Source organism: Fringilla coelebs (genome assembly GCF_963513975.1).
Source record: "Fringilla coelebs genome assembly, chromosome: 11".
Taxonomy (NCBI): Eukaryota; Metazoa; Chordata; class Aves; order Passeriformes; family Fringillidae; genus Fringilla; species Fringilla coelebs.
The window spans coordinates 12,217,478-12,361,230 of NC_140037.1; the positions used below are offsets into that span (position 1 = coordinate 12,217,478).

The 143,753-nt window shown below is 44.2% G+C and overlaps 1 protein-coding gene across 3 annotated transcripts; it reads right to left on the reverse strand.

Moving 5' to 3' along the window:
- Positions 1–466: 466 nt before the first annotated feature.
- Positions 467–72,669, reverse strand: PAK3 (p21 (RAC1) activated kinase 3). Of its 3 annotated transcripts, none has more exons than XM_084212736.1 (15): positions 72,615–72,669; positions 38,182–38,378; positions 32,875–32,975; positions 28,120–28,273; positions 27,135–27,172; positions 25,772–25,903; positions 25,003–25,165; positions 20,566–20,629; positions 16,879–16,927; positions 15,113–15,225; positions 14,133–14,250; positions 13,675–13,774; positions 13,048–13,244; positions 10,632–10,769; positions 467–9,067 (listed from the first exon to the last, which is right to left on the reverse strand). In XM_084212736.1, exons 2-15 carry the CDS (start codon positions 38,354–38,356, stop codon positions 8,978–8,980), a joined length of 1,632 nt encoding a protein of 543 aa, XP_084068862.1. In that variant the 5' UTR covers positions 38,357–38,378; positions 72,615–72,669; the 3' UTR covers positions 467–8,977. The 3 variants fall into 3 exon arrangements, with proteins under 3 accessions (XP_084068862.1, XP_084068861.1, XP_084068863.1); XM_084212735.1 differs by having other exon boundaries at positions 72,536–72,641; XM_084212737.1 differs by having other exon boundaries at positions 72,576–72,640.
- Between the last annotated feature and the right edge of the window lie 71,084 nt (positions 72,670–143,753).

Genomic DNA, 143,753 nt, shown 5'->3' on the forward strand with positions numbered 1-143,753 from the left:
CAGCTCTGCGTGAGAAGGTGTCCAAGAGCTGAAGGAGCAGCATTCAGAAGCAGTTTCAGGATTTCTAGGCAGGAAGTGGAGCTGACAACCATCCACGTAACTCGCCGTAGTCACTGGGATGAGCTGCTGGTTCTTTAGGAATATGGCACGATGGAGACATGAAACTTGGAAAAATCCCAGCTCTCTGTGGATTTGAGCCAAGGGGGAGCAGCAGAAACACTCTGTGTCTGCTTTGGGGCACAAGGTCCAAGGAGCTGGGGTGGCGGAGGGTGACCTGGGCTGGCAGCAGCTCAAGGCCTGTGTCATGACAACACAGAATGGCACAGGACAAAACTAAAAACATGCACAACCACGCTGATGAAGACTTTCTGATGCTGCACATCCGATAGGAAAAGCTGCTGTCACACAATCCATTGGAATTTATAACTTTTATTTGCAATACTTTAGGTCCAAGTTTCAAACTGCAATATTTTTACACTCAAGACACAGTCATGCACAATCCATATTTCAATTTCCTATTGCTTCAACCACAATTTAAAATAACTTAATATTGGAAACAAAACCCAAAATCTTTAAAAAAAGGATGCTGAGGTCAATAAGATGGATCCATGCCATCAGCACATTTACAAAGTAAATAACTTAGTTCTCCTTTTAAAAAGATCAGTTACCTCTTAATCCAAAGTTACAGAAGATTTTTCACTACACATTTGTTTTTTGTTTTTCTCTTTCATATTTTTTCTGTTTTTTCTTTTTTTTTAAACAGATAACACGTCCTAAAAAAGGAATGTACAGCAAAATGAGATACATTTCTGATAAACAATGAAAATGTAGGCTCCTCCTCTGTTTACTTTTGTCTGGATACCCTGAAGAAAAAATCTAGCACACACCAGCATAGGTGTAAACTGGTTGCTTTGGACTAAATGAGTTTAGCACTGGTGACATCCTGATCCAGTCAAGAGTTGCAGAATTCCTTTGCAGATCTCAAACCATGTGTTTGCAGGCACAGCACCTGCAGTGCTGACGCACCAGTGCCCGAGAATAACTCTGCTAACGTTCCCCCCCAGAATTTGGGCTCTGCCCAAGAAGGAGGTGCTGCAGTCCTTAGCTCCTGGCTCTCGTGTGGAGCAGCTCCCTTCCTGCTGGCTGAGCTGCTCAGGCAGCTCCTGGCCCTGCAGGGCTGAGGCCTTTCCCCCTGGCTGTGCTACAGACGGATTTAGCAGCATTGATTAACGCGGGGATGGATACACAGAGGGACCAAAAGCAGTTGTCTTTGTACAGCTTAAGCTCAAAGATCAAAAACCTCAAGAGACAAGGTGGAAGAGACTCACAGGTTGCCTGTTTGCTGTGCTGATCCACTTGTGACCAGCACAGTTTTGTGTGAGGCAGTGAGAAAAACGGGCAGCTCCCACTCACCCAGGCAGCCAAGGGACCCATCCAGCCCAGGGCTTGGGGCACTGTCAGCACCTGCTGCTTCAGCAACCAGTGCAGCTGTCATTGAAAGCAACAACCAAACTCTCACTGGCTCCAGAAAAAGCAGCAGCAGTGCTTGAATTTGATTCCTAAGCCTGGGGCAGGGCTGGACACACACAGCATGCAGCAGCAAATGGACCTTTCAAAACAACCTCCTGCCACTATTCCCTCCCATCTGCAGTGGTGTCACACCAGCCAGAGGCACCTGGGAGCCTTCAAGTCACTGACTTCAGATGGCAGGCCCTGGGCTCCTGGAGGTTTGCAAACAACAGAGGTGGGAGCTCCCTCCCCATATTGACTTTCCAGCTGGAAAAGGCTGCTGAGACCAGGCAGCTCAAAGGACAGAGAAACGAGGGTCTCAACCACTTTATCTGTGCCAGTTACAGAGCCTTGGGTAGGAGCCACTGAGCACAGGGGGAGCAAAGGGCACAGAAAGAGGGACAAAACTAGTCAAGTGCAGACACTGGAAAGAGTGAGACCTGGGAGAACTAACATGCTGCTTCGTTCCACCCTTTTGGAAAGCTCTTTCTTGCTTCAAACCCCTGAGAGGCATGAAGGGCAGAGAGGAAGGTTACACATAAATGATACTCATGTTTTCACACACTCACCCTCTCTAGAAGAAATTGGATGAAATGTATTCTTCTCCCCGAGTCATCTCATTTAGCATGAGCAGCTCAGCACTAGGAGCTAAAGGAGCTGAAGCCTTAGGCCACAAGAGCTGACCAAGAAGAAACATTTTGATCAAAATGAAGTTGCTAATATGGACCTAGCTGAATCCAGCAGATAGGATCACAGAACTGTAGAATACTTTATGTTGGAAAAGACCTCTGAATACCAGGGTCAGAACCTGTTCTAGTGGCTGGCATCCATAAACCTGTAACACCAGGGAGCTGTGATTCAAAGGTGTGTGCACATGTGTCTGACAGCTCTTCTGACCTGCATTCATGGCTGCCAACCCAGGTCATGGTGCCCAACCCTGCTCCTGCTGGCTCTGTACCAAGCTGGGTGAGGCAGGTGCTGCTCACAAGCCTCCAGGAGCTGCGAAGATGGTGCCACCAAACAGAGCAGAAGGTACCTTACACACAGGTGCTGAAGCTGATGTGTGGGCTGCTTGGAAACTGTGGCAGGCCAAAGTCACTGTGATCACAAGCTATTAAATCAATTAGCAGTTTTCAATATTATCAACTTTAGCTAATGATATTGCCCCCAGTTTCCTCAGATTCTCAGAGAACTCAAGTGCTTGCCTGGGGGAATTGCTAAGCAGCAAGAACAAGGTTTGCAGGCTTGTGCCCACGTGGCAGCCCAAAGGGCACTCATACAGAGCATATGGGCATCCCTCCTCCTCTTTCCTGTAAGACCATTTTTTCTTTTGAGATAACTCTTCCTACCAAAGGTACATGCAACTGTTGGTAGGCTCAGGCCAGTGAGGGTTTGCAGGCATGATGCACACCTAGGATTATGGCAATCAGCTCTAAACTGCATCCAAAGAGAGATGGATAAGTAAGATTCTTCAAGTTTCAGTGAGAAAAATAAAATTACCCTGTCAGATCAAGGACAGACACAAGCAAAGAGAGGTTCTGAAGATTCCTGAAGTGCAAATCACACTCAAAAAAAGCTTGGATGGTTTCTCTTAAAAAACAAAGGTTATCCTTTTTCTGCTTCCTGAAAACTTGGGATAAAATTGGAAATATTTACCTGGTATGGGGAGTGGAGAGGAAAAAAAAGGGGGATGAACACTTATAGGTTTTCATCAACCCATCATTAAGTTGCTGCACATCTGGGCATGAATGAATGGTCTAAGAGGAAGCAGAACACCAGGAAGGTGTATGGACCACTGACCTGGCAGCACCTAGCAAGGCAAAGCTGGCACTTGAGTGCATGTCCTGGGTGTCAAGCAAAGAAACACTGGCTCCTTCCTTTAATGGTAGATGTCACAGGGCTCTCTGTAGCTCTTTGCTCACTGGATTTGCTCAGGACTGGACTAAGAAATACAAATATTTACATGCTCAGTGTGAGGAATAGTCAGTAGCCACACCAAGGATTACATACTGGAAATAACTGCTGTATGGCCAATAGAGTACAGTGACGTTTCCTACAACTAGAGGACAGGAGACAGGTACTTCCCTTCTTGTGGTGACTGGAGTGTGCTTCATTTTTGGTGGCAGGACATGGGGAAGAACTGACTCAAAGACCTGCCAAAGTGCAGCCACAGGCTTCAAAGAAACTAAGCACAAACCCTTGAGTTCTTTTGTGTGTAGTGGAGTGGCCAATCATTAGCCAAAGATGAAGAATAAATATATTTACAAAAGCACTGGACACAGAAGTGAGAATGTAACCGTGGACCAAGTTTGGGATCCAACCCTGAGAGCACTGTAAGATCCACCCATGCCCAGGTTCCCAGGAGTGCATGTAGGAGTTGTGTGGATTTTTACATAGGTATGGTTATATTTGTTTTCATTTTTCTTAAATAAATAAACTTTTCTGTGCTTCTCAAACTTCCCTGACTTTACTGCTACCATGCTTTTGTTTCAAAACACATTTAAACCACAGTGAGCTACTGGCTCATTTTCACATGTCTTCATTGCAGGGATGGGAATCATAGGCAAGTTCTTGGTTAGGGTATTTCACTGTTTAATTTAAAAATTAAGACAATTAACCAATCTTTTAAAACCTTGGAATAGAAGTGTCTGAAACCCATTTTGCAACAGAAACAGACTATTTATAATACTTCAAAAATATATATAACTAATTGCTTGATCTGAGGATAGCAGTCAGAAAACCCAAAGTAGCTCCAGAGATATTACAGTATTTGTCTCTTTCCTTTCTGCAAGGCCAATGCTCTTGTCAATCCTAATATACTCTGTGAGCCTGTAAATAATGTACAAGACTTGAACCCCTCAGAACTGGATTTTGTGGGTTTGTGTTGTTGGGTTTTTTAAAAATATTTGTGTCTTTTCTACATTTAATATCCAGGCTGGGAGGATACAAACAGAGCTGCCATCTTTCAGTATCAGTGAGTGTGAATCAGCACCAGAGACTGCCCCAAGCACAGAGCCACAGGGATACTGCAGGTACATTTCCTGCCTGTCCTACAGTTTCAGCTGGGCACGTACAGTCCATGCTGAAAACAGCCATAGCAGAGATTATTTCTGCTGAATCTTGTCTGCCTCCCAGGAATTGGTTTTAAAAGAAAAATCTCTAGATTTGCTGATGCAAATAAAAAGGAATATAGCATTTAATAAAATTAAAAGTAAGGCCTCTTACGACAGCAGCTGTCTTTAAAAAGTCAGTGCCAACAATATTCTGTATGCTGAGGCATACACTGATTAGGAAAAAAAAAGCTACCATTTGATTTCCTTATTTTTCATACCTGCTGTCTTCTGGAAAGTCGTGGTGGTGGGGTTTTTTTTGAAGTAGAGGTGCTGAAATACTTATATGTAAAGGAAAAAAATAGGAAATTCCCCCCTTCCCCAATCAAATAGAGTAGTTTGTCAACAGGAGTATTTAGACTGTATGTCCAGCAAACATGTGCCATTACAAAGTGCTTTCCTTTTAAAGGATGGTTGTCTGTTTTTTTGTGGATAGGAAAAAATAAGATACATACTGGAAACAGAAACTGTCACTCATTTCTTCACTTCTTGCAGGAATACAAACATATTTCATCCTGCTGAACGCTTTACACATTGAGAGCAGCCCATCTCCAGCCCAAATTACTCTTTTGCAAGGAAGCTTCTCCTACAGACAGATCTTGAGCTGACAGACAAAAATGGGACGTCACAAGAGAAACAAAGTCTTCTAAACAGAACAGAATCATTCATGTTGGAAAAGACTTCTGAGCTCATGGAGTCCAACCATCAACCCAGCACTGCCAAACCCACCACTCAACCTGTCCTTAGGTGCCCTATCTACAAATCTTTTAAAATCCCTCCAGAGATGGTGACTCAACCTCTGCCCTGCACAGCCTGCTCCAATGCTTGACCATCCTTTGGGTGAAGAGATTTTTCCTATATCCAAATTAAACCTTCCCTGGCGCAACTTGCAGCCATTTCCTCTTGTCCCATTGCTTGTTATTTGGGAAAAGAGACTGATACCCCCATTGCTCCAACCTCTTCTCAGGTAGCTGTATACTGCTGGCTCATGTTCAGCTGCAGTCAATGAGCACTCACAGGTCTTTTCCCACCAGGCACTTTCCAGCCACTTTCCCAAGCCTGGAGCTGCAGGGGGTTGTTGTGACCCAGGTGCAGGATCTGACACTCTGCCTTGTTGAACCTCATCCAACTGGCCTTGGACCAACAATCCAGCCTGTCCAGATCCCTCTGTAGAGCCTTCCTGTCCTCCAGCAGATCAACACTGCAATCCAGCCTGGTGTTACCTGAGGGTGCCCTTGATCCCCTCATGCAGATCACTGACACAGATACTGAACACAACTGGCTCCAGCACTCAGCCCTGGTGCCCCCCCCTACTGACAGCCCCGGCTGATGTCACTCCATTCCCCACGACTCTCTGGGCCAGCCATCCATCCAGGTTTTTTTCCCAGAGAACAGTATACCCATCCAAGCCATGAGCAGCAGTTTCTCCAGGAGAAAGCTGTGGAAAACACTGACATAGGGTTTACTAAATTCCAGGGAGACACATCCATAGCCATTCCCCTCATGCCCTAAGCAAGTCATGCTGTTGTAAAAGGAGATCAGGCAGGGCAGCACCTGCCTATCACAAACCCACATTAGATGGGCCTGATCCCACGGTTGTTCTTTATGTGGCACGTGATGGCACTCCAGATGATCTGCTCCATGACTTTTCCCAGCACTGAGGTCAGAGTGACAGACCTGTAATTCCCAAAATCCTCCTTCCAGGTCTTCTTGTAGATCAATTCATGTAAATCATGAAAATCAGTTTGCCATAGTCCAGTCGTGTGGGATCTCGTCCTTAGCCAGGACTGCTGGTAAATGATGGAAAGGGGCTCAGCGAGCTTGGATACTCCTGCCCCCATTTACCTCCTGCTGTAGCTCTGGCCCAAAGTGGAGGAGTTCCTCTTGCTGGGCACATGTCCCACAGCTGTACTCATGCTGCTGCCACCAGGACTGGCCTAAGAGCAGGGCACAGCCTGCAGCTGACACCTGGCTGGCAGCCCAATCCCACCAGAGCTCTGTCTGGGTCGCTGCATGGATTGTGGTGGGTGCAGGACTTAGAGAAGCCATGGCTTTCTGTTGGGTGGACACCATTGCTCCCTGGTCAAGCTGGCAGGGCTTCAGCACCTTCCTGCACACCCTTCTACACCATCTGCTGTGCTATGGCCTGTTAGCCTGTCCTGGCCACTCTCACTCCCAGGAGCTTCTTTTACGGGGGGAAAGCTTGGCTGCCGTTGATCCAGCTCCTGTCAACCACTGTTGCTCCAGCTGTGGGCTCCTGGTGGCTTCCTCAACTCCTCCCGATGTTCCTCCAGTCCATGAAAGCAGAGCTGCTTGCCTCGGTGTGTTATTTGGCCATCTGAAAAACTGGACCAGTTGTGCTCCCCGGGAAACGAAGAAAAGTTAATTTCTACTTAGCTGTGGTCACTCAGGGAGGGCTGCCTCTGCCAAGGACACTGGGGTGGCCAGCGGGAGCAGGGGGAGCAGCAGTAAGGACACCTGCGACACTTGCGAGCGACACAAAGACTGCAACTAAACAGGATGCCAAAGCTAGACATGCTCCTGGCCTGACTCAAGAGCAGCCCAAGCATCCTTCATTCCTGCTGGCCAGACATGAAGGCGGTGAGCTCTTTAAAGGCTACTTAACCCTTGGCAGGACCAGGCCAACGTGAAGATCTATAGCAGAAAGCTGTTTTACTGTGGGGGTTTTTTTGCTCACTGGGTGCATGTTGCTTCAGTTGCTGTTTTGAAGGTCTTGCATGAGTTGTACTCCTAAAATACAGCAACAAATATGCCATGCAAATGCTTTTACTGAGTGAAGCCACACTATGTCTTTCAGAAACAAATAAATAAAACACAAATTGCATACTGAAAGTATTTTGCTCCCTTCCAAATCTGCTGACTAGTCAAGTACAATCCTCAGGCACATCCCCAATTCCATCTCTTGCAGGAACTCAAGAGCTTCATTGCGGAGTGCTTGCCATACGTAGGACAGCAGAACGCAGGCTGGCCTGGTGCCTTTAAGTAATTCTGCAATTAATTCCACTTTGCATTTCACACCTTTCTTCTTGCTCAGTGCACAGCTCCAGGTTTTAAGGCGCTTTCTTCCTGAGCTGGCTGCTGCACTGGCTCCTGCAGATCTGAACTGTGCAGGTTGTTCCCTGTGTCAGCCTCAGTTCCCAGGGCAGAACTCCTGTGCCTAAGGGATGCTCACCTGTGCAGGAGCCTGCAGAGCAGCCTGGTCCCCTCCCTCTCTGCTGAGAATTCTGGAGACACTAGGAACCCTTCCCAGGAGCTACAAGACAGCTGGAGAAGAACAGGCACCCTCAGAAGCGACACCACCGCTCTGCTCTGTTTGCTTTCCTCTACTCCTGCAGAGACTCAGGATGGCCAATCCCACCAGGCTGTGCATTTCCCAGCATGGCCATGATTTCCATGGAGAACAGCCCCCACCCAGTTTGGCTCTGAGATGGGAGGATTAGTCCTGTCCCAGGAAGAGGCACCCATGGCCAGGCTGCTGCCACTTGTTACCAGTGCCTCCTTCCAGCCTGGCTCTGCTGATGCTCAGGTTGCTCTGGGCTCTGCCAGGGCTCTGCTGGGGCTCAGCCCCAGGCACAGCTGTGCCCACTCTCCCCTCACATTGCTCTGACAGCTTTGCATCAGACAAATCTGTTTCAAGCACACCAACTGATCTTTCTGCTGTTTCAGCTGAGTAAGACTCTCACCCGGGCAAAGAGATTGCAGTCAGGGGTACAAATGCAATTGGCAAGAACTGAACCACTACACAGTCCCAGCTGAACACCTTATCTCCACAGGATGTTTTGTATGTCCCATCTTCATTCCTTTTTGGTTGGAAATGCAATTGCACTTTCTTCCTCATGTAGAAGTACCACAACTGGGCAAAAACTGGCAAGCGGGCCGTATTCAAAAGGCAGTCTGGAGTTGATGAATGATGAATTGCCCTTCTCCAATTCCAAACCATACCAAAAAACCCCATAAACACGACTTTACATCGTTAAGAAAGAACTGACAATTTAAAAGTGAATGTACAGCTTATTCACAGGGTGAGAAGGAAGGGAATCTTCCAACTGAATTTGCTTTACCTTGGAAATGATTGAGGCAGCAAAGCATTTTCTGTCATTACCTCTCTGTCCTTAGCCCCGATTCATCTTAAAAATAAATTAAGGAGCCAGAAAGCAGGAAGAAGACAAATGATAATTTTTTACTCCTTGAGGAACTGGGGTGGTCCTACCACCATGACTGTGACCGTTGGTTTGTTCATCCATCCATCTGTCCCGCAGCATGAGAGTTGAGGTTTTACAGAGTTTGTGTTCTCAGTCCTGCTCTGAGCTGGCAGGGCAGAAAGCCGACCTGCAGTGCTAGCGGCTGCTGTTCTTAATTGCTTCCTTCGCTGCAATGATCAGAGGAGTCAGGCTCGAGAGCGGCTTGGCTAATTTTAAAAATGGATGCTGCCCAAAGGGAAAGAAACAAGAAAGGTACCATTACTTTCCAAACTCAGTTCCTCACAGGCTCAACCAGGGCTCCACTCGTTACCAGAAATACTCAGAAACAGGACTGAGGGGACCATCTGCACTCCCACCTTCACAGGACATGTCCAGGACATTGCTATCACAGCCAAACAGGGCCCACACACCTATCAATCCATTTTTCCAGGTGTCTTCAGCTTGCTGGGATTTTCGCCCTGCCAGTGTTCTGGGAATGCTGCTTGCTGCCCCAGAGCTTTGTTCCTTTCAGGAAACTCAAAAGACTCACTTAGGTTCCCCCTTTCTAAAGACACAGACTGTGTTAATTGTCAATTAACAATTGTGTAAGTCATCACTTAGGAAATTCCAATACCTCTAAGAAATGCGTAACCCAGTAGGATTTAGGCTAGTGTGTTTTCTCAAGAACTGTACTGAGGTACAGGTTTTCAGCAGCAAGTCAAGACCATGAAGACAAGTAGCAGAGTGCTGACGGACTCAGCTCTGGCTTGCAGGGAGAGCAGTGTCTACATTTCCATCCCCTGGCCCTCCTGTGCTGGCTGGCAGCTTCCTTCCCAGCAGGGACAGTCAAGTGGCATACTCTGCAGCTCTCTCTGCCACAAAACCTGGCAGGAAACCTCAAGTAGCTTGACTGTGCCAGGAAGCAAACAGGGCTGGGACAAGTTCTGATCAGCTTTACCTGTTTTGGGTGGCAGAAACCTCTAAAAATGCAGCTTAGTGGCAGAAACCTCTAAGACAGGAGCAGGAAGGACAAGCTGGGGGCCTCCCTCTGAGCTCACAGTGATCCACCCACACCTCCCCCAAGCCTTCTCCTTCCCACAGCCAAATCTCTGACAGCTTGGCCGGGACTGCTTTTACTGGGTTCCTCCCACACCAACACCATTTCAGGCCTCTATACCTGGTATCATTCTACTTCAGTTCTTTTGTCAAGAATTAAAACTGAATTTACTCCCAAAAGTACAAAAAAGGGCCACAGAAATGACCAGGAGACAGAAAATATCTCCTCTGAGGAAAGGCTGAGAGAGCTGGGCTTGTTCAGCCTGACAAAGGGCAGGTCCTGAGGAGACCTCACTTTGCAACTCTCCAATACTTCAAGGGGGCTTGTAAGAAAGTTGAGGACACATTTTTTAGCAGTGCCTGTTGCCACAGATCAAGAGGGACTGGTTTTTGATCCAAAGACGATCAAGTTAGATTTAATCTAATTAAGAAATTGTTTACAAGGAGAGTGGTGAAACACTGGTACAAGTTGCCCAGGGATGTTGTAGGTGAAAGTCCATCTCTGGAAACATTCAAGGTCAGGTCAGATAGGGCTCTAAGAGACATGACCTCGTTTAAGAGATCCCAGCTCAGTCAGACTAGATGACCTTTAAAGATCTCTTCCAACCCAAACCATTACAGGACTCTACTTAGTTTTCATTTGAAAGCACCAAGTCTGGAGATTAATATGTGGGGGAGCCACCTGATGCCTTTCTTTGACGAGAAAACAGATCCCTTGGACGTCTGTTTCAGCTGCAGCTGCTTCCCATCCTACCTGCAGGAGTTCCTTGGCAGAGCCTCGCCTGTCCACGTCCATCTCCAGGCAGCAGTTCAGGAAGTCTCGGAACACGGCCGAGAGTCGCTCTGGGTTCTGCAGCTCCGGTGTCCCGTTTGTAGCTATCAGATACAGTGCCTGGAGACAAAGCAAACAGAAGATTGTTTCATTCACACCCAGAAATACTCACACACACCCTGTTTTTAAGTTCCAATCTCCACTGGCAGTTTCTTTCCTGGCAGAGGGCTGGAGATGACTTTCATATGTCAAGAACAACAACAAAAAACCCCCAAAAAACCCTGATGCAGTCACAGCTATTCCAGCATCAAAATGATCTTGCCCTGACAGCTGATTTCATTGCCTGTCTTGGTTAGTAGCAACTACATCCGCACATTTTACTTCTCCAAGTGTTGACACAGCTTTACAGGCCATTTTAAAGAGTCAGTGTGTCTAAGTATATTATTTCAAAGGATCATTGCACGAAATACATCTGTGCAGTGCTCACTGGTCACTAAAATATGGCTTCCATAAAACAAAATTAATAAAGTTTTTTGCTCTGTTCTTGATAAGAAATGGTTACTGGATAAAAATGAAGAAGAAATCCATCAGCTTATACCTTGGATAAAAAACTAGAAACATTTGCAGTCTCAAGTTCAACAGACATGTCAAGTTGCATGGACAAATATATTATGATGAAAAGGCATAACTGGGCAGATAGAACATACCTTCAACTATCTTTCAGCAGCCTCTAAATTCCAAATCAGCTTCACTTATGTGGCAAAACTTTTAATAGTCTCATAAAAAAAAAAAGAGTAATTCCATCCCTATGGTAATCCTCCACTAATTTTAATACTCAAGTAAATGCATTAATGACATCCCCATCCCAGAAACTGCCAGGCAGGAAATAGGAGGTTTTGGAAGCTGGACTACTGAAGGCTTAGTGACATGGAGAAAGTGGCTTGGGCTAGGAAATAAAAATGTTCACTATATATCACAAGAAATCCAGCAACTAGTGTGCGCTACCAGCTAAAAAAATTTTGCTGTAAAAAGCAGTCTTGCTTTATAAGCTCTTCTGTTTGGAGGCAGCTGAGACCTCTTACACAGATCTCAAGTATCTCTGACTGTGAATTTGGTCAGAAATAGGAAATCCAGTTATCTTTCTAACAGCTGACCTGAGGCTTCTTGAGGAGTCCTAATCAAAATTTCAGATTAAAGAAGCAGGGAATTTTCAGCATCCAGATCAACAATGCTAATTACTTTCACCTGCATTTACTGCCTTATACAAGGCAACTGCATTTTTTGCAAGTGAAATATGGGTTCACAGGAAACAGAAGCAAAACTGTGATGTGCAAAGGTCTCTGCTGGTACAGTGTGCAACACTCCACATGTGTGCCTGGAACCAAAAACCACAGGCCACCTATCAAACCAAAGGAAGTCTTCCAAGAAAACTCAGGAACCTTTTTCAAAAAGTGTGAAAGACTTGTATAATTGAAAGAGTGAAATGTGTACAACTGGTATTTTCTTTTCTTAAGCAGCTGGGAGGTACGTCCCTAACCCTTCTCTAGTTTCTTCTGTCAGTCTGCAATACACAGTCTGGACGCAACAAATCACAGAGAGAAAGCACAACTTTACAGCATGGAAAAGCTAAAGATCATGCTCTATTTTAATTCTAGCTTTAACAAAACATATGTATGTATGTATGTATGTATGTATGTATGTATGTATGTATGTATACATATAGGTAAAAATTAATTTTCTCATAAATTACCACAGGAATTAACTGTGCAGCATTTTGTCTCAGCTGTCAGTCATGAGGTTTTATCCTGGTATACATTCCTCCACTACTACATACTCATTTGGTGTAAGAACTGGCCATTTCATTTTAAGACACTAGGATAAAACTGAAAACCTCAAAATACACTAGTTTTCTACAAGTATATATGCTAAAAGATACTTTTAGAAATGTGTTTGATAATAAATAATTGCATTATTAGAACAAGTGATCTTTCCTGGAAGGTTCAGGTAATCCATCAGCACTAGTCTGACACTGAAGAGAGTTTTGTGTCTGCAAGTACAGCCCCAATGTTTATCATAAAAATTCCCCAACTGGAGAAGCATGGCACTTAAAATTTTTTATCATTTGGAGATACAGCTCAAAGAGAGTTCAAAAAGGGCATGAGAAATTTCAAGCATCACTGAAGGCCGAAGTGGCAAGTTTCTGCACAGGTACATGTCACTTTGAGCTTCTCACACTGATGCAATCAAAGCTACAGCAGATGCTGATGTGCTGTAGGAATATTTTTAAAAGCAGGCCTTTGTAGAACTAGTTCAAGCTGATGTGAATGGCATTTTATCTCAAGGAAGACAAAATATGGCACAAATTAGAAAGACAACAGTATCTGATATTTCACCCTACCCTGAGAGGATTTTCGTTAAGGTAAGGAGGTTCTCCTTCCACCATTTCTATTGCCATGATCCCAAGTGACCAGATGTCCACCTTGGGGCCATATGCTTTTCTTGTTACAACTTCTGGTGCCATCCAGTAAGGAGTCCCCACCATTGTGCTCCGTTTACTCTGCTCAGGGGTAATCTGAGCGCAGAAGCCAAAGTCAGCTGAGGAGAAAAACAAATACTGTTAAAGCCAGCTTGAATCACAAAACCAAGCAAAAGAGCCCCCACTTTAATTCTGAGAATGCACTGTGGAATCTAGCTGGAAAAGCAGTCATGTTGTGTTTCCTCAGGGCTGTAACCAAGGGAATATGGAATTGGCCACTTAAAGGAACCCTCATGTTTCATCCACTGGTTTTTACTTAATCACTTGAAGCCTTAGACTGCAACTCCCTCTACTCTGGAAGGGCCATACACAAAGCAAAGCCACTCTTGACACCCTGTTTCTCTCTGGACCTCTCTGCACACTGCAACTGTGCCCTCACAGCAGGGTCCAGGTGCTCCCACCAGCACCACTTTTGGAGAACTGGCTGTCACTCAAAAGGAATCTCCCACCCAACATCCAGGAATGCTGCATGTGAGCAAGAATACCTACTCAATTTGACAGATCCGTCCATCCCAAGAAGAATATTGTCGCTTTTGATGTCTCTGTGGATCACTTGGTTGGAATGAAGGAAATCCAGGGCTTGCAGGCACTGATAAGAGAAAAAAGAAATGTAACGGTAAAAATTAATGACTTGATTTCATCACACGAGACAGGAAATGGTTTTATGAGATTTCCTTTCTAGGGGAATGATGAGGAATGGCAGAACACAATGCAGCCACGGGAAGAGCTTGCTGCTCCAACACTGTTACAGTCATGTCTTTCTAGGGGAAGGCACATACTAGCTTTTGAAAGGGAAACATCAATTGCTGCTGCAGGCTATCCCCTGCAAACACAGACAGAATGACTGCTGCTGCAGTGGATCTGCTCTTTCTTCTACAATGACAATACCACAGAAGCAGAAGCATCACCTTGTCCATGCAAACAGAAGCACAAGTGGGATCCCTCACCTCTCGACAGACAGCAGCAATCTGTCCTTCATCCATACATGTCTCGGTGACAACATCGGTTAAAGAGCCTCCAGCCAAGTACTCCATCACCACCCACAGCTCATCACCAACAAGGTAGCTGAAAGGAGATAACAATGCTGTGGAGATGCATGTGCATAGGCAAACTAATGAATAATCAAAACCTACAACTGATTCTTGTCTCCAGGTCACTTGCAAACAAAGACAGAATAAAGTGAAAAGGACATTCCTTCTAGGCTACAGAGCTCTTGGAATCTGCACAGTGGTAAAAGGAGATATCTTAGGTGACAAGCAAGGGAAGAATGCACTTTAGTAAGATAAGCAAGCAAAGATAAATCTGGAACCAGGACACATGCCACCAGCTAGCTCATCATCTTAATGAATCCCACCACTAACCCCAGGAATGAGGGAACATAACTTTCAAAGTTATCCATGGGAGGAGGGTGTGCACCACTGAGGACAGAAGTTGGTCAAAAGTTTGGAAAATCTTGCAAAACATACATTCAGAAAGAAGCAAAGGCCATTAAAAACTGTCAAATTAGATGCTTCTGGAAACAAGAACTTAGTCTTCCTGGCATCCTCAGCAATGGAAAATAGTGGAACCACCCAAAGGAAAGAATTTCTAGGATGGTGTGTCAGCACTTTGCACAAGACACAGAAAATCTGATCAACTTTGAAAAAAACAAACACCAGAACAACAAACCAACATGGAAATACTTGGAACATGGAGCTGACAGACTGCTGTTTTAGTAAGATATGGCCGGCCAGGTTTTTGAAAACAGACTTCAAACTATGTGTGCTAGAAAAGACTAATGCAGAGTCAATGCAATCTCCTCCCATCCACTGGAGATGAGTAGAGAAATAATAAAGAGCTTCACGTTCTGCAGTGATCAAAGGGTTTCTTTAACCTTTGGCCTGCAGTGATTAAATGAACATTCACATGATAATACAGCACAACTTACCTGTCTAAATAGTTAACAATATTGGGATTCTTATTTTCCCTCATGACCAGGATTTCATTGATAATTAGTTCCTTTTTGGGCTGCTGTTGGAGATTCATTTGCTTTATGGCCACCTAAAATGACATTAAAAACCATTAACTTGAGTAGTCTGTTGCACAAGATCAGACTGAACATGCAGTGGACAGTTCCATGATTTTTGATTTATTCACCTGCTATTCTTGATTACAAAACAAAGCAAATACATTATGGATGTTGTTCCACAAGAAAAATAACAGTCCTAGCATTTCCCAACTTCTGAAATTTTCATTTGCTCCTCTAAAGAACACTCTTTAACAGAGTTTGAAATTACTGTCAGGGTCTAAAATGAAATAATCCATGCACTGGTATTTTATGGATATGCCCAGGGTTATAAGGAAGGCTTAGGACATTTAGACCCCTTGGAGACCCCAGTTTAAGTGTGGTTACCAAATGCAGCATGGCACGGTGTAAGGAACTACCAGTAAGATTCAGATCTGAATCTCTTCTCAGAGCCAGAGATGAGAATTCAGGAATCTGAAGCTGGATCTCCAAAGAGCAGCAGGATTCTTGGAGACATGTCTGTTTCTTACTAATATGATCACTGTAATGGGCTGTCACTGAGACCAGACCAAAACACAAATGACTTCTTACCAGCTGCAGTAGGACTGAAAAACAAAACTGAGTCCAATACATGGTTTCTCCTTAATTATGTCTTGCATTATACTTTATGACCAAACACATGATGGAACAAATGGCAAATCCTGCAACTGTCTGAACCTGGGATTGAGATAAATTGGGCCTCAATGATGGCAGTTGCCTTCTGCTCGTGGATGCCTTAACAGATTCAGTAATTATGAGTGAGATCCTGTCCTTCTCAGACAGATACCACTGCCCTCCTTTTTTCTGGCAGTTCTATGGACAAATTCTCTCAGAAATCAAGCAATGTAACAAAGCTATTTATTCCTCACAGCAACAGGAGAATGTGACCACCTCCAGCGTTCTTCCAAGGCCTCTAATCACAACAGATCTTTGATTTTACAAGTTGCATTGCTAACCAGTCTGTGGGCACATGCACAGGCAGATTTAATGGTATAAAGGTACAGAGTTAAACTGTATGTCTAGACCAACATTCTCTGAAAAGCACAACTTTATGCCCAAAGGGGGACAGAGACAGAACAATTTCTTAACCAATACATTTATACTGGCAATAAAAATTATCTACTTTTTATTGGCACAAAAGCTTGTTGGGATTTCTTAGCAGATTTCTCTCCATTTAAAAAAACATTCAGGGATAATGTTGCATGGCCCCAGGGTGGGATCAACAGTACTGTGGAGAGCACCAACCTGTTCTAAAGACAGAGCAAGTAAAAAAATTCATCTCTTAAAATTGGACTTAAAAGCTATGGGTGAAGCATCCAGCCAAGCACAGAGAGTACCAAGGCTCTTATTGATTCTAGGAATCCACAGGCACCTTTTCAGGCATTTTTGAAAACCTCAGATCCAGTGTTGCTGGAAAGCATATGGCCACAGTAAGTGTTCAGTTACTGAGGCACAGAACCACAGTACCCTTAAAGACCTTTCACTGAAAAGCTGAAGACAGCAATGATGGATTTTGCCAGTTGACATTTGTCCATGCTTCAGAGAAACAGCCTTTGCAGGAAAGCTCTACTGGCCACCCAAAGCTCCAGCCACAGCAGAGGGGAAAGCCCTCAACAGCTGCAGAATCTGCTGGGATTTTTGACACTTACCTCTTGTCCTGTGGCGATGTCAATCGCTGTATAAACGGTTCCTGAAGCCCTAGAAACAAAACAGCAGGAGAAACTGAGAAACACTTTAGTCCCTGGAAGTGAAACCAGCCCAGACAGGAGAGCTCTGTTGCCTGGAGTGTTTATAAGGGTTTATCCCCTCCTCAGCCAACAGCATGGCAGCCCACCAGCCCTCTGCCATGCAGAGAAAACTGAGGTCCAGCATGAAGAAGAAGGGCTGGTGCAAATGTCCAGTGTACATGTCACATTATTCTAACTCAAAACCTAAGGGGGGGTGTCCACAAAAACTGGAAAATAGTATGTTCAATTCTTATCCATTTTGCTGTGGTGAATTTAGTTCTTTCCCCCCTTTTTCTTTGTGTCTGTGAGTGTGTTTTTTCCATGAAATGTAACACACAATCCAGTTGGGCCTTCTCACACCTTTAAATTGAATCCATCTGCCAAACTCAGGCAATGTCACACAGTCACTCTGAGAACCCTGAACATATGACAGCCTTTGAGGAAAAGATATAAATACAGCTTTCTCCAGCATGCAAGTAAACAATTTTCCAGCCATCCTGCAAGGTCACAGCTAGAGCAGGTTAAGGCATCTATTATTTCACACACAAATTGAGGACTCAGAGCAGAAGATACTTAGAGAGCTTCTTTGTGTGTCAAGAACCATAGGCAGCTGCTTCTGTTGAGTGCACCTAACATGTGAAGGACTCTTCATGGTGTCCATGTGTTGCTTCTGTGGCACACATAGGTTGTGCTGTAGAGCCACCAGAAATAAACAGTGTGCTCACCTGCAGACTAGACAGGGTAGGGTTTGGTTTGCCATCTGCCTCTCCTTCAAAGATGTTCTTCTCCACAACGACATGAAGGGCTGAAAATGCCCCAGTCAGAGGCAATTCCTTTGGATTTCAAAGCATCTAGGGGCTTGAAAAGCCTTCCTTCTGAGCTAAACCACAGCTTTACACTGCCATCACTGAAGAAGCCCATGTCTGCAGGAGCAGTGAGGCAGTGGAGAGCCAGGGAGGGAATTCTCACAAGCAGGAATATGCATCCTGCGAGTGTCCCAGTGACTGAAAGTCGCAAAATGAGTTTGCTCCTTCTCACATGATCCCCTGCTTGTTTGTTTACCTGCAGGCTGAAATATTTCAGAAGCAGTTTAGTTCAACAGAGACCTTATGTCTGCATTGAGAGCAATATTCTCACTGGGCATGCTATGCATTCTTTTAATATAAAGGTAAATGCATTTTCCTATGACTAATTGACAAGATTAATCCAATTTGTTTTCATAAGAAGTCAACAACACTTATTCAGAATTGCTAACACTGTGATGATTATCCTGAGCAAAGTCGTATCAGGCTTTATTTCAAAACAGCTCCTGAAATTAGAATGCTTTTGGAATGCTCCAGGCCACCTACTTGTGAGGAGTTTAGATAAAGGTAATTTAAGTAAAGCTGTGAATTACTTGCAAAGGCTTTGTGAGTCTGCATTACAAAGTTTTACTTCTAAGCAACTCATTTCTGATCAGTAACTTTTAATCTGTTCTGCAGCACCTGGTTTTTACTGCAGTTAGGCAAGTGCCAGGACTCACCATTAGGTCTGTGTCACTGTGATGCAGTGCAGTACTCACCAGGCTGCTCATGGCTCCATACTAATTTGTCTTGCTACAAGAGCTAACACTGCTTGAGCAAACACAACCTCTTTATCAAGTGCTAGTTAAAACTAAGTTTCCTCTGGTGTCAGCAACATTTACAGTCCTCAGCTGGAGACAGAGGACAAAACAGGGACTCAGCACTGACCTGTTCTGCAGCACAGGCCTGCTGACTACTGTTCACTGCAAAGTGGCTGTAAAACCATCACAGTCTTTATTAGCTTCCCAGCTGTATGAAGCCATGAAGTGCAATGTGCTGGCCAGTTGCTTTTCCTCACATAAGCACCTGCTCTCTACCTGCAGTTCCCTGAGTAGCCACACCTCTCCCTGCCTTGCTCTCATTGGCAGCTACTAAAAACCTGCTCCCTTCCAACACCAGAACACTTGCCTTTGGCACAGCTGTACCCAACTCACTGCAGGGGTGGCAGCTCAGGAACTTGCACCTGCATTAACACAGCAAATCACCTGTCGAGGCAATGGCACAGCCCAGCACTGCTGCAGACACCCAAACCCCAGCCCTGCAGCGCTCTGGGTGCTCCTGATCATTCAGTTTGATTACCTTTCTGATGATCTTTCTCTTTAGGATCTTTTCCTATCACAGTAAGTTGGCCTGCAGTTTAGAGGCATGAGTTAGTTATGGCAGCACACTCCTCCCCAAGGAGGCTATACCATCTTCAGGCAGCACAAAAAGCTGGAGGAAACCCATTTAGATACCCTTTGAGGCCACATACCAGCCACTTGCCTTTCCACCAGCTGTCAAGGCACCTTTATACAAGCTCACTCCTAGGAATATCGAAATAAGAGACTGTGAGGGTGATGGCCACATTCTCACAGTGACAGCAATAATCTGCTTCACACGCATGTTTATTCTGCTCGCACTTGTTCAGCTGACACCCCTCTTCTAAGAGACAGGCACAGCTTGAAGTTTCCACTGACATTTTACAAATGACAGCAAGAACTAAAGCTTCGGATAGGAAGAAAGTTGTAATTTGAGAAAGGATTTTTATACAATGAATGGAGCAAAAAAACCTTCCCACAAGGGCCCTACCAAATCACAGAGATCTAAGATAAAACCTGCCAGAGAAAGGGCATGGGTGTGTCAGCCTTATTGCAGTACATTAACTATTCCAGGTTAGCAACAGGCTACTCTGAGCTTAGACCTCACAAACAGTTAAGGCAGAAAATTATCTCCTGATGCCAGTAAACAGCTTCTGTCCTACACTGCCAGCAGTGTCCTGGCGTTACACAGATGGTGCCAGCCCTCCTGGAACAACACTGCCAAGGAAACACCTTGGTACAGGCAGTCCATATCTAAAATGCAAGTCAGATACCTAATTTTGAGGTAAGTTCTTTTGTTCTTGCTTCCTCACATAGGAAATATTTCAAATTGATGCAATTTACAGTTAGCAAAGCTGGGTTTCAAAAGAGAATGGCTTGGGTGATTATTTTCAATAAATGTCTAGAACCTGCAGGATCCACAAGGGATCTGCCATGAGGCAGATGATGCATTTTCCTCTGAAGTGCATTAGCACTGTGTCTATTACTGAATTTTTGGGTTTTACAACCCCTGTTAAAACAAAAAGCTTATTATTTTATCTCTGGTTTCAATTTCTAAACTATGTGGTTATAAGCCTGACCAGCGAATATTGTTTGAAATAAACATTACTGAGAGCCATCAGCTGACAGCTATCAGGTGGGAAGTTACTCTTTTAGGTAATAATGTTTTTTCTCCTTTTTCAGCATGGTCCTATTATTTTGAGACATACAAAAATGATTTCTCCTAAGAAAATAAGCAAACAAGAGCCACACATTTGAGGGACAAGAGATCTTTCAGGCCTTTCTCCTTGCTGCAGATGAGATTCTGTCAGCACCAAGCCGTCTTTCAATTACTTTTGACCACAGTTATAAACTCTGATCAGAACTGAGAGACAGGAGCATCTAAACATGATCATATCTGAACATGTTTGGAGCTTGCCTATCTTCATGCTGGCCCATGGTTTTGCACAAGTAACTGGGATATGACTTACCCTTGGCCAATTTTTTCAAATCGAGTGTATTTCTTCTTGGGATCTCCCACGCTCACAATGCTCCCTGAAAGAAACAAAATGCAAGGTTCTCACTTCAAACCAGAGATTCCACCTCCCAGCAGACCTGAAATGCAGCCCCACTGTCTGGGGCTTTGAGCCATTTGTGGTCAGTTGGGGAACAAACAGATGGCCTCCATAAACACTGATTTGCTACAGTCCTTTAGGGTTACCCAGACAAGAAACTAAACACAAGGGGAAATATTCAGAACAGACAGAGATCAGAATACAAGAGGCACCAGTGCAAGCGTTTGTTCTCTACAAACATTAAGGAGAGCTGGAACAACAGTGCCTATATTTTCTTATGAATAAACACACTGTGATTCAACAAAAGGTTTACTACTTCTGAAGATTAAATGTACCTTGTGTTCACTTTTTTATGAACAGGTACCATTTTTGGAACAGGAAGAGTATTGCAAGTGCTTCCAGGAGAGGAGGAGATCATCTCAACCTTTCAGCAGTTTGCCAAAAGAATGCCTTAATGTTTGCAGTGAACAGAATCACCCTTTACCATCAAGAATGATGGGGTTTCAGAACCAGGGCCCCCATCACTGGTTTCCAGACTAACTTCTGAGGGCATCCCTGCCCTGCACCATTTCAAGAACCACTCTGCTGGTTTCCAATGTGACACAGCCCCGTCACTCACACTGGGCTCGCCCTCTCACCACCACACACACTCTGTTCATGCTCTCCTGAAACCAGCAGGGTGGGTAACAAGGACAGCAGCACTCCTGGGGCACTGGTGTGACACAGACAGCTGTCCAAAGGGATGGTGATCCTGAGCCCAGCTGATATGATGCAGAACACAGATCAAACAAGGGGCTGCTGCCTCCCGGAAGCTCCATGCTGCAGCTGTGGAATGGTCAAGCTCCACATTGTGAGCAGGTTTACACTTTTTCATCTTTAATCCCTCCTTCTAGTCAGCTAGAAGGGAGCCCCAGAGTCCTCTAGTCATGTTCTTTACTGAAGAGTTATTTTGTAGTGAAGACCTGCTCTAGAGAAGCAGAATGAGCTTTTCTTTACGCCATGTGTTTCAGTGAGAAGCAACTATGAAAAGTTAACCAGGTTCTGAAGGTTCCTCAGCTTGGGCTCCTGACACACCAATCCACCTGACTCCTGCAGGTTGGCACAGCAGGGCAGGACCACTTCAGGGCACTTCAGACTGTGTGGGCATCCCAGGCAGTAGGCAGGCTCACGCTGCCATCAGCCCTGGCCGGCGTTCCCAGAGCACTGGGCAAGTGGAGCGAGCATGTGGGGCAAAGGAAACCTCTGCTCCTGCAGCTCCCATTAATGCTCTTGCCAAGGGCTGCAAAACTGCTTTAGCAGGGAATGTACCAGATGGTGCTGATGCCCTGTCTTCTTGCTGTGCTGGCAGGCAGGATTCCTGGCTAGGCATCCAGTCAGATGCCCATTTGGATGCTGAAGACCTCTCTGCTCCATAAAAAAGGCCTGGACAGGGGGAAGAGGAGTTTGTGACTACTGAGAGGGAATGGTGCATCATCTAGTTTTGTTTTGGATGCACAGGTAAACAAATATGTGTTTGTATTTGTAATACAGGGATACAGCCAGATGAGTCAAAGGAAATAAGCTGCAGATCACTGAAGTCTTTCCTTCTGAACTCATCTTCTTAAACTATTTCTGTAATGTATGTTCCAAGGTAAGTCCTTAGAAGACATTTGCATTGAGCCATCACCTTTAGGCTTCACTGTTTGCATTCTATCAAGGAAACTACCAGACCAGAAAAACCAGTACTGCTTATTTAAAAGCCTTTCGATTTGTTTGAGTCTATCAGATTTTGGCTCCTTCATAAGACACAAACAAAATATCCTAATTACTGCTTTTTTTTTCCTTCCCATCAGATTCCTAAATGTGCAAGAAGGTGTCAAGCAGGGCAAGGTTTAACTTCAGCTGTCAGTGGCATGAAGTCTACAATGGGTGATGGGGCCAGACTTTCCCACATGGGACTGTCTCATACCCTGTGGCTCACAACCCCATGAGCTCTGCAGCAGTAAATCAAACACTGCTCTAATTCTGTGCTGGGCTGGACAAAAGGAAAAACACTGTGCTGCCAGTGCCTGCCTGGGTGCTATTTTCAGCAAGTTAATGGAACGGTGTATCTACTAGAACAGATATCAGAAGTTCATGGAAGTTCATTTACTTCAGAAAAGAATACAGAGAAGGATTGAAGAAGAAAGATTTTTAAAAATTATTTTCCAAATTTGCCACTAATTTTGAAGTTCAGATGTCCAGAGTTTTTCCTCAAGACTTGAGAAGCTGCTTTTCCAAGGCAGTTGTTTGTGTCTGGTTCCCTGTACTTAAGCCAATGTACATCAAACATTACAGCATTAATATCAACAAAGTGACAGGTACACAGCTCCTAGTCAGACAAGCACTCTCTGCTCTGGACAAAAGATAAACCTATCAGCTATTTTGATGTCTTAAGCACTTTCCTTTATCAAGTCCTAAATTAAGTGGATAAAAAAACTATAAAACAGAACTGGCCCAATTCAGCTATCAGTGGAACATAGTCATGATTTCATTACAGACAGAATTTTATTTGATCTTATCTCAATATTACAGTCTTTACTCACTAATAAAACTCTAAAAGCTCTAAAAGAACTCAAGCCATTTCAAGCAGAAAAGAATTATGAAAGCAATTTTAAATAAAAGAGGGCAGAGGACATCTTCCTAAAAGTAGCATAGAAAGAGTTGTGAGGGAAGTAGACAAGGTGGAGCAGTCATGTGAGTTAAAATAGAACAAGCACCACACTGCTTAAATATAATTAGTTCAAGACTCTAATAAAAAAGCATCATGCCTGTTTTCAGATAGCTTCATGAAAGCACAAAAATATTTTCATTGCCCACATCACAATTTGCCCAAGGCAGACATTCAGACCTTGCTCACTTGGTAGCAAATTGTTAAGAAAGAAAAAGCAAGAAAGCATGTAACATTTTAAAGATATAACTCCCCAAAACTCCAGGGCTCAATCCCAACCTGGCATACACAGCAACTTGAATAAATGATAGACATGAGCTGATGGATGCAGGGTACCTGTAGATCTCAGGGGGGGAAGCCTGCCTCAAACATTTAGCATCAGCTGAAGAAGCAGAATTCCTCTCTCTATAAGCTGACATATCTGCAGGTAACCACCTGCTCTGGAACTTATTTCACTGTGCCCTCAGCTAAAGCTATTGAATTTATCCCTTGGATACTCCCTAATGTCACTGAGATTCATGTCAACCTGATAAGGATGCAGGAAACTCTGTAAGCAGCTGAAATCTCACAGCTAAGGAAGGCTTCAGCCCGTGCATTCACAGCAGCCATCAGTGGCAGGGCAAGTATGACAAGAAGGTTGAGCAATGGCAACCACTGAGAAAAAGCCACAGCCACACAGCTCTCTGTTACAAGCAGTTGCCTCCATTAAAAACACATTATTGGCTTTGTGATCTGACAGAAGGAGGTGTAGATCAATCTGCTTTTTTTACTAACAATTAATGGTAGACACAGAATAACCTGGCTCTGCTCTGAACCCAACCATTTAATCTGAGAACACTGCATTGGCAGCTATCACATGCAAGAAGCAAATTAAATTGGTGGCACTGCAGAATCAGGAGGGGCTTGATGTGCTTCAGTGGAGTACGATGTGCACAGGGGTTGGGGCCAACAGTCAGGATTCTAATAGTATTAACTGGCTGGGAATTAGCCATGAGAAAGTGCCATGTTGTCTGAGGAATATATATCAGATGCTTCTTCTAAAGGAGAGCTCACTGACAAAACTGTAAAATTCTTACAAAAATGAACTGCAGAAGTAGGAGGAGCAATAACAGTTACAAAAAGGACAGCAAGAGAATACCTGGAAAATGTGAAACTGTCTCAAGGAAAGCTCAGAGGTTGAAGGGACCAGCTTAGTGCTGCAGTTGTCTACTGGTAAAAAATCCCACACCAATAAAAAACCTCCCACAAACAAAAACCCAAAAACCCAACAGATTTTTGCAAAGTATTTTGACTCCAATGAACCATGAAAAGTTAGGAGTCTAGAGAGAATTTAGGAACCCAAACATTCTGTTTCATTTGGCCATTAGTACACGGAGTCCCCTATGTCATTCACTAGGTCACAGCCTTTTCCTCAATCAGAAACAATCTCTGCTTTTGCCTTAAGCACAGAAGGAAGCTCAGGCAAACCTAAACCAGTCCCAGCTGCCCCTCAGAGGCAGCAGGAACACCCCAAGTGTTCTCTTGCTGCCTCAATGCACAACAGTTTCTGTAGGGAGTTGTAAGTGACTCTGTGACACTAAACTGCAAGAAACATTTGGTACAGCTAATGCTGACACATGCAGCAAATACACTGCTCTGGCAGACTCAAAATACCCAATACATACTCAGTTTCTCTAGGATCTCCTCATCTGTCATCTTGGATTTTTTTCGCTGCCGGTCTGTGTTTCTGTACAGGGTGTTTGTGTTTGAGTTTTCAGGCTGGGGAGTGGTGGCTTCTTTAGCTGGTGCTGGTGCAGCGGCAGGTTCAATAACAGAGCGTGTGTAGATCTGTGAAAAGAAATTATTTTGTGTCAGAAAAGTGGCTGGCAAAAATCACCCTGAGATCATACTTCAAGTTCAAAACCTTAGGAAGATCGTGTCAGCCACATCCAGGACTCTAAAACTGGTTTTGCTGTCCACTTCTCAAACTGAACAAGCAGAAATGAAAGGTTACAAGTTCATGGCCAGTTTCATGTTCAATTTTCATGGATTTGCTGAGATAGTCCATGGAGAGGGGCAGGTACCTCCAGAGGACAGTGTGTCCTATGTATCTTGCCAGGATATGAACTGCATCTTTGGACTGCTATTGCTGCTGACAGGGAGCCTGCACAGCTGGACAAAGTGACTCATTTTCACACCTGTAGCATTAAAGGACATGATGGTACCTCTTACCTGATAAAAGAAGAAAGCCATGGCCCTCACCAGAATCCCAGGAAACTGACACGAGAATGTGAAAGTTCAAACCCGATTTTCCCAGTGTCAGTGGCTGGAGTGAAGCTCTGCGTCATGACAGGACTTCAACCCAAACACCTTCAGCCCCTTCAGTGCTGTCTGATCACAAACTTGCAGCTCTGCACTGCACCAAACACAGACCTAACCAAAGCTGGCACTTACTGATTTTGTGTGTTCAGGCCGTGGGGCGATAACAGGTGGAGGTTCATTGTCATCTTCCTCCTCTTCGTCATCTTCATCCTCTTCTTCAGACACAGAGGGAGCCAGAGGAGGTTCTGATGCTGTTTTTGTGCTCTGTGGACAGACAGTGCTGTGAGTGACAGTCTCTATCCTGGCATTTTGAAGCTCTGACAGCTACCTCCACCCTCAGTCTTCCTAGACATCAGAGGCCAATCTAGACATGTACATGCTCCTATGGGCCCAAGTTCTAAGTTAAACTCAGCACAACACCTAAAGGTATAGGTGCACTGAACTCCAGAAGTCCCACCTGCTGCTCAGAGGCAGGGGGTTATATCATGTCATCCCAAATCTGCTGGTGAAACAAAAAAGTGAAAATGCACCTTCTGAAGTTTTTACCAACTGCTTTAAAGCCGGCTACAACAGGCCACTAGGAGAACTGATGCAAATCAAAGGCACCATTCAACATATTCACATCTGACTGTCACTCTCTTTAAAATGCCACCCCCTTGCTCCAGAAGAAATACCAGAAAGGGAAGCCCAGAGCAAAGGGACAGCGCTGAGTCGGTAATTTTGGAAAGCTGTCATGCTGACTGTCTCACTACTGCCTCTGCCTGCCAGACAAAAATACTACAGCATCTGTCAAGGTGTCCATATCCACTGGAAAAGCTACTGGGAAGGCTTCCTCTGCTCTGGTGAACACCACACTTCCTCGGAGAATTATGTTTTATTAACGATAAGGGAAGTGGCATTGATTGAAAATCTGAAGTGTGAATATTCAAAGGTGATTTTCATTTCATTATACACAGTTGGCTGTGTAATCACAAACCTCGCATGAAGCTGCTTAACACTTTAAAGTAAAAGCCAAATCCCCATTCAGTCACTGGCTATTTAATTCACTAACAATAAGCCTAATAAATGTGGTCAGTATTAATGTGTATGTCACTCCTACATCTCTGGGATTGCTATTGCAATCCAGCATTAATTAGAGTGGATGGTTGTTTGAAACTTTCCTTCAATGGTTCCAGTGAGTTACATATCAATTATAACCTTATTTATATTCAGTTATATATCCAGCTGTACTAAGGAGAAATCATGAAACTCAATACAAATGGCATTCTAAATTTTTAAAACTAAATTAAAATGGGCTCATTGGGTGGTGCTGCATATTGTTGTGAATGATATACACCATGGCCAAACCAGCCAGCAATCTTCTGTCTGCTAAATCAGACTTTCACCTTTTTAAAAAGAACTCAAATGGAAAATCATTAATCAGCCAGGGGAAAGCTCATGGCTTGCTCCACAATTCTTAAAAATTAAGAACATCAAAGGTTACTTTCCCACTCACCGAGGGATGGGCTTCTATGTATCCATGGGCGCTTTTATCTGCAAGGAGCAAAGGAGAATGAACCAGATGCTGCTAGGAAAAAAACCCTGCCTGTTTTGGGTATCCCACAGAAAAAGTGAACCCAAGTAGAGATAGTTTTTCTTTCACACCATCCCTTCAGGAGCAACAGCAAGGAAGAGGAGAAAACAAAATTCCAGACTGTGTCTATTTTTTGGCCTGTTTGCCACTAAATAAAGTAAATACAAATTTAGTCAAGAAAATGCAAATTGTTCTTTAACTGTCAATGCTTCTGTTCCATCCAAGAGCTAAAGCAGCTTTCTCTCCTTTTACCCCCCTTAGCCATGGCAGCTCTATTCTGGCAAAGCATGAGAACAGCTCCTGGGTTCAGGAGCACACATGAACTGTTATGAAGTCTGCATTTCATCACAAAGGGAATTGCTATTTTAGCACACAGTAAGCATCAAATTAGTGAAATCCTTTGATTATGAAATTTGGGGGAAAAAATGCTTTCTCTCAATCCTGGAGATAAGTGCACAGTTTTTAGAAAGATTTCTGAGAAGATTCTACATTTTGGAAGTTGTCTCAGTTGAACCTTCAAACTGAGGAAATGACAGACTCCACTGCCACAGACCATCCTGTGGAGGAAAGGGAACCCCAGCAGGTGACACTCCAAATGCTGTCTGCACCCTGTTGGCTACTGACACCCTCTTTTTTAGCTGAAGCTGTCGACAGGCACTCTACCAAACTAATGCCATCTAAATGGCATTTTTTTTACAAAATCGTGGTTAGTTCTGAAAACCTGCAACAAAGCAAGGTCACCATTTTAATGACCTCTGGGGGGGAAAAAAGGAGAAATGGAATTAATTTCCAGAGTATCCCACAATGAAGAATTGGTTCAGGTTGCCTCCTGACAATTTGAATGTTGAACTTTGCTCTGACGCATTGTGGACCCTGACTCCTCCTCTGTTGGGAGACACCAACTTACCTCCTGACGTAAAGCTCATGTATTTCTGGTTGTTAACTGTTTCTTTTGAATCATAAAATTTGAGAACATCTAGAACAGCCTGTGGGTTCTTCTTCTGCTCCAATTTTGTTATGTTGGAGGTCTGTAGTAGCCTGGCCCACTGCTCTGGAATGCCCTGTAGACGTCAAGTGGAAACAAAGTGGGTTTAGAGTATTTAAAATCTGCAGCCTCACAGATCTTTACCAAGATCCCATGCTTGCTGTAAGATTACTTGCAGAAATTTTGATTGACACCTTACAATTAAAATTAGATGCAATCATTTCTTCTCTATCAAAAATCTAGCTAAAACCAGGACCCAATTTATAAAAATAAAGTAATGACTGTGAAAGGAAAAAAAGGGGATGAAACTTCCCTGGAAATCAACTCTGCTCTTCCATGGAATAATGATTTAAGGCTTAAGCTTGTTTGCCTGGTGATTCAGGGCAGACATAACAAGACTATTGGTGCACAACACAGTGTTTTTTAGGAGCTTTACACTGGACTTTTCATGCTTAGGAATGCAAACACATTTTGCTGAAATGATCACTGCTGTCTGATTCAAAGGTAAACCCCACCCTGATACAACTAATTTTCAGTATACCAGGGAACACTGCAGGGTAAAGAATCTGCCTTTCAGCTCTCAAAATCATGACACTGAGGTGTACCACAGCTGCAAAGGATGTCTCTAGATTCTCTACTGCAAACGTACAGAAACCAGGGATTCATAAAACAGGCTGAGAGTTCATCCAAAGCTTTGGATGAATTCTTGGACATCTTATGGGCGAGGCGGAATTTGAAAATCGATCCAATCACTAAAAGCCCCAGCTCTACACTAAAATTCCTTTGATGAGAACTTGCTTCAGTTATTCAGGATAATTCCAGCATGTCATTTCCCCCTTTACTGCACAGCTGACATCAACCAGCGAATTGTAGGGCTCACTGGAGGAAAAACGTGCCACCCCAAGCTATATAGCTTCTCAGAAATTGTCCACAAAACAATGTGTGACATGGGCCTCCAAAGTTTAGGATTGATGAAAAAAAAAGTGGGAAAAGCCAAGCAACAAATCTACTGCACACACATCAACCTGCTGCTGCAGTGCTATGACATCTCAAAGAAGCATTTGGGGCCTGTGACGCACCTCTGGGAGCTTCCCTGGGCACATCTGTGAGCCATAGAGATCTGGCTGTAATGGACGTAAATAAAGAAAGAAAAGAAAGTTAAAACAGAATGTGGGAAAACTTAGAAGGTGGTAGGAGGAAACCAATGGGCCAGAATGGGCAAGTCCCATCTCAAATCAAATGGGAGTTACGAAGTGGACACCAAATAGATCAAGTGGTAGACAGGATACAGGAAGGCAGATTTAGGAAAACAGAAAAATCACAACTGTTCCAAAGTTTGGAAGCATCATTCCCCCTCCTCTCGCTTTTAAACAGTTTTTCTCTCCTCATAAAAATACATTCCTGAGAATTAATGGCAATTGACTAGAAAAATTATATGTGCATTCTCCTGTCAATTTAAAACTAAACAAAAAAAAGAAAAAAAAAAGAAAGAAAAAAAAAGAAAAAAAAAGGAAAAAAAAAGGAGATGTATCTGGGCTTTTGCTGTTGGACTAGTTTTGAAGCCAGATTACCATTTTTGAATGGCTCTATAAAAGTTTTTTTCAGGCTTGGGCGTTCTCCAGCCCTTAGATCACCATTTGACCAGTGAAGAGAGCAGATGGTCAAAGTCAGATTGTGAAATCTGCGAGGCTGTGAATTGCCACAACACAAACAATCTGTGTGTGTCAGACTGAAAATCAGGACAATTGTAAAGAAATGCTTGATTAGATTAGGAACGTGCAACTTCTTTGGATCTACAGCCACAATTTTTCCCACTTACTAATGTCATAATCTAGAAGCTTTAAAAGTTTGGTGGGTAACCACATTTTCTTCTAGGCTGGGGATGAAGAAATGGTTTCAAACATGCATGCCTTACAAAAAACACGCCCCAAAGGCCTGCTAACCACACTGCCCTTCATTCAGAAAATGCAAATCCTTTTTCAAATAAAGGAACATAGAGCTCTAGCAACATGCTCCCACCCAACAGTTCCAACCAATTTTATTCTCTGCTTTAAAAGCCCTATTTCTTAGCAAATGTGGTTGCTCCAAGCACAGTGAAATGGAGATGTAATATTTTTTCATGATAGAGAACACAGGTTGGTGCTGAAGCCTCAAAGCCAGAACTCAGGAGCCCATGCAACTGTGCATTAGGATGCATCCAACAGCAGTCAGGGGATGCAGCTGGGGGCAATGGTTTGGTGTCAGAAAATGGCCCAATGCATTGCATATAAACAGGAGAGCAGGCACTACTGGCATGACAGCTGCAGAAATTCAAAACAAAAATCCCCCACATGTTTGCACATTGACTGGACACTCCCATGGCACTTCCAAACTTTTGAAAGAGGCAGACAGTGTGATCACTAGACAGTGGGAATATCAGAACATGGTATGGGCTAGCGGCAGTCCCTCTGCAGGATGTACTAACCACATGACTACCCAGCTGATACACAGGTTCTATCCAGGTTGGGACAAACCAAACATGCCTAGTGTACTGTGTGATGTAATGCCTGCACCTGGGATTAGCTGGGACCAATGTCTAGTTCTTAATGGTGCAAAAATTCCCTTCCTTTGACTGATGCTGGACTCCACTGAGGACTACAGCATTAAGCCCTGTGCTGGCAGGCTGTTCATGGGAAGTCACCTGTCCCTTTGGTTAGTTTTGAATTGGTTACAGATTTCTCAGACTGCAGCACTGCACTTCCACACTCCAGGAACAAGTGTAATTGCAAACCAGCAGACATCTCACGTCCACTGTTTGGAAATGGAAAAAGGTATTTAAAAAGAAACTGGCCTACAGCAACAAAGCTGGATCTATTTAGCCACGTAGAACTGATTTGCTTTGTGTTGGTGGCATCTGACAGTGAGAAAACCCAAAAGGTGTCTAATGCTAGTGACTGTTTTGAAACACTGGTAGATAATAACAACATCCAAAATGATCCAAACCTTGATCCTGAAATACAGACAGTGAGTGCTTGTGCTCAAAACTGAAGTGTGTTAAGCCTGATGTCTCTCCTTTCTGTTCCAGCTGGCAGGGACATGAACTAACCAGGACCCTGACCACCAGTCAGATTATGAGAGAAAATGAGTGTGACCCATTGTGCTTGCCTGGAGTCAGAAGGAAAAAGTCTCAAACACAGGATAGAAATAAAGGTAGAAGGCTGAACTGAAGAACAGATATAGAATAAGAACAGCTGAACATCCAGTGGGAAGAAAAAGGAAAGTGGGAAGGTGAAGATGGACAAGAAGTGATGCAAACACAAAAAGGAGAGAAACAGAAGAATAAAGTAACATAATATGAAGATAAGAAGAATGGCACTGAAGATTAATGTGAACAATTAAAGTGGCTACCGGGAAAGAAAGAGAGGGAAAAAAAAAGGAAAAATCAAGATAGACAGCAGGGAAAACACAATTTTAAAAGTTTTATGCAAAGCTTCTGATCAAAAATGACCACATCTGGGCTTTTTAAACATGCACTTAGTCAAGCCCTAGGGTTTGGCACAGAATAAAATTTGAAGTAAGATTTTATGACATCTATTTTAGAAATCCTAATTAACTAGTCCACTTATTTTAAATGTAGCTGTAGCTCCTAATTACGAAGGATAATTCAATTTCACTACTCCTTTGAAGACATGCTGTAATTAAATGTGTCTTTTTTCTTCTACTGTTATTCCTATTGTTGCAACTGCTACTGTAGGACACAAAGTTTCCAGCTTTCTGAAACGTCTTTGTGAAACAAAAGTAGCAATCAAAGCAGTAAATTATGAATAAATCACATTTAGGGCTCAAATTCTGAAAATTAGCCATCCTTTGTCCAGGCAAATGATTTGTCCCATCCTATTTGGTGTAAGCAGCCAGTCAGCACTAGCACAGTGCACAAGGATGATTGCTCAGTCTGACCACTCAGCTCATGGGGCACTACTGGTGGCAGCAGAGTTCCTAATGCTCCCTCTCACCTCCACAGCTTAACAAAAGGTAAACTCACTGCCACCTCAGCTTCAAGGAACAATGGTTTCAGTACCCTACTAGTAATCAGAGAAAAAAAGCTCTGAAGCCCCCTGCACACTTCAAAGAGCTTCCATCAGATTCATTTTTCCCAACATTTTGCTGATATTCAAGAAGCAAAAGCTGACAGCTATTTTATTAATACATAAAGGCTAGAAACACTGATCACCTAGTGTATAAACATATTTTGAAGGATACTAAATTAAAATGAATGGACTTCCACAGTGCTGCAGCTGAGTGTTTCCATGGGTTACCTGCAGAGCAGCTGGACTTTGCACTTGAGACTGGTTGTCTACTATGCATGGCTGGGGGGGTGCTTTTTATGCTTTCCCAAAGACACTGAATAACCAACCCTTGTAGCAGCTTGGGGGACTGGTAAAAGCATACACCTACATTCTTCCTAATTTTCATTTCCCACAGATACTCTGCTGACAATTCTTGGCGGGGGGGGGGGGGGGGGGGGGGGGAAAGGCAGCCTGAATCACAAGTTAAACACTACAAATCCTAAGCCCAACAAATGAAAGTCTCTTTCTTCACAGCCTGGGTGCTGTGATCTGGTGTTTCTGGCAATAAGAGGTTATTTTACCATCAAGAAACTAGAAGTTCTGGTAAGCATGAAATACAGCAGTTACTTACTGTGAATTCTCCAGTGACGGCATCAAATCCCACATGAATGGTGTGTTCAAAGTCTGAAGGAAGGGAGATCTCAGGACGTTCCTTCTCTTTCTTCTTGTTGGCTGGAGGCAAAAATGTTAGCAAGCACTTATTTTCTGAACAGCTTTTAATTCAAAACTTTTAACAATCAGGTGTGCTCAAAATAGTGCTTTAAAAGTGAAAAACAAATCAATTAACATCCATCCAACTTGAGAAACAGACCTAGGTTAACACAATGCCAGACTGTCAAGCCCTGTTAGGGAAGGTCTACAAGGTGCTATTTTATTTTGTTTTTCTTTCAGCCAATGTGACTGGTGTCAAAGCAAGCTATTCATCAAGTAGTCTTCTTAGGCTATCTCTAAACCAGTATGATTTCTATTTTCAGTTCTTTTTTTCAATGAGTTTTCATATCTAGAAACTAACTCCTACTTGACTTTGCGGGTTCCTGCAGAAGTAAATCACACAGGACATACCATGTGTGTCTGCTCACCAACATGGTTTGAGTCCATTTCATATTCAGCCAAATCAGAGGAGAGGCTTTTTTAGATAACCATTTTTTTCCTACAGGTTCTGTGAAAACAAGCAGCTCATGTGGTGACTCCTCTTCCAACTAAAAGGCTGAAACAGCAGCTCTGTTTCAGGAAAGACAGAATCTGCCCAGCAACAGAATTCCATAAATGTCTTTGGAAAAGCTTTGAGCTCTCAATTAACCAAGACATATGATCATAAAATGTAGGCTTTATTAGTATCCAGATTTTTTTTCTTTTTAAATCACTACACCAGTATTCCCAGAGTGTGGAGTATCTTACTTAAGCAGGCAGACTTGAAAGTCAGTCAACCTGCATTTGCTTCTCATCTCCCTCCCACTTTACAACCTTTTGAAAGTAACATTCCCTGTGGTCATCCATCTCCTGCACTTCTGACTGCTGACAAATGTCACTTCAGCCCAGTTTTACTGACCCTGATAAAGAATGAGTGGAATAAAGGCAGAGGGAAGCTGTCTTCACTTTCCTGCAGTGTTTTAATATTATGTTTAGCTCCATAGTTCATCTAGGGGTCTCTCCAAGGCTGGGCTCACTATGTATCAGCAGCCCTCCCAGTGCACGTTTGTCTTTGCTCAGGCAGTAGCTCCACGAGGCCTCTATTTGCATATTTCTTATTCTACCTTACAGCCTCCTTTAAGATAAAGATGCTCTGCTCTTTGTACTTACAGTCTATTTGGAATGCTTCTAAACCCTTCCCTGCCTTGCTGCATTTATCCTCATTAAATAATTGTCACCCTTTATCTGTGCTGCACACCATTACACATTGTTCACCAATGAAATACTTTCATTTAACATTCAGTGAAGATGGCAGCAATATATAAAATACAAATGCAAAGGCTTTCCCCTTCTTTTATCACTAAGATGATGTTGTTTAATTTTCAGGACAGACGTTGCCAGTTAGAATATGTCATCTGTGTGCAAATAACAAAACTGGCTTCTTCTACCTCATCATTTGCAAGCTATTGCAGCAAAAATTACATTTAAGGACTATCAAATTCAGTTCAAAGCAGCAGTCAAATCTGGAAGTGAAATAAGGGACTATATAAAAATGTTCCACCTAAAACAGCATTTGTCCATTCTAGGATTCTTCTGCTGGAGGACAAGTGATCCAGCTCATTCCCCAAGATCTGGCTCATTGCTTCATGGACCTCTGATATAACACCTCTAGTCCAAAAGCTGATACACTATAAATGAATTACAGAATTAAACATCTCTTTATTACACCCTCACCTCTTCCCAGTGAGGAAGAGGTGTAAAAACATTGATGTTTTTGTCTGGGCTCTGCAAATCATATCATTCCTATTTCACACAAGCTGGCAAAATGATATGAAAAGACATGACTTTTTTGAAGCACCTGACTCAATGGATGCAAAAGGTTTGTACTGAACACTCCTGTTTGATTTTCTTGTAAATGCCCTCCATAATATACTCCTGCTGCACAAAGTTAGCCTGAGGTATGGCCTCCACAGCACCTCAGCACCTATGACAGGTTAAAACAGAACAAAGAAAGATTGTTCTGTTTTCCACAGTCTGCATCACCATCATCACCAATATGTTAAAACACCAGTTGTTTGGGAGAAAAATGTGACTCAGCTAAGTAGCAGCTTTTCTCAGAGAAAGAGGAAGGGTCTGACCTCATGCTTATGCCTTCCTGTTTGCTCACCTCCTCTTCAAGTCACTTTGCTCTTTCCTCCATTCCCTCTTCCTTCCACTGCCTCTCACACTTGTCCTCCCATCCTCCTTCCTAACCTGCTCCTCCTGTAGCCTTCTCCTCTTGCTCCACTGATCTTTACTCAGCTGAGTTTTTCTCCTTCCCTCTTTTCTGGCTTTTCTGTACAGGAGGTGACCAGTTGCCTAAAGGCCAGACTCTGCTCCCCTCTGCAGCCAAGTCTAAAGCAGCTTCAATGGAAGTGGCATCATTCACCCAGGAACTCAACGCGGACAGACATCTCAAACAGGCATCTGAGCTGTGCAGGTCAGCCTCCTCCTGACTTCCTTAGGCTGAATGCTCTACAGTGCCCTCATGGAGTCCCCAGTGCACACACAGAGTGAATTTATTTCACAGCATCACAGGGGGTTTAATGAAAGAACAAGCCTGTATAAAACAACTGGAAGAACCAAGTAATTTCTGCTGAGGTAACACCCCTGCTGAATGAAGCACTCCTGCTGTGACTCCACTGTGGCTCCCAGCACCATGATGATCTCTGAGGCAGGAAGACCAATTTCACAGCTCCAGCAGAACAAGTTCAGCTCCTTATTCCACACAAATTGCCGGCATGATACTGGAAACTTATTTCCATTGTCTGCCTTGGCTTCCTGTCCTCAGGAACTGGGGTACCTTACCCCAGAGATGAGAGTGAGAGGAGCTGTACAAGGAACATGAGGAGGTCAGGTGGTAGGGGAAGGGGCAGGACACCATTGCCTAAATGTTTATTTCAACTACAGATCCACTGAAGGGCTCCACAGTGCCATCAGTGGCTTGCCAAAACAAGGTTTTAAACACAAGCGCTCAAACTCCAACTGAAAATGCTGCACTCCAGCAGGGGAGGGACTGCTGCCCAGGCACAGCAGTCCTGACACACACCACAGCCTTGGAGAGAACACACTGTACCACATCCATCCTCACATCCCTCCTGTCTGGTGAGCAAATGAAAGACAACAAAGCTCCTGCAGGTTCAGGCAGAAATACCCTGCCATGGCGTTTCTTCACATTCTAGTGACTTGCACCAGTGAGGAACTATGGATTTAACATAGTGATGCTGCAAAGCACTGTACTAGGTGAGAGCAGACATATCAATCACCTTCTGTTTTATAAGCAGGAGTCTCAAAAATGTGTCACGGAGTCTATGAAGCACACACAGGCCAGCTGATACCCTGACCCACAAACCAACCCTGCAGTGAAACTACCTCAAGGGACTTGGACAGTCAAGCTAGACTTCCTCCATTTATTATTTCACCCCACAAAATTAAGCTATAAATCTTACCTGACTTTTCCTCACGGTCACATTTAAAATCATGACACTTGTATGCTCCCTAAGATTGCTCTGACTGGTAGTTAATTACATTTTTAATGTCACTGATCATTTCCAGGAGGAGTTCTTTCTGGGTCTCCCCTTCTCTGCATGCATTTTACACAGCATCTCCTCATTAAGAAATGCTTCCTTGGAAAGGGATAATAGCATCCCGCTAGCACTTAGGAGAAGAAGTGATCCAAGTCTTTCTGGGAATTAAGCAAGCTGGGAGAAACCTTCATTTTGGCCTTTAAAAAGAATCAATTGAAAATTAATTTTGTTCCCTGAAGGGGACATTTGGGGGAACAATCTGCAGAGTGAACCAGCCAGGTCTGCCTAAGAAATGGGCCCATCCAGTTACAGTCCTCACATCAGAAAAGTCATCAGGATTGCCCATGGCTGAGGGGAGGAATGGCACTGCCACTGTGCCTTCTACTGCCTGGGAGGAGTTTTGAGTGCCAGACTGTCTCCAGCTGCTCCACACAACCTCATGAAGTCTCATGAATGAGGCAGCACAGGTAAGCTGGAGCTCCAAGGGAATGACCACAGTTCCACAATTCTGAGCTCTCCTTGGAGGGACCCTGAACACAGAATCATTCCTGAAATCCAGCTGGACTTCATGCTCCTGACCACAATTTCTGAGCCCAGCATTTCAGCCAGTTTTCAGTCTACCTCACTGTACATTTACCTATACTGTACCTCACCAGTCTGTCTGTGAGGATACTGTGAGAAGCTCTGCTGAACACCTTACTAAAGCAGAAGTAGCAGAAGTAACAACCACTGCTCTCCCTTCACCACCAAGCCTGTCACTTCAAGGTAAATGGATGTCAGTATAGTTCAGCATGAATTCCCCTCCACAAATCCATGCTGACTATTCCTGACCACGTTCTTATCCTTCAATTGCATGGAAATGGTTTCCAGGAAGATCTTCTCTGCCACCTTCCCAAGAACCAAGGTGAGATTACTGGCCTCCTTCTTAAAGACAGATTGACATTTGTTTTGTTTCCATCATCAGGAACATTCCCCAGTGACCCCAACCCTCCAAAGATAATCAAGAGTGGCCTTGCAGTGACATCAGCCTCGCAGGTGCAGCCCATCAGTTCCCATGGCACTAGAAATAAAGAAGATCCCTTCCCTTAAACCTGCAAATAAGCTAACTCACAACACACTCCTTTTCACAAATGCATTTCAAAGAATGCAACTGAAATGCTGTTTGCTGCGTGTTTAAAAGACTCTCTTGCTGCATCCACACCTAGCAGGTTATAAACCAAGCCATTCTGTATCCACTTTCACTGCAAAAGGAACAAGCAAGAAGAGTTTTGTTCCTGCTCTTGGAATGTGAGTGCATTAAAAAATCCCAAAGTGTCAGGCATATTGTCCTGTCACTTCTGTGAATGTATTTTCACAAGGACACATCCTCATCTCTCTATTTACTGCTAATGCAAAGCAAAATCCAAAGGAAAGGATTCCCCAATATAACTATAAAGTTATTTTTAAAAGGCAAGTTGCACAGTGTGTGCACATTTTAGTGTCTTTTCATAGACAAGAAAGTAACTGACTGAACACCTCCTCCTCTTTTGAAATGTGTTTCTAGAGTAATTAGAACAGAAGGCTTTGGTACCATGGCCTGCAACTGAAACAGAAAGACAACAGTGGCAAAAAATAAACACAAAAACCAATGACCACCAGAAAGCCCAGAGAAGGAGCCCCCATCTGCAGTGCTGATACTTTACTTTTATCCCCTCCTCCTGGGAAGATGGAGCGCAGCCTGGCTTTCTTGTTCTTCTCCTCGGGGGCCATGGGGAGCGGTTTGGAGCTGTGGTTTAACGCTGAAGAATCGCGATTGTTGCTGTTCATTCTCAACGGTGGAGCTGGAGGTTTCTCTTCAATATCCAGACTATCTGACATCTTCAGCAGCCCTCACAGCCTCCTGCAAAGCACAACACAAAACATGCCTGTCAAGGGAGGATGCCAAGGCTGATGGCTTGGGCAGGAAAGAGGACAGGAAAAGCTTTCTAGTGGCATGAGAAAATCTCTCTGTTAGAAGTCTGCTCTGAAAAAGGTTGCTGCTGGTAGATAAACTGAATGGCTAATTCCTAAAATGAAAGGTATTACCATTAAAATACAGATTTTTCTTTATTCCTGTGATACATTTTTGCAGCTTTTATTTATAACTATTTCCCTGTAGTTGTTTGCAATCCAAATTTTCCTCTCAAACAGACTTCCAAAGTAAAAGCTAAATGACTTACTGAAACTACCTAGCATTGTACTCAATCATTTTTTATTACGTAAGAAACAATATCCTCATTGAGGGGATATGGGTAGCCAGCAACACTTCATAAAATTAACTGTTTTAAGACCCCAAAATAGAGTATCATTTCAGACAGATCAGAAGTGATGTGGGCTATTCTGCATCTTTTTAAAGGTTATGATTCTACAGGCACCTTGTCTTCCGTCCCCTAAAATCAATGTGGCTCCTTTTACAGAAGACACATGCACATCACTGTGAATGTGTTCTGGATCTCTCCTCATGCTGATTCACAAGTAACACAATCTATTGCCCTCAACAGCTACTCTCTTAAATTTACAGGGAAGCAACTTGTTTTTCAGCTATGAAAGATGTAGGGTTTTTAGCATGGTGACTGTCACACAGAGAGGTCCTGAAGCTCCAGCTGCTCTTTCTGTGGTAAGGTAAAGCTGCCATAGTTGAGAGTTTTTGGGGTTCCGTGGTTGGTCTTGGGTTGCTTTGGTTTTTTTTACTAGAACAGAGAGTAACATTTTCGACAAACACATTTATTTTGATATAACTGTAATTTTGCCAGATTTATGGCTGGTACATTAATAGGAAATAATGAAATCCACATTGCCTTAACTGATGTTACGAGTAAAAGCTAAATGATCAACTGAAACATTTAGAGACGTTCACTTCAGACTGTTTTTCATGACATGGGTATTTTAGTCTTTGTTACCATTTTTAAATTTCCACACATAAAATTATCACTTTTTAAAAATGCTTGACTAACATTTTTAATTTCATCTAAATTAAATCCCAAAAAGTCAGATTTGAGATTCAAAGCACCAGTCCAGCGAAAAGAATAACAAAAGAAATATACCATCACACCTCTAGTTTGCATCTGTGCCCAAATATCTACATCTCCATGGGATCCCACAGACCCGTCCCAAGGTCACACAGCTGAAAACTCTAGCAACAGCTGGGTCGCAGTCTTCTCCCTAGAACAGACAGTATGAAGCAGTGATCCTGGAGACCCTGATTCACAAACACACACTTGAAGCTGCTACTAACCCCAGCTGCTCACCTCCATCAGGTGAGCAGTTTGAATGAGCACCTTCCCAGCTGCCTTCAACTGGTTTGTGTTCAATCAGTGACCTGACCTTCTCCAGCATCTTTTCCCTACACAAATTAGAGAGACTTCAAACAATTGCTCTGGTAGTAGATCAATGGGTGTTCACCACCCAAGAGGATGTCTATCATAGGCTCATCCTGTGTCAACTGCCAGACCTCCCCTACACCATGGGGCTGCTCACCTCCACATGTAACTGCAGGTAACACTGAACCACAGGCAGCCATTGACCAGGTGTTGCTCTCTAGGGCTTTGCCTTCAGGCCTAAAAGCTTGGAAAAGATGACACACTTGGACCTAATGGAGCAATGTACTGGAGACAGCTGTCAGAGAGAAAGATGTGCCTGTCATTTGAACCACACCATCTGGGAAAGAAAAGTGATCCTTCAGAAAAGCTATGGTCCCCAGCATGTGTCTGGTTCCCAAGAGAAGGCCCTGCTCACAAAGTCCCACTGTCCAGGTAAAGATGTGCTCTGGTGATGGAGGAACACAGCTCACCCTCCTCTAGAAGCACATACATAGGCAGTAAAGTGCTTTCTATCACCCAGAAACAGCTGTAATTGTGCCCAGACCAGAGCCTGTGCCAGTGTAGTTTTCAAGTACAGACTAGCCTACTTACCTAGAGAACTAAATGCTTTTGTAGATTGAGGTCAAACAGTTAATATTACTAATCTTTGTGATTTCCATCCTGAAATGCAGAAGCTTTTCTAGTAAGGAACTTGCTGGGGGGGAGCCAGTAATGAAAACCACTGTATGGTACCAGGGAGATCCACAGGTGCTGTGTTTGTTACCCTGCTGAAGGGAAGGCCCATGATGCCCAGGTTTCTGTGCAGAGTTCCCAGCTTATGAAGCGCAGCAGAGACATCTGGACACAGCTCCCTGTACCTCCAACAATTCTCAAAGACCAGAAGCTTATGCAAGCAAGGCTTTTATTTTCTTTTTAAGCCACCTACAAATAGTTTTCCAGTGCCAAATACAGCCTTCCCTCCCAGGATGATCAGTGTGAAGATGACCACAGGAGCACCAAGGCACATTTTCAGCTTGTTATCAAAAGCAAGTCAGTTATGTTGAGAAGTCCATTATAGGCCACAGTTACAGCTGTCCCTCGAAATGGGACAACTGTACCTGTCACTGCATCTATTTGTAAACAATGCCAGTCTGCTGAAATAGGTCCTCCCATGAGATTTCATCCCACAAAGAATACTATTAACAGTTTCTGGCCCAATTTACCTATGATGTAATTATTTCCAAGATTTTGAAAGGAACACTATATTTTGTTCAGAGCTGTTTCAGGCTCAGTTTCAAGAACTGTACAAAGCTCTTTTATTCACTTCTAAACCAGGGAAAAAAAAAAAAAAAAGCAGGGGAAGATAGCCTAGAAGGCTTAACGGCTGATAGTAAATTTCTAAAGCTGATCTAAATCAAGACTAAAGCAAACCACAAAGCAATACACACCAAAAGAGTTAAGATTTATGGTTTTCTTGATCAGAGGAATTTATCTGCTCTTCCATTAATTCTAATCTTGAGATTTTTCATGTACCACTGCACCATGACAAAAGAACATTCACTATCATGTAAGACTTCAGATTTTAAGTGTTTTATACTGATTTACTCCAACCCAAACTTAAGAGAAAACCTGTAATGAGCCAATAAGATCTATTCAGCTGGGAAAACTCTCAGATCTACATTGCAGAGAAATGTCAACTACAGATAGCTCAGTAAGTTATACCCTATTCTGGGGCCACGTTTTCCTGTCATTATAACAAGTCCTTGGTCCTGCTAGTCTACTTCTGACTAACTCCATCAAAACACACTTTCTGTCTATTGGAAATTACTATGGCATATCCAGATATTCAGTCCATCAAATTCTGGTGTCATTTCTCTTTTTTTCTTCAGGCATTTTTTTAATTGTTTGGGCGTTTTGGGGTGTGGAATCTTTTGGGTAGGTTTGTGCTGGTTTGTAAGCTGAAACAACACAGCTACCAGAGCACTTGGCCATACCCACCAGGGCCATGAGAGCCACCCAGGCTGTCAGCAGGGACAGCATCTGGAGAGGCTAGCTGGTGCTCACCAAGAGAATGGAGCGCACGATCAACAGATTTTCCTCATCTCAATCCTCAAGGACCCCATTAGTGCAACCAAGGCAGTGCTGGTAACCCTTTTAAAAGGAATTTGCAAGATAATCACACTTGGGCAACAAAGAGGACAGGTGACCAACAATTACCTACTTCCAGAGAAAAATCTTGTTACTGCCCTTAGGCCTTAAGGATGCATTTAAAGAGACAGAGTGTTGTACCAAAATACAACAGTGTATTTGAATGTGCTAGCTAGAGTTTCCCAGCCAAATGGCAAAATTCTCAGCCAGGTCACTTGCTTCTGCATAACTATTACAGGGTTACAGAAGATGACCTAATATCCATTTCCTTCCTCCTTACCTCTTCTAACCACCAGTTTTGTTAAGTGAGAAGACAAACATTGACTTTAAATATATGGCATTCAGCTTCTCTGTGACTCAACTCCCCCTTTGCAAAAGCCTGTTTCATAATATTTCTTCATCTAGTCCTTGATAAGCTAGGGAGGAAAGGAAGGCAGATACCTGAAGCATTCAAATGTCTTCAAAACATAATATACACACAAAAGATTTGTTCAATTCAGTTCAAGTTCAGAGCAGAATCTCATGCTGGGCCTTGATCTCAGTAAGCTCTTCACCCCTGTGTATCTGGGGAACACTGTGGCTAGATCTTGAATAGCTTTCTTAGGTTAGCCCTGCTATTTCAAAGTCTGCATCCTTCAAACATGACTGGTTCCAATTAAAACTCACAAACAGTATCCTGTTTGCAGAGACACTGGGGTTCCTTTCCAAAGCATCAGAGATACTACTGCAGCTTGTGATGCAGCAAAACTGTCTCCAAGATCACTTCACTGGAAGGAACCATGCCAATTTTCAGGCAGCAGCTTTGCAAATGTAACCTGAAGATCCAAGGCTCCCTCTTTGTTTATAAATATACTTCCTGCAAAAAGATATTTATTACTTAGTTGTATGGGCCAAATTTTGCTCCCAGTGACACTTATCCATTTCCAAAAATCAATGGTGATGTAACTGAGAAGGATTCTTTCTAGATATTGAGTACTGAGACACTCCGTTCAGGTATTTACAGATATTTCCCATCCCAGTTCAGACCTGTATCTGCTCTCCTACATCTGCATGTTTACTTGCAGTTTTCTTACAGCTCCTTTAAAGAGCAAACAGTGAGTTGGACAGAACAGATAAAGTCACGTTTTCATTACTTTTGTGGAAGATGTTTACTGTCTTCTCTGTAAAACTTGGATCAAGTTAAAATGCAATACTGAGACCTTTTTGATAAAAAATGGCCATATTCAGCATCAGGTGAAGCAGAGAGAATTCTGTCTGGGTACTCAGGGCAGTCTGTGCTCAGCTGCTTCCACCCTCAGGTGCCTGCAGACTGTGCAGGTGTGTGGGGCTGGCTCTGCAGGCAGGGCAGACATAGCCAGGGTGCCCTCTGAATTGAAGACATCTTTTGTAGGACCTCCCCCACATGCATGTGGTCCAAAACAACCACTGCATCCCTTCTTTACACAACCCCGAAGAAAAGGCTGCATTCACACAAACTACAGAAGGAATTATAACCCTAGAAACAAGAAGAACACTTCCCTTTCATACTGCCTTTCATACAACTGTCTCAAAGCACAATACAAACATTTGCCAATTAAACTTCCCCATTCCCCTCACAGCCAGGTAAACATGCTCTGAGCTGAACAAATTATTCAAACTGAGTAATTTCTTTGATGAATGTACTCTCTGTTCCTGTTTGCAAACACCCTGTAAGCAGCTTATGATTCCCTCCAATATATTCATTTATTCAGAAGTTATCCTCTGTACTTGCTACAAGCAACTTTTGGCCTCTGAACTAGCTGTTCATAAGAAGCTCTCTGTGTGGAGGGCACATTTTGAATTCAGGTTGTATCCCAGTAAAACTACCTTGGTCCCAAGTACTTGAAATGGAAACATCCATTCTGAGATGGGATAAACAAACTTCTGTTAGGAATTGCAGCATTAAGAGTTCTACATAGTAACTTAGTAATATTGGTTTAAAATTCCCTCTTGACAGTGTACTTGTAGCAATAACGAATACAGAATGTCAATGAATACAGAAAGTATATTCATGCAGTAGCTGTGAATGTAATGCTTTTAACTAAACATTTCTTCGAATTTAAATTATTATATCCTTTGTCTGGACCTTGAATCACCCAGTTTAATTGCTAAGAGCTGGGAATTAAACAGTGGAGCTTGTCACAACTGATGGAAATTACCTGAAAATATTGCTCAATTAGCATTTGACAGCATTCTCAGTTCATGGCCTTCAAGGATCCATCTCCCCTCTTCAAACACATCACCTACCTAACTACATTTCTTTCCACAACTCTTCAACTCTTTTTCTGCATACTGCCAATGCAACCACAGGCAACACTGTACAAAACACATCTGGCTTTCATCTCTGAACCCCCTCAGCACACCCACTTCATGTGCCTCTTCCCACTGCTGAAGCTGCTGCTCTGCAGACTCCCAGCGCCCCGGACCTGCTCCCACTGCAAAGGCTTCACAGCTCCTCACACAGCTCCACTCTCCCAAGTGCAACTAGAACTGGGACTTGCCCAGGTTTTCTCACTTTCCCCCTTCTGTACAAAGCTGTGGCTGTTCAGGCCATGGCCCCAAAAAAGCAAAACAGAATTACTTTTGCATAGTAAAGCCAGCAATCTTTAAAGTTGGGTGTATATTTAAGGGCTGTGCCTAACCTAATGTGAGATAACATGAACAAGGGTGCTGAGGCTTCAGCATAGCTGCAGGACACTATGAAAGAAAAACTGGAGAGAATTCCTCTCCACCCTGCTGGAGAACACCCCTAGCCCAAAATATTTTCTTTGTGGGTGTTTTTTGATCACATCAAAGCAAAACCAATCCATTCAAATTGCGCTCCTGCTGGAATCCTGGCCACTTACTAAACTGATTGAGCTTTGGGATGGTTACATGACCTAGGAGGGAAAGAAGTGTGTGTACAGAGGGTGAGCAGCAGGGAAACAGCCTTCCCTATTAAAGCTTGTTCAGGCATTCAGTAATGACACATCATCACAGCACAGCAAGGAAAAGAAGTACATTCCTACAGGTTACAGAAGTGAGCACTTCATAGCATTGCAAACTGGGGACTATTTTGATTTAAAAAGTGACTTTACTTCATATGACAAAGGCTATGGACATACCCTGATGATGCAGAAAAGCCAGCTGGATCACAAGGATGCTTCTGCCACCCAAAGAGAGCAAGGGGAGAGCTTTCACTCTCCTGAATGCCTTGGGAAGAGCCACCAACACCTCCATCCACTCATACCCAAACCCAGACAGCTACATGGGTATTTTTGTCATGTGTTTTTGTCATGGTTTGAAACAAAAAGGCTGTGCTCTAAGTTACTGAATCTGGAGACATGCCAAGCCTGACAGAGCAATGGGCACTCCAGAAGCAGCTAAAGGAATACCTGAATTAAGGAATACAGTGAAGGATACCACAGACCAGTTTTTTTCTAATGTAGTAGGAAACATTTCTCTGGGATAGATAAGAAACTATGAAAAAGTACCTAGAAAAGGTATTTATATGCAAGAAAAAAAAAAAACCCAACCAAAACCCACTCCCTGTTTTGCTTTTTATTTACACAGCTGAAGGGCTCCACAAAGCTGGAAAAGATGTCTCAAAATCAACTGTGCCTCTCAAATATCCCACATTCCACAGCATTGAATCCTTTGCCCTTGCACATGAAAGAGACTGTGTGAAATGAAATGTGGATTTAAACCATTGCAGATAGACTGAAATAATTCTCCATATGGACATTATTATTTCTAGTTCAGAGCTGAGGCCTCAGGTTCACTTTTGTTCTCCAGGAGGACTCAAATGTAGACAAAGAAAAGCTACTCAACAGAGACACACTGCCTCAATAAAAATTTCATGAACTTAATTCAGATTAAAAATGACCAAGACAAATGGTTTGAGTTCTAATTTGAATCAGCAACTTGGAGCTAATCTTGAAGCATTGTCCAAGATCAGGTATGAGATGCCAGCCCTTACTGTAAGCTACAGACAATTAAAATACACCAGTCTGATTCCAACCCACCTGACAGGCAGCAATCCCTCACCACAGGAAGGCTCTGTTACAAATTGCTGGATCTTTGGCAGGTTTAAGCTGAACACTTGTGGCTCACTTAGCTGATTAAAGCTCCAAAGTGGCCCAGTAACCCCAAATTTGGGCCTGGTCCTAGAAACAGTTAAGAGTGCAATAGCACCTTGAATTATTGATCTGTCAGGGTTAGAACAATACTCACATTTATTGGTGGGAAGCAGACTCTTATCACTTTCAAAGATCCCAACTGTTGCAACTCAGCACAAAAACTTCACCCCTTCTCTCATCTTCTCTGGTAAAGACATGTTGGAGGAGAATCAACATTAGCCTAGCTAGGTAGCAGGCTCCCCCATGTGCTCCACCTATATGTGAGAGATGCCCAGGAAAAATCATGCTGTGATATTGCAATCATTTGCTTTTACACATCCTGCACGTCCCTTTCTGCAGAAGATACAAAGCTTCCTTACACTGATGCATCTGGAACCACATAAGGGCCATGTCATCACTTCAGGCTGTCAGGAATACTCTGCTTTCTTCTGTCAACACAGCTTCAGGATGTGCAGGTTGAACTGCTAGTTCTTCTGCTGGCCTTTGACAGCTTGTGAGTCTCTCTACTATGTTCTTCTACCTCCTATCCGCTCTTCCCCACCTCCTGTGCCTCCCTGGTGTGGATCCATTTGGGTGTAGGGTTTGTCTCCAAGTTCCATGCACAGGACCACACAGTGGGCTCTGTCTACACTTTCAGCAGAGCAACATTCACCCACCAACCTCACAGAATAATCTTAAAATGGATCCAGAGCATCCCAAGACAGACACCTCATGTTTTATTCACACAGCCTGTCCTGTTGCAGCACAGGAAAGGCTCACAGCACTATAAACCACCAGCACAGGAGCTTGAATTTGGCCATTCTCAAGCAGAGTTTTGATCCACAGCTACACCCATGCTAAAAAACAGCAATCAGGGCAAAGCAATCAGAGAGCTTGGTAGATGTAAGCTTGCTCCCATCACTATTCTCTCTCTTATTTTATAAAAGTTATCAAAGGAAGCCTCTTTTTGCTTGGACTTCCATAATCAAAATTAGATATATAAAAAAGTCCTTTGGCTCTTATTTTTGGGCAGCCTAAACTCCTACTGAACTCCAGCTGGTGCACTAAGGCTGCTTTTAATAAACCACTAGCCATCTTGCCTATTATGTTCTTCATTTTGTTTACATTAACAGAAAAAAAAAATCAAAAGTTTGGAAGAAGAAGGAAGGTAAAAAAAATAAAGGACCAGTTTCCCTGGTTTCTCTGCAGGTGTTGTTGTTTTCTCTGCTTTTCCACAGTTTATTCTCTGCTTGACACACTTCCAGAAGGTGTGCCATGATAAACACGACCCTCTGAACTCCCAGCCTAGCACCACTCCAGCCCACACTCACACTGCTCAGCAGGGGAAGAGCCAGGGCCCTGTTCCCTGCAATGGTCCCCACAGGCAGGGCAGGAGCTGCTTTTGCCTTGAGAGGTGTGCAGCTCTCCAGGAAGGTAACAAGCGAGAAGGCAGCCTGTCCTGACTACAGCTACCTGCTGATCAACCACTGGCCCCTGGCTCAGCAGACACATGCAGGCCAAGCCAACAATTACCAGAGAACTCTGGAAGAGACAAGGAAGCAGCAATATAATGCAATAATTGAAACTTATAGACAGTTGCCATGACTAGCACCTTTTAGTCATCTTTTAGCTCATTTTGCCTTTGCAAACATTAGCTGAGAAACCTGCTGTAGTAAAGAACACTAAACCCATGCAGCAGAGGATGAATCTGACAGGTAAAAGACTGAACTCAAGGCCACCCCAGGCGTGCCATGCAGAGCTGGGAGACAAATCACACTGCAAGAAGCAAAAATAAAGAACAGGGAATCTGGATATAGCTACTGGGGCTGGATAACAACCACTAATAAGGAGAGCACAGGATGGACTTGAAACCTCCAAATCCCACAAGCAGAGACAGAGACCAACACCACACAAGCAGATTTGCTGTACCAATCTTCTCAAGGCATTATGGTATGTTTGGAAGGACACAGCTCCTGCCTCCAAGGAAGGAAAAGGCAAAGCCTAGGCTGCCACATGCCTTTCATGTGGGAGGTGAATATGGTCCAGATCTTGCATCAACTCTTTAGGGCACTAGTGCAGGAAGGCATCATATCCCAATTTACTTCCTCAGGGACAACATTTTGCCTTTTATTCTTTGCCAGGCCATTTATTTACAGCTGACTAACTTCATATATCTAATATTCACCTGCTACGTTAGTGATCTTATTGTGCATAATGGCCTGTCTACCTTGGGGGTATCATGGATCTGGAGCAGGCAGGGGGGGAAATGGAGCAGTCACTGCATGCACTCACTCATTTCTAGTTGCCAGCAAGACCTTGCTTCAGAGCAGCAGGATAGGAAGATTAGGAGAACAAATATAAAGATGCTATTCTTAAATAGGTCAGGGAAGAAATGACACCTATATGCAGAAAGCAAAACAAGATTCACACACAAAATCTGCTATTTTCTCAGCTACCACAATGGTATAGCATTTTTAAACTGCTTAAACAGGGATTCAGCATTTAATGCTTCATTGCTCAAAAAAATCATCTTCTGCTTCAGAGTAGTGGAGCAGTGGAGAGTCCTTCCTGCCTCACTTCACATTACAACAGGAAAACAGTTCACTGTCCTCTCATGACCCAAATGAAAAAAGGTGTTTGGGGATCTAGCCACAATTCCTCCGCACTTGTCCATAGCCTCCTGAAGAGAGTCTGCAAGCACCAAGGTAAGGACTTGGAGTGGGACAAAAAGCCCCCAAAGGTGGTGGCATCCAGGACACCTCAGCTTCAGTTTCTGTATGGGAGAATACTTGAGCCAGCAGGGACTACTCTGATTTTGATAATCACACATGCTACAAATCCCAGTTAGAGCAACCGGCAGGGATTCACACTTCTGGGATTCACTCCTGGATCCAGCAAATTTTTGCCAGGACAAACTATTGACCTTCTCTGTACACCCACAGATGCCTTGTCTACAGAACGTGGGAGCACTTTTCCAAGTCACTGGTGCAAAAGGACCCAAAGTTTTTTAAATAAGCAGACAAGAGCCAAAACATTTCCATTTCCAACACATCAGGGTGCTTTCATCTCAAGATCTCTGTCCAAAATGTGCAGAGCTATCTGCAACAGCTCCTGTACAAGGGAAGTGCCTCCACTGCTCCTAAAGCAGCCTTAGATCCTACTGCAAATCTGTACAAAAGTACCAACTCCCAGAGCAGCAGCTGACACTAATGCAATCTTGTACCAGGTCAAAGGTGGCCAAAATAAGAAACCATCAAAATGCACAGAAACAAGTAAACAAACAAAAGAGCAAGGGAAGAGCAAAGAGAACAACAATAGGACCCAAAATAGATTCCTTGTGCCACACACATCAGATCTATGGCATAAAAGATTTGCAAAGAAACTTGTTCTTAAAACAGTGCATCAACACTTACTCTGCCACTGGCTGAAGTCTACTACTGTCTGACACCCCTACTTACTATTTACAACTTCAGGCTTTAAAGAAAACTGAAGTACATTAATTGAGGCTTTTATGAGGTACAAAATGATAGCTGCATTGTTACATGTTGTAGAAGAAGAAAAGAGGCTGAGAAATGGGGAGGACATCAGAGAAGCAGCACACAAGGAGAGAAGTTGCCCAAGAAAACTTTAACAGCTCTTCTGCCTGTCTTTATTCCTCAGTCAATACAAACAAGGGAAAGGGTCTGGAGGTGCACTGCTGTCCCAGGCACAGATCCCAGGAGGGACACACAGCCTGCTGAGCCTGTGTGAGGGCACTGACACAGCCACAGAGGAGCAAGCCAGCTGCAGTGACACAGCACGGATGGCTCATGACCTCCAGCTTGGCCAGCATACACAGGATGAGAGGTCTCCAGGCTTGCTTCATACAGAACCACATCTGAAACCTTCAACAGGCCTGTGCCCCAACACGTCCACCTCCCACAACAAACTCCAGCTGATTTTTGGAACTGCAAAGAGTATTTCCATGAGCACAGAGACAGCAGCAAATCTGCTGCTCCTCAGCAAAAACTGCCACCTCAAATGGGTACCTGGCTACAAGATGCCCACACCCACAGTGAGCAGCACAGGCATACTTCTTTCCAGACCCCATGGGAAGATGGGACACACTGCCAACCTTCAGGCTCACAGCACCCTCAGCTCTGCCTCATGACCTCCAGTGCCTGGAGCTGGTCTTCACCAGGGGAGAGGAGCAGGGATCTACCTCTTGCTTTGTTTCCTTGCAGAACATATGGATAGGCAGACCATGTGCTGAGGGTACAAGCATGGGACACCTGCCACAGACTTCACAAATAACCTCAGACAAGTCACTCACTGTCTTTGTGTGTTCTTTATGGTTCTGTGAGGAATTTGGCTCTTTCCCTTGCTGTTAATGTAGATAAGAGGTTGCTTCTATTTTGCCACATCTATCAGACTTTAAAGAATCCAATAAAGAGCCAGGCTAGTTTCAGAAACCTGAAAGCAATGATGTTGTTACTCAGCACACAGTACACGCAATATAGAGTCAACAAACTGGATAGCAAGTGAAGAATAGAAAAAGAAAAACAAAATGCCTCCAATGAGCTGAGAAAACAGGAAGTATTGGAGGGATACCAAACCTCTGGAAATGCTAGATTGCTAGGAATAAAAGGTTAACAGACATGAGAACAGAGCCTTTACACTCATCTATCCTTGAGGAGGAAAAAACAAGAAAACTGGAGGCAAAATAATTTTACTTAGTGGCAGAAAATGATGAAAAATGAGCAAGACGCTGTTGCCAGGGTCAGTATCTAAAAAAAAACCAACCCAGAAGAGCTGATATATTGTCTGATCTCAGACAAAATGAACCTGTCTAAAGGCACTATTGTTTAGGCAAAATCATGAAGCAAAGATTAAATGCTCTGGCTACAAAGCTGTGCATCACCATGTCTGTGTGTGACCTAAGGGATACCAAAGGTCCCCCAGTGAAAGGGGTGACAGCCCCAGGCATGCACTGTAAGAATGTGACTAAAGGAACCCAGGGCACAACGAGAAGCTGCCTGAAAACCCAGATTCTGTGGTCTGCAGAAAGCACAGTACAGAGAGATATGCAAAAAGAGCAAGGCTCAGCTCAGAGCAACGGGGTAAACACACACAGGAAACAGAATGCCTTCACAATGCAGTTTCTCCAGAATGTGAATAACAAGAGTGAAGGCCTGAGGATGATCCTGTAGAAAGAAGGATCTCTACAATAAAACCTCAGGAGACTCTCAATAGTCAGGCTCTGCACAAGAAGCTGCCAGCCCTCTACAGCTACATTTGCTGCTTTGCCATTAAATCAAAGATGATTCTGATTCCAGCTGGATTGTAGAGCCAGCTGCAGTGATAAGAGGCAATCTTAGATGGGAGAAATGCCACTGAATGCTGAAGATGTAGAATAAAAAAATGTTCTGAGATCAGTGGGCAAATACAAGCTGTTGATAAAAAAGCCCCACACAAAATCAGAGGCATTATCACTTTAGCATGACAGAAACTGACAGAACCATCCACTGGTTGGTAGCAGGACTCGGCAAACATGAAATGATAAACACATTTGATAAAGAAATATTGTCATTGTTGTAGAAACTTATGTCCCTGAAAGGCCTTAAAAAAAGAGGTTTTGACTAAAAAACTATAATAGAAAAGGAAGACCACAGAATACACTAAACCAATTAAAAGCCACACTAAATTACAGGCCACAAAGACCAATCACGATCTAAGAATCATCACTGAGTGAACTTATTCTCAGTGAGGTTAATTCCTGGCCTGCATTTACCTCTGAGGCCTTTAAAGAAATTCTTGGAGCCAAAGATGTGATGAGCATCTTGAGCTGCAGCAGCTCTGCAGACTCTGAAGTCTGGGAACATTTGAGGCCATCAGCACACACTGCAGCGCTCAGAGCCAAGCACCTTCATCCCAAGGGCTTCTCTGCAGCAGTGGGTGGGGTCAGGGCCACTGCAGGGACCCGGCCAGACATGGGTCCCACCCCAGCCAAAGGGCTGCTCATCATCCATCTGTCTGTCCTAAGCAGGGCAAGGCTGCAGGCAGCCACAGCCAGGAGCTGGGGACACAGCACAGCCCCACAGCCTCTCCCTCAGTTGAGACCTACATCAGCCCTTGTCCCTTCAGCCACTCAGAGAGGCTGCTATATAAGAAGCTGTTCTGCTACTGGCTTCATTTTGTCAGCTCCTCCCTAATTTACAGCCTTGGGCAGATGCTTGCTTTTCCCTGCCCAGCCCTGAGGTACCAAAGTTCTACATACAGCAACTCACAGCAACACCAAGATGCCTCAGCAGCAAACCTAAGAAGAGCTAGTATGGAAAGCCAGTGTCCCATTCTATTTACCAGCTGATGCCTTACTGCTCACAAAGTGCATTTGCTCAGACAGAAGAGGAGCCAGGAGCTACACTCCCTGGAATGTGACATGCTCCTGCACATCTTACTAGTCACCAGCACTGTCTGGGTCACAAGCCAGGAGAAAGGACCATGAAAACAACCCCATGAAGTACTTCCAAGGGATAACTGCCCCTGTTCTTCAAAGAGCATCAGCCTTCAGCACTTCCTGGTGGTCACTAATGGCAACAAAGACATGCACAAAGGGCAACTTTACAGAATGAAGTTCCCATATGCCAGTGGAAGAGAGTGCATTAACACACCAAATTATCACCTAATTATAACGGGAGACTCCGAGTGATTTCAGAGTGCCACAGACAGTAATGCAATAACATTGTCTTGATAGGCCAGGTCGCTGTGGTCTCTTTGCAAGACTACATGTCATGATACACCAGCCAGCACCATCCTCAGAACTTCTGTCAACAACATGCACCATTAGAGTGCCCCTGTCCCCAGCAAAACACGCTACAGCAAGAAAAAGTTACTCTGACTCCCCAGTCTTTGCTAGGACTGCTTGACAGATTAGAGATCCACCCCACCACAGAGATACACAGACCAAGGATAGGAGAAAGCTAGAGTGGAAAACCAGCCAAGGATCTACTACTGTAAACGTTCAGAGTTTTGTTTCCCTCTTGTGATAAATTTCAGAGGGAAACTTAAGAGCAGACTCTAGGAAAAGGCAATGATCACCCACCCTATTTGCTTAGTCTTTATACCTGAATGTAAGTATCCATTCAATTTTAAGAGATGAACAGTTTTTTGCAAAATTAGTAATTTCTGGCACCTCAAACAGCTTTTATTTGTCATCAGAAACAAAATAAACCAATAAAACCTTAATGTATTAGAAGAGAGAAAATATTTACCTTGCATTAAGTAAACTTTTCCCATGGTGCAGGCACAACTGTAAACAGGAGGAAATGTTAAGAAGAGACATGGCAGAAGCTGCTTGCAACTACACACTTCAAAGCCAAAAGGGGTAAGAAACTGGACCTCCTTCCTTCAGGAGTAAAAAAAAATTGTCACAAAGAACCACAAATTATTTATTAAAGAGAGTACGATACCACAGGCAAACAAAACAAAACCTGAAATAATCTAGATGCAGACACTTCTAGAAATTCAAGAGAAACCAGGTAACAGTACAGGGAAGACAGCTCTCTCCTTCATTATCTTTAATTCAATTCTGCTTATCAGCATCGTCATTACAGCTAAAAGTGCAAAGACTTTAGCACATTTCAAGTCTCATTCAATTTCCACCAAAGTATCTGAATAGACTCCAGTAATGTTGTATCAGATTTCTACGGACCCTTCCAATCTGCGAGCTAAATACTCCTTTAAGGACTAAATGAATTCAGCTTCCTCGCCTTTGTGAGGAAAAGCCCTGGCTGCCTGCCCTCTCTGTGACTCAGACACACTTGGCCCAGCCATGAGAAGGGCTGCATTCCCTCTGCTCCCACCGAAGTCAAGGGCATCTCTCAGGCTCTGCACGCCGAAAACCAGGCTGCCTGCCACAGGAGCCAAAGCCAAGCTGCCAGCTAATAAATGGACAAACCCTGGGAGGACAGAAAGCGTGAAGGCAAAGCCTGTGGCTCAGAAGGGGCAGCCCTGTATCATTTTCTGGGCATGCCAGGCACATGGAAGTCCTGCTGTAGCAGTGGGCACACTTCTCCATCTCATCCTGGGACCTGCAAGTCTAATCTGGGCTGACACAGGATGGTGCACACGGAATGAGCCTCTGCTGGAAAATGTGGGCCATCACATCATGGTTTATTACTATTTCACTATCTTCAGATTCTGCTCAGCCTGCAACAGCTCTTACATAAATTCAACATATAACAGATCTTGTTCTGGTATTACTTCCCGTGTTTTAGGATATTTTTATTCCATTGTCTAGAAAATATTTTTATAGAACGGTAACATTTTGGGCATCTGAAGAGTGATTTATTTCAGGTATATGAAGCCCTTCACCAGCTACAATTAAGTAATTCCAGTAATCTCAAAGGACTTCTGGAGTAATCAGTGAATTCTTATTAGACAAATTACACACTTGTCTGTAGAGCAAGAGCCAGAATCCTGGGCTTTCTACCTCTGAAAGTCTCAGCCTTTTAGCCTAAATGAGAAAAGGTACTAAGGGCAGACTGTACACACAGCCTGTGCCACACAGAGCTCACCATCAGAAATTGAATGAAGCTGACCTGAGCCAGCCAGAGCACAGGCACCAGTCTGCAAAGAGCTTACAAATTAGGAAATCAATGCACAGAGATCAAATTATCATTACAAATTGCCCTAATAAATCTATGGATGCAAAAATGATATAAATTAACAACCAGCCATCACCTCTCTTTGATACACACCTCAAGAGCCCAAACTCCTCCTCTTGCAACCCAGCATTCACCAGCAGCAGTTTTAAGGTCCCCAGCTAAGAAATGCAACTGAAGTGCCCTGGTTCTGCCCCCTGTACACACAGCACCTAAGACATCAAATTTATATTCTGAATTAAATTGTACAAAGCATCTCCTGTACTCCATGGAATAGCAATCACTGTCAGCTGAAAACAATGACAGCAAAATCATCTTTTGCCCTAGTGTACTGCTGCACATGTTCACCTTCATATTCTGACATTTAAGTACTTGCCTACAGGTCAAGGAGCAAGTGCAGCTGGTCACATTCCTTAGTGAATACTCTCCTGCTATGTACATTGATCACATCCCCTCTGCATTTTTGCAGACCCTGACACCCAGTCCCCCAATCTTCAGCTACATCTCTTTGTGGCTGATTTCTTTCAAAAAATTAATTCTACTATTGACATCCTCATATCTTAATGGGAGCTAGGATCTTTCAAACAGCCTTCAGTACCCAAACCAAATCCAAAAGTCAGAAGGACTTTTCCCATCCTGCCTCCCTGTGCAGGAGCACAAGAGGAAATGCCAAGAATCAGATGTTCTCTGCTCTGTAACTGACTTATCATGGGGACTCTGGCCAATTGTATAATTACAATGTGCCTCCATTCCCTCATTTCTCAGTGGCTACAATTATGCTATAACAAATCCCTGGTAACCTGGGACTGATCCTGTGCTTCAGATTCTGCCTCCCTGAAGGCATCTGAAAGGACAAGCCATGCTCATGGGATAGGCAAAGCCTCTGACAGGAGCTGATCATTAATTTTTCAACAAGTTACATGTCAGTGGCTTGAAAGAGAATCTTTTCATGGGAATATGCCACTGTTTGGGAAGGCTTCATCAGAAGGATGTGTCTCTGGAGAAAACAGAGAAGGAAGAGCATTTCTGTTCTCTTAAAGAGCAGCTGAAGAAAGCCCAGAATTGGGGCTGGGAAACCTGGGTTCAGGGCAGGCACCATCACTCTAGGTGAAAGGCAGGAGATCCAGATTCCCCAGAACAATTTTTCTAGTCCTCCATGAAATCTAAGATTTCTTCTTTTCTCAAAAGCTTAAAAAGATTCTAGAAGATTCTAGTTACAGGGAGATATCAAAGACAAAACTATTTCCTACCTGGCCCTATAACAGGGAGAGCTCAGATTCCACTTAACTGTGAGAGATGCTGTGAATCCACTGACGTGTATCACAAGATGAGCTGTCATGAATCCAAAGATGTCAGATCTCCACTCAACCTCCCTCCAACAAAAAACAACCTGCTGGCCACCTCCCAGGGATTCTGTGCAGATTATTAATTCATTAATGACTGGTGAGTGCTTAGAAAAGGTAGAAGGTGAGGGACTGCTGTTATGATGGCTATCTGACATACATGCCACAGGCAGCTTGGATCTATCCTTTGCAGGAACCTGTGATGCTGGACTCAACACAAATCAGTTTATCCAAGTACAACATGTGAGTTATAACAAATGAATGATGATCTTGGCCTAGAACCTTTTAAAAGAGCTCTGGAGATGGGCACAGGCCCACCCACTCTAAACGTGCAAAGGCAGCTGTGTGACATCGCTGGGTCCTGTGAGACTCTCTGAAGCAGCCCTTCTGCCAAAAGCTCCTGTTCACCCAGAAACACTGGCAGATAGGAAGATGTCCCTGTACTAAACCATTTCTGTGTAACATCTGCTGACTTAAAGTGCCACCAAAGGGATTTGGGATAACTTTCCTACTCCACAGCAGCAAATGCTGAGGCAGACATTCTTGCAACTTGGCTCTAAAGATGAGAACTCCCACCAGAGGGGAGGAGAGGACCACCAGGACTTTGGATCTACTGGAACTCATCAGTATTTCCTTCAGCTCTTTCACCCAGCTGACAACATGGAACACACTGGCCAGACTCTCCCTAGAAAATTATTTATAATAATCTAAACTGCAATGCAAACACATTTAAACTCTATCCTAACTCAGCAGCCAGAACTACTTAGTTTGACAATCCAATTGCACAAAACGGATCAAGGCAAAGGCTGGAATTTGCACAAGCATGTTTACACTGGCTGTCTACACCACTCAAAATGGGATTTACAAGTGAAACAGTCAGACTGCTCCCACTTTTCTGACAAGCCCAGAACTTACTTCCAGTACCTAAATGGGTTACAAGAGAGCTGGAGAGATGTTTTGCCAGGACACATAGTCATAGAAAGAGAAAGAATAGCTTCAAACTGATAAAAAGCAGGTTTAGATTAGATGTTAGGAAGACATTTTTTACTGTGAGGGCAGTGAGGCCCTGGCACAGGCTGCCCAGAGAAGCAGGGGCTGCCTCATCCCTGGGACTGTTCGAGATCAGGTTGGATGAGGCCCTCAGCAACGTGGTCTAGTGGAAGGTGTCCCATAGCAGGGGGGTTGGAACTGGATGGTCTTTAAGGTCCCTTTTAACCCAAACCATTCTATGATTCTATAATGAATGATTCTTCCTCCCACACTGACAGCATGGATCACCTTCCATTTTTTTGTAAGACAGAAGACCAAAGAAACACCTACTCTACTGCCTAAGCTGTGCTTGCAGTTCTGAAATGTGCTCCCGAGTTTGCCTTTCCAGCTGGCACATCAGCACAAGACACAGACACCTCCAAGAACAAGTGCCCTATTGAGCAGCTGGCCCAGGCTGACTTCCATGGAGAAGCTGGAGCGGAGATGAACTTCTGTCCAGCTGCAGCATCACCACCTGCCCCAGCAGAGAACACTGCAGCTGCTCTGGTGCCCAGGAATTACTCACCTCTACTCTTTACCCACTGACCCTCAGTAAAAAAATTTGCTTTGATGGTTTGCTGGCAACAGCTGTCAAAAATTCAATTTATGTGTATGTATGTGCACAAATAAAAAATCAGTGTTTATCATTCAGTTTTCTCACTAATCTCCTTCTTACCAAACTCTGTAAATGTAGGACAATGTGACATTAAAGGACTTAGCAAGATGATCAGTATGCAACACCTTTACTTCTAGGTGCGCAGTTGTCCACAATTTCTGATAATGCACCTTCCCAAAGGCTTTGGCAAAATACGTGTTTGCATTGCAGAACATCAAGAGACAGCGAGGCAATAAATCCATCCTGCATTCCAAGACATTAACAACTTGGCAAGTTGAGTGATAAAGAACCAATACAATTATGTATCATTAAGCTGCAACTAATAGTGGTAGGGAATGGATAAGAGCCTGCTGATTAGAAATGCTATCAAGGAAACTCTAAGACGTGGCATTAAGGCATGCATTGAAAATAGAACACATTTCATGCTTCTCCTAGAAATACTTAATTCTATTTCAAGCCACCACCTCTTGTTTTACTTGGCATGATCACTTTCCGCCATAAAAAATTCTTTCTTCCATCAAGGACTTTATGAAGGAGTCAACAAACAGCATCTACCACAAAACAGAGAGCCTCCATGTCCTCTTTGTCAAAACAAAGCTTTTCTTGCTCTTCCTTCAGAAAGACATACCAGCCTGATGAGAAAACACTTCCAGACCTCACTGCACAGCTCATCTGCTCTTCGTGCAAGGCCTCCACCTGAAACCATTTCTGGACCTCCCTGGGAAAAAACTCCTGTGCTAAACAGCTTATCCATAAATTTCTAAAGGATATGATGGGATTGAGTAATACAGCAGAGAAATTACTGCCCATTTCAGGTGGACATGGAAGGCAGTGCTCAGCTCCCATAGGAATCTATCTCCAGTTGCACGTGCCTCATCCATGTGGGAAGCAAATACTTCTACTCATCTTCCGAGCAGAAGTTACTTAGACTTACTGAGGACATACACCTGGTACATCAGCTTCAGGGCCTGGCCAAGATTAACATCTTCACTACCAAGAACCCACCTAAATTCATGAACCATTCTGTATTTTTAACAGTTTACCCAGAAAAGCGGATGTCCCTATCGTGGAAGCGTTCGAGGCCAAGGTGGTTGTGACTCTGAGCAAGCTGCTCTCCTGAAAGGTGTCCTTGCCCATTGCAAGGAGTTGGAACCAGATGCTCATTAAGATCCCTTCCAACCCAAGCCATTCTCTGATTCTGTGACACTACATGACTGATGAGAGCTCCTGGTGCTTCCACAGACCATTCAGGTTCTGGCCTCCAAGATCACCATAGCAGTAGTTAAACAGTGGTTCTGGTATCTGCAATGAAAAAATTGGGAGCTGCTGAAGGATTTGGGACTGCATTCCTTTAAGTCTGAAACAGGATTCACATCAGACAATACAAATCTATGATGACTTGTGAGCTGAAAAGAAAGCTGCTCTGCCCCTTTGGCTCTGACTAGTTTCAATGACTTCCATGGCATAGAAGTCTGAGGGAGAAAAAATGCATAGAGACCCTGTCCTAATCTATCTTCTGATCCCACAAAACATTTTCATGTGGCCAGTATCTGAAAAGCCACCAAGACAGAATCTGTGTCAGTTTTCTGGGCTTTTACATCCCCAGCTCAGCAGTCTCACAACAGTTGAAAGCTGGGCCCTTTATCAGAAGGTGAGCGCTCAGCGTTTCTGATGGAACTCAGCCATGATTATCTGGGTAATCATTATACTCCTTCAGCAATTATCATCAGCACTAATACAACTCTGGCTGCTGCAAACTGTTACAGTGTCTTGATCTAATTCACATTCAGGGACGTTATACCATAAAGTGCAACATATGATCCCAGTCTGACAAAGCTGATACTGAAGACTGTGTAAATGGAGATAAATATGGATCACTTCCTAAGTCTTTGCAGAAGGTTTGTTTGCCCTCAAAATCAAGTTTCCATTCTTCCAAAGGCTGCTTTTAAATACACACACATCTCTGCAAAGAGAGCAGAACCATGTATTCTTTCCTCTGTCTATAAGGAAGCACCTCCAAGGTTGAAGCCCTTTTCCGAGTAACTGGCCTATGCCTGCGCTGATCTGAAAAATGTCTGTCCCAAGTACTCTTGAGAAATGAAATCTTGTGAGAGGAAAAGGACTTTGAAGGTAGCTACAGAAAGGAAGAATGTGTGCTGGAAAACAGTAGAAATCCTGAGACCATATTGTGATTGCAAATGCCATCTAGGATGTCACATCAACGTAAGAATTGATGCGTTATTAAACACAGCTATTTTATAAACCCCAATTCTGTAAATTAAATGAAAAGCTGAGGTCAGACCACATAATTGAAGGCAGAATTTGCCCAATGATCATTATTTTTCATAAGGACTGTCCTCTAGGCTAGAAGGTGTGTCATGAGGCCCCAAGGGGCTTAACTAGACTAAGAAAACAGTACTGACAGACTATTTTTCTCCTGACAGTAATCTCTGTCAGGTCCTCTCTGTGAGAGTTCTGACACGGGCTTGGAAATCCATTCAGATTCCAGAAGTTTAATTGCAAAACAATTCAACACAGGGCAAGATACACATCCTCTCTATCTAAGACTTAGCTGGGATGCTGCTTAAAGTTTGTTTATTTTCCCCGCTCTCTCAAATCTAGCCTGGTTACATGCCTAGAAATTAAAGCTAAAGGGCAGAGAGACAATGTTTTTCCTAACATGACAGGAAAAAAACCCACAGAAAACCTGGCTTCCTCTGAAGTATCAGCCTTGAAACTGCATTTTCACTTGTTTTACTAGACCCATAAAACATTACTTGTGCTGAATGGGTGCAGAGGGAGACATCCCAAGTACTGCTCAGAGTTAACAAGAGTATGGGTGAGCCCTTGAGTTGAGGGGAACCAGCCTTCTGGAATGCCACCAGCACAAGCACAGTGTGGCAGTAATTCAGGCCCTACCTTCTCTCTTCAGAGTGTGAGGCTCAGACATTAACACAGAAATGCAGCTCCACAGGCTGTGGGATTCTGGGTACCAGAAATTCTGCTCAGGCAAAGCACAGGGAAGGGAGAGCCCAGAGGAAGAGTCTCTAAGATGTGGTTCCAGCATCCACAGCTGGCCTAAATTTTACTCCATGCCAGGAAGCAGCTCCTTTCTCACAGATGGCTGCTGTTACAGAGCACTGACATTAACCACCGAGCAACTGGGCATGCAATATTAATGGCATCAATGAGAAAATTAGGAACCCACATCAAAGCACTGAGAGTTGTTTTTATAATATTTGGCTTTAAAACTAAGTGCAAAAGGAAAGGTGTTACACTCAGCTAAGCATGTTTAGAAGACTTTGCTTTTAAGATGTGATTCTGCAGCTTTTAAATACTCACACACACATAGAATGACCCATTAAGGATCAGGGAAAGCTGCTGTCACCTGTAACTCAGCAAATCACAAGTTACATGAAGAAACAAAAATCAGTGCTGCTCTGAAATTTAGCCTAGCATGGAAAAAAAGTCAAGAATACCGTAACGAATGGCTGCTGAAAAACAGCACTTTCCAGTCAATGGAAAGAGCTGCTTTGGCCATGGTTTTTCTCAAACATGGTCATTACCTTGGAATTTGAGTCCAAACATTCTCATCTGCACTACACTGAGACCCTACATTGAGGACAACAGACTCAAAACAATAATCCAAACAAATTAGTACACACTTATTTGCTAAAATTTTTCTAGTAACAGAAAATTATAGAAGAAGATAATCAATTAATCTGATTTAGAAATCTTCCCTTGTCCATTAAAACATTGACATTGGGACCAAACTACACAGAGCCTACCTGCTTTAACAGTCAGTACAGACAAAACATGGATGCAAATACTGTCAGCCATGTAACCTGCATAAGGAGACTCTTGCATTTGGGGATTTAATAAATTAAGGACAAGTACAAAGCAGAGAAATATTATCTTGAGGATATAGTGGTTATTACTGGCGTCCCTTTTGACTGGAGCAGGGACTGCTCAGCCATAGCTAAGTCTCCACAGATGGGCACAGCCTGATCTGAGCTCTCTGCCTGCACTCTAAGCAAGCTGATGCACGCTGCTCTGAGAGCTGCAAAAGCATGTGAGTGCAGCACTGTGCCTACGCCAGCATGACCTGCAAGGGGTCCATCATAGTCCTGTCCTGCTGACAGCTACAGGTGTCTATCACCTCCAGCCTGGAAGACATGTGCTCCAGCGCTGCCATAAACCTGGCATGATGCTAACAATCGTCTTCATGTGATTTTAGATATGTTTCTCTAATAGTTCTGCCACTTTAGCATCCACCCACAGAGAGGACCTGACATCTTTTTAGGTAGCTTGTTGAGACACTACAACTTGATGATTCAACTTAGTTATTTGACTTAATCTGCAACAGACTCAGAGCTGTTCAGTAAAATAAGCATGGGCTATTTCCCCTCAGAGCAGGTGAAGATGGAGTCAACAACTAATACACCTCTACTCTGCTCAGTTAGCTGGTTTCATTTTGAATCAAATCCTGTCTATCTTCTACTTCAGCCTGTCTTACACATGTGCAGCCTCCCTGCCTTCACTGGTGCTCAGGCCAGACAGTCTGAAATTACATCACTGGCACCTTGCTGCAGCTTAGATGGCATCACCTCAGGTTACACAGGACTGGGAGAGACCCACTGGGTCACCAAGTACAGCCCCTGCTGTCCAGGCAACCACGTTACCTAATCCCTTTGTAAGTGAATCAAAAATAGTTATGAACCATATCTCACTGGGCACACCCCAGGCTAGCCATAAATGACATATTGTGGGGTAAACTGACTCGGGAAAAAGTACACAGACACATCCAAGACAAATTAGAAACTGCAACAAGCAGGGAGGCAGCTTAGTCTAATGGCCAGGGAATGAGACAGGCAGCAAGATGGTTGGGTCCTGCTCCTGGCTCCTGTTCTTCCCTGTTCCACCTATAGTGCCATTACTCCATCCCTCAGCTTCCTGTGGGCTGAACAACATCGTCCATCCTTCCTTCACAGATTGCTTTGACCAAAATGACAAAAAGAGGGGCACAAGAACTAAATATTTTTATCCACTTAATCTCCCCAGCAGGTCTTTAAACCCCATTTTAAAGCCCTCCTTTGCAATTCAGTCTGTGGATAATTTGCTACCTGCATCTCCATAAAGTTTAACCTGTCATAGCCTGACAAAGGTGTAATTTCATCCCCAGGCTCTTCTGACTTGAGACTGTGGAGCTTCTCTTTGTGGATAAAGTATCAAAGCAATAGCTCTGAGACAACAGCCCTTTGCATCTCACAACCCACGTATTATTCTCCCTAAACACAGTTTAACTGGCCAGAATCAAAACTTTTTCTCTCCCCTCATGCCTCCTCCCCACCGTGCACACAAACATAGATAAAAGCAGCAGACAGAGACATAGAGAGAGGATGGTTTATCCCACAGACAGGATTACTGCATCATGATGTAATGACCTTGTTCAGGAAAGGAAAAGGTTAGTTATATATCAGCCTGAGCTGTAAAAATACCAGTTCCTTTTCAAAATGAGGTAAAATAATGTCCATTTAAAGTTATTCTTAAGAAAACATAAAACACTGGTCCAGTGAACTGGAGAGAGAAGGAGCACAGCCCAAGTGGCCTCGGGATAACCCCTCTGCAGTCACATGTAACACACCGAATCAAACAAGCAGGAGTGTTCCTCTACTAAGTATGCATGGAAAGGAGTATGCTGCTTTCTACCTGCTTGGATCTTCAAACATCCAAGAGCCCTTTCTGTACCCTACAAAGGTACATGGCAAAAAGAGGCATTTCTGTCTCATTTCAGGTGCAAAATGCTACAGAGACAACTATTTCAGCTGCCCCTTATCAAGACTTTACATTTGCATTTGTTTTCTTTCAGAACAACTGGAGGGAGGAAGGCCATATGCTGCCTTCATATGAAGCAATCCCATGAAAGAATAATTCAAGTCCATTATTCTATCTTTTTAGACAACATTTAGTGAAGCTTTGGCCATTACTAAAACTCCAAGGCTGATATAATCACATTTGTGACTACAGGTTCCTCAAAGGGCCTTATTTCTAATGAATTTTCAAATGCTCTGAAAATAATAGGTACAGTATTTACCACTGAAAACAGTAAAAGAACACTGATGCTACTGCCCCAGTACAGCACACTTATTTCACTGTACTGCTGATATTCTGCTGAAGTAAAGTGCATGAAGTGAAATATTGCATAAAGCCAATATTTACCAACAGATACTACAGTTGTGAAAGTAATATAGTCCTTTGACATAAAAATAGGCTTCCAACAGGAAATACAAGGCATTTGGCAAGTCTTAGCCTGCCAAGGGCAACTGCTCCATGTCCTGTTTCCAGGACAAGAAACCCCTCCAGTTACTCCAGATTCTTCCAGTGGTGAATGCTGAGCTTGTCTGGTAAGTTTTCCGAGCCCAGTGGAAATCCTAGAATAGACACAGAAAGCTCTGAGTCTGAATTGGCACCAGATGCTTTAGAAAACAAGTGATTTTCATTTTGCTACAGGAATATGAGAAGGCCAAAATGCTTTATTTGTCAGCACAGGAACAGCCACTCATCGAAGAGCATGAATATTCTGTTGAAGTTGATATAAAATCAGACTTTTCCAAGGAAACCCTGCACTGAGTAACAGTGCCATGTGCCAACTTACAGTGCTTTCTACATGTGTATGAGACAGGAAATGTATTTTCTATAGCAGATGAACAGCAATGACAGCCTTCAGACTAGAGTATGGAATATCATTTGCATCAAATTCCAACCTCACAAGGAGCAGCCTACAGTATCTCCCTACTAGCTCAAAGACTCCATACAAAGGCCAACTCAACATCATACATCTACTGCAGTGTATCTTCTCAATTAACTAAGGAAAAGTGTATTAGGCATACATCAAAACTGCATTGCAGCTAGAGCTGCCAATTACTTATGGCAAAAGGGAGGCTGATTCATCCGACTGTATGTGGGCCTTGGCTGGAGTTTTCCCAAAACGCAACAAGAAAAGAAGAAAATCTCAGTGAACCTCCCCCTCATTCCCACTCCTTCCTCCCCCACAAATCATAGTCAAGAGGCCTGTGCTTGCAAAAGCAGCATTTCCTGGAGGATTCTTTCTTCAAATCACTCCTTTTCTAAATTCAGACAAAACACACAACTCAAAATCCATTTGCATATGGCATGTACGCATACAACGACACCTCTCCCAAGCACTTACAAGCAGAAGGCAATGCAAAGGTCTAAATCACCTTTAAATCCCCAGTACCCAGGGATCCCCACATCTTCCACTCCAAATCTCACAGCATTCCGAGGCCACCTGTGGAGAGTGCAATGGCTACCTGACAACACTTGGCTTGGCACCAGCCTGCAACAGCTGAGCAGGGGCTGGGGGGCCTTGTCTTTCTGCTCACAGCAGTCACAGAACAAAACATTTCTGCTAAGCACAAGCACATCCTGAATCCAGACCTTTTCACAAGTTTCCTGTGTCAGATGCATTTAATACCTAACATATCACAAGTAGCAATTCTCCATCCAACACGTCCCTCTTTCGCTTTGTGAGTCTCAAATGAGCCTTGTGGCCTCAGGGGTGCCAGGGCTCTTCTCTTCCTGGTACTGCTGGATGGAAATTGTTCTTATTAGTTGCCATGGACCCAATTTAGGCACCTACTAGCCTGGGTTTTCAAGGTCCCTGGCCACACCAACACCACTATTCCCCCACAGTGAGTTCAGGACACAAAACTTCAATCATGTTTACTTTTAACTGCTATCTTTCATTGCTCTGACAGCATCCTACTGATGACCTTCAGCATCTGACTTCATCCTTTTGTTTCCAGTGTGTTTGACATGAGTCAACCTGGCACCCAGACCCCCTGGAGCAGTCAGACCCTGCCTTAACACATCTCTGCTTTTTTTCCAGGCCTGACTTTTAGGCATTTGTTGTAGATCTTTAAAACAGTTTTCACAGAAAATATGCTTTGAGATCCTCAGAGTGCAGAATAATACTAGACACGTGCACCTACTGCTCACTGCCTTCTGGCACCAACATTCAAAATTCCAGTGAGCACAGAAGGGAGTCTGAGCTGCCTCTTCCATGGGAAGGGGGATCAGGAGTCAGAGACAGCCAGCTCCATGGATCACAACACAGCGCCCCATCAGCACTGCAGGGCAGACCAGTGCAAGGTGTCTTCTGCCTAATGACCCCACCAACCAAAGCCATCAGTCTGATGGGAACTTGTGCTTTAGAGGCTGCTGGATTACGCAAGAGGACTTCTTCCTCTCCTTGCCTGAAAGCCAGTCCTATTATGGTTGATTTTGGGATTATGTTTACCAGACTGCTTGTGGGTACATTGGCAGCTATGTGTAATTCCTGTTTCAGTACACAAGCAATTACAGTCAGGATAGATGCAATCCTCAAACACAGTCACATGTGTTCAGGTATGCCATGAGGGCAGGCTCTGCCATCCTGCTGAGATCAGCAATGCAAACAATATGAAATGCAGCTCAGAAAGTACTCAAGAATCATGTACCAGACCTCCTGTGTCATGTGTGGGCCTAGGAACTTCATCCACGTGCTGCTGTGTTCACTAATGGAGAGGAAAGAGAGCTTACCACACCAAGGACTTAGAACTGGAAAACTACCTTGTAACCAGATTATTACAATATGAAGAAGACTGACATTCATCTTGAGTGTCCAGAGCGCTCCACAGACCATGGGAGAAGACAGGGCATGTCCTCAAGATCAGGTTGTTCAAAAGCTCTGTTCACACTACAAGTTATAGCACAGAAGTGTCCCCTAATTAGAGATGCTTTGTGGACAATTTAGTTCAGAAACACACAAAGAGAGCAGAAGTTCCAGCATTTCAGTATTACAACAGATTTCAAGAACGGTCCAGGACACAACCTCTGTGTGTGAACTGCCAATAAACAGAAAAGAATAAGACTCCACTCTCCGCTTATTCCTTCTGAAATGCTAACCATTATCCATTAATGCACCTAAAGAGGGGGATTCTGCATTCCCCAAGTGCAAGAAGAAGTGGAGAGAGAAGAAAAGTATGGAGAGAAGTTGTGGCACAGGCCATAGGGCAGAAATTAAAGGAGAAGTCTATCTCCATCGACTGCTGCTCTAGATACTTCCAGATATTACCCCACCTCTTTCTGGTCCATGCATCCCACAAAGTGCAAGGCACCTTCCTCAGAAATAAACAAATCAGGGAGCAAATTCTGTCTGTTTTAGTCTTGCTAGAAATCTCACTTCTTCCCAGCTTGAATTCTCTAGAATGAAGAGAAGAGAGTCATAGCACAGCACAGCTGATGCACCCCACATCTGTAGGAAATGCCACCCTGAGCTGCCTAGGCTTGCTAAGGAGATCAAACATGGATGTAAGCAGCTCTTTTCTGGAGCAGGCATCGTTTCAGTTGTTAAAATATTCATGCGCCAATAGGAGCTGTGGTATCAATGTCTGTCCCTGATACAAACAAACCTGAGCTTAAAGCCTGACAATCTGTGTTATGCAGAGTGGAATCACAATTAAAAGCATTTCCCAAGCCTCCATTTCTGCAAACACACATATGACAGCTTTTCTGGTGACACATCAAGAGCAACCCAAATCCAAGTCCACAATCTTCTGCCTGTGAAGGCAGGAGACGTTAAAAACAGCTTTAGCAAATGCCCAGGATTTTAATTGTGCGCCTTCAGTTTTTCCCTCTCAGGTTTACCATGCACCAGCAGCCCTGTGGTTCATCTGGGGAGTGGCTGGATGCACCTGATAAATATGAGCTGGCATCTGGGCACTGCAGGTTGAATCAAGACTCTCTGCAGGGAAGCGCCTAGAAAATTTCTGATCTGGAGGATTTTCTCGTTCACAATAGGGAATAGAGAAGTAGCAGACAGAAAATGGAAAACATTAGGCCTTTCACTCCCCTCAAGAGACACAGAGAAGTACTTTCCAGTGCCCTTTCTAAATAGGGAAACTGATTTTTTGATGCTAGCAAATGGACAGAGGCTGGGGGAGGGTACAGCTGCTGCCCCTTCAACAGTACTGTCTGGAGAAATGAGTCCACCCAGGTGACAAGGCAAGAGAATGTTTTAGTACTGCCCTTGTCACATGCAGCGAACTGTGCATACACCCTGCAGAGCAACACTGAGCCTGCTAGGGTGCCAGAGCACTTTCAACACTTGAGGATTAGGAAGGAAATGAGAATGGTTTGGGTCTGGAGTCTGTGCCGTACTGCAATGTTGAAATGGCAGTTTCTATCAGGCTTATGGGCAGCTATGGCTGGACAAAAATGACACTGCAGTACCTTGAGTTGTGGCAAAGCAAAGCTGGTGCATGAGCACAAGCCGGACCACAGCACAGAGCTCAGTGGTCCATGTGCCAGGTGTCACTTTCAGAAGTCAAAGGGTCATATCCAAATCTTTGTTTCCATTCCCTGAGAAAGCACACTTTTGCCACCGGGACAATAAACAAAGATGAAATTACCCAAAGATTCTTTGAGTCTGTTTTGGATTCAAACTGCCTTAATCTGCTTCTGATGGCAATAAGACAGTACATACAACCAGAGCAGAGCAAAGGATGTGTATCCAACCTTACCTTTGCCATTCCCCAACTTTGACCCTTACAGTGCTGTATCAGAGCACTCCACCGAGCCCCAAACCCAGCACGTGGAGGCACTGAATACTATTCCAACTGTGGAAATGGCAGCACAGACTCCAGGGCTGAGACATGCTTTGCTCTGCATCACTCAAGACTCAGTCACATCTATACACTACTAGATAAGCAAATGACAATAAAACTAATGTTGGGAAATGAGCACACTGAATATACAACAACACAGTTTTACCCTTGAACACTTAATGCACACAGCCAGAACAGTAAGCCTTTAGAGCAAAACAAAGCAACATTCATAGCAGAGGTTTCCTAACTGAGCAGGATATGCCCCTCTTTAAGAGGAACATGACTTCCAAGTTTGTCTCTGGAAGGTGTGATACAAGACAGGACATCAGAGTACCTGGAGGTGCACTTAGCCCAGTGCTCCAAGAGCCAGACTTGCAGGTAGGGCTGGTGCCATATGCTGACACAAAGATCCTCCCACCCCAGAAGCTAACGACCTGGAGCACTTGTAGGCCTGTCTGTCCCCTGCCCAGGGCTTCCTGGGATCAAGAGCTCCAGAAAAGGGGGACATGAGACTGCATCAACAACATCACAGGCTTCCTGGATGCCTATCAGCAGCACTGCCAGGGCGGATGCCATGGTGCTTGCCCAGAGCAAGGTGCACCCAACCTGCCACATCCCACACCACCTGAGGCAGTGAGTGCCACCTTGCAGCCTGATTCCCTGTCTCAGAAAACCTAGGAAGCCAACTTATAAACAGTGCACTGTCAGAGCTAAGTTGGAGCATTGCAACTGAACAGGCAAAATGAGAAGTCCTTTGGCAATCTCCAACAAAGCACAGTGAAACACTTGCTGTTCACTGCATACAAGCCACAGCTGCTGATGTTCACCTGGAAACAATCTCCAGAACTCCAAGCACTGAGACTATACACTAGCAAACCACACAATTTTATCATATTTTTCCATTATAAAATTACTGCTAGGAGCAGGAGACAACTAATGACAACAGGTCTGAGAGATGACATTCACATCAGTGTCTCTACCTGTGCTGACCCCAGCCCAGTGAAACCTACTAATTACCACTCGGTAATTAGTAATGCCATTCTTCAAGTAACAAAAAAGCCAGCATAAGGGAAGATCCACAAGCTCAGCTATTTGTGTCTGAAAGGTAAAAGGCAAAATAGAGCTACAGGGAGAAAATGCTAGCTAAATACAAAATAGCACTAGTCAATGAAAAAGTTTATTTCTGCAGGTGAAATTCATGTTCTTCTCTTTCCTTTGTACCACAGCCCTCCCCATTAAGTTCTTGGAGAAAAGCTTCAAGCACCTTTGGCATGAGCTAAGGATGGTAATGAAAGAGGAAGATCACAGTGGGCTTCTGTCTGCAGCACAGCAAGAACAGAAATCAGTACTCAAACCAGAGAAGCACAAAGTGACAGCACTGTTAATGCCCCAAAGTCACAGGGAGTCCAACCAGAGCAGCAGCGGAAGCCAAATCTGGCAACATCTCCCCTGCGACCGGTTCTGTGCAGGCATGGCTAAAATGAAGGAGGAGCTGCAGGCAGATCTGAAAGACCTTCAGATTCCCAGCTGGTTTTGATCCCAGAACACAGGCAGCTCCAGGGACGCTTGGATCCACAGTCACAATTAAAGTATTAAAAGAAAAAGAGAAGAAAGCTTCAGGCAAAGGGAACAGGAACTGAAAATGGGACTATCCCCACAAACCAGCTCTCCTCTAGGAGCAAATGCTGCCAGGCCAAAAGATAGCAAATCCAGCCCTTGCATTAGTCATGGCCAACAACATTTTACAGAGTTGAATGTGTCTGATCTATCCCTGGAATTGTATGTACAAAACTTGCAAAGAAACACAGGGGGTTGGAGGAAGACAACTTCTTGTGCCCAGTTTTGTTTTTCTAGGCTTTGTGAGTCAGCTCAAGACACACAGGACAATCTAGACTCCAACTTCCACATGTTTTCTGAGTTTTGGTCAGATCCTTACAGAGAAATTGCCCTGTCAACAGTCTACCTGGAAAAGTAAAATTCTCTTCCCTGTAGTCAGCAGTAAAATGCTCTCCAGCTTCTGGGAAACCCTCCTACACAGTCTCACTGGGCCTGTTGGCTTAGAAGACACAAAGCCCCCATCAGTACCTACAAAAAGGCAGCACGTTTGTGTTAGAGCCCTGAGGTGAATGAGGCCCAAGCCCAGGGCCTGTGACAACCAAAGCAGCTCACCCTGGGTATTGCCTCCTGCAGCACTGCTGCCACAGCTGTTCTCAAACTGTTGCTGCTGCAAGTGGTGGCCCATGAGGTCTGAAACTTAATCCTGTAACAGGAGCTCCTGAGACTTACTTTTAGTTATCCAGAGTCACTCAGTGAAGAAATGCCATCCGTGCACATCTTGGTTCAGAGTACAACCTCCTCTGCAGCCCAGAGGCAGCTGCTTGCAGCGCCCCACCTATGAAGCCAGCCAGCCCCCAGCCCCAGCACCGTGCCTGCCACCAGCTCCCATGCCCAGTTCCACACTCAAGGAATGCAGCTCCAACCCATGCAGCTCCAACCAGCCACAAGCATCACCCTCCCTCACCAGCCTATGCTCACCACAGAACACCAGCTCCAGGAATCCGTCCCCTCCATGCACATGACCTGCCATGGCAACCTTCACTGCCGGGCCTCGAACAACGCACCTGTCCATGCCCCAGACCTACAACTCATTAATTTACCCCTAATTTACTCAGCATTCTGCTCACATCGTTTGGTAACCTGTGACTGGAAGGCCGAGGCTCCTGAGCAGCCATGTGCCACACTTCCACTTCCCCCGGCACAACGTCCCCCTCCCGGGTGGCTCCGGAGCTGTGCCCGAGCCCCTCCTCCCCGCCTGACAGCCACAGAGAAGGTGGATTCACACGAGAGGAGCCAGGGAAGCCGGACTCATCACCCCTCCCTCCCGCTCGGGCAGGCAGGCAGCAGCCTGGCTCCGGCCCTCCCGACAGCCCGTCCTCCTTCCCCTCCTCCTCTCTCCGAGGCGGTCCATGTCAGCCCGAGAGCCGCTCAGCAAAGCCCCTGCTGATCTCCGGCCTCCAGGTGCCCTGGGCAGGCATCCCTGACCGTGCCCAGAAAGACAAGAGAAAGCAGCGTCCCCTCTCGGGCAGCCCCGGCGCCGGGTCGGATCCGGGCAGGTGGGGCATCAGCGGCACGGAGCCTTTAAGGGGGTTTGCCGAACCCTGCACACAGACACCCAGGCTGCTCACTGCTGGCACACGCTGTGCCCACCCCGCACACGGGAAGGGTGCGGGGCGAGGCAAAATCCAGCCCCTCAACACCCCTCGGGCTGCAGGGGCCCCAAACAACCCCGCTCTTCCCAGCCTGGGCCCACCATCTCTTTCAGATGTTGCTCGCTTTGAAGCCATGGCTTCTCCTGCCTGAATTCCCTCAGCCTTCCACATTAAACACCTCGCTGTGTCTAAAAGAAGGCTCGTTTTCTGGCATCGGTGAAAACTGGATCTGAAAACTGCCTCAATGACCAGCAAAAGGGGCCACTCGTGCCGAGTGCACCACCCCCGCCGGAGGAGGGAAGCCTGGAGCGGCCAGACATCACGCTGGAGCACTTCCTCGGCTGGCTGGTGTACAAGTCTGGGACAAAGGGACAACCCAGCACAGGGACCAGCTTCAGTGTGGCATCAGGCACCACCATGCACGCACAGAGAGAGACCACCCTTCCCTGAAGGGATTTCGGGAAAAACTTGGCAGGTGCCAAGGTCAATCGGATGCGCGTTGTCAATAACGAGCATTAAAAAAAGAAAGGGAAAAAAAAAAAAAGAAAAAAAAAGGCGGGGTTATTTATAGCTCAGAATTTCTCACTCCTCTGCAGAAGCGCAGCCCAGAGGCGGCATTGTTGGGAGATGGGGAACACACGCACCGCAGCCGCGTTAATGGCCGGTGCCGCGCTGACACAACTTCAGCTGCGGCTCCGGGAACCCTTCCCGCAGGACACCGGGCTCCGGCCACCGCCGACTGCCCGGCAACACACGTGTCACTGACGGCAGCGGCACCCCGGAGACGCAGAGACAACCCTGCCACCGGCGCACCCCGGCCCTGCCCGCGGCGTCATCCTCCCATCGTCGAGAAGAGACGGGGCGCCGCAGACGCGGCCACGGGCACCGCGCTTCGCCGGCGGCCGCAGGGCCCGGCCGGGGTTATCTGGAACCGCCCCGGCCGAGGTTACCTGGAACTGCGGACGCTCATTGCTGCGCGGCCGGGGTTACCTGGAGCCGCGGTGCTCATTGCCGCCCGGCCGGGGTTACCTGGAGCCGCCGTCGCTCATCGCCGCCCCGCCCGTCCCCCGCCGCCGCCGAGCGCCCCCCGGGCGCGGCCCGTCCCCCCGCGCCGCCAATCGCCGCGCGCGCGCCCGCCCGCCCCGCGCGTCGCGGGGCCGCCGCAGCGGCGCTGGCGCAGCCAATGGGCGCGGCGGGCGGCCGGTGACGACACACGGGCCGGGGCTGGGGCTGGGGGCAAATCTCGTGTTTCAAGGCAGCGCGCAGGGAAAGCGCGGCGCGGGGGGGTGCTCGCCCTCCGAGCCCCTTCCCCGGGTGACCCTCGGAGGTGTGCGGAAACCTGGGAGGCGGGACCGGCGCCAGCCGGAGGTGCAAGGGGTCCTGAAAGGCATCATCACGCTCCCTGGCTTCGTCCGCTGGGAATAGGAAATGCACCGTGAAATTCGGAGCTCCCCCGGATGACGTCCGCCTGTGGGCTTCTCCTGTCCGCATCCAAACGTGGGAGAAGCCCAGCGGCAGTGAGGCTGGAGCAACCAGCTCCGGCCACTCCTGCGACAAAGAGGGCACTTCCTTGCAAACATCTCCCAACGCACCAGAAGAAAAAAATCTTATTCGCGTTCCGTGTTTTTCTTCTCCTTCATTCTTTTAGAATTATGCTTCTCTAGACAACATGTGGTCCTTCTCCTTCTAAATCCACCCATGAAACGTATCAAAAGTAGAAACAGACCCAGCTTTGATACATTTACAGTATTACCAGGAAAAAAAAAAGTGCCGATAAACATGACCAATTTTACAATCTCTGCGGCAGAGCCTGGGCATGGAGCAGTGCTGGGGCTGGAAGCACCAGCCATGCTCTGAGCTTGGGGCTCTGCCCAGTCCCGGGGCTGGCAGGAAGCTCTACCAGCTCCAAGTGCCACGGATGGAAAGGGCTGTGCTGTTACATACCAAAGTGAGCATACTTTTGACCATTATTTTGTTGGATCTGTTGGGGATTTTTTCTGGATGGAGATGCACAGAGTATGTGTAGTAATACATTATGGAGCAGCTAAGGGCAAGTGATGAAGACTTACCTTCTGCTGGTTGCTGTTGCCAAAGGTAAGGCAGGCCACGTGTATCCAAGAGGAGATAACAAACTGTCCCAGCCCCACCACAAGACATGTGATCTTCTCTGACCACGAGTGATCAGGCTGCTGCCTTACAGCTTGTTCAAAGGACCGGTTCTCCAGAAGCAAGAACTCACTGAGTCACCCAGTCCACAGTGACGTGACAAGCAGCCCTGACTGAATCACTACCATCCCCTCTTGCTGTAAGCTGAAGTCTCACCAAGGTTTTCTTCCCCAGTGTGAGTCAAATCTGTCACTTAGCTGGCTGGTTCTGCAGTGATTACAGTCAAGCCATAGAGCAAATTGTCAGTGTTCTTTCCACTCCCACGGAGAATTACTCCTGTGGATAGATGACTTTCAGGATCTTCTAAGGTAAACAGGAATTGTGAAAATCTGCTGTCCCTCAACATTTTCTGCTGCATGTAGTGTCCACCCCAGTGACAGCACTACATCCAGGAGGGCTGGGACAAGCAATGGGGTAACTCCTGCAGAGCACACATTTTTTCTTGTTGAGCCAAAGGGGGTTATAGTTAGCAGAGAGTGCAGGTTTAGGCCTTCAGCTCTTCTCCTGTCAAAGTCCATGTAAAGCTTTTGGAGGAATGTCCCGTGATTGCAGCGAGGAAGGGAACGCAGCTGAAGGAGCTGTCAGGGTCCCTGCAGGCTCACCCAGCCCTGTAAACCATACTGGCTGCTGCAAACTGCTCTTTGCAACAGCCCAGAGCTGGAAAGGACTGAGCGGATGGGGGACCAGCCACCTTCAGAGTAAAAATCATTCCCGATGGCTTTGGAAAGACTGGTGGGTCATTTACCAGCCCCACACCCTGGAGTACCATAAGCCATGCGAAGTGCAAGTCCTGTTCACAAGCTTCCAAAAGAGGGAGGCAGCTCAAGGAAAAGCTGCAGATAGAGCATGAAATAAGGCAATTACAGTTGTTAGGACTGAATCTCTGAGTGAATCACTTCTATTCCTTTTCAAAAGTCCAACTAAAATCTAGTTTTAGAATAAACTTTTAGCAGAACTGCTCACAGGAGCACCATAAGAAAACTGCAGGCTCTCTAAAGCACCAAGCCCAGGTCAGGCTGCCCTTTGCCAAAGGCTGAGCAACAACAGATGAAGGAAGAGTTTCAGTTTCCTTTCCCCTGTGAAAGAAAAGAAACTTGACTCTATGACTGCACGCAGTAAAAAAGCAGATCAGATCTCTTACGCTCAGCCCTGTCCAAAGCTACAACTCTCCTGGGAGCCAAAGAAACTTTGCAAGCATTGACTGTGCACAGTGGAGTTTTGCCTGAAAACTACAGAGGGTTTTTAAATGTCTGTGCCTGTCAGGTTGGCCTTTGGAGACCACAAAGCCCTTGAAGTGTGCATTTCAGCCTTCCGGGGTTCTCCAGCTATCTTTAAGCTGTTAAATGGAAGCCAGCTGTCCCGTACCTGATAGAAAGCTGACTTCGCATGCCTGTCCCATGCCTTCCTGGCAAAGGAGACAAAGAGTGGCAGCAAAAGGCCACAAAGGGGAAATTGCCCAAACCGCAGAGCTCCCTCGCTCCTCATGCCAGCTGTAATGAGGCTGACCCTGTTGGAGCTGGAGGGCTCTGCTGCACACTATAAGCAGCTGCATGTGCTGACAATGGGCACATTGCTCAAGCACATTGCTGGGAGAGGGGAAAAAAGACAAAATGAGTGATTGCATGATCAAGGCACCTACCCAGTCCCAGGGTGCCGGGCTCGGCAGTGCAAGCTGGACTTGTTCCATGGGTCCACCTGGGATGGTCTGGGCTGTGTCTGACCTGCAGAATATGGCTGGGCCTGCCCTAGCCCAGACATGGGCATGGTGATGGCTTTGTCCTCACAGGGCATAGGAAAGCAGGTCAGTCCCTGCTAGACATCAGTTCCGTGTGACTGTCACATGCATGTCCCAGAGAGTTGGAAATGCTTCAAGAATCCACACACCCACCTACGAGGTCCAGCCTCCAAGACCTGCAGGGCCTGCCCAAACCATGTTTTTTCAGGAGCCATCTGGTCTCTGAGCAAGAATCTCATCCTGCAAAAATAACTTCGGACGGTCTCCTAATTTGAGCCCCAATGCTTTAGGTGTCTGAGAAGCAGGAGGAAGAACCTGGCTGGACCATGTGCATCACCAACCCCAACAGCTCTTTTCTTGTGTACTAAAATAGGCATTGATTGGCGATATCACAACCATCTGTGCTGGAGTGTCTCTGTGATGGGCTGTGCAGAAGCTTCCCAGCCCTTCCTTGGGGTGTTCCCAGCCAGGAGTGGCTCAAGGGCAACTCCTTCCTCAAGATGCAGCCCCACAGAAATTCAGGGCCAGGTAGCCAACGCCTACCAAAGCAAGAGTAAGAAATTTTAGCTCTGAGCAACAAATAGCCTTCTTGTAGCCTCCAAAACATGCCTGAGGACTTCAAAAGCCCAGTGCCAGGTAACCTCACCTCTTAAATACAATCTGATAGAACCTCCCAAACTGACTGCAGAGCTGCAGACTTGCACTGCCTGACCAGCAGCCTTGCCTGTGCCAGAGGGGTGTGCAAGGCTGAATGTCTCAGCAAAGGACACGAAGCACCAGATTTTCAGAAATCAAAGGTGCACTTAGCTGGGATGGTCAGTGAGTTAAGAAAGTTTTTCTTGAGCAAAAAAGGGAATCCTTTCAAAGAGCTACCTGATCCTGCTTTCACAGGGAATGCGCTCAAGCAGGGCAGGAATTCAGGAAAGTTCTGCAGATTCACATCTGCAGGAAGCCTTGTTCAGTGCTATGCAGGATGTAACTTTAATGGGATACATGGTTCCAGAGGTGGCTCAGACATGCCCTAGTGAAGGCACAAGGGCACAGAGTAAACCCCTCTGTGGACACAGCCTATATCTACACCAGAACTGGTCCTGCCACATTTATGACACCTTGCTGGCAAACATGACACAGTCTGAGCAGTAAGTGTGACTGCTGATGGGGTGTCAGTAGGTTTTCATGAGAAGCGGTTATCCCGTTAAGGATCCCAATAACCTCCCACACTCAGTGGTAGCTGCCAGAGTTTTCATCTTACAGATAAAATTAACTCTGACCATCAATCCATCCCCATCAACAAAACCCCAATAAGAAGCAACCTATTCTGTCCCCTAAGAGCTGTGGGTATTTCAGCCCCCCTGCAGTTTTCCCCTATGCCAGGCTGCTGAGGCGCCAGCACCTGGCCCCACGGTCCCACTCCTTCCCAAGGCTGCATTACATGGGGGACTGTGGGAGCCCCTCTGCCAGCCCTGCAGAGACCAGGCTGCTCCAGGGGGGTCTGGAGTGGCACAACAGCAGCACTTGATTAACTGTGCCAGGGGCTGATGTGGAGAGCACTGGGGGGAGGGGACACGGAGGGATGCTGAAAACTGACAATTAAATTTGGAGGCCTGCTTGGCCCATGATGTCATGGCTTCCCAGTGCCCCGGCGATTGGCTGTGGGTGAGCATCTGCTGGGAGCTGAGGATGCTTATTTGCCTGAGGTTCAGACCTTTCCCAGCGGCTCTGAATCAAGCTGGTTGTCCTGACAACCTGGATAGTGGCAGCTTCTGATAACCACGTAATGAGGTTGTCACAAAAAGGAGCCCCTCCATCAGAGAGGTTTAGGGATCATTAATGTTTCCGAGGGAGTGTGAGAGAAGAAGAGGTAAGGGGACCATCTGGCGATGCTGGAGCGCGTCAACAGCCTCCCTTGGAAAGGAGCTTCATTAGACAGGAACCACCTACCGACACGTAGCGATGGGAACAGGCAGGCAGCCTGCCAGCAGCCAAGGGTCCCAACTGCTCAGCTGGGCAACGCTGACATCCCGGCAAACACAGAGCAGGGAGGACACACAGGTGCTGCCTGGGAATGATTCAAGTTGCTGAGCAGTGGAAGTGCCCAGGGCTCATGTGGGAACAGGACAGTAACAGCCTGGGACAAGTGACACAGTGAGGCTGGCACAGAGGCCTTCCCACGGTGCTGCAGCTCTCACGTGCTGCCTCTTGGAGGGTAAGGCACTGACAGACTCTGCCTGAGTTTACCCCGTTTGCAGGTAGCTTCTGTGAATGGTTAGAATGCTTCCCACTCCTGTCCTGCAGTCTTGCTCAGGGCAAGGCACAGACTTACAGCAATGCAGCTCATTCAAAGAGAATTCATGCATGACTCTGCTGTTCTGAGGACCCCTCTTGGCTCAGGTGCAAGATGTCCCCTGCAAACGGAACCAGTGGGATCATGCAAGAAACCAAACACCATGTCTTCCCCTGGGATCTTCTCAACCAGGAAACTCTTTGTCCTTCACCATATCCTTGTGAAACAGGGGTTTCATTCACCCTGTACTCAGACCTGCAAGGTACCTCCTGTGGCTGCAATAACAGTGGGCTGAGGTGCTGCAGTGTGAAATCTTTGTGGATGCAATAACATCATAGCTTGGAGAAGCTCAGTTGACAAACTACTGATCCTCAGGACCAAGTTCCTGGAGAAGAATGCCCACCTTCATGTCAAATAAAACACTTTTTAAAAAAACTTGCCTGTAAAATGATGAAGTCTGAATCTTTCCTAAGAGGAGACAGAAATTACGTCCATAGATAAGTCCTTATGAATCTTCCAGCAACAATTGACAGAATGTGTCTTTTATGTAATTTTAATCTGTTTTTAAAATATCTACTAAGTGTAAACACTTGCTGAAGTCAATATAAGACTTTATTAATACACTTAACACTTTATTTAGTAATAAAGTTTTTATATTAAAAACTGCTGTACTTTTAGTACATATTTTTACCTCAAACCATGATTTCCCCATTCAAAATTAGTGCTTCAACTGTGGATTTAACTGAACTCTAATAGGACTATTAACACATGTCAATTAAATACCAATCAACTACTAAAGACTGCATTTAACAGATACATTTCTTAATATACTACTGTTATACCTCATTAAAATTGTGTTGAATCTTCACAACTGTTGTAAACATTCAAGTGGGATATAATCCACCTCCAGGAGCTAGTAAAACTGAATGTAGTGCTCTCCTGCTCTGGGGAGGTGTGCGATATAAAATTCAAAGCTAAGACAAAGACCCAGTTGATTACACATAACAGAAGCACTCTCAGATTAATAGTAGGCATCAGGTTCCCAAATCCTGCCTCTCTCAGAAAGGACGGGAATGTCTGCAAGGAGATCCCCAACCTAGAAGAGGGTTTTGCCAGAGGGAAACAACAGGAACTGATACTGCTCGTGCCTATGCTCTGCAATCCTATCTGAGCTGTCTTTAGTGATTCTTCCCACAGCATTACTCCTCCAGTTTTGGCAGAGGGGAAGCTGAGGCAAAGAGCAGCTCAGGCTGGGCAGCAGCTCAGTGGCAGCTATACAGTAGCTTTGCCTCCCATGGATCCCCAGTGTCACTCCCAGCCCCCTTTTTGTTTTGTGAATTGCAATTTAAATCACCTTCCAACAGGAGTAGCAGGATTAGCTTGAATGTATCAAGCCCTACCTTAACACAGCTTGTAAACAGAACACACCACAGCTTCCTGCAGAAACACCAGTGGAATCCAGAATTTTTCAGAGAATCCCTGTCAAGTCCAATCCTGTCTGGCTTGCACTTAAAACACCAACCCATGCATGGGGAACATCCCATTTGACTGAACACAAGCAAAGATGACCCACCTGCCTGCAGAATTTTATCTGCTCAAGATACTGAATTCAGTCTGGTCTCAGGACTGAGAAAGCCAAGATCCACCCTATCTATCCAAACACCACAGAATGGTTTCCAGTCCTTCCTGGCACCAGAGAATAAGATTCTTCATCCAGAGGAGTGTGAGCAAGCTGTCACAGCCCAGCACAAACACCAGATTTCCCAATACATGACCTTGCCCCTGCACCAGAGAATCTCAGCAGAGGTGAGAGATCCCTTCCCCTGTAGGAACATCTATACATAACTGTGGTACAATACACTTTAAAGGCACAATCTGACAGTAAAACCACCACTGCAAGATGGGCAAGTGCAGCAAATTTATCTTCTCCAAAAATAGTCATTCAACAGTGATTCTTCATTGGAACAGCCACACATCACCGTGCCTCTGTTTTCAGCTTGCAAAATGTCTAGAGGTGGGTGAGACATAGAAAAAACATTCTCCAGGCTGTTTATCTTTGTTTTAATATGAAAATCATTTGCCAGCATACTGTATTTTTACACAAGTCATTCTCCATTTTCTCTCCAGCTACTTGTGAGCAGGAATAATACCAATTTTTGTGCCTAGCAAGAGACATCAAAACAGAGAGGCTTAAGAGGTGAAATGCCACCATTTTACAGGCTGCCACACTGTGGCAGTTCAGGCTTAACCATACTGTGCCAGTGTCTGTATCTGGGATTTTAATTTACATTCACCTTGATGTAATCATTAAGACTAATTAATGAAGCACTGAGGTGGAGCATGTGTGAAGCTGCCCTGCCTGCACAGCCCTCAGCTTTTGATAGCTGAGCTCAACTCTGTCAGTGAGAGACCTGCTGAGCTCCCACCTTGATGTACAGAATTGAAAAGGGTAAACCATCGGTGGTACCTGGCATTCTAGAGTTTTAGAAATGCTGAATATGAAGGCCAGTATTTAATCCGTGACTGTCCAGAGCATCTCAACATCCCAGACCAAAACCACATGAGGGTAACATCCAAAGCAAAGGTATGAAAACAAACTGATTCAAGCAGATCAGGCTGTTAGAAAATGAAATGGAATTAACAGTTTTTACACTGGGACCACTACTGAATCTTTTAAAAATGCCTGTTTCTTGGCCAGACATGTTTGCAATAAAAAAATCTTGCTCTCTGGCTCTTTTCCACTGAATGCAGTTATGCTTCAGGAGCAGAAAGGGCTTAGGCAGGGATTAAGAGCTCCTTTTTGCACTCCATCACCAGAAGATTTCATGTGGGGATGATTCTGGCCTGAAGATACTAGAGTGCAGTTTGCTGTGGAAGGGAAGCAGTCTTGAACAGCTGCTAGGAAAACTTTGCCATACCTCATCTCCTGCTGCCCTCAGGGCATTCTGGTGAAAGCAGAAAAGTCTGATGCCACTGAAGTCCATGATTTCCCTATGAGTCCTGAGACAAGCTCCATGGGAGCAGGAAGGGAGCCAACCTGTGAAGGAAGCAGCAAGGCACTACAAAACAGGGTGGAGATACAGACTCATATCCAGGAACCAATAAGCTCAAGAGGAAAGACTCAACTTTATTTTCAAGTCATCATCCCATAATAAACCAGTCAGAAAAACTCCAGACCTAGGTTGAGTTACCTTTGGCTGGCCTGTAGCACAGACAAACTCATAAAAGGTTTGCATCCTTCACAGATCCTAAACCTTCAGCTATGGTATCATAGGGGAGGGTCTGAGTTAATCCTTCAAAGAAGATGAGCGACCTGAGGCTGTTTTCATCTCTAGTGGTTCCTTCTTCCACACATGAAAGTGGATCCTTATGTCCATGCGCCTCCTCCTGCTCATTCAGCTCTCCCTTGAAAATCCACTGTTCCCACAACAAATGTTGTGAATCTGAGCATTACCCTCACCCTAGATCAGTATGAACTCTGATTTCACAGCTCCACGGGTGTCATGGGTGAATCTGAACAAAGGTGCAAACACACAGCTCTGCAGGATGGCTTGTGAGGGCTGGAGAATGTGTGTTCCCAGCATGCTGCACTGCAAAGGTACCATAGGCATCAGGATAACATCAGCCCACAGGGCCTGAAGAAGAAAAAGGTCTTTATGTGGTTCCTTTTCCACAAAGGAAGGCTTCATTGCCTGGAGAATATCCCATGACAGTTAGAGTTTACTACCAGCCTGGCTCAGGGCAGTGCTCTCCCAGCACTAGAAGACCAGAGACAAGGGTTGTCTGTGCACTTCCACACCAGCCTGAAAGATTGAAGCCTTACAATTAGAAAAAGCATGATAGAGAATGCCTGTCTTGACTTAGAGAATACCCTTCCCAAGCTTACTGGGGTTGTGACCTGGAAAATTAAAATGCAAGAAACTCTCCAGCTGCTGAGCAGGCAAAGTGGTTGATATTGGATTAAAGATTCTAGGCTCTCTGGTGTAGCACACAGGCATCAACTGCTGAAGTGCCCCTCTCTTCTTTAGTGTGCCCAATACCAGCTACAGCAGCAGGACTGAGACTCTTTGTGATACGAACAATTTGCAACAGCTGAAGAGAAAGATTCCTCTGAAACCTGATTAAGTGAGACACTTCAAGCAGCATTTCAGAAAGCTGGCCCAGAGGAAGGACTATTGACTTAGCAAGACTGACCACATCATTATGGTGGTAAATGGAGAGTGTGCCAAAAAGAAAACTCACATGTACAGATCACCTCAGTGCACTTCTTTAGTGGAGAATATCTCCTTCTTCTCCCCACTGTGAACCCTCCAGCACCTTCCTTCCCTTTCTCCCCTGCACACACTTGCAGCTCACTTTACATCAGGACACAGCCAGTAAAATGTGCAGGATTTGTTCATGCTAAGCAGTATTTCTACTGTTTGTCTCCAAACCCTCGGTTTTGTTTGGCCACAAAGGGAACTCCATAAGCAGTAGTGACAGCTATGCAGTGTGCAGGTACAAACACCAAGGAGAAGTTCATTCCATAGATTATCTTCCATGACACTGGGACAGCTACAGTCTGTTTTGACATAGCATAGATGGAACCAAATATTAGTTTGAAGACAGAAGGCCACTATCCCAGAAACAATCCTTTTATCATAATTTCAGAGTCCAGAAAGCAGTGCAGCATGAGTTTTCTGACAAAAGAGTGTTTTGTTTTTTTTCTCATGACTCTTGAATTATGCATTTCAGTGTACAAAACAACACAGGTTTGACAAGTCTTACCTGAACAGTAGAAGAGTTTTGAACCCCAAGATTAAGGAAAGATATATTCCTGAGACCCTGGCCACATGACAGTCTATAGGAAAAGGGCAAGACCTGTTGGACATCTTTTCAAAACACTTTCAGTGACCAGCTTCTTTAAGAAGCTCAAGGAAGCACCAATTTCAGCATGCATCCACAGGGTGGAAGAGCACAATCCATGGAAAATCTGTGAAAGTTTTATTCTCCATCCAATGTGGGTCAAAATCAAATGTAGTAAGAAAAAATATTTCAAGAATTGTAAGTATGTTCCACTGGAGCATCCACTCCACCTCTGTGTCACTGTGACACCTCCAGTGACAGTCACACTTAGCTTCTGCCAGTGCCTCATGGAGCCCACCAGGATGGGGCATCACACTCAGTACTCACCTCCCATTATTGTATGGAGCAGGTTTGATTCCATACAAACAGTCTTTTCAAAGACAAGTCCCATCCCATATGGAGGCCACTGTCAGAGAGGAACAGAGCCAGAGGCCAGTGCTGGATTTGGTGGTAACCCACCTGCTCTCCTGATCCCATGTATCCACACTGCACTCCAGCCAGCTAGATGCAGCCAAATGTAACAGGTGATTCCATGACATTACTCCAGCTCACATCAGTGTAAGTAAGACTGGGCTCCTGCCCTCCCTTTCCTGTGCTACCAGTGTGGCTTTATTGTGCAGCTGCAGTCTGAATGGCAATCCACTCTGCCTCTGGCTTTCTGCGGGACCCAGACTCTCACGCTTCAGTGCATCCTTGCCCTTGAAACAAGATGTTTGCTCATACATATTTTTAATCCCGTTGCTACCCTGGCTCCTCGTTAGTGGCCTTGCACAGCCATTGGTTCCACACCAGGGGAACAGCCCAATTATCTTGCACAACTCAGGGGAGAGCCACTGCTCCAGGAGGAGAGGGGTGCTTGCCCCACTGGGAACAGCTGCTGTCCCGTGGTGAGGGGAGGAAATCCCAGAAGTTCAGAAAGTCTCAAAAAGGCAAGGGAGGAAATGCCAGATAAATTCCTCATCACCAGAGGAAGAGAAACACCATCCTTCTGGCACATGATGTCTTTGTTACATCTCAGAGGGCTGTGAGGGCAAGGAGTGATTTCTGAAGAGTGCAGCTCCCTGTGCAGAGCTCCGGGAGTAACGTGGGCTGGGCAGCTCCAGGGCACACTCACTCTTTACAGGGCAAAATGACACATGGTCACAGACTCAGAGCTGGCCAGTATATATATATTGCTGAACAGCATGGTCTTACTCATCACCAATATTTCAGCTTCTGTTGACTTGGACTGAAGCTCAGTCCAAGCCCAGTCACACTGACCAGTGTCCCCTTGGAGCTGACACCTACAGGTCAAGCTACTATCAGGGCTACCAGCAGACAGCCTCATCCCACTCTCCCTGTGCACATTTCAAACCTGGGCTGGAGTATAATGTACAGAAGGAGGTAAGACAAGGATTATGCATTTCAGCTAAGCCAAAGTCTCTCTGTTCACTTCTTCACACAGACATTACCACAGAGACCCAGTGCTGCTCCTTCAAGCTTGTCATCACATGAGACATGGGCTCCACCTCCCGTAAGAGATCTCATCTGTCAGCTCAGGCTGAGGCACGTGAAACGCAGCTCCTTCTCCTCCAAGGAGACAAGTGACTGTACAGCCTTGGCTACACTTACTGGTGTCTGTAGTGAGGGAAGAGGAGGCTGACTCACCCTTTGGAGGTCCAGTCCCTTTGCCACCTGCCTTCCCCAAGCTCTGCACCAGCAAAATGGATTTTCACTCTCAGTCCTGCACACAGTCTTGGGCAATCCCACATGATTTTGCGTGGCAGCCGTGCTCTTTTTGAAATGCTGCATGGTCCAGAACAGATTGACTGCACAGCAAGGTGAATCACATGTGAACAGAATGTCTGGACAATTGCTATGGCAAAAAGACTGCCAATGCTTCATACTACTGCTGCCAATTATCTCCTGGTTATACAATGAATCCCTTATCACCTTCTCTCACCAGTGCTGGGCAGGAGGAGCTTTACAGCCTTTGCTTTTGCCTCACTAATCTTTGCTGGACTGACAAGTCCCATGGACCAGGAACAGACTGCTCTTCTGGCTCAAAAACAGAGCCCATACATTGCCTTCACTGACTGTTGAAAATGTGCATTCAGACGTCCTGGTGTGCCCTTTCTGTCTTCTAATGAAAGCTGAATGTCACTGCTCACCCCACCAGGAACAAATGCCAGCAGCATGAAGCCCCAATTCTGGCCACTTCTTGCACCAGACAGCAGTTGGACTGACTGTCCCAGGAGAGGGCACTGGGCAGGAATGTGCCACCCCATCTGATGGCAGCATGCCTGGTGCGTGTAGGCCATCCTGTAGTAAAAAAACCCCAAATTTTGGTGGTGACACCAGTCATCACTGAACTAGCAGGGCTGCATCACTACATCCCTTCAGTGCCCTTGTACCCACGAGGCCTAGAAAGATGGGCTGCTCTGAATGGAAACAGGGTGTAACCAGCCCCAGACTCTGCTTACTGCAGCGCTGGCCACCTGCCCTACAGCAGGTGAATGCTGGCTGCCCTATTCTGCACTTCTTGCTACACATGCCAGAAGTGATTGGGGCCTCTGAGACAATGTTGTGAATTCATGAGTGCCATCTGCTGGCACCTTCTCCATTAACCTTTCCAAAGCCACTTAGTGGAGTGTGGAGCTCTCCAGACCCAGAGCACATAGGTACCATTGGCTCCTGTTCCCTTTCTAGCAGGGGAAAAATTCTGTGCCTTTTCCACTATCCCAAACTTTCTGGTCTCATCAGCTGCTGAAAATAAATCAGGTAGATCCATTCTATAATATTCTACACTAATTGTTTAAGTAAAATGAACATGTTCCCCTGGTAGCATTAAACACAAGAGTTAAGGAAACACTTGAGACCTCAAGATATTCTTAGTGATGCTTCCACTATCTGGATAACAAGACATCAACACAAAAAATGTCCACCCACCATATATGTGTACTGGCTTCTTCCTCAAAAGACTGCCTGGCCCTCTGGAACCTCAGTGTCTAAGGATTGTAGCTGCAAAGAGAACCTTGAGACTCAGAAAGCCAGGAATCTTGCAGAGTGTGCCGAGGGCCAGAAAGAATGGCTCTGCCATGAGTGACTTACAGCTACTGCATCCCCACTGGATGTCTGTCTAAATGACCTGCTCTAATCTAAACAGAAATAATGAGCTTGAAGTAGAAATCTTTGGATTAAAGTTTGTGATCCATTTTGCATGGCAGGTCAGACTACCTGGTCAGAACTGTCCCATTCTCTTGTGACCAGGGCCATGATGGGAGAGCTGGAATCTGAGAACTGGCAGCAAAGAACAGCAGGATACTCTACAAGTTTCCCTTTACCTCGGATCACAGTACCATTAAATCAGTACTTTAGGAGGGAAAATATTAGTATTTCCGACACAGGTTTTTCTCAAGCAGTAATGAAAACTTAAGGAGATATATAGAATGACTGATATGGACTGTGTGCAGTAAACAAATAATGAAAATAAACTAATAGAATATGCAGTGTGGGAACTCCTCTACCATTTGTGCTATTATTTGTTAATTATATTCCCATAGCAATATACATCTGCAGCACCCTGTAGTCTAAAGTCCCTTGCTTTCTAAGTGTTAATTAGGGCTCACAAACAATGCTGAGAAGTGGAGGAAGTGTGTTAGTTTCTCTCCTATGTTTATAAAGCCCCAGAAGCAAAATCCAAAAGTCACAAGTGAAGCAATACACTGCCACAAACAGAGCTCAGAACTCCTGGATTCCAGGGTCTTCCCACAGAGAGAGGAAGACTGGTAACAAATCCCCAAAGAGGTGGGAATGAGCAAAAAAATCAGTGTGCAGTCTGCCTGTTTTCACACATGAGTTAATTAGATTGCAGCCTAATTAAAATACAGCCCTTGCATCTTGCCTTTCTTCCTTGATGATGTTGGCAGCAGGTATAGGTTGTCCATAGTTTTAAGCTGCAAGCTAGGAAACACCTCCTAACTGTGGAGAGAGTGGAACAGCCCAGTGGTGAGGCTGGAAACCCAGTGACGGCAGTATGGCACCAACTGTGCTCATGGAAAGCACCGCTGGATATAGATCCCTGCAAGGCAGAGAGAGAGAAATGAAAATACAAAAGGCTCCTCTTCCTAGTGCTTCCTTCCACAGTAAACTTGGTTTTAGAAGCACCAAACATTTGCCATTTCAAATTAAGTTCCCAGGTGTTTGGCATCTCTAGAAAGCAGCTCCTGCACCTTAGCAATTAAAACCAACACGAGTTTAACGCTTTTAGGGGCTGCAATTAAAGACTACTTCTGCCAAAAACTGCAAAAACAAGTGGCAATCATGTATCTCTGTAACACAGGGAAGCTAGAAAAATGAGGGCATTTCTAGTGTTATGATATCTCTCCTTCCTTTTCTGCCAGGAACATGGTAGGAATGGAATGGACACAATTTCAAAAGGCCACAGAAATGAAACATTAACCAAAGATTTGACCTCCACACACAACACCTCACAAATGGGACAGCTCTACCACAATGAAAAAAGGGGGTTTTGTCTACAGATTGTTTATAGAGGACAATGGTCTGGTCAATGAAAAAACCTGGATTTAACTTGCTTAATCTCCAGCAAGGTCTGATCTCACTGGAAAACCCCAACTATTGCCACCATTGTGCAGAGGCAGACGTGTCTGCCTCTGTGACTGCTGTCACAGGCTGTCACTGCTGGGGGAAGAAGGTGTTCAGGTACCAAAGGAAGAGGACAGCCCAGGTTCTCCAGTTCATGTCAGGATGAACTGCTACAAAATAAAATAGTAAAATCTCCCACTACAGAATCAATTCATGAGTGACCAGAGGTGGAATGCTAAAAACCAATACAAATGTGTGGAAGGGCTGAGCCACAGAGCCAGAGCACTCAGGAGATGCCCAAGGCAGCTTCACCCAGGCTACACGTCCAACATAATTCCATGCCCAGACACAAACTCCAGATGCAGACAGTGCTGGAAAGTGTAAGTATTTGGCAGATGAAAAAGCAAAAAACATCTGTAAGCTCCAAAGGTAAAAGACATTACTCTCGGCCCTAATAACTTACAGATGTACTTTTCCCTATCTTGTCTGCAAACATTTCAGACCAGCATTGCATTTCCTACTGAACTATGATGCCCACAGAAGGGAACTCAAGTGAGACGATACAGTACATTGAAAATGAAGTTTCCAAAAGCATTTGAGATAATGGATGAGAAAAGAAGGAATCAGAAGAAATAATGAATGAACACAGAGACAGGATTTCGCTGTACATCAGAACTCTGAGCTTCAAAATCACATGGAAATCCCAGCTTTCCTAGTTGTAACAGGAAATAGCTCAGGAGATTGACTGAAGGCTCTGAGGCAATTCATTTTTCAACAAGACAATGCAGTCTGCAGCCAGAGCATCACACTGCAGTCATGCTGCCTGTTACTCAGTGTGAAAAAAGATCAAAGAGCAAACAGGAAATAATCCAACAAGGCGCAGTAAGAAGCTGCAGCCACATCACTGTTCTCTCACAGCTCAGCTCCCTGAACACAGGGAGTGTCTGCACTAACACAGAGAAGAAGCTGGTAATGCCAAGCAACCCCTTTTCCTGCTTGCTGCAGTGCTCTGCATACACTTGCTCAGAGCCCCCCACAGTCCAGCCCAGCAGCACTGCTGGGCAACTCCAGCACAGCAGGGTCAAAAGAGCCAGAACTCCAAAAAGCTCTGTCTGGAAAAAAAAAAAAAAGCCAAGGAAGTACATGTCTTTATGAACTTTAATCAGCTTCCATTCCCTTTTCTCTTCTGTTTTGCTGTCACCTATCATTAAAATTAAAGAACATTTGGTCTTGTTGCCATGTTAACCAAGAGACACTGCAGACTCAGAAAGTCAAACTCAGTCCACCCTGCTGGATACTTGCTCCTGGTATACTTGATGGAAAAGCACAGTATAAGATGCAGAAAACAAGGGATTAATTCCTGAAAATATAAATGCCTGATGCCTACCCAACTCATAAAAGAAATATTGCAAAGTGGATGGGGACACATTATAGTTATAATTAGGATGATTCCAAGCAGGTGTATCAGTAGCTAATGTTAAACAGTGTGAAAAAACCTGATTCACAGATCCACAAAGGATGTGGGACACAGAGCAGCAGCAGCACAATGTAATGCCCAGCCCTCACCCACTCCCTTTACAATGAGCAGTCAATATTCCTGCAAAGGTGCCTGCTTATGTTTCACATCTGTTATCTTCCATGCCCATTTCAGTCCTGATCTCAAAAAAGTGCTGTTCATCTCTTCTTCCCAAATATCACCTACCAAATTCTGCACAGCCATGAGTTGATCATATATTTCCTTGCCTTGAGAAGTCAGGATAAGGACACTCCAAAACCCAAATTAAAATAAAACAGTGCTGGATGCTCCTCAGAGCATCAAAAACACAGGGCAGCACCTTAGCATGGACATAAAGCTCTCTACTAGTGGGACACATTTTAGGAGGATTTCTGGTTTTCTCCTCTCTTCCTGATGCTTCCTTACAGATCAGGCTCTCTCCCTGCCTAGGTCTCCTATGCTAGAAGTCTCATTGCAGCTGCAGGGAAAGACAAGCCATTTTGCTTGCATGGCTGACTCTGCTGATTTGTATGAGACACTGCCACCCAGCACGATTTGCATACATACCAAAATGTGAGACCTGCACAAAATGAAGCAGGAAAACCATTTGTCTCTCCTCTCGGAAAAGGTTATGGATTCTTTGCAAATGTTTACTATTAAGTGATTCCTAAACCTCTGAGCTATAGAATTCATACATAAAAAGGGGTTCATCCTCTTCCCCCAGTCCCACAATCCTATTTGCTTCAGATTAACATGCATGATCTCTACTTCACTTGAGCTTATTCATTGCCCACAGAGCAGGGCCTGGTGGTACTGAATTATTTCCCTGCCATCATGAAATGCTATTCAGCAGCATAGGAGGGGACAAGGCTGCAGATGCAGGTGTTAGCTTTCTAGAACATTAACTGTTCAACACCCAGACATGAATCCTATTTAAACCTTACTCAGATCAGAAGGGCTGCAGAAAACCATGACATAAGTATGAGAGATACCTGAACTTAACACAGCAGAACACTAGGCCCAAACATGTGATAAAGAAAACAGGGGTGAACTACAGCCTGGTAATTACATATGATCACACATGCAGGGGACAAAGCAGCCCTGCCATGAAATGCTTCATCACAGCTCCTCCTGCTGCTCCCTCCCTCTCTGTCCTCAACTGTGTCAGTCACCCAATGTGCCCCACACTTGCTGTCTTAAGAGTGCATCAGAGGCTCTGGGGTGGGTACTCTTTGAAATGGCTTAATTTAAATTGACATATGAAGTGTCACCTCCAAATTAAGCCAGGCTGAAGAAAGCCCTTCAGGACCTTTATGTCCCTTTTCTCTCTCCCTCTTCCTTTCCCTCTCATGCTACTTTAAAGAGAGCTTGCACATCATTCACCATTCTGGACACCAGTAGAAAACAGCTCCTACCTGAAAGGAGTCTTCAGGTACATACTCTAAGGGCAGGGAGGATATGTCCTCATTTCCCCAGTCCTCCAAGAATAACAGCCCAGACTGAAGTCCCTCCACAAGTCAGATATTCTGTCAGACACAAACCCAAATTATTCTGGCACATAAGCACAGATCTGTGCTGAAAGAATGGCCATTGGGCAATTAAAATCTGTTTTGCTCCTTTGTTCTCCAGGCAGGCTGCCTGACTGACTGGACCCTTTTACTTGGAAAAACAAATATTAGGCCCAATGTACAGCTGGCAGAAAGCCACACGGTGCCATCAATTCCTCTGTTACCTTGACTGAAATTCTGACCTATGGCTTACAACTACATTGAAGCTCTTAGTTCCTACCTGCACCTCCCATACTTTCAGATGGGGTGTGTATACTCCCCTCACTAATTTTTGCAGACCAGGGACTGATTTTCTCAGACTTCAGTGCATCAGGCTCACAGTGGTCACCCTGTGCATCATCTGGGCTGTCTGGCAAAACTTACTCTGATATGGACTTTATTGCATTGGGTTTGGGAGCTTTTGTGGTGATTTGCAAATAATCACAGAGTTCACACACAACCAGTAACTACTGTATTTAAATGTTCCATTTATTACTACAAAACAGGATCCTGCCTAGAGAAGCAGAGACTGCAACTTAAAGTAGAGCAGACAAGTGTAAAGGACTGATGGCAATAACTGTCCTGCTCTCACAGAGCAAGTCAATCAAACTGTTGAAATACTTTCAGCACCTGGACTGTCCCAGCAAAACTTTCATCCTCAAACTCACTAAAGAATTACACACCATTCCTTAGTCTGCACAGGCAAAAATTTGCTTTTACATTCAGTGAATGGTGGTTGGGGCTTCGGTTTAAAAAACAAAAACATGTATTTACTGAAAATCACATGTGACTCTTGTGATGAGCAAAGCCATTTAAAACAGTCAGAACCTGGGTGAACCAGCCAAGACACAGAGGGTGTTGTGGGGGCCCCTCTTCAGCACACACATACTGATCTTCAGTATGTGTGTGCTGTAAAAAAAGCCAGAGTCTGACGAAGACTGGTAGGATAATCAGAATAAGGCACATTCCTCTCAGAGAGAACAGAGTAGCCAGCTTTTTTTAGCTTAACCAAACAGAGGCTAAGAAGGGTCATCACTGCAATCCAGAAATAACTAAAAAGCAAACACCGAGGAAGAAAAATAGCTAGTCAAGATCAGTGACTAGAAATAACCAGAGAAGAATAAAAAGGCCATGAGTAAATTTGAACTGGAAATTATAATGTTTCTATGACCAGAAGGATGAAGCAGAAGCTACTTTTCAATAGAAATAATGGGGGAAAGAAACATTTACCCATCTTTGGGCATTTATAAAGCAGACTCTAGGACATGATACCTGCCATCAGTAGAACTGAATCTGACACCCTTGAGCTTCCTCACACCAGTGTGTGCTCAGCTCAAACCCAAAGAAGAAAAAAATTAAATAGAGAAAAATGTCAACATTCACAACTATTGTCAAAAAATCTCTCATTACAACTAGGCCACAAAAACAGCAAGCTGTGCAAGGAGGAATGCCCAGAGGAGAGAAATGGCATCTTGCTGAATTCAGGCTCTCTGATAATTTGTGCCTTTCCATCACAGACACTTGCCCCATGTTTGCTCTCCAGCATGAATTGCCAGTTGGAATTCTCCTATAGCATATCTACAGGGAGGCATCAGAAAACTCTGTAAATGCTGGGGAAAACTACCCAAAAGCACTCTCCTGCAGTGAAACAACTGTTGGAGAGGAAAAGGAGAAGGATTATATGCTGGATTGTCTGATGGTTTATGCAGACATTCTCATTAAGGAAATGGTAATCTCTGCCTGTAGATCTCTCTTCCCCTGAAAGCCTGGCAGTGCCACTGAATGACTATTTATCATGATCAAAACACTAGTGAACTCATCCTTGTCTCCTTGCAGCATGGAGCTTGTGATGATCTCCTTACTTGCCTCATAAGGTAGACATATAAAAGGAAAATGAAAGGAGAGAAGGAAATCAAGAAAATGGATAAAACATATGTAGGGAGAGACACAGCTGAAAGGAACCTACTGTTCAAAGCACACTGGTCAGCAGTGGAACAGATCCTCTAAAGGCATCTGTAGTTCATTCCTACTACTATCACCCCAAGAAGGAGTTAATCAATATATTTGTTTCCAGGCACTTGCTGAGGGATCATAGCACCATTCTGTGTTGACAAGCAGGAAAGATGCCTGCCACTGTCCTCCGCCACTTGCAACCCCAGTGACTGGCAGCATTCCCATAAAGGAGATGAAAGGACAGAGAGCTGAAGCAATGGAGAGCAGAAACTCAGCCTCAGTTGCTGTCTGCCTGATGCCAGGCAAATGCAACCTGCCTGCTTCCCAGCTGAGAGGGGTTTCAAGGAAATGTCAAAGGAAAACAAGCATGGTGGTTACCTCACCAACTCATATTTAATGAGGTTTTCAGAGGCACAGTGATGTGACAAGAGAATCAGTAAATGCTTGGGTTTCTTGGGACTGACAGAGCAAAAATAATGGTAAACAGCTTCATCCAGTCATAGGTGAGACTGCTTGGAAGATGCTGCCTGGTGAAGAGCTCTAAAGACTGAATTCTCTGTTGAAGGAGACAGTTTTCAAAGAGCAGAAGCCAAAACCTGTCTAAAAATATTATCAACATCCATTTTAGTTTAATCACAGGAGCAAACTCAATTAACATGGCTGGTATAGTAGAAAGTTGTGCAAAATAACTTACTGGATTTCTCTTTCTTCTTTCCCACAGAAAAAAAAGTTGTTTGTCAGTCCCATCGGAATGCCTTTGATCTCAACACTGATCTAAGCAAAAAAAAAAAGAAGAAATCAAAGAAAAAAATGAAAAAAGCTCTCTGTAAGAGAGCATCCATCTTCTCTCCACACACTGCTTTGCCTCTGCCTCCCCAGGCACGAGCAGGTGAGTCCTGAGAGCTGGCAAGGTGCAATGCAGAGAACAGCCTCACACCTCCCAAAGTGCCCCAGACACTTTTGAAAGGCTTTGGATCCACCATTCTGCTCAGGTTTTGCTAGATATGTTAATAAGTGATAAAGGTTTATTGTGCTGTAGTTACATTTTACAGTCACACATGGTGCTCCTCTTAACAGCATTCTCCCTCCTTAAGTTCCAGAAGTAGGGAAGCACAGTCCATACAATTTAAGGATCTTCTGTATATTGAATTTTGAAGCCATCATCATTGCTAGATTAACTGAACTGGCTGGGACTGTCTACAAAAACAAATTATCAGCCCTCCACAGCTTGCAGAAGGTCAGGGCTGCCAGGCAGAGAAACCTAAAATTCAAGAAAGGCTGTCTCTGTGTTAGATCTCAATTTAGGCATGATCTGGGAATTTCAGCACTTTCTGAAGGTTAGGCATGCAAATCGTCTCCCTGAAGTCCCAGGAGCTGTTAGTGAGCTCAGAAGTTTAACACACATTAAACATCTCCAGCCTTGTGGCCAGGACCATAATGTCTGTGGAGCAGCGTGCCTTGTGCAGCCCTTTCTTTACAAGATGGTCTTATCTGCTCAGGGATCTCAGAACCACTGTACAATAATTATTCAGTTTAAATTACATCAGTTCACATCAGATTTGCTTTATTTTGGCTTTTCCAGGAAAAACCTGAAAGCATCCACAGACGCACATTGCCTCTTCTGATGTCAGCAAAAAATGTTGCTATTGATTTCAGGAGAACTGGGATTTCATTGCAACATTAGTGCTGAGTGTCACTAAGCAAAAATGGGACTGCCCCAGATTTCCCTACAGTTGTTAAACAAGAGAGCTATCAGTTCTAAAGACAAAAGCAGAATTGTAAACAGTGCTACTCATAGTGATGATGATAATTGGAGGGAAAAAAAGGAGAATTAATATTTTTCTGTGGCACTGGACGTTCCTAGTAAATGCTAGAAATTGCAACAGTGTTCAGTGACAGACATAGTTTATTGTTCACAGAAGTCTTTCTAACAATCACAATTTTTTACCTCTACAACATTTAATTACCAAAATTTCTGTCTGGGTTTGCACTGGCCCTCTGCAATCTGGAAGCTGTTCAGGTGATCACACTGCAGCAGAGACCCTGAACACTAACCCTGAGACTGGGAAAGGTCTCAGTCTGTCAAAACCTGTTGCTACAGAGAGCCCAGCAAACCTCCTCCATGGCAAGGCTGCCATGCATGGTTGGTGCAGGAGCAAGCACCAAGTCCATGAAACAGGCAGACAGTTTGTGATCCTTTTGGAAAGAATACTCCTATAATTCCTATAGACTCAAGAGGAATTAGAACATTCCTACTGGGAGGAATGGAAAGTTCATCTACAGTCACTCCCAATGAGGGGCTGTACAGCCACCCCTCCTGCTGAGCATCACACACCCAGGATCAAACCACTGACACTGGATTGGTAAATCACAGAAACTCAGTCAACCTGTCCAATTTTGCATGTCAGGAGAACAGTCGATTCAGAGAGTTTTCTCAGTCCCCCTGAAGCTCTGTTTATGATTGATTAATCTAGACATACAGCAATGATAATAACTTGATAAATCTCCATGTGCAGGAGATTTATTTTTATTTTTTATTTTATGCATTTTTAAAGCATCATTATGTGCATTAGAAAGCTTTAACACTCATGACACTATAATTATAATCAAGCCTCATCGAGCATTACCTAGCACTGGGGAAGAGTGTGGTGGGGGACAGTTTGCTTTAATTCCCAATCTAATTATAATTCTCTTTTGTTCCAGCAGCCAAAGCCATCTTCCTTTTTAAAAGCATAGCAATGCCTACCTGCAATTATGAAATAAGTAATTTCATTTAACAGCAACTGTTACATACAAGAAAGTCGTGCACCTTTGATGTCCCAGTGGAAAAACATGAATTACACATCTTTATCACAGAGCTGGCCATTTATGGCTCCCTTTAGCCCAGTATTACTGCAAAATAAAAATTTATAAAGCTGGAAAGCTCATAGCTTTGCAGGGCAAAACCACAGCTGTATTTCATACCTCACAAAACATACTCTGTGCAGCACAGACCTGAAAGAATTTTTTTGCCTTAAGGCTAGGGGAGGATGCTTGGTGCTCTGCACAGCTGGCAGGTTCAGTTACGAAGCTATTACCCTCGGTGTGAGAATTACAAGGCAAAACACCACATCTTGAATAATTCAGGAAGCCAGCTTGAAGGACAGTAGCAATTCCTTCTTACTTTAAATCCTGTCCCCCTCTTCCCCACACTGATCTCCTGAGACTCCACTAAACATAAAGCAGCAGGCAATAAACGAACCAGCAATTACCACAGACAGATGCATAAAGCCCTGCCCCCCTTCTCCCCACATGTGCCCATCAGAAAGGACTCAGCCATGTCTCTTCTTTCTGCTGACTTGGGAGTGAGAAAGGGAAAGCAAAAGATTATTTATCTGATCTCCAAATTCAAAAGTGCAGAGCATCCCCAGGCTCCAAGAGAAGAAATCCTTGGTGGGGTCATGTCAATAGTGTCCTCTGCCTGGCAATACTTCTCACAGCTGACAGCACTTTCAAGGTTCTGTCAACATCAAAGCTACAGGCTGAAGTCAGAAACTCTGACTGGGTTTATAAATCCCAGTTTAACACATGCCCACTGCAATTTATGAACATGGTACATTAATGGCTGGGCTCACTAAATCAGTCCCTCCTGCTACAAGTAAGCTGGATAAATCAGACCATTTCATTTAGGGTGATTTATATTGCAGATAAATCAACATTCATCTGTGAGTGATTTGTTAACACATTGCAAGATCTTCTAATGTCTTTCTAGCTTTCCATCAGTCAAAACTTTTGGGAATTACATCACTAAATCCCAGACTAGAGGGGCCAGGGCCATGAATCAAGTCTTGGAGGCAGAACCAAGCAGGCTTACAGTGTAGAGTGATGGTTTGGTTAGGCTGGGCTGGTTTGGTTAGGACTCCCTGCACAGACTGGAACCCAAACTTTGCATGAGATCTGCTCTCCTGTCTTGTTCCACAATTCCTCAGTCCCATGCTTCCATGCACAAAAAATGAGGTGAGAGCACACACCCCTGAGGGTTGGATCATGAGAAGAAACACCTTCTGAAGAGCACGAGGTGTTCAACACTACTCATGTTACACTGCAAGGCTAGCAAGAGCAGTCAGAGGGAATGCTCCAGAGAGGGGAATGCCCCAGCCAGCACAGAACAGGCAGCATCAGCCCTATTCCCAGGCTGGGCACAGCTGCCTCCTGCAGCCAAGCGGGATGCATCCCTCTGTGCCAGACAGACCCAGAGCTCATGGCACACCCCAGGCAGTGACAAGGGCCAACCACCTCCTCTGCTGCCCTCACAAAAGCATCCCTGTTTCCCTTCCTCACCCTGCCCAGACTGGGAGAAATACAACTGCCACTCAACAGTGATCTGACTGTTGTAAAATTTATATAAGCACACGCACAAATACACATTTATATATACATATATGTGTACACTGTGTTCATACATCCATGTATGTATACATACACACACATAGAGAGATTCTGGACATTAGTAGGACCTGCAAGAGCTCATGGTCAAGTGCTTTAGTCAGAGACTTTTCAAACCCAGTGTGTGGTTGTTCCTCCCCCTACTCCCAAAGCCTGAGCCTCTGCAGTCTGGAAGAACCCCCTTCAATTCCGTAATTAATTTAACAATTTGGCAATCTAGCTGGATTTTGCCACTTTCAGAATGATTTTATGATCCAGAGATGCTGCTGAGAACAAAGCAGACCCATTTAAAATACAGTTGATTAGGTAACTTGTGCCTTTTAAGCGGACTGCATGACTATCTGCACGTGAAACACCCCAGTACTGATGAACTCTGGTGAGACTTATGCCTTGCATTAACTGCACGAGCTGCAAGCCCAGAACCAGTGTGCTTTGGCTCCTGGCTACAGGGCAGATTCAAAACCTTAGCAAGTGCTAGCACAGTTATAGCACCTTATTTGTGTAGTCTGGCTCCCACACAGGGGACTTGAGATCTACCCTTCAAATATTTACACACACACACTCCACACACCAGACTAGACACTGTGGAAGCAGAGCTGCAGATATGCATAATACACCTTTTTTTCCCTATGATATTGTTATGAAGTAGGAGGTGAGATTATTCACATATTAGGACTTCAGTCTCCAGGGAACTGCCTGTGATTTCTATATTTATACCTTCAGTGTTGTCACAGAAAACATTGCAAGAGATTTTGATCTTGAATACCGAGGCAAATTATAAAGAAAAAGTCTGGCATTTAAACCTCATCCCCAAAGCTCAGGAAGACAGGCTCTCTTCTTTCTTAAAACAAAAGGATAGAGTAAAGCAGCAGGAGGCCATCACACAAATGGCAATCATAAATCGATCAAGCTATCAAACAGCTGTCATCAAGAAGCAGAAAATAGATTAATGAGCATTCATTATTGACTGGTCAAGTAACCTGGCAACAACTTCACTTCAAAAGCTGACAACAGCAGGACTCTCTAATCACTTCCAAGCAGGACAGGACCTTTCCTACGCCACTGGGCAGCACAGCTCTGGCCTTTTGCTCTTCAGCATGTGGGGGATATTAAACAGGACTTAGATACAATACTGGCTGCTAAGCAGAAATAGCCCAAAATTTGAATTCCCAGTCATGTAAGCATGAAGACAAATATGCACATCTAGATCAAGAGATGCATAAGTAAATATTTTCAACAACCTATCATAGGTTGCTGCCTAATATCGATAATAAAGTTTTGAAGATGAGCAACAAAGAAGTGGTAAGAAAATGTAAGGGTTCAGAGGGTGGACATTTATGTCCCTGCATTGTCAGTGCCCCCATTTCTCAGGTCACTTTAACCTTAGAGAGATGTTCCATGAGCTGTCCTCCAGTCAATTACAAAGGGATGCAGGGCACTTCTGTCCATTTGTACCATTTAAAGATCTACCTTGTGGGTCACATTTACTCAGTAATTTTACTGAGGAGATATGAAATATGGGTCTGTATTTAATGTCTCTTAATATTAAAGAGATTGATTGTAGCAGGGGGAGATTAATAGTGCAGAACATGCAAGTGTTATCCAACAGCAGCAAGTGTCTTTTCCAAAAGAGCTGAGATGCTGCTGCACAGAAGGAGCCAGCATTTAGCCAAGTGTCCATAATAACTGAAGAATTCTCTGCCATTGTCAGCCAACTCTAAAACAAACCTTATCACCAATATAGCATCAGGGCCTGCAAGACCCACCTTCAAGGCCAGGACTGAGAGCCAAATGAGGACAAGCAGCCTTCCCCAGAGAGCATGAAGGAAACATGTGGGTACAGCTAAGGATGCATAAAAAATAACAGGAGGATTTGGGTCAGACATGGAAATGGTGCTGCCCACTGTCAAAAAAAGCTAAAGAATACTCTTTAATAAATGCTGCTGTAGAAGACAGAGTTTTGAGGCAGGATAAGAAGGAAGAAAACAAAGTTCTGCTGGGGATCTTGGAAGAACAGCTTCCCCCATGAAGTCCACTGGTCAAAGACCCCCCCCAACAGACTAAACAGCCTTTATGGTTAGCTCAAGTGTGATAATGGGAGTGAAGGAGAGAAGTGGCTCCTGATTGCTTCCCAGCAGCCACTGCCTTCCAGAAAGGATGAGCTACTGCCTAGTGTTGGGCAGGGTGGCTGGAAGCAGCTTCAGGAGAGTGCACAGGTAGGAATCAGGGAAAGGAAGATGAGCAGTTGATGTCTGACAGAAGGGAGAAGGTGGAGAGATCTTCAGAGAGGAGGAAATGCTGCCATCAGTCAGGAGAGGTGACGTCTGCACTACCAAGGGAACTAAGGTAAAATGAGATTTGACAATTTTCACTGCTTTCTGGGAAGGATAATACAGGGAGCTGAGAGGGAAGATAGTGGGGACCTGGCTGGGAGAGCTTTACTTGTACCTCACCTTAAAAAAAAATCCAAACGAACCAAATCAAACAAGCAGCAGCCTCTCCATATACTCTAGATGTATTTGAGACAAACATTAAACTAAAAAAGCATCTGAAGAAAATTCAAGCACAGATCATAATTTAATCTTAGCCAATATCAATTATTCAGGTAACTCAAAGCTCTATCTTCAGTGAGATAAAACACCATTATTGGCACAGAAAATTAAAGCCATTTACTTTGAGATCAGAGCATGTGAGGAGATTGAGCTCTGCTACCTTCTTTTAATACCATGTATTTCCTAAACTAATCAATCTTCATGCTGCAAACCACTGTTTTCTGCAAAGGGGGCAAACACCCTCTCTTCATCAGTTCAGTACTTCCTCCCTGAATCTTTCTTACCAGCAGCACATTTTTTTCCTAAACTTTTAAAAGTAGAGGTAATCAAAAAGAAACCCAACCAAACCTAAACGGAAAATCCCAGCTGCCACAATGAATCATTCCCAAAGGGAAGACGTTCTGCAAGTCTGGTATTTCAGTGTTATGAAGTTCTGTCTGGGACAAATTTGAGAATAACTTTTCACCAAAGATCCAAAAAATGCCCCAGGATAACCTTTAGCCCAAATTATTATTTGAGGTCCCAGTGGCTTTCACACACCTCTTTCCCAGCCAACACCCTTCTGCTTCTGGCTTCAGATTTCCACAGAGAAGAAATTAGAAAACTCAATCCCCACAAGCCATTTTATTTATTAATGGGTAAAATTCTCTCAGTTCCTTCACTGCTCTTCCCATAGCTACTAGACAGTGTTCAGACACCCTTACACTTGTGTTATCTATGTACAGCTAAATCACATTTAATTCAAATATAAGTGAAAGCCAGAGGAAGCCAATATGACAACTCCTCTAGATAATCTTCCACTTCTCTGCCACAATTTCATCTATAAGGTTCTTTTCTCATTTTATTTCAGGATTCCTGGCTGCCTCAAAGTCTGATTTGTTTATTTTAAGACAAAAGCAATAATGTATCTTTTTAGTTACATCAGAGATTTTTAAGGTAAGTAGAGATAAATGAAGTCTTGAGACACTACCTTTCTTAAATAGTAAAACAATTCCTTTTTATACTGTTAAATTTGAAAAAGGAAATTGTTAATTTTCAGCACCAGGAGGGACATTCACCTCGTTGAGTGCTTCTAACAGAGATTTTTTGGCAATGCACGAAAATCACTGTGCATTGCCAAAAATATAAATAACTAAAATAAAAGTTATTTAATTATATGGCATTTTAATGAGATTTTATAATTATATGGCATTTTAATGGCATTTGGACAATTAACTCCATTCAGCTCTTTGCAAATCTCTGCCTTAGGCAATGACCCCATGCCAATGTCCACCCCAAATCAATGTGTAAAGCAAAGTCCAGGGTAACTTATGTCTCTGCTGAGGTACACTGGCCTCCAGAATGAAAGCAGCCACTGTGGCCAGCACACAGCAGTGTGCTCCCTTTAGCCATGAGCCAGTGGGGATTTTGCCACACAAGATGGAGCACTGGGACAAGTAGCTGCATCCCATCCATTTTCCTCTGCTCCACAGGCCAGCAAGGCTGACTGACAGGGAGGAGCATCATTTCATCAGGCTTCAGTGAATATGGAGGGGGATGTTGTCTCTGGAATCTCCCTGGTGAATATTAACCTGTGCCAGCCTGTCTTTCTTTTAACAGCTGGGAAGGAAGGAAAAGTTCACAGATGCAAACTTAGGAACTTATGGGTCAGGAAATCTAACTTCTCCCTGGGAACTGCATTTCTAAATAAAACCCATCCTTTCAGTGCAGTGCTATTTATAAGAGCTGCAAGTTTATACTGCTCATTCCCCATTTAGTTTAGCCTTTCTCTAATATTCATTATCTCACTCTCGACTTCTCACTGTCTGCATATCCATTGTCACCTCTCATTTAGGAGTGACTCATTCTTAAAAGGATTTAGTCAGCTGTGAACAGCCAAGCTGAGCACTGTGCATGGCATAGCCAGGGAAAGAGAAACTCTAGAAATGTCTGGACAGATCTATTCAGATAACCTCCTCTGCAAACAAAGCAAGTAGGCAGCCCAAAATAACCCACCTTGAGTCTTTGGGAATTTTACTCCAGAATTTAGGGTCAAATTATTGCGGCTGTCATGCTGACTTTGGGTGAGATGGGTAAAGAAGCCTCCTCCTCCACTTCTTCACTGCCCATCACACCCTTCCAAAGCAGCAGCTATTTATCTCACTGTCCCCTGCACACAGGAAGCAAACCAGAACATTTCACCATCTGTCCAGCAGCAGTGTTCAAGAGCACAGATTTGACCCACTACGCTGTTCTCCTACATGCCATAAAAAGCCTTCCCTGAGGAGGTGACCATCTCTGCCCCTTGCTGGGAGCTGCTGGGACAGAGCTGCCTTCTAGTGGGACTCATCTGAATACATGGATCTGGTAGATCCCATCCCCAGTTTACAGCACCTCCTCTCCTGATGAACTGGCTGGGTTGGTGGCTCACAGGTCTGCAGGGGAACTGGGAGGGTGGCTTGCAGGTCCACTCAGGAAGCTGCTTGTGACACAGGAGATGAAGAGAAGTGAGCAGCTGCTGTTGGGGATTGAGGGAAGGGCACTCTGTGCAACCCTTACATCTGTGGGAAATGACAAGGCAGCCTCAGAGGCCAAGATAGCTAGGTACTGTACTGTACTTACGTGGGAAATGAAAAGTAAGCCCTATATTAAATGAAAATTTACTTTCAGGTTTATGAGTGTGGCTGAAGATCACAGAGGTGTCCAAAATGCTGTGCTAGCAAAAGGCATCCAGCTTCCTCTTCAAATGAGCCTAATAAACTGGGAAAACCCTGTCAGTGTGAATATACTGTAAGTTAGTGAGGCACACATTTAGTCCCTGACAAGGCTGATTTCCATGGTGCAGTCATGTGCAGCTCAACCAAGGAGGATGACAAGTTATCCCAACACCTCACCTCTCTGTGGCAAAAGTGCTCCTGCTTTGTCTCATCCTGCTTTTGGGGTTTTGTTCAAAAGGACAAAGTAAGTCCACCTCTTTTCTTCATCACCCACACCCCCTGTGCCTGCATGGGCTGGCCATGCACACAGCTCAGCTCTGTCACAACAGAACAGCTTTCTGCAGCCATGGCCATTACAAGGTCAGCTTGCCCTGGGATTCTTCTGCCAATTCCTGGGACAGAAAAGTCAACCCTGCCTTTCAAATTCTGATCTGCAAAACAAAAAAACAAAAACAAAAACAAAAAAAACCAAAACCAAAAACAAAAACAAAAAAAAAAAAAAAAAAAAAAAAAAACAAAAAAAAAACAAAAAAAAAAAAAAAACAAAACAAAAACAAAAGAGAGATAAAGGACTGAAAACAACAAATATTCATCCTGTTCTTCCATCCTTCTTACCAGAAAAGAACAAAAATCAGAACTGGTTTTGATCAAGGCCCTGTGACTGAAAGTAGTACATTTGAGGGAAGGAAAAGACAGGCAGATAAATGGTTCTAATTTTGGCATATCCTGCTTACAAATGTACCACACAGTATATCACCTCAACCAAAGCAAACACAGAACTGGTATCACAAGGGCAATGCTGAATCCAGAGCCTGGTTTCAGTACCCACACCGGTACCTTGCTTGGGCTATGCTCATGTCCCTTTCACCTTCCCCTTGCTCTTGTTTCCTGGCAAATTATATTCCTCACCAAAAAAACCCAGCCTGCTGAAACCAGAAAACTGGAATATTTGCTGAAACCAGATTGTAAGACAATCAGAGAGCAAGTGTTGCATCTGCAAATATGAGCATTTCCCTGCAGAACAAATTCCAGAAGCCATTTTCATCCAATTAACAGGGTGAAACAAACTGCTGCTAGGCCAAAGGAATCTGGCTAGCCAATCTATTTGGACCTTGTTTCTGCAGCTTTCAGTGTAAGAAGCTGGCAACATGGGTTCTCTTTCCTGAAATCAGTAGGATCAAACAAGAAATAGCCTCTCATGGAACATAACCACACATGATGGCAACTGTTACTATCTAAATAACACAGAACTGGAAAAATACAGTCAAGCAGATCATGAAACTAAACCTGCTTTTAAAAAATGGGTTTTGTTGCAATCCTGTTCAGATTACAAATCCTTAAGAATTTGTCACAAGGTTTAGCTCCATCACACTTAAAAAAATTGAAACAGGAAAACCAAAAAAAAAAGACAATGGAGAACTCATTTGTTAAATAATAAGTTCCCCAAGACGTGTTCAGCTTACTCCCTTGCTCCAGTAACAGCTTAGTATGTGACAGGCAAATCTTGTTGATAAGCAATGGACAGAACCTAGATCAACCATTCTTGTTCTCCCTATTTAAATTTACTTTCTACATCACAAGTATGCTAAATTTAAAAACACTGGCCAGGATGCTCAGCAGGGAGCCCCCATTCCTGCTAGTGCTTTTCCTGCTACAATTTGTAAAGGCCTAGGAGAGTCCCAAAAGGGATGACAAATCTCTTCTCACTAATCTATGCATTATAAGGAAATGCTTAACAGTCTGGGGTGTATGTGCTGTAGATATTAACACAAAATACAGCAAGAGCTTGCAAGAGTGCTGTGACTCTCCATGGTGGTTGCCTCAGCCCAGCATTAAGAAACAAATTCATTTGCACTGATCTCTTGCAAAGTTGGAACATTTAGATGAGTATCTCTTTTGCACCAAGCAATCCAGTTGCATCTTGAACCCTTCCCACATCTTGCAACAGTGAACAAACAGCCCTAAGCAGCAGGGACTTTTGTTCCTAGAGAAACTCTTCACCCCTCCACCCTGTAACGATACAGAGACTCTGAAAAATAAGCCTTGTAATTAGCAACCCAGTCAAATTAGATTCACATTGTTTCTCCTTCAGCTCAGCTATGCCTGCAACGCTCTCTTCAGCTCCAGTTAACCACTGCTTGTCAGTCAGGCCCAGCACTCAGATGAAATCCCAGCAGCCTCTTCCCCAATGGCATCACCAGCCGGGATGCTCTGCTTCCCCTCGGTGCTGCTGGAGGAGCCAAGGCAGGAGGACACAGCAAACTTCTTTCCCAGGCGACAAAAACACCCAAAGTGCTTCTCATTAGAGCTTTCTGAAACTCACACCCCTCTCTCGTCTTGCAGCCTTCCTCTCTGAAAGCATCCAGAGTACAAAACATATGAAAAGCAAATGGGGAGAAAGGAGGAGAGAGGGGAGTGGAAGTTAACATTGCTATAATGAAAATGTCTCAAAGTTCCTTCTTTTTTCTGTTCCTAGATGCAGAATATAGGAGTAAGGAGATTGATTTTCTTGGTTTTCATTGTCTCCCCTTTTTATTTTCTACCTTTCCAAGCACCTCTAATTTTGGCAAAGTTACAGAGTAACAAAATTACACAGCTGCCTCTTTCTTCTCAGTTTCACTTTGGAAATTTTACACAGAATGGGTTTCTTTGGTTTTAGATTTTTTTTTCCCCAAAGAGTGGGGAAAGGAAAATGCTAAAGAAAATACGCCTAAAATTATTCCAGGCTTTATTATTTAAGCTTTATGCAATTATACTAGGAGTTCAAAAATGCTGAGGGTGGGGGAAAGGAGCATTCAAGAAAATCCAAAGCAAGGGGGAAAAAAAAAAGTCAGACACAAAAGAAATGCTTTCTTTATAAATAAAACTAGAGTTTTGATTGCTTTCTACCTGTCTATCAAAGAACAGGTAAGTATTTTATTTCAATTATGCATAAATTTCCACCAAAACCTTTTGGGGGGTAATAAAAAGTCATTTTCATTCTGCTTTTCAAAGCACAACTGCTTGACATGCCTCATGAAAGGTGCCTGGTGTGCTATTGCTAAGGCTGTCTACTGGGTCTCACTGAGAAAATCATGGGACTAACAAACTGCAAACATCCCTGTCCTTCTCAGGCATACAGAACTGATCTGTGAGATTACCACACACAGTAAAAATACTGCAAGTGCATTAACAGCCTTCCCCTGAGTCCCTGAATTCCAGTTAAATAACCAGTAAGTTCTGCACTGGACTGCTGTGCACACAGGTTGTATCAGACTTTGTAACCAAGTCAAGATTTTCAAACAATCCAGGGAGCCATTATGGAAGCCAAAAAGCAGATTGAACTTTTAGATCAAAAAGTCCTGTTCTACACAGGAAAAATTTTATTACAAACATACTGACTTTCCTAAAGGAGCCCACACATGCCCTAACAGTTCACCTTGAGTTAGGAAATTCCCTTTCACCAGCACTCTGAGCACACGTGCTGCTTGCTTTCATCAAAAGAAAATTCAGCAGCCAGGAAAGGAGGGGGAAAGGTATTGGTGGTAGGGGAGTTTGTCAGCTGCAGAATCAGAGAACAATTTCTAAAACCTTCAACACTTCATCAATAAACGTGTATTCCCCAGGGGGTAGAGGTCCTGTCATGGCCTCTCCATCAGCAAGGAGGCAAAACCAGGCCTGCTGAAGGACAACCAGGAATAGGAATTCACCTGGCAGAGTGCACAAAACACAGCAGCTGAACAAAACTTGGTATGGAGACATCCTGGGATTCATGTCATACCCTGGGCACACACCCAGCCCCCAGCAGCGAGGGGCAGGGCAGGGCTGGCCCCACACTTGGGTCACATCCCAGACCTTCCAAGCAAAACAATCTGGTGCAGGAAACCTCCCTCCAGCACTCACAGAGGGCAAGGTACAAAATCCAAAGCTTTGCCAAGTGAAGTGTCCAACAGGGAGAGTTTGAAATGGAAACCAAAAGCCAGGTTTCCACTGAACATTTGTTTGTAATGTGGCAAGACCAAGGCAACCCTCACCCCTCACTGCTCCCCCTGGTCACATACCTCACCTCTCACCAGGTGCCTCTTTCCTGGAAGAGGATGGATTGAAGAGTGAAGACACCCTGCTTTTCCTGCCTCTGCTACAGCACAACAGCCTCCAGAGATGCAGCAGAGGACCAAGCAGAAAGAAATTACCTTTAGTTTGCCAGTACTCACTGCCAGCATCTCCTGCAGCTTCACACTCCACCCACCCCTGGGCTGATCCAAAGTACCCACTGCCTCAGCCAAACCCCCTTGGCTCTGGGAGCAGCCTGCAGCTCCATCCCCAGGGAGTTTTGAACTAAAGGTCTGATCCAAGTGCCTTTCTGCACAGGCAAATTCAGACCCAAATGAACGCCCAAAGTCAGGCCTCACACCCTGTGCTTGTGGGCCCAGGCTGCCTTGGCAGCTCTTCTGATGCCATGAGTGAGAAGTCCACAACCTGAGGAGTTGGTCTGAGAACTTCTCACTGACCAGAGGGGGTTTGCAGGAGGTTAAGTGGCCAGAAAACAAGGACCTGGACAAAGGAAAATGAAAATCAAATGACAATAAAACATAGGAAGATGGGAAGAAGGGAGACATGGGATGCATGACTAACATTTTATTGTCTCCCCCTCAGTTTGCTGTCCCCAAAACCCTTCAATATGGCAACATTTATGACGACTCCAAAGCTACCAAGAGCAGTGGCAATCCTCTCACTGGGTTTGCAGGTTGACAAGGCAGCTCGTAGATGGGTTTCTCTGAGGGTGTGGGCAGGATTGCTGCCAGATCTCAGAACTTCACCTCTTTCCCTGCTGGAGGGCTGGGGGCAGCACTCCCCACCACAAGCCTCATTATAAGGTTCTCCTGGGAACGGCAGATCTTTCCCTATGGATGCCCAGGAGCATGGACCATCCTCCTGATAACAAAGCCATGTCTTTCTGCTTGAGACATCCTAGGCATTTCCCAGAAGTCCCTGTGTGGCTCAGAGCAGTTACCTTTCAAAGCAGCATCTCTTTAATTTTCTCAAGGACACTTCTTGGTGCCATAAAAGTTTCTCTCCAGCAAACATGCTATTATACAGCTTGGAAACTTAATTAATTAAACAACATGTATAATTTCTTTCAACAGCTAATGCAGCACAGAGGAAGAGATCTGCCATGCTCTTGGTTACTTCAGTGCCACTTTCAAGAAGCTCTGAAGTCTCTGGGCAGAGAAACAGCCCTGTCCTGCCCCCCCTACTACATGTTTTATCACCATGCAGAACGATTGTGTGCAAAAGGAGATCCTCCCAAATAGCAGATCCTGCAGCCAACAAGCCTCTTACATCTTACTGCCCTCCATATTGTCTTTCCCTCAGAGCTGCCAAAGCTGTTAGCATTGATAAAATTTTACTGTGTCCTCAAATCCCATTATGTGGTTTTCCTTGAAAATGCCTCTTGGCGGACAATTCTTGTAGTCCAGCCCCTTGTATGCAATAAGGTCTTCCCATGGTTACCCATGGCACACTTTTCAGCCTAAATTCCCCCTTTCTTTCTTAAGATAAAATAGAGAAGGAAAGAACTGATCAGGTTTTCTAATGAGATTCTTCAGACCTCCTCCATTTCTCTGCAAGCTCTAAAAGTAGGCAATGAAAATACGAAAAATTAGCAAACTAGTGAATTTGCTACAATTTTCTGAGACTCTAAATACCAATTTCCATTTTATCCTCATTTGGATTTCTCATATCATTACTAAAAACAAAGGGTTAAACTAAGTCACAGTTTAATCTATTCCCAATTGTATTGCTTAAATGAGCAAAAAAAAAGGTCAGTCTTGGAGGGGATCAATGCTTTGCTTCCACAGCACAAACAACTCCACTCAGCAGTTTGCTAATTTATCATCATTCATTTAAAAAGAAGCTTTATTGGAAGTGCAATACCTTTTGTTTCCCTGGAAATGCAGGGTTTGCCTTTCCTCTCCCACACAGAGTGAGAGAGGAGAGAGAGCAAATCCACCCAAAGTGATTTGACAGCTCTCAGTATTACTAATAATACTTCAATACAAGCAGCTCCCTGATTGTATCACCAGAAGAAGTCACTGATAAAGAACATCAAGAGGCAATATCCCCTGTGGAGATTTGGAGCATCAGGTAAATTCCTTCATTCTGCTCTTAAGTGCCATGGGCTTATCAGCAGGGCTGTGAGGACTGTGCTACCTTGTCAGGAAAGAGTCTGGACCAGCTAGGGCAAAAGACAAGTGAATCATCAGAACTGAGCTGAGTAAGTAATTTAACAAAAGCCCAGTTATTTGCACTACATTAGTCACACAGATTTTCCTCTCCCTCCTGGAGCTGGTGGAGAGCACAGCTGTAGAGGGTCTCTGCTGGGATCACACAGCTGGACCCCCACACTACAGACAAGCAGCAAGGCAGATGTAATTTAGTAGTCACGTCCAAACACCTGATGAGATGAATCCAAAGAAAACTTTAAAGTCTTTAAGACTATCTCTCCCAGAATCCTCCCTCGAGTTTAAACAATGCTGTAGTTCAGCAAAATGTTCAGCACTGGTTTGACACAAACCCTGTCTGCAGTGAGCAGGAGCAGCTTCCCTCCACCCCTCTGCCATGGTCAAACCTCACCAGTGCCCCATGGAAACCCTCTCGTGCAGGCAGCAGTCCCCAGCTGTCCTCCCCACCCCTTGGAGGGGCTGGGAAAGCAGGAAATCTTCCTTGCTCTTCTTTCAACAAGCTTTCTGTCACAGACCCATATTCCAAGGACTAGGGGGAACACTAATTAAAGGAGCAAATATGCCCTGGTTTTGAATGTGCAGGCAGCTCAGGGACACAGCCTGCATTTCCAACCAGCTGGCTCCTTGTGGGGCAAACAGCTGCTTGATTTTTCAGGCTTCATTGCCTGTCCAGCCCAGCATACTGAAAGAGACTTCCACCAATACATGCAAGATGTGAACTTCTCCCTCAAGCAGGCACATAAGCCATCCCTTTGAATGGGGTCAGTGTTAATTAACCCACTTTAAGGCCCTTTATGCAGAAAAAAGAATACTTTTCACATTCTGTGGACACACAGTTTCATCTGCCAGCTCCCACCACCTTGTACAGAACAGCTCTCTTCTTTCACTTGCAGGGAGAGGGGGTTTGTGTACCCTCCACATTCAGGAAGATCCCCAGCAAACAAGAGAACACATAGGTAGAACATAGCTTATTTCACTGGAAAGCATGAGTACAATTGTGGAAGGAAAGGCACTTATTCAGAGTACTCTGTTAGTAAGGTTTTGGCTTGGCACTGTTCACAGAGGGCCTTTTGGGTTTGGTGTATATACATTAATTAGAAAAATGAGCAGGTAGAACATACAACATGCACCCACAGTAAGGACTCCCTTAACTGCTATTTACTCACACACATTTCTATTGTCTTCACTCAAAACACAAGTCATCTTTTTTACCCATCAAAAGACCTGAAAAGTGAACATACTGGAAAAAATGTTTCTATTAGCATCTTTTAAACATAAAATAACTCAAAGCAAAGAGTGAGCATGTGACTTACTAATTTGTTGCCAAAAACTCAAACATGGATCCACATTTCACAACAGGCTTACCTGTAAAAAAATACAAAGAAAAAAAGTATACAGATTCCCAAAAAATTTATGTTGGGAAATTTCACCCCTTTAACTTCTGTTTTACGATTTTAGCTTATTTTAAAACTACAGAACATTCAAAGCTTTGAGTACTTCCATTATCTCTGGTTATTTGCTGGCCTTGAACCTGAACTTTCAAAAAATCCTGCCTTCACTGTAAAAAGACCAAGAAGTCTAATTACAGGGAAGTGTTATCCTTAGATTAAAGTGCAGCAGAGATGCAGCATTGCCATCCCAGCCTTGAGTGTGCTCAATGAGGCAAACTCCACTGGGAGGAGTACAAGGTTCAATCAGTGACCTTGGGATAAAAACTGGAATATCACTAACCCCAGCCACTTGAACATCAAGAGTCAGGATTAAAAATAAATACATACAAACAGCAGTCTTAGGGTTGGGGAAGACAGAAAGGTGTCTCCTCTTTGGTTCAAATTTTCACTTACTCCTCCATGCATGGGGAGCACAGGAAATTACTTCTTTATGGATGCTGAGAGACACCCCTGAATCTGAGAGTTGGACCTTAAGGAAAAACCCAAATCAGCAACATTTGTAATAAAGTAACACTTCAAGATGCAAAATTAAGACTTTGCACAAGTATCCACACACCCCCTTTTCCAAACAAAGACAAAATTCCCAATTTCCTCAGCTTTACTTCAGAATATTCCCCAGAGAAAGATCCTTTCTGACTTCCCTTTGCTATCATGTTGTTTTCCTCTGCTTCCCCCTCCCTTTCACCTGATTTGTTCTTTAGATGTAAATCTCAGCTCTGCTGATTTCATAAGCAGTTCATAATATTTTTACATTAATGTTTTACATTATAAAAGACTGTGAAGAAACCTCTATGGTTATTTCTTGTTTCTGCCTAAGAGACAACAACGTTGCTTAGCACAGCACACATTTACCACCACACTGTGGTAAATGTGGGGCAGGTATGGTACAGCTCTGCATGTGCCCCATATCTGCATTTCTCCTCTCCACCCCCAGCTGTGGATGTCTGACTGCTGGACCCCAGGCATGATTTTAATGGGTGATTTTTATAGGTGTGACAGCTGGAGTAAAGTACTTAGCACTTGAGAAAAGCAGGTCTCTTGGCTCCAAAGCCAACCTGGGCATTCAAAAATCATTACTCAGATCCTAAAAAATAATGAGATTGGCTTAGCAATAAAGCTGCGTTTAGATATTAAAGGTTTTATTTGCCTTATGGTGGTTCTGCCTTTTGCATCTTCTAGCCTTTTTTTTTCCCCTTTTTCCCTTCTCAGCAAGGAGAATTAGAAATTGTCTTTTAAATGAAAACAGAGATTCTTCCCATAAATCACCTGACTTCTGGAGTTAGGATCTCAGGAAAAATATTCAGCCTCATCAGATTGATGTTCACAGAAGTGATTAGCAGTACATATCCTCATTAGAAGCAGATTTTCTTGTGCAGGTTCCTTCCAGGTAAAAAAGGTATCAGAATTGTCTTCTCCCCTTATGGATACTGTTACCCAGTCTCTCAGAGTTATCACAAAGGGGACACCTACATTCAATAAACAGGCACATTTGCATTTGGACCTACAGACCTACACAAAATATATTTCAGAGGGAACCTCTTATATCATCAGAATTGTCACACTCACTTCATGCAGCCTGAGATATTAGAGGATATCTGTGCCCTTTGGCTGTATGAGAGAGACATCAAGGCTCTCCTAAACACACATTGCCCAAGTTCTGGATGCAATGATCATCAAAGATTCTGAAGCCTGGCTCAGTTCATGAGGCCTTGATCTAAAAATTTCCAAAGCTCTGGGGAAAGTCTAAGGCAAGATTTGGCTTTGTGTCTTACAAATTTTGAGGGTGGGAGATAAGGGAGTAGAACATTAACTGTATGTATCCCAACCCATCAGCAAGCCTAAACCAACTTCATCCTCCCACAGAAAGCAGGACAAACCAGACCTAAGCTGATAAAAGCCTACCAGACATCAGAGAGGCTGATGAGTGGCACACTATGGATGGACTTGCAAGCTCTCTCTGGAATTAAAAAATGCAAATTATTCTAGAGAGAGGGGGAGATTTTAATATACATTAATATATTTCAGACTTGCCACATTTTTTGAGTTCTGATGTTGAATTCTTTTCTGGGAGAAGGAGGATGGCAAGGCGACCTATTGGTATAAATAATCAAATATAGGCTTGGCATGAGGCAAGACTCCATCCCCACTCTCAGGATCTCAAAGTGGAAAGAAGGTCATATTTCCATCTCCTCCCTTATTCTGTGCCTTGCCCTGCTTAGCAGTAGCCTGGCCAAATGGCAAGATTTGATGCTGCCACATCACCCTGGAATGAGCACTCAACAGGTAACTAACCTGAAAGCTTTCAAGAGCCACCATGGCTGTTTCCAAGCCAATCTTCCAAATCTACCTCCTCTTCCAAGAAGTTTTCCAAGAAGTAGAACAGCCAACATACCATTACCATGACGATGCAGAGGCCCACAGGCACTTGGAAGTTCTTTTTTGATGTTTCACTTCCAAAACTATAACCAGAGCCAGTTTTGGCTGGAGGTGGTATAGCTAAGGACTTATTATGTTCCTACTGAAGTTAATGGAAGTTGATTTCCCCATCATTTTCACCTGTGTTGAATAACTTAAGGACATTTAGTTATCAGTGCAATCAGTGATGGAGTCATACCAAGGTGGAGAAAATGGGACACAGAGCCACTCTGAAAGAAAAATTCAGGAGCGAAGATCATTCCAATCCATCCTGCTTAAGATAATTTGAAAGGCCTTCTTTTATGTAACCTGGCTTGGGAAGAGACATACTTACTTGGGAAGGCACACTTACTGCCTCCTTTTCCTCCCTGCAAAATCCCCATGCTGCTCTAACAAGAGTCCCCTAACAAAGTAAACACATACAGCTTTTCAAAGAAGGCATCAATGCTCTAAAATAAATAATCCCTTAAACCCTAGTGCATTGCAGCACTTGCTGGGCCTTAGGCAGGGAGAAAACAAGACAAACTGCAGCTGTGAAATATGAAGTAGGACAGGAATGAGAAAACATTCCTTTCTCCTGAGGAAGCAAGTGTTTTGATCTACCAGTTTAAATGAGGCCTTGCAAATCAAGAGCCTCACACACACCCAGAGGAGGAAGAGCAATTGCTGAGCTCCTGCAGTATGGAGCTGCCAGCGGAAGGTGTCCCAGCAGCACCAGGAGATGAACAGAACCAGCAGGAGGGGAACAGCAGTCCTGCTCTAACCAGCTCCTCTGCTGTTACTGCTTCATTCAGCTCTCCTCCTTGCCTGTATTCTGCTATGATCTTTTCAGCTTAGAAAGGAACCATGACTGTGCACAAGCGCACGAATATAAATCATGTTACAAGATGTTTCTTAAGGTTTAAATATATTTTAATCTGCATGTATAGGGTGAGTACTCCCAAGAATTCTGGGAAAAGAGAAGCTGGTGATTTGAGAGCACACAGTGTGTAGCAGACACTGAGATGGCTAAGGCCCTGTGGAGGGTGTAAGCCTAGAGATACGGAAATGCTGAGTCAGAATAGCTAAGCCTGGAGTCTTCACTTAGGTCCCCTGGCCTAGCTTATCCATCTGTGACCCTATAGTCTAGTTTCCCTAACCCTTACAATTGGTCAGTTTTCAACCCCTCCTAACCCTATATAAGCAGCCACCCTGGCCCATTCTGGGTAGAAGAGCTGCCATCGGAACCCTTCGCGAACCCCCTGCAAATAAACCATCGTGGAATCTCCGAGGCTACCTTCTCCTCTCTCTCCGTCTGCTCTGTGGAAGCCACTGCGGCCAGCACCTTAGCAAGCAAAGAGGTGAAATTATAAAAGAGCTGAAAATCACTAAGAGCTGATAATCACTGAGCTTGCTGAGGTGCCAGGCTAAGACAGCTCTTAGGGTTCGGACACTCAGCCTGCAGAAGGCTGAGCTGCCCGGCCCGAGACTGCTCTCCTGAGGAACCCTGGTCCTCAGAGATCTCGCTATCCGGCTAGAAGTGGCCCAGTGGTGTTACACAATAGTGTAGCTCTCATTTTCCAGCCAACCCATCCCAACATGGCCAGGCACACTCTGCTCAGGTGCTCTATTGGAAGCACTGGTTTTGCAAGGCAGGAGGAAGGCACTGCGGCTGCTGTTACAATTAGTAGCTTCCAAAGCCCACCCACTGTATCTAGCTCTATGTGACATCTGAAAAGGGGTGCAAGAACAAGATCCAACTTCCTGGTGCCAGTTCCTGGTTAACCATGAGGCTTTGAGTCCCAGTTAGGACACTCCACCAAGCAGCAGCAAATGTCACTGTGATAGGAGAGAAGGACCATTTTTTAAAATATTTGTGATATCTCACTGTTATCTCAACATATCATAATACCTATGTAGGAACCAAGTATCTTGTTCAACTTAAATCAAGTCAGAGATACAAAAACAATCGTAAGCAAAACTGAGCCACTGTCAGCATTCAGCATCTCTGAGAGCCATCCCTGTCCTCTGGCCTCCCCAGCTGTCCTTCTTATAACAAAGGGAACAGAAGACAACCTGTATCTGCTGACAAGGGGACAAATGGAAAATACTTGGCAATAAATTAACTTAGCTTGAAGGAACCAATATTAAGCATTCCAAAAGCAAATAATTATACTCTCTTTAACTAAAGTTGTCACTCTAGAGACTCTTGCACAGAAGAATGAAGACTTGCTCATTGTTGTCCTGTCATCTTTGAATGTATCTCTCTTCACAATTTATTTTTAACTTCTTTAGACACAAACTTTCACTTGCTGTTGTTTGTGTCCAAGTATAAACAGGGTCTTTTTGAAGATGAAGACTTCCAGGCTGTGATAAAGGCTGGGAAGGTTGTCTAGCACTGCTGCAGTCTCTCCAAGAGCTTATGCAGAGTCCTTTGCAGAGATGTTATTTCACAACTTCTCAAAGCACCTCAATAGATTTTGACAGATATTCCTACACCTCACGTAAGCACCAGCATGCTAGCAGGACTGTTTTTCCTACCCAGTCAACAATGAAAACATAAGGAACACTGCACTGACATGTGCAGACACCAGCTCTTAATTTCTAGCAATAGTTGCTTCTGGTCATTTCTGATTTCCCTCACTCATCAGAACTGAGTTGTTGCTGTCACTTATCTTCCAATGGAGTGGCACATGCTATTTCTAGGGAAGAAACTAAAAACATATTTCAAAAGTGTTCAATCAACCCTGTCAGTATCATTTCTGTCAACAGAAGAACCAAATAAGAACACCAGAACTTGAAAGGTTTACTGTTTCACGCCATGTACTGCTGTAATTATCAGAGAGTACAGGCAAGGTACAAGCAGAGCAGAATTTTTTTGCCAACCACTAAAAGAGATTGGCATCCCAGACGATAAACATTTCTTTAAGTCCTCTCTCCTCTGCATTTCCACATGCCCTGCAGATAATCTTCAGTCCCAGCTTGTGTGACCTGAAGCTATTACCTACAAGTCTTGATAAGAAGACAACTATTTTGCTTCATGGCATTTTATGAAGCTTCAGTAATTCAGTGCCTTTTATAGTGAAAACAGACCTATTCTGGTATTTTAATGCAGCAAAATCATTCTGAAGCATCATCCACATTTAAACAGGAATCTTTCCAATCAGGACAGGCAAACCCAGAGATTATTGTACTAAGCTGAAATGTGACAGATTCTAACACTTGTCCCTGATGTGAGATGAAATTGTCCTGACAGATAAGGGACTCTGAACCTGTCATACCTGGTTCAATGCTTGCACTAGCTCTGCATGACTCTATAGGACCACATTCATAAGCAGATGCACCTATGTGCTGAACAATTTCCATGTGTGTAGCTGGCAGAGCAGCAGCCCCTGTAACAGCCTGACAGCACTCCTCTGGTCAGGAAGGGCTCTCCTCCACAAGGATTTGATTATTCCTCCACTGGGAAACTGAGGACTAGCCAGATATCCGTAAGCACATGTTATGTACTCAGATCTCTGCCCAAGTTCAGCACTTCAAATGAAAGAAGAGGTAAATGGGCCATTGTTGTCAGTTTTCCCCCCATTATTCTGCAGAATGGCACATCTCCCCTTTCTTCACCACTGTTTCAAGCCAGCATTCCACTAAGACAGTGTCCTAAACAAGAACTCAGAAAGTAAGGAAGATGGATCCTGTGATTCTATTACCCAGAGTGATTTCTAGGACAACCTTCCATATCCTAATGTTCTACTTCATCCTCAAGATACAAATATTTTTTCCTCTATGTGTGTCTCAGGGACTTCCTTCTAGATTTTACAGCAAAAACTATTGAAATACAGATTCACCAAGAAACTTCATGGAGTGCAAACACACACTGTTACTCTCCTTTCTAAACTATACACACAATATGAGATCCACCACTGCTAAGATGAATTTCACTTGATCTTGGCAAGACTTACACGAATGCTGACACCGAAAAGAAGTCTGCTCCTCACTGTCTTCCTTTAAGGGAAAGAGGTTCAGCTTTGTATTTCCAGTGCTTCCAAAATAAGCAAAGGATAGTACTGAAGAACTTTGCTGGCTCTGCTGTACTCCAAAGCACCTGAGACAAGGATGGGAAGGAACCAGCGCTGTGCAACAATCTGTTCCACAGTGTAATTAACTCTCATTTTCCCTGGCCCCGGAGTGCTTGTCTCCTTCAGCCATAATTGAAAGAAACAACAGAAAGCTCTGGAGGCAAGGGAGGGGACAAAAGTAGTTGCTGAAAGTTGTTCTCCCTGTTGGCTGTATTGCTTATTAGGCAACTGGCTAATTTTTTTCATCACAGAGGTCATCGTAAATAAATTCTGCATACAGATCAAGTTGAAACAGAGCAATTAGAAGTCAGGAGAGTCAGCCCCCAAATTTACACTCTCACTTGATTACCCAACAGCCTTGGGGGACCTGTTCCATGCCCATTCTGCCATAAAATGCTCTTTTACTGCGATACCACAAAAAGCCTGACATGAGCTGAGACCACAGCCTGTGACACTGCTCACACAGCCTGCTGCCTCCCTATACCCTGAACACCTCCAGTTCCCCCTGCACCCCCAGTGTGTGCAGTTTGGGGCTGAATCTGGCACAGCCCCAATGCTCCCAGTGCTGGTGCAGCCTTGGGGACAGAGGGCACAGCATTAGCCTCACCACTTCCCTCACCTGGAAAATGGAAGGAAGCCACGTTTCTATTTCCTAGGGAAGGCTGTGGACTGGTGTCAACTCAGGAACTGCCCTGCTACTCTGACAGGGATAAAGTGGGAGATGTGCAGGTTCTGAGCTCTGTGTGCTCAGCCCCTTTCCAGACTGCAGGCCCAAGCAGCAGGGCAGGAGCACGTGGCTGGCTGGCTACCAGTTCAACTATCCTGACTTGTACCTGGGGAACTGCACAACAAGCAACCTAAAAGAATTGCTTCTAATTAGCCATGCACACCAAAGGAAGAACCATATAGCTAATAAGCACAAACAGAATCACCATTCCATGAGACTTTATTAGGTACTTACAACTGAGATTGTAGCCATTTGTCCTGACAATAAGCTTAGGCAAAACTGATGCATGGTGTCCTTTAAATCTCAACTGGTTTAATTAGACTGGTTGAGGATATTTAATAACCCAGCCCTTTAGCCCCTCTAAAAATAATCCCATTGTATGTCCTATTTATTAATTTTTATTTATATCAAGATACTATTCTGTTTCTCTAGGGGGCATTTGCAAAAAGTTAAAATGCAGAGCCAGACAATCCGTCCAGTACCTAATAAATCCATCCAGTACCTAATGAAATGACCTTCCAAGGAAGTAAAACCCCATCTTCCTGAAAAGCCAGAGAGGCCTTTGTTGAATTTGCTGAAGGTAACTCCAGCTTGAAAGATGGCATCTCTGCCTGAGAGGTTGGAAAAAGTGGTAGCTATCATGTTTGAGTGAATTATTAAAAGTGACAGTTATCTCTGTATGCTTACAATTGGAACTTCTGATTTCACAGACTATAACAAATGCACTGCTGCTGTTCTGAATGGCCTAGCATTAACAAAGCAAACCAATTTTGAGTGCCCAAGGCCAGAACCTCAGGGACAGCAGATGGTGACCAGGACACCCATTCTCACATTAGCATAAGAACAGTATGGAGTGGGTCACAGATTGCCTTTAAGCAAGCTTTCAGTTGTCCACAGTCTCTGCTTCCTACCAAATGAGACAACACCATTGTTTGGGATTTCTAATTTAGATAATCGGTGCCTGATGACATAAAATGTATTTCACAAACAAGGCAAGCAATAAAGAAATCTATCTCCTTTGTAACTACTTGAACTCCATAAGCACCTTATTTAAACTTTGCACATGCAACAAAAGGAAATTAACAGTCCTTGTTCACATATGCTAAAACACTTCGGACAAATTACTTAAGAGCTCCTAAAATTAGACCTTTTTTTCCTAAAATTCCTTCTAATTTTGTGAGCAATTACAACTGTAATTTCTTGTAAGCACAAATTGATTTCCAAACGACTCTCATTGAGAATCAGAGCAAATCCCAAATAGAAAATTGGAAACTGTGCCTCAAATTCTTTGAAGACTATGAAACCCTGGATTCAAAATTAAGACTGTCCTGATTTCAAAAGAGGCAAAACTTCACCCCATTCCTAATTTAAGCCTCAGAGTTAAGTAAAATGCAGCTGAGGACTGGACTCTCCAGAGAGTTCAGAGTGAGACGCAGGATATCATATGCAAACTTTTATAAGATATTTTGTCCTTTCCAGAAAACACAGGTAAGCTCCACTTTAAATAAAGTCTCACAGAATGTGTGTTTGATATCTTAACATCAATAATGAACAAAGCCTTTTCTGTTTACATGTCTGTCTTCTTGGCTGTGTTGACTCAGATTTCTGAAATAATAAATTAATAATTACCTTCAGATTTCTGAAAATATTACTCTGTATTCCTCGTATTTTGTGCTTCTTGGACAGAGATCCTCAAGGGATCCTGAATTTGTTTCCTGGCTGTTTGAAGAGAATGCTTCAAGTCTACTCATCATATGCATCAGTCAAATCAGACCTGGAAAACCTTGAGGAAGAACCCCATTTTTGAAAAAACAGAAAGCACATTAATTGAGAGATTCCCTACGACCTCACAAGCTCTCTGCAAGAAAGAGAGAAGGGCAGAGATAATTTCTTTTATTTCCTCTCCATCCGAGAAACGGGAAGGGAAAAAAATGGGGTGTTACTTCCACTCCCAAACCTAAAGGATTAAACATGAGTTAAAACAATCCACACACATATTGTGTGCCCACATACCTCCTCCTTAGCACTGCACTTAATCTAGTTGCAGTCATGGCTTCACCTGCCTGCATCCCCTTTGAAATCCCCAGGAACTTTTGCAGCAAAGACTGGTATTAAAAATCTGCAGGGTGTCCAATAGATGGTCAACCTCATTCCAAGTCAAAAGTGCAAAGCTCCAATGGTGACAGTGCAATGGATTCCCTAGAATGGATCTTGGCAGGCTCAGCCAGCCTCCAGCTTCCCAAGCTGTTCTCCAAAGTGAGCCCAACAAGGAGCTAGCAAAGGCAAGTCACTCCACACCACAGGCACACCCCAGATTCCAGACATGGTTGATGGTAAGGCAGCTGAGAATTACAGATTTACACACAACACAGACTGGCACAAGGAACAGATGAAAATCTTTTGTTGATGTTGCTGTTCTTGTTTCTCATGTAACACAGTTTTCATTCCCTAAAGCCAATGTATTAATTGCCAACTGAAAATAAGTCATCTCATCATCTTACTTGAATAAATACCAGTAATTCTGGAGCTTGACTGGAAAATTCAAGAAGCCATATCTGAACAGTTAAAGCAAATAATTATTCCTGTGTCTTGAGCAGCACATTTCCTTCTCTATGAACTACTTGAAAGTGATGAATTCTCTAGAAACTTCATGGAATTAAGGAAAACTTGGAATAAACTGGAAGATATTTTGGGTCACATGATCACTGGACTCCACTGAATTATGAGGATCCCTTCCTGGATGAGGTGTTCAGAGGGTGTCTGAGGATTTTGCAGTTGATAGATGAACTATGAAAAAAACACCAAGGGGAGGGACTAAAAGCTGGTTCCTTATGTAATCTTGAGCAGAGCTGCTTAGGTTTTAATTTTCTGAACTGTTTGGCTTCAAGAATTTTAATTTTCATTGCACTTTCTTCCAGATACTTCTGGGGATGGAATTTCTAAAAACTATACCAAATGAGAATTTACAATCTTGCCACTGGAACTTGGCACCCTGGAAAGACCCTCTGCTTAACACTCAGTGTTAACAGAGAGAAAATGTAAATCTAATAGCATTTCTTGACTCTACCTTTGGGGGAAGAACTTTCCACTGCTGCAGGTATTTCCTTAGTGGCTCTAGAAGGGGAGAGGTAGAAGAAGAATGATAGTAACTTGTGCTGGACAGGAAGTGTCATCTTGTCCTGCCAGTGCTAAGACTTCTTACACTCATCACAGAGTGAGAATGAGTGAAAGAAGGAAGACAAACATAAACATTACAGTAAAACACTACAGAAATATTTTACACTGCTTTCATGATGTATATTTATAGACAGAGTAGGGATGTGACTGTAAAGTATTATTTTAAAATGTTCTCTAATACCTAATTTATTATTCTCAAAATCCATTGGGGTTGTCTACAGAAAAAAATCCACACTGTAGCCAAAGCACTGCAGGCAAGTACTGGATGTTCTGTAAAAACATTCACAGTTTTTTGCCTGCAAATCTGCTCTCCATCATATTTCTCATCTTCCACTCCTCAGTTCCCAAGATAATAGAATTTCCTCAGTTCTGTGGTTACCTCGAGTTTTCTCATGGAGACAAGTCTCGAACACATAATGAAGAAAACAAACAACTATCAAAAATCCCCCAAAAACAACCTTTTAGCTTATTATTCCCTTATTCTTCCTGTGCAGGCTCAGAGCCAAAGACACTCCAGCCATCACTGGGGAGATCAGTGGTAAACATCATTAGCTGTCAGCAGAGGAAAAATCTTAAAATAAACAGGTCTTCAAGGTATAATTTTTCCCCTGATAAACATTAAAGAGGGGCAAAGCCAACAGACCACTTTATCTCCCCTCTTCATTAATTAATAATATAAGCACTAATCTGAAAATGAAAAGGACAGTTTCTTTGATCCTATGGGAAAGCCCCACAATATAACCAAAAGGCTCCTGACCCATTTGTCACATGGCTGACACGATTTGCAGGTGGTATGGCAGAAATGAAATCCCACACTGATGAAACCTCATGAGGATATGTGCTCCCCCAGTGCACTTTGTGCAGGACAATGGCCTGGGCAGACACCTGTCTGAAGTGCCTTTCTGAATATGCAAGAGAAGGATATTCCATTTCAGTTCTTGCAGCTATTAAGGAGTCCCAGTGAAATGGTCATAACAGACCTGTCAGGCCAAAATGTGCTGCACTTAATGGAGCTTTTATATGATTTGCCTCTAGCTGACAGTAAAGAGTGAGGACGCCACATAGCATCCTTTTTATAGAGATCTCAAAGAGATAAATAAAAAACAGTTTTCTATCTGGAAGATGCAAAGTGCAGGTAGGTTAAGTGAAAAATCTGGTCTCTTACAGCAGGGTGAGAAGAGAATTGGGGACAGAATCCAAATCAGCTGATAATAGTCCTGTGACCTCAGCACTATATGGGGATCTTCCTGTACTTAGAGCCTCTTTCTCAGAAAAGTTTGTCCTGCCAAGGTGTTCTCCAAAGAGTACCACTGGTGTTGGAGTCCTGCTGCAAGAGCTTGTGAGGATGAGCAGAGAAGGCTCCTTCAGTAACAGCCTTTCCAGGGCTTCTCCCAGAGGTCAGAGATCTTACTGCCTTTTTTGGTTTTGGGCTCTTCCTGACTTTTAATTGAATCTGAAGGCTGTGATTCATTGTTACTCAGCAATAAACTGTTTTCCTTAAAACAGCTAATCAAACTTAGATGAGGCCCTTGAGCAATGGAAGATTGATTAGAGACAATAAAGGTTAGGTGCAGAGCAAAACTGAAGACCAGGGCAAAGACTCCTACTGAGTTCCATAGAATTATGAACTGGTATTTCTACACATATCTTTTCCCCCTGCTCTATCCCATATTTTTATGTATTTGTGTAACTACCCCAGCATCCTGAGAAATGGTAACCTCTCCCATGCTTTGCTTAGCTCCACACTCTACATGTTGTGAACCAGTTAACATGGCAGAAAAGCTGTAGTGTCACAGGCTCAGCCTGCCCATCAGCCCTGTGCTGTATGTTCACCCATGGGTGGGATGAAAGGGATGTTTTTGATGGCAAGGGCTGGGAGGTGGGCAAGGAAGAGAGGTTGTCCTGCAGACGTTCAGGAGTGACCGCCTCTGTGCGAAAGAGAAGCTCTCAGCAATGTTTAACTGATGGTGCAGAGCTGAATCCCCTATTGAATACTTATGTCCCTAGCAATGCTTGCTTTCTTACTCCCCAAAATCTTCAGCAGTGAAGATGCTGCATCCTGCCTAGATAGCCTGTTGTGGAATTTACTATAACTACTGCTGGGAAGCATCCTTAAATTGATAAGGATAAGGATAATTGATAATGAGCTACAATGTGGGGAAATGAACTGACCAGCAAGTTCCTGTTGTATGGTCTTTATACTGTCACCAGAGCCACACAGGACAAGTCATATCAGGCTAGAACAGCAGAGCAGGTGACCTTCAGACCTAGTCTAATACTGCAGTCCTTATGCTACCACGAAAATAAAACATTCACACCAACTGCCAGACAGCAGGTCAGTTTTTCCAGCTGATCCTCTGTCTTATTATGTAAGAGACATTGTTTGATTATTGCTCTCTGCTAACCTCTGCATAAATTAGCCATTACGGACTAGAACTGAAATTGTTACTGAAAATTCAATCAGTGTTTCACTGACTTTTTAATACACCGCTATTGTGTACATCAAAGTGCATTAACCTGCTTGAGCCTATCAGAAAAGGTTTTATTCATGAACTCTATACTACCTAACAACAACCTAAGAGAAAGGAGCAGTGGTCCAGGACTTGGGAGGGATGGCAAAAGTTAAATACAAATTTCTCAACTTCAGAACTCATAAATGGTGTATATAGGAGAGGGCATTATCCTTTATTTCACCTACAAAGGTGTTTTTATCTCCTACACAATCTAATTTCTGTTTTGCTTTGACTGACATATGTTCGCAGAATCACAGAACCACAGAATATCCTGAGTTGAAAGGAACCCACAAGGATCATCAAGTCCAACTGGCCCTGCCCAGAACAACCCCAGTAATCCCACCATGTGTCTGAGAACATTGTCCAAATTGAACGTGGGCTTCTTGAGTGAGCTCTGTCAGGCTGGTGCTGTGACCACTTCCCTGAGGAACCTGTTCCAGTGCCCAACTCCCTAGTGAAAAACCTCCTCCTAATATCCAGCCTAAACGTCTCCTGACACAGCTTCAGGCTGTTTCAAAGCCCTTGTCTATGAGACCTAGTGACAAGTGAGGCCAGCACAAATGAACCATACCTTCCCTTTTCCTTTTTCTTTCCCTTTCCCACAGAAATTTATAACTCCACAGTGTTTGATGCTCATAGACACAAACTGCCTTGCAGATAATGCTGCCACTTGATGGTAACCAAGGTTTAAAATTTGGGAAACTGCTGACACTGTTCAGTGACTTTGCTTGGGGCATACTTGGTGTCAGGGAAGGAAATGTCTTACTCCATACAAATACGACAGGATGGATCCATCCCAAAATCAAATTAAACCCTCAGGGGAAAAAACATGCCAACAAATGGGTTTCATTACTGAAACTGCAAGAAGCTCCTGGAAAACCCCACAAGTAGAAAAGGGAACACATTAATTCAGCACTTCATCCAGTCCAGTGACACAGTCCACAGTCTGTGATATTAATGCTGCATTCAAAGGCAGGATTTAGGAGACAGGTTCATTGCAAGGCTACAGCTGTGACCATCTTAACTTCACATCAGAGTAAACCACATGGAAGATCTTAGCCTTAGGAAAGCCGCCTGCAATGCAAAGCAGCTATGAAAAGGCCCTTTGCGCATCTCTTCTATCCTCACTCTCTCTATATATCAACCTATTTACATATATACTTCTACCTACCAAGAAGGTATAGAAGATGGAAGCAGACTTTTCCAGGAGGTGTACAGTGAAAGGTAACAGACACAAACTGAAACATGGGGAATTCTGATTAATTTTTTTTTTCATGAGGATGGTCAAACACTGAAATTGCATCAGAGAGCTTGCAGGATATTTGTTTTTGGAGCTATTGCTAATTTAACTGAACCAAGCCCTGAGCAACCTGCTAAAAATTGGTCCTGCTTTCAGCAGCAGGTTGGACTATATCAACCCCACAAGTCACACTCATCCTAAATTATTGTGTGATTTTTCTCGGGTAAATTTGGAACCAGACTATAGGTCCTTAGTAAATATTATTGTATTTCTATAATACTTAAACTGCCCCTCTGCACTGATCAAGAAGAGACAAGCTGCCAGTACTCAGCTAAAAGAAATAATGGCACTATCCACAAAATACCCACAAGGGCCAGCACCCACACTGAAGAACTCTACACTCAGAAACCTCCTCCACTGCACTAAATGAATACTTCATCCACCATGGACTCAGAGAGATTCTACACATGCCCTGCTGTGCTCAACAGACCTGTGACTACAGACCCCTGGTTCCATAGTGAAACCTTCTAGAATATGATGCACTGAAAGAAAGATTACTGGGGAGCTTTCAAAAAAAAAGAAATCTTATAGGATCTCAAAATGCATCTTATTCTATCTGAAGGGTTAAGGCTTCATCTAGAAGGATAACTTCAAGGCACTCAATCTTAAGAGAGCACTGTGAGAGACTGAGAGTATTTACATATACTGAATTAGTTATGATCTGATGATTTAAAGTGATATCTATTGATGCCCAAAGGTATTTTTGGGCCCATACTTTCTTCACTGACTGTTTTCATGTAGTTGTTTGCCAACCACTGACAATCTGTTTAGAAATATCAAGGAACAAGAAATCTGGAGGTGTATCAGTGTGTGAGCGTCCACTCCAAAACCTCTGTGAAAATAACCTTCAGGGATGGCAATTGGCCAGAGAAGCAGTTTGAAGCCAGCTAAGATAAGAATAAATATTCATGGCAGCTAAGGATTTTGCATTTAATACCATTCTGCTAATGCAGATAAATATTCAGATTTCCCTGGCTTCTGGAGAGTAAACCCAGTTTTAAAGAGAAATCCACACAACAGCATTCAAATAACATTACAACTGCTGGTAAGGGTTTTGGGTGACGTGGTACCCTAGTTTTTACAAAGCAAGTGAAATCTCAGCAATTTAAACATCTACATCCGACAACAGATGCAGAAAGATTTATGCTCTATATCACTGCTGCCTAGGGCAGAGGGATGGCTCTACCTGTAGCATCCTGTGCACCACCACGCTGTACTTCTTACCTTTCAGAACCATATTTTATTCACAGGGAAAGCACCTCTCACTTCTTTTGACATCTTTGCATTGACTAGTATAATCCAAAGTTAATATTTTACTACTTTTACTCCTACCCATTTGTCTCTGTGCTAAGGCAAACGTTTCTGTGGTATAAATCCCAAGCTCACAGTTGAGTGTAACTGACTCTGAAGTGATGACTACCTTCACAAGACTCAGTTTACAGGGAAAATACACAGCTGAATTAGAGTTAACCATGTTATTGCAGCTGTCAATCACGTTACAGCAGCAGATCTGCAGAACCTCCTAACCAGGTGACACTTTCCTCTCCAGCTGACCAAGAAGCCAGAGTTGCATCCTGTCCCCACCACAAAGTTACATCACATGCAGAAGAGAACTTAGAATAAATTATTCAAAGGGAAGCAGAAGCAAAGAAGATTATTTCCCTTCCTCTGTAGATTCACAAGCAAAAGAATAACTTTGTTCTACAGCCCATTATTTAAACTCTTCACAACTAACCACACCATAAGACACTTGCACCGCAGCTGGATGCTACAGACCATGGGTTTCACCTTGGTGAAGAAAATTATTTACATGTAGGGGTGCAATAGTTTACTAGAGCAGCTACTTTTTAAAAAACAATGGGGAAATAGTGTTCCAGCTGCAAGTGTTCCATCACTGCTGGGACTTCTGTCGGTGTTAGAGACTTTGCTGCAGCAAAGTTTTTACAGGATCTCAGTGCTCACTATCACTGTTGGACAGAGTATGCCCAGAGTGTGCCAAGAGAGAAAACCTGATCACTGCATTGAAGTGACAGTAACAGGACAGAGGGGAGCTCCGCACCTGACCCAAGGGGAGGATGGCTAACTTAACCTCCTGTCTTGTTTCAGTAGAAGTCCACAGTGCTCATCTCCACTTCTAATATTGTATTAACCATCACCAATCTCTTAACCTGCTCAGCCAGTTGATGGTGATCCCTTAAACTAGGGCATCAGATCCAAACTGAGAATGGCTAGACAGGCAGATGGATTATGTCACTGGCAAAATGAGAAGTTTTCGCCTGTGATTGGCTTCATTCCAATTACTGTCTTCATGTGAGTTTGGAAGTGACTTGTGTAAAGACACTCAAAACCACCCCATTGAGCCTCCAGATTAAAAATAACAAGTTAAAAGCTGGGAAATGTTTAATATGTAAAAACCAATGATCTTAAGATATTTGAATGGCAAGTCACATGCATCTGGCATGGGAAGGTGCAATCTATGGCGCTCAACTCAGCCCAGCGGGCAAGCAGCCCGGCTCGCCGGTGCCTCACACGAGGAGCCGGCAGAGCCCTTGGCCTCCCCTCCCCTCCTGCCCCCTCCAGGCTTCCTGTGCCTGCCTGCAGCGCCAGCATCCCGGTCCCGCAGCATCCCGGTCCCGCAGCATCCAGGCCCAACCGGCACCGCCAGGCACATGCCAGAGCCTTTTCCATGGAGCCAGTTCTCCCTGAAGCCTCAAATAACCAGACCCCCAGCCCGACGACAGGGGTCGGGGCGGTTATCAGGCATAGATTTGGGAATCACCGAAGAGACCCGGGTGCTGACAAAGAGCTCGGTGCTCTCCCCAGCCCGCCGCAAGCTGCAGCCCCGCACGGATTCCCGGCTGGGCTTTGATGCCCGCCTGGCTGCAGGGGGGCCGCGGGCTGCCAGGAGCCCGCCCAGGGCACAGCCTGTTGCCGAGCACGCTAAGTACAAAGGCAAAGCACAGACCTTCTCCCTGGCCTCTCCGCGGGGAGGCTGCGCTTGTCCGGCCGGCCGCGGCCGCGGTGCCGCCGGGGAGCTGAGGCCGGCCGCGGTGCCTCACCGGCTCCACATCGATCCGCCCGCCGGCAGCCTCGCTGCTCTGCTCTCCACCCCCTCCTTCCAGGGGGACAAAAACGGGGCTGGGGGGGGGGGGGGGGGGAACGTTTCTATTATTATTATTCTAATATATTCTGGGGGCTTGTGGTTCCTGCAGCCAGGCGGAAGTGAACCCGCTTTCGCCCCCCTCCTCCTTCCGCGATGCTCCGGGGCTGGATGCGGGCGGCCCCAACAGCCTGGGGTCCGGTCCCGGGGCCCGGCTGCCCGCAGTCCCCGGGCGGCAGCAGCGTCCCGGTCCTTTGCTCCCCAGGCGGGGTGGGGAGGCGGTGCCGTGTCCGAGAGGTAGAGGTTACTTGGGAGGCAAAAAGGAGCGAATAATTTTCTCCACCTCCGTGATGGGTGGGCTGCCCGGTACCCGCCGGGGCGCGCTCGGCGGCCCCAGAGCCCGCTGAGAGCAGCGGTGCCCTCAGTGACGCGCGGTCACAGCGCCAGAGGGAAGGCTACAAAAACCACCGAAATATAAAGGTGTCCGCTGGCTCCGTAGTGACATCCCGTGGTACGGGGACACTACTGCCGATGGCCGGCTGAGCCCGGGGCTTACCCTGGCCCCTGGAGTTCGCGGGGTTACGCGCTGCCCGCCGGCTCCGTCTGGAGCAGCCGCGCACCCCGCCCGAAGCAGCGCCGGGGGGTTCCTGCAGCCCCAGTCACCATCGGTGGCTTGCTGTTAAATCGGCCTTGTGGGGCTGCTGCAGGGCTGCGCTGCTCTCGGGCACTGTGGCGCTTTTTGTGCCTCACAAACGTGTCCCATCTTCCACAGAACTCAGGAGAGCAACGAGGACTCCGAGCTGAACTGTGCTGCTGGCCTCGCGCCCAGGCTGAGGGGCAGAGTGAGAGACACCAAATGAACATCCATCTAACTAAGGCAAATGGTAATTTCTTAATTCAGCATGTGCCATCATGTTGAATCAGACTTGCAGAACATCTCCCCTAGCCAAGAGGCACAATGGAGACAAGGTGGTGAAACTGTCCCCCGCTAAGCCTTAGCTACTCCGGAGAACTCTCCTATCCATCTTCTCAGTCACTCAGCACAATGGGATGTTCTGATGGCCTGTGGCAGAAAAGGTAAGAAGAGAAAAGACAGTGAAAAACACCTGAACTCAGGGACCAAAACACCACAACCTGTACACACTCAGGAGGAAGGCATGAAGCCGGCACTTAGGCACAGCTGAGCTGAATGGATTCCAGCTTACAGGATGCTACTTGTAATGAGGACATGGTGGCATCAACCTACAAAAGCCTTGGCAAGCTTGGTAAGATCCGTGCCACCATGTGTACAAAGCTCAGATTGCCCAGACCAGAAGGATTAAGGCTCGCCTAGGCAGGCCTGAACACATTGAAACTGAAACTCCTGATAATTGTTCTGTGGCATATGGGTGCAGGATTGTGTGGGTGTAGATGGGTTGTAAAAGGCTCTTCTGAACTCTGCTACAGGAGTAACTCACATCAGATGATGCATATGCTCACAAGAAATGACTGGGACACTTCACTCAGATCTCTTGTCCCCAGAAGTCAACTGCTCTCAACACCATGGTGGAACTTAAACTCTATGAAATTCTGTCTTGTGGGAACAGTGAAATGGTCGATGAAGCTGATATCTCTTTGGTCCAATGTCTTGTTTAGGACCTGCCATTCTGGACTGTGCCGACTCACCTCTGTGCTCAGTTTTGTGTTAAACATTTCCTTCACATCCCAACAGCGGCAGTTTCTTAGTCAGCTGCTACATCTGTCTCACAGCCTCAGGGTGTCTGTGTCCTCCACATTGCCAGTGGATGGCTGAATAGCCATGTCAGCAGAAATGCCCTCTTCCAGGTGGGACTGCCAGGGACTGGCACCTCATCCTAAGGAGTGCACGCCTGGACACACTGGTGCATAAATTGTGTCTTGCAGCTTAATTACTGCAATTCTCTGTGCTTTGAAATAAACCACAGCAGGTGTAAAATACAGCAGATGTCTGCATAGCAAAGGAGAGCAGCGTGGTGCTTTGCTCACCCTAGATTCTTACCAAGTGCAGACTTTGGTCCTCTTTTCTGATATTCAAAACCTTTCATAGTCTTCCATAGCCAGCTCCTGCTGGAGCACTGCCACCATTGACCAAGGGGTGAGAAAAGACTGTGGGAGTTCCACATTGCCCAGGCAGTACTTATGCACTGTGGAACTTAGTTTGCCTCACAGAGATAGAAATAACCCAGATGCAGCCAGAGGCAAATGCAAAATTTCTCTCCTAAGCTTCATTTCTTCACACACAATCATGCAAAGGAGGCTGGTAGCCAGCCCAACAAATCTAATCCCTACAGTCTAATCAAGCTATTTCTATTAGTGGCTAGATAGAAAGGTGAAGGAAAGGATTTTTTCTGTTTTAAAATACTTGGGAGGCACACAAGTCCTACAGAGATGGGAACTATCTAAATATAAATAAAGACACAGTGAGATAAATTAACCCATCTGTTGTAATCTAGTAGTTAAATTAAACCAATTTTAAAAAATCAACAGTTTCATGAAGCCACTAAAGCACTATTGATGTTTTCAAGTTTTTTAAATTCTTCAAAGTGTATGAATGTAGGAAATCAAGCATCTCCTGTCCGATTCCTGAACTGCATGAAAAGGAACAAGGCTGTGCATGAAGCTGATGCAAACAAATCCGTGGTGTTATTAAAGCAAATTGCCACTAACACTCTAACACAGACCATTGTGAATTGCTCCTCACACCCCAAGACACATTGTTGATTTCCATGGTATGTCAGCACACACATCCATCACTATCCTTCCATCCCAGGGATCTCAAAGCACCTCACAGATGGTGCTTAAATGAAGGCCTAAAACACCTTCATTCTTTTTCCACTGTGAGCACAGAGATGTGCTCACCATCCAACAGGAAGTATTAAAATGACTGGAAAGATGAAAGTGTCCTATCTGCACATATGCCTTGCTCTTCCAATCAGATAGCACTTCCAGCACATCTGCTCAGAATTAGACAAAGTTGTTTCCTCGAAGACTGCCCTGAGCCACTGACAGCTTTACAGGCAAATCAGGGCACAGAAGCAGTGTTTTGCTACATTCCAATGGATGATGCCATTCAGTTCTGTGTCTGAAGAGCCACACAGCAGCTACAGAGCAGCACTCAATATACTGTGAATTCACACAAGCTTTTGTTGGTTTCGAATGCTCATCTTCTGGTACAGCCAGGTGACAGATACAGGATACAGTCAAAGGTCATACATCAGGGAATCCTACAAAACATACAGGAAGAGTACATAAGCACCCAGTGTATCAGCCACCATCTCACAGGCATGCTGTGTGTGCTCTGAGATCTCCCAGCTAAGTAGGCTCATTTGGGAAGTGGGAAAACAAATGTGCACTAGCCAGAGAGCTGTAGAAGGCCAGTGAAGTACCCTTAGAAGTGTTTTCCAATAAATGTGCAGGCAGATTGAGCTTCCTCTTTTCCCTTTCCCCTTCAATACATGCACACACCCAATCTCAGTGTGATTTATGTTGTCATATTTCTCTGGGTAAACCTCCATGGCCAGAGTACAATCTGAGAGCAGGAGTCTGAGGAACAGGCAGCACTGGAGATTTGATTTGACAGTTCAGCCCTGAAAAATGTCCTCAATTAAATTACAGAGATACCCCCCAGACCTCAAGAGGCTACCAAAACACACATCCAACAACACTGTCCATTAAAAAGGCACCAGCTGTGCTACTCACTGTGTTTGGTTACTCACTGTGTCTTCCTGGAAGAGAAGTGAAACTACCCAACAATCAGTCCCACAGTCCATGAGCCAGCCCTGCCTCAGTGTGAGGGTATGTGTAGAGCATTACATATGGAATACCTATAGCTATGGGCACCATAGAACAAAAGAGAGAGTTGGCCATACCTGCTCACTTCTTGAGATTGAGTCTGGGTTACTTCTGTAACATCCTCTTCTATGTTCCTGGTTTTGTTTGAGTTTTTCTTCTAGAACTTGGTAACTGATGTCTCACTGTTATTATCAGTAATACTGCCATTGTCTATAAAAAGTACATATTTCAACTGATAAATGCTACAGTATGAAGAAACAATGTGCTGTTAATAAAATGCAGATGAATTCTCAAAGGAAATGAACGGTCTTCCCACAAATTTGAGATAAAAATCCATTCTGCTACATTTCAAGTAATTACAAGAGAATAATGCTGCAGACTGTTTCTTCTCAAAACTTGGCAATTTTTATATTATGCTACTATATTCTTATTGAAAAATGGCACTTTTATTCACTACCCCTTTTTTTACTGTGGCCAGTGCTGCAGCCAAACATCTGCCTGTTAATTTAGCAGAGTAAGTTAATGGTTAGTAAGCCAGGAGTTTCCAGAGAAGATCCCCACAGATATTTCCTAAGGAAAATTCTCCTTAAAGTTTTGTAAGGATGCACTTAGGAGGGGAGAAGACTGAAGAAACAGAAAGATCCAGACAAAGCATCCATGTGATTATTTGGATAAGTTGGGCTCTTCTGAAAAGCCTCAGTGGAGGATTTGGGACAGGTTTTCAGCTGAAGGCAATCAAAAGCTCAGTGTGAAAGCTTCACTCTGAATATGCCACTGTGACTGAAGAAAGCTGGCAGTTCAGGAAAAGAGGCTAAAAGCAATAGTGAGGTAGCAGTTCACTGCTCACAGGAGTCATTCCTTCCTGTCTTTAGAGAGCTACAGAGGAAAATTAATCATGATTATTACAGTTACACATTCTGAGCCTCTTTCTGCTCACATGTTGACCTATCTCTATACCAGAAAAATTCTTAGGAGCCAGTCCAGCTTCACCAAATATATCCCAACGGACAGAATCCTGTATATCTAGGATTTAAGAGACAAATCCCCCAAAAGCCCACTGTCTAAGCAGATACAGCCTAGGCAATCGTCAGCAAGCCTCCCAGATCCCTGGCTTACACTGTCTCTGCATGCTGTGCTGGAGTAATGGAGCAGTGTCAGGCCTTGGGACTCTCAGGAGCAGGTACAAAAAAGGCACATTATATTGCTAGACTCTAGCAGTAGCATTCCACCAAATGCCCTTTCGTTCATATTCTTGACAATCAGTTTTCACGGACCAGGACTGAGACCAAAAAATACTGCTGGCAAAAACAGTGTTGCCAGCAACAGACATTTACTACAATGTACACATTAAGATGATCAAGTAGTTGTGCAGCTATTTCCTAAGCAATACTTCCTCACCACCACTAAGGGACAGTGTTCCCTACATTTCTACTAAAAGAATGCCATATATGCAAGTTCAATTTTAATTAGCAATGGTTAACGCTTCCTTTTAGTGCTTGAAGTGTTTTACATTCTCTGTTAGGTTTGTTTAATAAGTTCGTTCTTCACAATACAGTGAATTACAGGCCCATTTAATGTACTTTCACTACAACTGATACACTGAAAAATAAAACAAAATGTATTTAATGAAAGTAATTCCTCCTATGAGCTCCTAAGCCTAAGAGGATGGCTAGTCTAAAATAAATGGTTAACAGTAAGCTGTCAATTAAAAGGCCTAAACAGATTTGCAAAACACATCCACTTTTGCACATTATTTTTTTCAAAGACATAATTTGTGTCTGTGAAAATCTCCTAAACTGTCCTTATCTGTGTTGCCAATGCAAATATTGGAAAATCTGTAACATTATGCTCTTTGATAGGTACTGCTTCCTAATCCTTTTACACTAGAGACACTTCTGCCACTGACTTCACTCAGAGTGAAGATAATGTCTACTATATTCAGAGGCAAAACTTCACTAGCAGTCCCATTTCTCCAGGTATATTTTGTGTTCTGGAAAACAGTTTAATCAGCTTGATAGACTCTGCTAAATTACCTTCTCTCAATCCAGGTTCCTGAAGAATACTCAGAGAGTCCCACTCTCACCAGAAAGTAATTTAAGTACGATAAGGCTGTGGCTTATTTACAAAAGGCCAAGTTTTTACAGGACAGTATAGCAGAGGTACCTGGTTGTCCTTATTTTCACACTCACACAAATAAGAAATTTCCATTAAGTAGTTGTTACTGTGATAACAAATAACTGTACCAAGCCCAGTGCTGCAAGATTTCAAGACCACATTCCAATACCTTTTTTGGTGTCTCAGACATTGAAAGACATTCAAAATTGTTGGCTACAAGATCAAGAGCTGTACACTGAAGCTGATAGCATAGCTGTACAACCAAACTTCAATCTTCATTCTCTCTTTACTGAGAGAAAGCACAAGGCATATCCCATTAATAAAAAACAATTTAAAAAAAGAAAACACGAGTCCCATGAACAGAAGGCTTCCCAGATTATGTATTCTTCTGAATAGTATATCTAACCTTATCTGTGCAGATAATCCAGTGCAATTAGCCTCCACTGGTTCTAGCAGGCAACAGTGGCATAGCCAAGAAATAGATATTTTTAGTACCCACCCTCTAACCCTGCCCCACAGATTTCTGCCTGATTAGCTGTTCAACTAATGAGAGGGTCCAGACTCAGCTACCATGAACCTTGAATTACCTGCCATTCATGGACGACTCTTTGTGACCCCCAGAGCAAAGCACAGGTGCAGAGCTGTGCTGCAAAAGGGACATAAAGAGGAACAGGGGCCCCCATGCAAAGTGTGCACAACTCCTCTGACTCCAGTCACACATATTGAATGTTTTGGATGGTTACACACATGGGAGCTAAACCTGGCAGTTCCTGTATGGTCATTACACAAGATATAAAATGTCTGGCTTTTAGTTAAGATCTACAATATCAATGTCACAAAATGAGTCTGAAATTACAAGAGCAGAAGCTGATCTGATTGTAAAAAAGCTCAGCTATTCAATTGAAGGCCAATGCTTGGTCATAACCAGAGAAAAGCTGAGGTCAGGAGTCCAAGTTCAGGAGTGGAGAAAATAAGAAGCTGAAGGAAACATTATATCCTCCAATAATCCTTGCAGGAGATATGATTTCAGCATGAAAGGATGCAGTCCAGCTTTCAAGTCTCTAAGCAAAAATCATTCTACTATAACTCTGCTGTGAGATAAAAGCAGACATGGGATCTAGTAATACTGGCCTTTCCCTGGTGTTTTTATTGGTGCTGCCCTCCATATTAAAGAAAACAAACACTCTGCTTTTAATTTTAAAGACAACTCCAACAGTCTGCTTTAGAGAACTTTTCTGTTTTAATCCATGCCTTGTAATATAGTTAGCCTTGTGTAAGTTTGGAAGATGGCCTGTTAAAAAAGTAAGCAGAAGATTGGCTTTTAAAAGACTTTTACCCTGCTTTTGGGGGCTTTGGTTTGAGTGTTACTTTTTTTCATTATCAGCTGCTTCTCTTTTCTCTTTTAAAGGGTCATGGTAGAAGAACAAGTGGTTCTCCGATTTCTTAAGTGAGCAAGAGGGAGATTTGAGTCTTCCTGAGATCTGAAATACCCAAAGCAATGCATAAATTCATGAAAGAGCATGTTTTTAATAGAAATATTACTCAGCTGGTAGCATACTAGGCCATAACTTGAGACAAGGTCTGTTGTAATTCTGCTCAGAGCTAATGGGTACCTCCACACCAAGCATTTCCTCTCACTGTCTCAATTTCACTGTTTCTAAAAAGGATAACCTGAAAAATCCACAACTTTTAAAGTTTCTTCAGCTAAGACTGCAGTATAAGAGCAGTGCCAGCCATGAAATCACTGGATGAGCTAAGGTCTGGTACCCCTCTTGTCAGCAGAGGCTCAGATGAAGCACCTACATTTGGGCACAGCAATACAGAACCAAGAGCTGCTGAAAGTCCTGTTCCCTTCTCCCACTTCATGCTGCTGCATTCAGGTGAAAGGATTGTTAAGGATGCTACAACAGTAACAGTTCTGCTCTGTACTGCATCACTGCACTGTCAGATGGTCATTTTTGTAGAATCACAGAATGGTTTGGGTGGGAAAGGGCCCTAAAGATCATCTTGTTCTACCCCTCTGCCATGAGCAGGGACACCTTTTAGTAAACCAGGTTGCTCAGAGCCTCATCCAACCCAGTCTTGAACACTCCCAGGGATGGGGCATCCACAGTTGCTCTGGGCAAACTGTGTCAGGGCCTCATCTCCCTTACAGGGAAGAATTTCTTTCTAAGATCTAATCTAAACCTGTTCTGTGTCAGTGTAAAAACATATCCCCTTGTATTATTCATTTTCTTGTACTTAAAATCAGATATTGTCAAACATTCCTTAAACCAGTTCTGTCAGGTAGTCAAAAACTGTGGCACAGAAGAACCCAAAAGTGAGTAATTGCTGATGTTAATGAGTTCAAGTAAATTGAACTGGTGCTTTCCTGCCTGCTTCCTCTAGTCATGAATTTGGCCTGCAAAATGTCTCATGACCAATCAGTGGTATAATGTATCTCTGAATGTACAGAATAGGGTGGAACTCTTTGAGAATAGAATTTTCCCCTCACAAAGCCCGAACACACTGACTGGTAGGTCCCTTTTGTTATTGGTATAATTCTGCCAAGAGTTTAAGTTATTGAATGCCATTGAACAGAAAACCAGGAAGTGTTGTTAACAATTATGGATGACAGTGTCAATAGAACAAAAGAAAGGTGTATTTGCCAAAACAGAAGTTAGAAATGTCTTCATTTCTCTTTTTGATGTATGCTTGTCAGCTGCTTGTAACAATAGACATCACAATTTACATCAATGATGAATCCTTGGATGAGCTGGAGCACAAGACAGGATGCTGTTTTCCCTATCATTTCTGTGTCTAAAGTAGGTCACATGTAACTTTGCAATGTTAAGGATATCCAGATTCTAGTTTTCCATAATGGAGTCCTCATTACTGCCTGAGGACAGAATTTAACACTATGTATTTACTATCATGACAACAATCTGGGGAGAAGGCAATGAATTAAAAGTGAAAACATTGAGGAAACCATCTCTTCTTCAGAGTGCCACAGAGTGCCACAGCTGCTGCCCAAACCATATCCTCCTACAGGAGGGGGACAGTGGCCTTGACAGTTACCCAGACATCAAAACCTTCCTAGGGCACTCCTCCTCCTGAGAGGCACATGCAGATCCGGACAGGCTGTCTAAACACAGCAAGCCTCCTCTCCCTTGCTGGGTTATTTTCTTTCTCCCTAGGGGAGCTCCAGCCAGGGGAAACTCTGTAACAGAGGTGGCTTGGTTTCCTCCCTGTTTTTATAGCAAGAACAAGCTACAAAGACACCCTTTTGATAATGTCCAGTTCTTCAAAGTCAAGTTCCCTGCAGCACTGAAACATATGAAACTTCAGTTCTGCTTTCACTGCAGTTTTATCTAGCTACTGTATTTCTAACACAGCTGGAACACCAGTACCCCAATTTGAAGTGTACAGATGTCAAATAGCAAGAGCCAACTTATGAATCCAGATTCTCTGCTCATTCCAAGGAAATGCCTAGATCCTCACTCTCACAGCAAATAATGTATGTTCAACAAGTCAGAGACGCAACGTTTGTGGTGACTAGAGACCCAGTCTGGGTTTTCCACCTCTAGGACAGACAAGGACCCAAAGGAATAAAGGTGTCACCTCCTGGGACTTGGGCTCCAAGCAGCTGAACCCCTGCTCACTGCAGTTCAGATGCAGGCCTGAAGGTACTTACAGGGAAATTGTATTGGCATTAAAACCATCAAAATTGGATTATACTTGGACACATGCTGGCAAAGTATTTGCAATGGATTCAGAATAGCTGGAAATTGGCCACATCTGCATAATATTCCTAAAGTTGGATAAAATTTAACAGCAGTGAATTAGGAAACTTTGCCAACTCCAAAGCACTACCTCAAACTTGGGCCAAAACGATGCACAGGCACCCAAATGCTCTAGAGGGATTTTTCCCTTCTGCCAAAAACTGTTGATCAGATAAGAGCTGGGCTATGGAGCACGGGGATGGGGATACTGTTTCTCAAGAAGGCTGAGCTTTGGAAAAGAGCCTTTTTGGCAAAAACTAAGGAAGTTACAATCAAAACCCTAAAATATTTGCAGAGCTCTGTGTAGAGGGCAAAGGATTGTGGCTGCTGAGGCATCTGTGTCAGGGAAGAGCCCTCCAGACCATGAATGCTCTCCTTAGTCACCACTCTTGTGTCTCTCCCTGATGGGTCTACAAAGGAAAACGGAAAACTGAATTGTTACAGTACATAGAAACATTCCTTTCATAGAGATATTTGGAGCACAATGAGAGGTGGGAGGGAGAGGAGAAGACAGAAAGAACAAAAAAGTGTTAAAGGGGTGAGACAAGCTGTTAGTACCCTCTGTCTTTTGAAACGTCTCAGTTTTATTGCCTGTTGAGCTGAACTGTGAAATCTGTATTTACATCACAGAGCTGGGAAGCTGCTCACAAACAGCAGTGCTCCCCCAGCCACTTACACAGCGCCCTGCCTGGTCCCTGGCACCCCTCAAACCTGGGAGACCCCCTGCACCCACCCTGGAGAAGCAGCACAGCCTGTGAGAACCCTTCCCTTCCCTCCGCTTCAAGATTATTCAGTGCAATATTTAAAAGATTCTCCCCATCTCTTAGAAGTGAAGGGGGGAGGATCTGCCTGATTGTATCTCTGACCCTGGCAACTCTTCACAAGCAGAGACAGCTGAGTCACTAATATTTAGAAAAATAACATAATTGACTGTATTCAGGCCTGTGGAGGACCCCTGCTGGGTATTCACAGTTAAGCACTAGCAACTCGGTCATTCCTGGCAGCCTTTGTGAAGGGTTGCCAGGGCTGTAGATTCAATTAGATGACCTCCGACAAACTGATTTCCACTGCAAATATCTTTAAAAAAATACATTAAATCCCCAGTAAATACAGTGAAATTGGAGGAGACAGCCCTTCCTACCTCATTGAATGTCCCAAATCACCCCAGAGCCCCAGCTAGGGCTTGCTGGGATGTTCTGCATGCCCAGGCTCTATTATCACTGCTGCCTAATGTGATTTAGCCCTGTCTGTGGATTGCACTCTTTAAATCTGAGAATGTGACAGTGTCGCAGTTGGATGCAGATTAGGACACAAAATGATGTTGAAAAGGTAAAATATTTTCATGTATCTTTCTTTTCCTTGTCACTGGGCAGGGGTGACAATTCTATTACCACTAGTTTTTATCTTTAAACAGCTTTTTTCCAGTACTAACCATTGAATTATTTTGATGTAAGGAGAACTAAGATGAATCAGATACAGTGTTTTGTATTACCCATTATGATATGCTGCAGTGATACATTACACTGAGCTGGAATATTTATTTTTTTTCTCAGTTATTTATACTAAAGGTGATTCATGTGCCACTAAGGCATCTAGGAATGAGATTTTTTAATTCTGCCTTATGCACAGACTTTTATGATAAGCCTTACAATAAAACAAACAATGTGGACACTATTTGTTAATAGTATCATAATAAAGTCAGCTAACACCTAAATTACACTTTGTAGTTGCTTCTCATAATGTCTGCCTCCTCAGAATCCAGGATTTCATTTCAGTCAACATACTCTGCCCTGCTAAATTGCTTCTCAGCCCAACTATTTGTTTGCTTCTTTTCTATCCTAAAAAATTCTGAACAACTATCAAACCCTCATTTTCCTTGGACAGATGCATATTTGAAGAAAGAGAAGGGAACAGAGAAGTGCTGGATTCTCAATATGTCCCTCCAGAGAGAAGCTTAATGAAACAATGTTTTAAAATAATTTATCCTATTGTTGGGGTTACAATGAGATATTAATTCAGTTAAAAAAAATGTAACAGGATAACACCTACTATGCAATGGTTATCCAGAGAGCCAAGCATTTTCTCACATGGCATTGTAATTATTCTTTCTACATGATGCAAAATAATAAAGTAAGGGTATTTACAGAGAAGAAACTTTTCTTTACATATAATGTAAATCGGTATATGGAACAGAGAACTCATGGAGTGTCATGATTTTTTTTCTCAATGTTCCCTGCTGAGCAGTGCCACAATTAATCAAGCTTTCTAGGTTTTAGTTAATTGCTGGACTCCAATAAATTGGTTTGTACTGGCACTGGTCCAGGTCTGATAATTTCACAGCCTTGCAAACTGCAGCATGTTCACACAAGAACCTTGAAAGCAGGGAGCTGGGATAGAAAAGAATAAAAGAAACTCTTGTTCTGTTACGTTCCATTAATACTTTAAAAGCCAGCCTACTAGCAACAGTGTCTTCACTGTTTGTTTTTCTCCATGTATTTTATACTGATGTTTTTAATGATGAAATTAAGTCCCCCCTTTCCTCACTTCAAACTTTATTTTGTAGCTGGTTATTCTCAAAGAGCCATTTCTAATTTCACCATTATCCTCTTGGACATTTCCACTGTTCCCATCCTCTGTTGAGCAGTCCTTGTGACTTTTTGACACAGCTCAGCTATTTTTTTCTGTCTCTGCAATTTTGTTCATGTGAAAGGATCACCATTTTCTGTGAAGGAAAGTAAAGACTGGCTTTATGAACTAGGCAAGAGAAAGGAGCGGTGCTCCCCTCTGGCCTAACTCAGTGCTGGTGAGTGCCCTCACGGTCTGTCGGACACTGAGGCAGAGCCCGCCTTGGATTTTCCTAAGCCTGCAGTCAGAATCAAGCAGGCTGGCATCACAGTTCAGTGCAAGTCAGCATGTTAGGGTCTGTTATAAGTACACACTCTTGCTATTAGAGGGGAAGACAGCTCCACAGCCATTAGTTCATTTTACAAGCGAGCTCAGTTACACCAAGGACTTTGTGTCCTCAGCTCTCACTGGCAGCAATGGGATTTTCAAGTCCTCAGCCCCTGGCAGGCTCTGGCTCCATGCTGGCACATATTTGACTTTGCTCTCCCTAGAGAAGAGATCAATCATTTGGCAACTTCAGTTTTACTAATGGGTTTCAAAAGCACTCTCACACCAGCAAATTTCTAAGCAAAAGAATTACATAATACCCAAGGTGTTCAGAAACTTTGTTATTGTCTTTGGCTTACCAAAGTGAAATTAGCAGCACTAATCACAGTTTATAAAAGTATATTTGAATTGCAATTGGAGCCTCATTCAGCCTGCCTTGACTCCTTCCTGTCATGCATTGGGAGACAGGGCTGACTGGGTTTATCTGGTGGATGCCAGCTGCAAAGAAATGCCTCAGCAAGTGGATCTTTATCATGGTATGATTAATCCATAAGATTTGTTCCAGCATTTTTTATGCATAGCAGGACTAAGAGCAAATCACTGGGATTCTTTTAAACTCCTGAAAATTTTTACCAAGCGTGATTCTAATCAACAATCGCAACAGCAAGAAAGAACTTATGTTGTTTTTATGTGAACTGTGCCACCTTCTGCTGTTTTCAAGAATGAGTGGTAGTGAGAAAACAATGAAGGTGAAGCTGATCCCAGAACTCAGAAATAATCACTATAATCACGTATACAGATTCTCTGATATTGCTTTTCAATTGCTGAAAATAGCATGTTATATGGATTTACACTTTTCTGAAAGCACTAATTGTGCTTCCTGCCCCCAAAATACTGTCCATACAGGAATTATAGATGAAAGTTTGAACTGAAGATTTGAACTGGCTATTCATGCATCTCATGAATGTACCAAAGAAATCTATATTCCTACAAATTGTCTTGAAGTTTTTTGACATGACAGATATGAGAGAGAATTATAGGATCGTAATTACAGCTGCACACACACTGTGGTGGTAATAGGTATTTATAAATATCTGGGATAGATAAGATTAGATTAGATTAGATTAGTTTTCAGATGAACACTTTGAGGAAATAATGAGCACATGCAAAATTCAGGAGGGCCTCACCTCTGAATCCATATATTTATTCTACACATTGGGATTCTCAACACCCCATCTAGCAAAGTGTCATTTACTCTAGGATGCAATGAAACACTGTGTGGTTGCCTTCTCCTGCATTTTCATTGCTGCTGGCAGGTTTTGTGAGTCTCTTCTTACTTGTGTATTTGGAACTTAAATTTAAAGAGATATATTTTATTTGCATTTTTTGACAGAACAATGAAAAACTTTCAGCTGCTCTTCAGTCCCATCTGAATATATCCACAGCAAGGTAATGAGGAATTGGGCTGCAGTTTGACATTTTACATAATGCCTGAATTGAAATTTTAGGCTCACGACATCCATCTGTCTCACTGGCAAATAAATAAATTAATTTCTAGTGCTAGAGGACTGACAACACACTGTGGATGAAGTCCATGCTACAGAAAAAAACAGGAGGGTGAAGAATGCTCATGACCATCCTATGCCATAATCACAAAATCATGCACATCTGAAGCCCTTTTTGTTGAACAGTATATGTGAAGCCTGTTTGGTGAACATCCAGATTGTATTCCCAGTATGATAACTGGGGGTGCTGATCCAAACCACAAAAAGTAATTTAGAGATTTTTATAAAACCCTGGGAATAATTTTTAGCATCTTAAGATACATTTTTCAAAGGGCTTCACTGAATTTATGGGAATGCAGAAATCAAAGGATGTTCATCATTATGCTAAAGATTTCCTTTCATACATTTTTAGAGTGAAAATTTAACCACAGATAAACAGAAGAAAAAAAAAAAATAGACAGGGGTATTGTGTCATGCCTCTAATATCTCTGAGAGCTCCATGTCTGTTGCAATTAAAAAAACTCCACATGGTGTGTAAACATGTTAGCATTGGCATGGATCTTTTAGCCTGTTTTTTTTTCCCCTCACAATAACTGAGAAATAATAGCAGGATACCTTTATGCTGCTCAGTCACTGTGAGGCACAGCACAGGGACATGGACTTCTACCGGCAGTGTCACATTATTTATCTGCTTAATTTCCATTCTTTTTAATGAGAATTGCATGGATGAATCTCTGTGCTTATAAAAACTTAGGGCATCCTTCAATCTTTAATGCTCACTATCAGGAGCAATTCTTTCCTGTCAGGACACCAGAATGCAGAGCATATTCAAGCAGTGAGTTCTGCTTGGCAGCATGAAGGGCAACCACTGTGGATGTGATGCTTCTCCAGAGCTCTCTGTGTCACACGTGTGCAGCAGCCCTGAACTCCACAAGCTGCACTAACAGCCCACTGCTGAGCAAGAGCACAGAGCAAGGGGCTTGCTAAGTTGTGAATGCTGTGTCAGCCCTACCATGGGGCTGTGTTAGATGTGACACAAGGCAAAGCAAAACAGGCTGTGGCAACACACAAAGAGTAGTGGTTTGTCCTTGTCCTTCTTGGTGAGAGTTAGCAAGAGCTGGGACAAATGGAACAGCTTGAGGTGAAGCACTCCCAGGATCCAGGGGCACTGGCAACCTTGCCAGCCCAGAAGGGTCACTGACCAAGGGGCCAGCTGTGAACATTCCATTCATACACAATGTCCAGCATGTGCCACATTATCCTGTGGCCTAACAACCCCAACCCTTGCTGCAGCACTGTGCCATGGGAAGATGAAGGACAAGAAATAGATGCAGCCATTGTATGTGACCAAGAGAGCTGTCAGACTGCATCTTCAGTCAAAAGTCCTCAGGGACATCCCAGCAACTGTGAACAGCTTGAGCAGCAGGACCAGGACTGGGAGCCTGTCCTTGGAAGTCTGGGTTTCCACCAAGTTGCCAGTTTAGTGAGTCCCAAAACCTCACTTGAGAGAAAGGTTCTTTCAGCCAATTCTCTACAACCTAAATCTGCCAGAATGGATAAAGAACTCCAGTTCAAAAAGCTTTATGTTCAGCAAAGGTCTTGCACCTGAATTAGTATCTCCAGGGACCATCAGACAGCAGCATCTTCTGAAACAGTCTTACAGAATGCAGTGGAAAGTGCTGGCATCTATAGCAACTTTCCCAAAGCACTCTTCAGGCCAAATAAGGAATTTATTTTCAAAGAATCCCTCTGCAAAAGAATTCAGGTCACATAGTCTATAGAAAATATTTTGCTTCTCATTGCTACTACACTGACTAGGCATAAAGAGTACTGCAACAATTACTGTTGTCTTTACACACACTGGATTTTGTATCAGCACAGAGAAGAAAATACATGGAGAAAAAAAATACATAAAGAACACTGACAGAGTTGGGTGGATTGTTCTGGAGAATGTCTCTGCAGTAAAACTGAGCTCTGCCCAGGCCCAAAGCTGCATTTACTGAAGTCTTGTAGCTGCTATCAATCCAAACTATTAAACCTGTCTACAAAGACCTGTGGATTCCTAATCACCAAGATTTGCAATAGGGTCAGTTCAGTCCCACATCTGTGTGTCTATGTTATTCAGAGGCAATTTATCTCACAGGCTGAGCCTGTACAGTCTAACCCAGCACAACACCTAAAGGAAAAACATTCCTACAGCTCCACAATTTAGAAGCACACACATGTGCTTAACTCTGCTCCATGAGCATGGGTATCCCTGTGTGGGACTGGAGCTTGCTCACAGCCGGTTCTCTGCTTTCATGCGCAAGTTACAATCATACTTCTGATTCAGAGTTACCATTTCTTTCTCTGTTTGCCCATCCGGGTTTCATACAGTGGCTGTCCCTAAACTATCAGTCTGCAGCCATAGGCATCACACTGGGAACTAAGAGCTTTAAGCAATGGTTATTCCTCAGGAACATGGATTACTGCCTGCGCACAGCAAGACAGAGTGGCAGAGTGACACAGAAGTAGGCATGGAGCAGTGTTTTCAAAATGCTTAGCTCCAGAACTTTGTTTTCATTATTAATTATTAGAAGTTATGGAGTTGCATTTGACTGACACACAGCCTTGGCTGCTCATAAAGTCACACTACAAAAGCCTTAGCAAGTCATCTATTCTTTCCTCATGCTAGTATAAAGTTTTACCATACACTGTACTTTCAGTGTTTTTGTCTAGCTAAGGTACAATGGAAGAAACGAAAGTTCTGCTCAATTTTCAGCCTTCTGAAAATATCTACTAAGCCTGAGAGGTGTATGACCTCGCAGCAGTGCTTCCCAAACACCCTGGTCCCAAACTAAG

Bases quoted from the DNA above. Each gene is read 5' to 3' on its own strand.
- PAK3 (XM_084212736.1), bottom strand. From the start codon at position 38,356: ATGTCAGATAGTCTGGATATTGAAGAGAAACCTCCAGCTCCACCGTTG. The intron at 16,928-20,565 runs GTAAGTCATATC...TTTTGTTTCTAG, and splicing joins TTTGAAAAAATTGGCCAAGG to GGCTTCAGGAACCGTTTATA. The intron at 9,068-10,631 runs GTAGGATGGGAA...CCCTTTGGGCAG, and splicing joins CTGCCAAGGAACTCCTGCAG to CATCCATTTTTAAAATTAGC.